The sequence below is a fragment of the Lactuca serriola genome, chromosome 2 (assembly GCF_051521515.1).
Source record: "Lactuca serriola cultivar US96UC23 chromosome 2, Lser_US96UC23_V15, whole genome shotgun sequence".
In the NCBI taxonomy this organism is placed as follows: domain Eukaryota; kingdom Viridiplantae; phylum Streptophyta; class Magnoliopsida; order Asterales; family Asteraceae; genus Lactuca; species Lactuca serriola.
Genome location: NC_136409.1, coordinates 155738251 through 155882429, shown reverse-complemented (window position 1 = coordinate 155882429; position 144179 = coordinate 155738251).

Sequence of the window (144179 nt, the reverse complement as noted above, 5' to 3'; positions counted from 1 at the left end):
TATATTTTTATAAGCCAACAAAATATAACAATGAAATATAATGATCGATTTCATTACTTTACTTGTTCTATTATATTGTTTATTTTATTTTTTAGTCATACATTCCATATACCAAATAAATCTAGAATCCCAAACCACTATCTAATACACCTTAAACATTTTTTAAGGGTTAAATATTAATAATCAACTTTAAAATATACTTTTTTATCATTAAAGTAAAATGCTTTTAAAAAATCAATAATATCAACGATTTATATCTTATAATTTTTTCTTTTTTTGAGTTTTATCAATCCTATTTTACCCATTAATTTTGTTTAACCTTTAGATCCTTTTTATTTTTCTACAAACATATTTTTTGTTATTATAATCTCTAATATTAAATATTAAATTCATAATAATCACACGATATTTTTATCGTATTTTCTTTTTAAACCATAAACAGAATAATTTTATCATCTTTTTATTTAAAAAAAAAGAAAAAAGAGACCCGATATATTAGTTATTTTCGAGCTTTATTTGTTTGTAGCATTTTATGACTATAAATGGAGACATTGTTGGTATTCAACGTTACTTCGTTATACTATATTATTGCTATTATTGCTATTATTAGAGTAAATTACATGAATAGTCCTTATGGTTTAGGGTAATTTATGCGTTTGATCTCTAATTTACTTTTTTAACTCGAAATGTCCCTACTATTTGTTTTTGTTACGCAATTTGTCATTGTCTTACCTAAAACGACTATTTTGCTCTTGAGTTTTTAATTTATTTCAATAAACACACCCCAACCCCACATCTTCACATTACGTTACCCACTCTACCATTTTTCTCTATTTAAATAATAGTTTTTTTAGGTAAGACAGAGACCAAACGCGTAACAAAAACAAACAGTAGAGACCAAGCGCGTAACAAAAACAAATAGTAGTGACCTTTCGAGTGAAAAAAATAAGTTAGGAACCAAATGCGCAAATTATCCCAAACCATAGGGACCATTTGTGTAATTTACTCCTATTATTATTATTATTTATTCAATCATATATCGCAATATATTGTTTTTATTTAATATTATTTTCAAGTATTTTATAATTTTATTAATATTAGATATGCTTAGTATTAAGAAAATATACGAAGGATCTAAAAAATATTGTGTAAAGACGAGGATAACTATTTAATTTCATAAACAGCTTTTAAAAGTGATCAGCAATTGGAAATAATTTAAGGTGCTGTTTGATTTTTTGAAGCAAAAAATCATGAAGTCTCCGGACCACCTCTGCAACCCTCTGCAGTAGAAGAGGTAGACCAAACGGCTGCAGACTGTAATAAGAAGCGTGTTTGTTTTTTTAATATCTGCATACTGCTGCAGATACTAAAAAATTAAAATAAACTAATTTTATAAACCGAAAATAGCTTTTTAATACGTAAAATTTAATAATGTATAACATTTCGGTAAAAATTAATGATATTTCAGTAAAAAAATAACGATATTTCAATAAAAAATAATGATATTTTAGTAAAAAATAATGATATTTCATCAAAAAATTATCATTATTGAATATAAAAAAACGAAAAATAAATTCAACAAGATAAAATGAAAAAAAAATGTGAAATAAAATTTTAACAACATATAATCAAAAGTTCAACAATAAAAAAAGAAGAATTAGAGGTTGGAAGAGGCAGTACAAGTGTTGCGCCAAACAGAGCACGCGCAGAGGTTTTTGACTCAGAAGACTTCTAAAAAACAAACAGCTGCAAGATGAAAAGTGTTGCGCGTGTGCTGCGCCGCGCAACAATAAGAGGTTTGAAGAGGTAAAAACAAACAACACCTAAGTTTCGAACATTTTGTTTGATAAAGTTAATGGAAATGTAATTTGATAAAACAAATTAGTTATATATGACTTAGAGTAGTCAGAGTGGAAACATGATCAAAATGGCATTAGTTGAGGTAGCAAGGCAGCACCGGTTGGAATACCACCTCACTTACTCGATACCAGAAAAAAGAAGTTGTAGTCATAAAGAAGGATAAGAGTCGGTGGGTTGTAGAGGTTGTGGCCTGGGAAGGAACATCATTCCACTCAGTTGGAACCACCAACATCGAAGGGAGAGGAGACATCAACTTTGTTCACCATTCGAGTATCCACAACATGAGCTTTGTCCAGAGCCTTTTTAAAAAATAAAAATAAAAACATATGGAAACTGATAAAGCTATTGGAGAGGTGTTTTTACATCAAAGTTTTTATAAGAAAATTGGGGTATAGAAAGGTTTGGAAATTCTGAGAATTATGGTTTCACTTTCAGATTAAAGTAGTTGAGTGATACTCCCAACCTTTAATCGGATAAGATTCAGAAAAGTTTCAAGAACAGAGAATATGAAGTATGATTTTCGTGATTATTGTACAAGGAATATGATGACCAAAATGATGAAGTACTTCATTTGTCTGAAAACTGTCAAGACAGTTTTCTTTGTCCAAAAACTGCTCCAACTGTCAAAAACAGTCATAAACTGTCACAAAATCGGATCATTTATAAAGGTCAAAACGAAGTCAAAAAACCGGTTTTATTTACAGAAAATTCAGATTTCCCCGCCAGGGGCTCTGCCCCTTGGACCTCGCTACCAGGAGAGTTGCCCCTGACCCCCATTCGTTTAGGGGTTACGCCCCTAAATGACAGTCTACTTTGAATATTGAATGAACTTAAACAAATATGCACTACACACCTTCCTTACTTGTTTAATATTCATCAAGATTTATTTTTGATCAACAATTCAATCCATTACACTTATATACACATTGATGATACAAAATCACCAACAGTTTTTTCAAAAAGCTTATGGCATCCACCATATGAAAGTTTTTGGCTGAGTTTATCATTAAAAAAAAACTTAAAATGCAAGGTTATTTTATCTTCACGATATCACAACTTTTACAATTTTCTTTATTAAAGAGTCTTTATAGAAGTTGTCTATTATAAAAGACTAGTTGTGAGACTTAGTTATTGTATGGGTTAATTTGAAAAAAAAAAGTTAAATATAAAGGTCAAAATATTTAAAAAAAAAATTGAATTTATAAGAAAAATAATGAATTAATATAATGTAAATATTTTTTATCTTTTAAATTTAAACAAATAATTTAAATAAAGAAAAAAACTAATGAGCTTTAATTTTTAGAATTTTGAAATTAAATGACAAGTTTATTGTAACACCGTAAATTTTCAAACAAAATTTTCATTTATTTTTCACATAATTCTCATAACACGTTTCACAAAAATCCCATTTAATTCATTTACAAAACACAACTTTATAATTATTTAATAATAATCCAGGATCCTCAAAACATAACTCCTTCTTTGGTGTGTACAATCGAGTCAGTGCCTTCCCATGATTCTGAGAAAAATCTGAAACACATAACACATAACATGGTAAGCACGAAGTTTAGCGAGTTCCAAAAACTACCACGCAAATGATTAGCCACTCGAGGCTATAGCTCTGTAAGACCCTCCGGTCAATGTGTCTCAGTGGGAACCTCCAGTCCCACAGCTCGTTGGACCCTCTGGTCTGGTCTAAGTGAGGACCCTTCGGTCTCACGGCTCATTGGACCCTATGGTCCGGTCTAAGTGAGGACCCTCCGGTCTCACTGCTCGTTGGACCCTCCGGTCTCATAGTTCGTTGGACCCTCTGGTCCGATCTAAGTATCACATAATATAGCACACAACACATATCACACAAAAATGCATAACTCAAACAAGCACCTAAGACCCACTGGTCACACATAATTACCACTCTAGGTAAAGTATGGTGAGAAAACTCACCTCGGATGATGAACATCCCCTATAACCTTGCTGCTACGCACCGGCCATTAACTTTGTGCCAAACCCACAATTAACCCAAATAAGATCTAAGTCAAATCTCTCACTCATTAGGTGTAACGCCCGCAGATCCGGGCTAGTCAATTTAGGCAATAGGGGTCGAAAACGACTTTTCGACAAAAAGATTATTTAGAATAAATAATCTTAACCAAGTTCTAGAATATGTCACAAGGTTTCCGTACATATAAAGAACACCAAAATCCGAGTTATAACAAAGAAGTTATGACCCGTCGAAGTTTCGCGTCGGAACCGGCACGACACCGGGAAGCGTAAATAGTAAATTTATGATAGAGCGAGATTTAGCCTTAGCGCTCTAAACGAAAGTCGCATAATATGTTAAACTAAGAACATCGATAAAAAGAACGCCCAAATCTGACTTCGTATGAAGAAGTTATGATTTTTCGAAGTTTCGGATTAGCGGTGTACAACCCGAAATTCGAATTTTAGATGGATTGATTTTTAGCCGACACAACCTAAACGAGAATCGAAGATCTAGTTATTAGTAGCGTAACGATAAAAAGACAGACAAAAATGGACATCAGATGAAGAAGTTATGAGATTTTAACAGACCAATCCTGTCCCGGCCTATTAAAAATATAACTTTAAAAATAAATTCAAAATTAGCCGACGGAGTCTAAACGAAAGTTGTAGGGTACATTCCCGCCTACACGTGGATATAAAGAACGTAAAAAACAGAGTTCGTATGAACGAGTTATAAAATATAATAGCATATTTACGTATTAAAATAAAGTATAAATCATATATACGTATACATATATATACAAATTTATATATCATTAGAAAGGTATCGACGATGCAGTCATTATAAGACTATGGTTGAGTATTTTCGATATTAGTTTAGTACAAAAATCGTTAAATCTATTTAAAATAGTACTATAAAGGGGTGTTTAGTCGTTTATATAACTATAAGGTCATTAAGTAATTATGGAGGGTAGTTTTTGTAAATTCAATTACTATAAATAAGAGACTTGGGCTCTCATATTTCTTGCACCATTCTCTTGATTCAAGAGTCTTTCTCTCCTTATCCCTTGAGCATTTCGGTCCCTTGTGATTCGACTTCTCTTTCTGTAGTTTTAGTATAGTAAGGTGAGCGCTGAAGCGTTGCACGAATCTTTCTTAGAAAGATTCAGCGACGAAGTTCTGCCCCTGTAGAGCCCGACTCCTAGCTAAAATCCCATTGTAAGTAAGTTATGTTTACCCTATTTTAATATAGTTTATATTTAAAATTAGTATTGTTATTATGAACATATAATAATAATAATAATAATAATAATAATAATAATAATAATAATAATAATAATAATAATAATAATAAGACTAGTAATTAGTCACGGTAAATATTAGACTAAAATCTAGTGGTAATAATACTAGGTTTCGTCGAAGGAAATTATTTTGAAGTAAACGAAGCGCTGTCCGAGTACCGAGTCACCACCTTCTCAAGTGAGTGCATAGTTACTTTCATCTTACACATAGATATGAAGTATTTAATATATATTAAGTGTTGTGAGTGCATGGTCCCTTTCATCTTACACATATATATGAAGTATTTTACTATAAATTTACGTGCTATGTGTGCATATTGTCTAAATACTTGCTGTCTATGCTGGTGAAAGATTTTTATACATGTTTTAAATGATGTAAACTGTATAAAGTATTTTATATCTACAAGATATGTTGGGTAAAACATGGATAGATGAATGATGAGGGATAAAAGCTGAAATAGAGGAACATTAGTAGCATGGACCTAGTGCCCTATAGGTATACATTGGCATCAGTGGACCTAGTACCCTATAAATGAGCACTGGCAGCTGCGCCACAAACCGTAGATGTTTTAGATCTACAGTAAACGTCCTAGCAACTGCGCTCTAAGGACAGTATCGGCAGCTGCGCCTAATAGGGAGCCTTATGACCATGACAGTGGCGTTAAAAGGTCAATACCGGCAGAAGCGCCTCATAGGAAATGTCCCAATTCTGGCAGCTACGCCTAAGTGACAAGATTAGCAGTTGCGCTTGACCAAAGTGTCATTGGCAACAATGGACTTCATGTTGTTTCCTTTGGACGATCCTTAGGAATGAATGAATGAGAAATAGCTGGTTCTTAGGGTAGATCCTTAAGAATAAAGAAGATAATGGGGATGGGTAATTGGGTTGATTGTTTGATTGTTAAAACATAATAATTATATTATTGTGGGTTGAAAACCTTATGTACTCACCAGGTATCCCAACCTGACCCACTCAGTTTATTTGTATCACAGGTGTCGATATGAAGTCACATTACACTGAGAGATTTAAAAGAGATGTAGATCACTAGTGTAAATAAATGTAAGTTCTGTTTATGCTTATGTTTCTGTATTGACGACGACATCCAAAATGTTTTTAAAAGTGAATAAAAATATATTTCTTTAGAAATGCTTTGATAACGCGATTATCATGTTTTTCTGGGAACAAATTCCGCAACATTTTTATTAAAAGAAGTACTCTGATTTTTATAAAGTATAAACAAAATCGGTCTTTTCTAGCCGCGAAAATGGGGATGTCACATTAGGTCTAAAGACAATCCACTAACTAGCCCATTAACACCCTGAAACTCATCGGGCCCAACAAGGCCCAATAATGAATGGACTCTCCCGAGACCCATCTCTCAAGTCCAAGTGACCAGCTTAACTCAAGGGCCCAATGCATAATCATAATATTTTCCTGCTCATAGACTCCGATACACAAGCCCAAAGATTCAAGCCCAACCCTTAAGGCCCAATATAAGCTCTAACCCAAAAGCCCACAGAGGAGTTATGTGGGGCGTACCTCTCATGGTACGCTCAACGTACTCACGCATGCATGAAACTGATCGGGGACACCAACCTTGTAGCACCTGGTTCCTGGTATGTACTCTTGGCTATTAAACCTTCTTATATTGCATGATTAACCTTGGACTCGACGAGTTGAAGGACTAACTCGCCGAGTAGAAGCGGGACTAGTCGCGGGATCTACTCGGTCTACTCGGCGAGTAGGTCCGAGGGACTCGACGAGTAGACCTTGTCTGGACTTAAACCCTAACCCGGGTGTTTGCACCCTATTTAAACGATCTAACCCAGCCTCCATTTCCCCTAGCACTCCCAGAGATCTGTAGAACGAAACCCTAGCCCCTTTGTGTCCTTGTGGGTGATTTTTAGCATTTTGAAGGTGGTTTGGAGCTTGGGAGAAGAAGGAGAAGGTTGAAGAGTGCAAGAAGGGAAGAAGATCCGGAATCTACTCTGGGAAGGGCTTCTATTCAGGTAGAAAAGTTCCTACCTTGATCTTTAGTTCATTGAGTTCCCTTTTTGTCCCTAAAAAGAGGTTTTAAGCCCTAAGAACCTAAATCCCTATGTGTCTATAGTTAATGTTTTGCAAGGACTTCGGATTTGGACCTTTTGGACATCCTAGTAGCATAAAGTCTCTGTGGTTAGGGTGATTGAGGTCCCCCATTGAGTATAGGACCTCTTAAAGAGCTTGGAATTGCATGTTTGAGCTCATAGGGCCATCCATGCACGTAAAGTTTGCAACTTTACGTGGTAAATGAGCCCTAGTACCATGGATCTGTGGTTTTGAAGTGTTGCATGTCCCAGATCTGGCCTACTCAGGAAATGGGTCGAAGGACTCGGCGAGTTCTATGAAGATGGTCGTCGACTCGGCGAGTTGGATGAACAACTCGGCGAGTCCTATGAAGATTGCCTGGAGCTCGCCGAGTAGTTCTTCAAACTCGGCGAGTCATATGAACATCCACAGAGCACGAGGGGTTTAAGCATCGAAGGCTCAACCCTTCGTACCTGTGCGCGGAATTAACTGTGTAACAAAGTCCCGAAACCCCAAACTCTTTTATGGGGTGTTCTGGTGTGGATTGGAAGCGAGTAGGGGATCCGCTCGAGGAACTCGGCAAGTTGCTCGTAGGACTCGGCGAGTCGGGACTCGAGTCGGCCCCATAGTCCCGAGTGGTGAGTCAAGGGTGACTCAGTGAGTGGGAGAGGGACTTGGCGATTAGGACCGGATTAGTAAGGGAAGGACTCGGCGAGTCCAGTCAACTGAAAGTTGACTTTGACTTGGATTTCGACTTGGTCAAGGGTAAAAGGGTCATTTTATCCTAAGTACATCTGGCAGTGTTTGACTGATCGTTTTGTGGGAATTATAGCCGGAGGACGTCCGAAGCAGTAGCAGCAGTAGTAGACAGGCAGTTCCCGATCAGATCAACATCTACTTTGAGGTGAGTTACCTTCCAGTAGCGGTGGGTCTACGACCACAATGTCGGCCCACCAGTAGGAGTTGTATATAGATGATTGTCTCTGTGATATTCATCTAGGGATTACTACTGCCTGTTTTGTGTTTATGTGCTAGTATGATATGATGTTATGTGCTAGTGACAGTAGGGGGAGATAGTCCCCGAGATATCCGGTCGGTAGGGCCGAAGCGGTAGTCATACCCAGCCATGTTAGATAGATTCTGATATTGTGATACATGTTATGTGGTAGTAGTAGTAGAGGGGAGGAATAGTTCCCCAGTATCCGGTCGAGAGGACCGAAGGGGAGGCCAGCACCCAGATATGCTAAGCAGTATCCGGTCGAGAGGACCGAAGGGGAGGCCAGCACCCAGATATGCTAGGCAATGTCCGGTCGAGAGGGCCGAAGGGGTAGGTCGGGCACCCAGATATGCCTGAAAATATATGTATGTTATGAGATTATATGGTATGTGGTACAGTGGGGGAACTCACTAAGCTTCGTGCTTACGGTTTTCAGTTTTGGTTTCAGGTACCTCCTCAGCTAGGGGAAAGGAGTTGGCGCGGTAGCAGCATGTCACACACACACACACTCTCTTGTTCTGCAGTTACTAGTTTATTCTGGGATTGATACTCTGATATTTGAATGATCGAATGTTGTGGTTTTCAATTTGGTTTTCGATGTGAAATGGTTTAATCAAACAATGTTTTAACTATTAATGCTTTTATGTAATGTTTTATAACGAAATTTTTGGACGTGAAAATTGGGTCGTTACAAGTTGGTATCAGAGCCCTGTTTTTAGGGATTCGGACACACCTTCGGGGGTGTCTGGACTCAAATCGAGGGATTAAAAGATTTTCTAAAAGAAAATGTTTTCTAAAATCGAGAAGAGAGTTTTGAGAAAGAGCGAAGTGTGTGATGTGCGCGACCGACCGAGCTCAAGTAAGTATTCCCCAAAGTACCCATGCAAGTTTATGTTATGTTGATCAGCTTTTGTAGAACAGCATGCTAGGATAGGACTAAGGATCTAGGAGTGATGCCTTATGTGCTTTATGTGTTTCAGTTGTATGAGAATTGCATGCTAGTTATTGAGTAGACAGCAAGTAGGATAGCCTGATTAGGTTATGCCTGATAGTATGAGCTTAGCACTTTATGCTAGTATAATTCCTGTAAGCAGATAGAGTTGATTGAGATTGTTTCCCTTGTCTGAATGCTGCTTGCTTCGTGCTATGTGGGACTCTGAATAATGGGAATTAGCCATTAGGAGAATACGTCACGTCACATGTGATCAGGGTTGAATAATCTTAGAGTACCGAATTTGATCCTACTGCGCAGCTCTTGTTTGAGTCCAACCGTTGTAGGGACGAGTCGGGTACTCGAGGGATTATCAGAGCCTCATCACGTGTGATGGTATTCGGGTAATGGCTAATTGGCATTACAAGGAGGTCTGCAGCAGCTGAGGACTGGATCGAGTAGAGTCGGAGATTTCCCTAGGGCGAGCCTAGGATGAGTATAGTAGTGATCAACCATAGTGAAAGGGATCTGGTGGAGTCAAGGCAGTCCTTGAATAAGGTACGGATAGATGTGGAAGGTAGTATGGGCCCGTACTACTAAAAGCAGAGGATCCGTACCCGAACCAAGGAAGGCCAAGATAAGACCAGGGAACTTGTAAGTAGTTGTGATCCCTCAGGAAGTATCAGTATCACTAATGATTGTTGTGATGTATTGCAGAATGGTGGTACTTTGATCGAGGCTGGTAGATGGCGTTTCAGGAGAGGGTTCAGGTTCGGGATCAGGTTCCGAGCAGATAGATGAGGGACTACGCGAGTTCATCGCGTCAGAGATCACCAGGGGTATCCTTGAGTCGACTCCCATTATCTTCGGGTCGATCAAGGAAGGGATCATCGAGTTGATGGAGGATCGCCTCAGGGCGTTCAGGAGCGACATGGCATCTGGCCAGTCGGGTCCTCGTACACTGTCCTTTAAGGACTTCAGGGGCAATGGTGCGCCATATTTCCACGGGGTGAAAGACCCCATTGCTGCCAGGCGATGGATTGCAGACATCGAGTCTGCACAGTTGAGTAGCTTCTGCCCCGAAGGGTCGAAGGTGAGGTATGCAGCAGGGTGCTTGCGAGACCGAGCTCGTGATTGGTGGGAGTCAGTGGGTGACTCGTTGGGAGCCTCAGCTATCGAGGCTATGACCTGGTCGGACTTTGTGACCAGGTTCAGGGCAGAGTTTGCACCGGCTGTCGAGCTTCAGCAGCTGGCCAGGGAGTTTCTGGACATGAGACAGACGACGGAGACTGTAGCGGAGATCACCGCCAAGTTCCGGGAGAGGGATTTGTTGGTGCCCCAGTATGCTGGTGACGAGGATATGAGGAGGACCCGTTATCATGATATGCTACGAGCTGATATCCGGGAGCATGTTAGCTTTTCGGCTTGCCCTACCCTGGACTCCATGATTGCCAGGGCGAGAGAGAGGGAGATAGATTTGGAACACATCCGGAAACGGAAGGCGGAAGAGGTTCAGTCAGGAGGGGCTTCGGGGAAGAAGCCCAAGGGATCAGATGCGGGGCCGAAAGGCCAACAGGGACGGGGACGCTGCAGGAAATACGGCAAGACGCACGAGGGGGCGTGCAGGTTGGGATCATCAGGCTGCTACAAGTGCGGCAAGTCTGGGCACTTTAGCAGGGATTGCACTGCTCCGGCAACAGTTATTCAGACGTCTGAGTTGCTGTGTTTCCACTGCAACCAGAGGGGACACAAGAAGGCCAATTGCCCCCAGTTGACAGTTTCAGCGCTGGTGAAGGCACCAGCTCCAACGACCCTACGGATCACTGATGGCTGACAGGGCAAGGCAGAGGCTCCGATGGTGAGGAGCCGGGCATTTCAGCTGACTACCGAGGAGCCACGCGCCGCACCCGATGTGGTGATGGGTATGATTCTTTCCCTCTCTCTTATTTTTATGATGTTATGATATTGATATGTGCTCTGTATGTATATGTATGCATTAGGATCGTTCCATGTGAACGGTATCCCAGTTCAGGTATTATTCGACTCGGGTGCATCCCGATCATTTGTGTCCCTTGCGCTTAGCAAGAAGTTTCATGAGTCCTCGGGCATGTTGGATTGCCCTTTGGAGGTAGAGATTGCAGATGATTGATTGGTGCAGGCATCGATGGTATTTCGAGATTGCGTACTGCGTTTGTTTGAGGAGCGTTACTTGGTAGATTTGGTTCCCATTCCGCTGCGCGGGAACAAGGTGATTATAAGCGTGGATTAGTTGAGCCCTAATGGGGCAGTGATAGATTGCGCGGAGCAGCTAGTGCGAGTCAGGACCCCAGGTGGGGGAGAGTTAGTGATTCATGGCGAGAGGCCACATGACGGACCCACTGTATGTTCAGCAGCGAGGGCTAGACGCTATCTTCAGCAGGGATGCGCAGGATATGTCGCGTATGTGATGGATACCCGGGAAGCGGGTAAGGCGACAGTGAGCGAGGTTCTGGTGGTTCAAGATTTTGCAGATGTTTTCCCGGAGGAGCTTCCTGGGATACCTCCGGAGCGACAGGTGGAGTTCAGGATTGACCTCGTTCGTGGTGCGGCTCCGATAGCCAAGGCACCGTATCGGTTGGCTCCTCCTGAGATGCAGGAGTTGTCTACACAGCTACAGGAGCTGTTAGACAAGGGATTCATTCGACCGAGTAGTTCACCCTGGGGAGCCCCGATTTTGTTCGTGAAGAAGAAGGACGGGTCACATCGGATGTGTATAGATTACTGGGAGCTGAACAAGGTAACGGTGAAGAACCGTTACCCGCTCCCGAGGATTGATGACCTCTTTGACCAGCTTCAGGGAGCATCCTGGTTCTCCAAGATTGATTTACGTTCGGGTTATCATTAGATGAGGTTCAGAGAGGAGGATACGCAGAAGACCGCGTTTCGGACGCGCTATGGCCACTATGAGTTTGTGGTGATGCCGTTTGGGCTCACCAATGCTCCTGCCGCGTTCATGGACCCCATGAACCGCGTATGCAGACCGATGCTGGACCGGTCTGTGATAGTCTTTATCGATGACATCTTGGTTTATTCCAAGACTCAGGAGGAGCATGAGGAGCATCTGAGGGAGGTGTTGGAGACCCTGAGGAGGGAGAGCTTGTATGCCAAGTTCTCCAAGTGTGAGTTTTGGTTGCACGAGGTGCAATTTCTCGGACACCTTGTCAACCAGAACGGGATTCTGGTCGATCCGGCCAAGGTCGAGGCCGTGATGAGATGGGAGGTTCCGAAGTCTCCATCTGAGATTCGGAGTTTCCTAGGGTTGGCAGGCTACTATCGGAGATTTATTCAGGATTTCTCCAAGATAGCCGTACCCCTGACGCGGCTGACGAAGAAAGCCGTGGTCTTTCGATGGGGACCCGAGCAGCAGGCTGCATTTGAGACACTGAGACAGAGACTGTGCGAGGCGCCGATCTTAGCCCTGCCAGAGGGCGTAGAGGATTTTGTGGTTTACTGTGATGCGTCCATTTCAGGGTTGGGCGCGGTACTGATGCAGAGGGGGCATGTCATTGCTTACGCTTCGAGGCAGCTCAAGCCTCACGAGGCGAACTACCCGACGCATGATTTGGAGTTGGGGGCGGTGGTTTTTGCTCTCAAGATTTGGCGGCATTACCTCTACGGGGTTCGATGTACCATCTACACGGACCACAAGAGTTTGAGGTACCTTATGGATCAGCCGAATCTGAACATGAGGCAGCGTCGGTGGTTTTACGTGGTGAAAGATTATGATTGCGAGATCCTTTACCACCCAGGGAAGGCCAACGTGGTGGCCGATGCACTTAGCCGCAAGGCGGCACCAATCAGGGATATTTGTTTGAGGATGACAGTAGTGACTCCCCTGTTGGAGCAGATTCGGGAGGCCCAACAGGAGGCTATCAAGGAGGAACATTGGAAGAGCGAGCGTGTGGTGGGGCAGGTTTCCTCATTCGATTATGATAGCCGAGGACTATTGACACTACACCGTAGGGTGTGGGTACCGTATCATGGAGGCGTGCGCCAGATCTTGATGGAGGAGGCGCACAAGTTCCGGTTCTCTATTCATCCCGGGGCAACGAAGATGTATAGGGATCTTCGTCCAGATTTTTGGTGGCCCTGCATGAAGCGGGATGTGGCATGGTATGTCGAGCGGTGCTTGACCTGCAGGAAGGTCAAGGCCGAACATTAGAGACCGCATGGCAAGATGCAGCCGTTGGACATCCCGTTGTGGAAATGGGAAGATATCACGATGGATTTTATCACGAAGCTTCCCAGGACCGCGCGTGGAGTGGATTCGATTTGGGTCATCGTGGATCGATTGACCAAGAGTGCTCACTTTATCCCGATTCAGGAGAGCATATCGGCCGAGAAATTGGCCGACATTTATATCAGGGAGATTGTGGCGCGGCATTGGGTGCCAGTGTCGGTTATCTCGGATAGGGATGTGCGTTTTACTTCCAGGTTTTGGAAGAGTTCCATGACGAGTTGGGCACTCGTTTGTATTTTAGCACCGCTTTTCACCCGCAGACGGATGGTCAGAGCGAGCGAACCATCCAGACTTTGGAGGATATGCTGTGGGCATGCGTGTTGGATTTCGGTGGTAGTTGGGATACCTATCTTCCCTTGGCCGAGTTTTCATACAACAACAGCTACCACGCGAGTATTGACCGTCCCCCATTTGAGATGTTGTATGGTCGGAGGTGCAAGACCCCGATATGCTGGGGTGAGGTAGGACAGAGAGTCATGGGGAGCACCGAAGTGGTGCTCAAGACGACCGAGAGGATCCAGCAGGTTCGAAGCACGCTTCAGACTGCTCAGAGTCGGCAGAAAAGTTATGCCGACAAGCGTCGATCCGACTTGGAATTCCAAGTCGGGGATATGGTTCTCCTGAAGGTGTTGCCTTGGAAGGGCGTCATTCGATTCAGGAAGCGGGGCAAGTTAGGCCCGAGATTCATCGGACCGTTCCGAGTTGTGGCCCGGGTGGGCAAGGTGGCGTATAGATTGGATCTGCCAGTCGAGCTCAGCCAGATCCACAACACTTTCCACGTTTCTCAGCTGTGAAAGTGCCTAGTGGACGATTCAGCAGTAGTGCCTTTAGAGGATATTCAGGTTGATGACAGCCTGAACTACATTGAGCGCCCAGTCGCAATCCTCGACAAGAAGTCGAAGGATTTGAGGAACAAGAGGGTGGAGCTAGTAAAGGTGCAATGGCAGCACCGCAAGGGTTCGGAATGGACTTGGGAGCCGGTGGACGAGATGATGGAGCATTATCCCGAGCTGTTTCAGGATCGAGCAGCAGACTTCGAGGACGAAGTCTAAAATAAGTGGGGGAGATTTGTAGCACCTGGTTCCTGGTATGTACTCTTGGCTATTAAACCTTCTTATATTGCATGATTAACCTTGGACTCGGCGAGTTGAAGGACTAACTCGCCGAGTAGAAGCGGGACTAGTCGCGGGATCTACTCGGTCTACTCGGCGAGTAGGTCCGAGGGACTCGGCGAGTAGACCCTGTCTGGACTTAAACCCTAACCCGGGTGTTTGCAACCTATTTAAACGATCTAACCCAGCCTCCATTTCCCCTAGCACTCCCAAAGATCTGTAGAACAAAACCCTAGCCCCTTTGTGTCCTTGTGGGTGATTTTTAGCATTTTGAAGGTGGTTTGGAGCTTGGGAGAAGAAGGAGAAGGTTGAAGAGTGCAAGAAGGGAAGAAGATCCGGAATCTACTTTGGGAAGGGCTTCTATTCAGGCAGAAAATTTCCTACCTTGATCTTTAGTTCATTGAGTTCCCTTTTTGTCCCTAAAAAGAGGTTTTAAGCCCTAAGAACCTAAATCCCTATGTGTCTATAGTTAATGTTCTGCAAGGACTTCGGATTTGAACCTTTTGGACATCCTATGTAACAGCCCGGAATTCCAAATATTTATATAATTATGATTTTGGGGGTATTTTAAGAGGGGACTCGGCGAGTTGGAGCCTAGACTCGCCGAGTAGGATCGCAGACCGGGTCGCGGGTTCGCGACTGGACTCAGCGAGTCCAGATATGGACTCGGCGAGTCTGCGCTGTTTAGCGAAAACCCTAACCGTTCAGGTTTGGGACGTATAAGAGGCACTCATTGGCCGTCATTGTTCATTTTAGCCTTCTGAGAAGAACCCTAAATTGATTGGGTGTATCTGGAGCAAAGTTTAAGGGCCATTGTTGATCTTGGAAGAGTTGTTGTGCAAGGAAGAGAAGGGCTTGGCTAAAGGAACAGCAAGGGAGTCACGTTATGAGGATTTGGGGACACAGAGGGCACATTATTCAGGTAAGAATTCGAGTTATGCTCTGCTATGTTGATGTGTCATGGAATTAGGGTTTATAGAACCCCTTTTTGTGACTAGATTGAATGTTACCCTAGTCCCCAAAGCGATTGTAACCCTGTATTGGGACCTTTGGAGGTCCAGAATGTCCCATGCATGTGCATTTTGGGAATTGATGAAGGCTTTGGATTGGAATCCTTATGCCTTAGGTCAAAATGTGAATTATGAATCATGGGGTGTATCATGAGCACTGAAATGAGGACCTTACGTGGTGGATCAGTCTAGGAAGGCCAGACTTATGTATGGTCGGAGCAGTTCTGACCTTAGGAAGCAGTTTGAGCGGTTGCATGGCATGGACTCGCCGAGTCCGATGAACAGACTCGACGAGTAGCTTGAAGAATAACTGGGACTCGTCGAGTTGTTCTTCAGACTCGGCGAGTTGAGTCGGGGTGGCCCCGCGATTCTTCCAGGAGGAACTCGTCGAGTCAAGGGGAATACTCGACGAGTTAGATCGCGGATTGAGTGAAGTTCTGAGTATGGGGACTCGGCGAGTCATAAGGTTGACTCGGCGAGTAGGGTCAGTTAGGGGTTGACTTTGACCTTGCCTTTGACCAAGGATTGATCAGTGGTTCCAGGGGTATTTTGGTAATTGTTGTTTATTGTTTGAGTTCAGTGTATTGGTGGCTGTCCAGAGGTGGAGATCGTATCAGTGATCGGAGCAACTTGAGCTATCTGTTCAGTCGGCAGTTTCGAGGTGAGTTATCCTCACTATATCGCTAGGGTTTATGGCACCAAGGCCGACCCTTTTTACCGGATGGAAATCCGGGTAGTTGTCAATACATGTTATGGGCCGGAAGGCGTTACTATGTGGACCAGAAGGTTATGGCCTGGAAAGGCGTATGTATGCATTTAGTATGTTGATTGATTCATAGGGTAATGTTATGCTAGTGACCGGCCAGACCAGTATCTTGTTTAGAGTAATGCTATGATATGTGATCTGTTGATCGATTGTTGTCTATGAACTGCTATATGATTATTTGTTATGTTATATATGCATTTTATGCTTATGGGCCGGAAGGCGATATGTTATGGGCCGGAAGGCAATATGTTGTGTGATGGACCGGAAGGTCGGCGTGGGTAGGACCGGAAGGTTTACCCAGCAGGGACGGAAGTCCCCTGAGACACATGGACCGGAAGGTCAGGGCCTGGAAAGGCGTATATGTGGTTGGTATTCTGGGGGTATCTTACTAAGCTTTCGGGCTTACAGTTGTGGTTTTATGTTTCAGGTTCTCAAGAGTCTGTGGCAAGGCAAAGGCGTGATCGTACCGTTCCTCGCGTTGGTGTTTTATGATATGAACCTGGGAAAATACTCTGTTAAATAATGTATTGAAAACCTTTTTGTAACAACGTTATTAAAATGAGTGGTTTTTGAAAAGTTTTAATTGTTTTGAAATTTTGGGCGTTACATCCTAGTAGCATAAAGTCTATGTGGTTGGGGTGATTGAGGTCCCCATTGAGTATAGGACCTCTTAAAGAGCTTGGAATTACATGTTTGAGCTCATAGGTCCATGCATGCACGTAAAGTTTGCAACTTTACGTGGTAAATGAGCCCTAGGACCATGGATCTGTGGTTTTGAAGTGTTGCATGTCCCAGATCTGGCCTACTCAGGAAATGGGTCGAAGGACTCGGCGAGTCCCAAAGTGGAACTCGGCGAGTTCTATGAAGATGGTCGTCGACTCGGCGAGTTGGATGAACAACTTGGCGAGTCCTATGAAGATTGCCTGGAGCTCGCCGAGTAGTTCTTCAAACTCGGCGAGTCATATGAACATCCACAGAGCACGAGGGGTTTAAGCATCGAAGGCTCAACCCTTCGTACCTGTGCGCGGAATTAACTGTGTAACGAAGTCCCGAAACCCCAAACTCTTTTATGGGGTGTTCTGGTGTGGATTGGAAGCGAGTAGGGGATCCGCTCAAGGAACTCGGCGAGTTGCTCGCAGGACTCGGCGAGTCGGGACTCGAGTCGGCCCCATAGTCCCGAGTGGTGAGTCAAGGGTGACTCAGTGAGTGGGAGAGGGACTTGGCGAGTAGGACCGGATTAGTAAGGGAAGGACTCGGCGAGTCCAGTCAACTGAAAGTTGACTTTGACTTGGATTTCGACTTGGTCAAGGGTAAAAGGGTCATTTTACCCTAAGTACATCTGGCAGTGTTTGACTGATCGTTTTGTGGGAATTATAGCCGGAGGACGTCCGAAGCAGTAGCAGCAGTATTAGACAGGCAGTTCCCGATCAGATCAGCAGCTACTTTGAGGTGAGTTACCTTCCAGTAGCGGTGGGTCTATGGCCACAATGCCGGCCCACTAGTAGGAGTTGTATGTAGATGATTGTCTCTGTGATATTCATCTAGGGATTACTACTGCCTGTTTTGTGTTTATGTGCTAGTATGATATGATGTTATGTGCTAGTGACAGTAGGGGGAGATAGTCCCCGAGATATCTGGTCGGTAGGGCCGAAGCGGTAGTCATACCCAACCATGTTAGATAGATTCTGATATTGTGATACATGTTATGTGGTAGTAATAGTAAAGGGGAGGAATAGTTCCCCAGTATCCGGTCGAGATGACCAAAGGGGAGGCCAGCACCCAGATATGCTAGGCAGTATCCGGTCGAGAGGACCGAAGGGGAGGCCAGCACCCAGATATGCTAGGCAATGTCCGGTCGAGAGGGCCGAAGGGGTAGGTCGGGCACCCATATATACCTGAAAATATATGTATGTTATGAGATTATATGGTATGTGGTACAGTGGGGGAACTCACTAAGCTTCGTGCTTACGGTTTTCAGTTTTGGTTTCAGGTACCTCCTCAGCTAGGGGAAAGGAGCCGGCGCGGTAGCAGCATGTCACACACACACACACACACTCTCTTGTTCCGCAGTTACTAGTTTATTCTGGGATTGATACTCTGATATTTGAATGATCGAATGTTGTGGTTTTCAATTTGGTTTTCGATGTGAAATGGTTTAATCAAACAATGTTTTAACTATTAATGCTTTTATGTAATGTTTTATAACGAAATTTTTGGACGTGAAAATTGGGTCATTACAAACCTAGTACGCGGGGCGTACTGGATCTTACGCTGGGCGTACGCTCAATTTGCTTTAGACCATTCCCTTGGTCTTAGCCTGTTAATACCTTAGCTCATTCCTCAGATCTGGACTCCTTAATGTCTCTTAATCCATAAAGTCGGTGACTTTAAGCCTTTGCATGGCTGATTAGGTCAAAAACACTCAAAACACCCATCCTCTTTCCTCATGAAGCTCATAACTCATGCATGACTTACTCTTAACATCCAAGATTAGATTTTTATGACTAGACTCCACAAAATACGCTGAAAAGGGGTTGATCAAGGTCTCTGGAGCTCATTATCTCATAAAATCTCCATCTTTTGGGATAAAACCCTAAAATACTCCATATAAATGCACAAATCAAAAGGGTGAGAAAGCTTGAAGCTTTATACCTCTATGTGAAGCTTTCCACAGAGCTAAGCTCAGATCCAAACCTCTGGGCTCTCACTCCTTCTTTTCCAAAGCTTCTTCTCTACTTCAAGAACACAAGATTACACTCACAAGCTCTCAAATGCACTCTCCAACTATAAGAATGAAGATTTAGGGAGGAGGGTTTGGTGTCTGGGAATGGTGGCCAGGAATGAGGCCATCTCATTCTTTATATAATGACACACCTATATTAGGATTTTCCATTATGTGCCTAGTACGCCCATCTTACTAGGTGGCTCTGCTTAAAACCCACGCACATGAGTACGCTAAGCGTACACACACGTATGCCCAACGTACTCCGCTGCCACCTTTTTCAATTAAAGTACTTATCCTACCATAACTTCAAACTTCCATTGCTTCCTCGATATAACTCCGATTCCAATGAAACCCATACCCACGGAAAGGTGTCGAGACGCCCAACGCTTCTAGCAACTCGTCGCAACCCCGAGACTTCCCCAATCCCGGGTTGCAGCCCACAAACCCTAATCTCAGACGATCTGAAATAGGATGTTACATTTATTAATGAAATTAATATTCATTTATTGCTACATTTATTGTAATTATTGCATTAAAATATTATGTATAATTTAATGAAATAGAAAAACTCATAAAATAATGACGTGTGGATAAAAAAATTCAAAATAACCACAAATGACATTTGGCAATTTGAATGAGAATATGACAAGTGGCAAAAAAAACTTCATTTATTTGAGACGATTAAAAATTTATGAGTCCTAACGAATTATTTGAAAAGGCTCATTCAATAGCTTTTTCAAAATTTATGAGCTTTTTGGTGTCCAAAAACTCCTAAAAACTCGTATATTTTCTTAGAGGGTGTTTGGTTAGGTTTAAAAAAGGAGTTTATTATATATATATATATATATATATATATATATATATATATATATATATATATATATATATATATATATATATATATATATAAACTTATTATCGTTTTTCCATACCAGTATAAGTTAAAATGAATGTTTGGATAGATTATTTTTTAAAAACAATTTATAGTAGTGTGGAACCAAGGATGAGTAATTTTTTATATAAGTTACTAACCCTTAACTTATCATAACTCTTTATAACCTATAGTTGTCCAACATCTCAGGAAGTCTTTTTTGGTCATTTTGTCAAACACTAAAAATGACTTATCGACTTATAGCGTTTTAACACTAGATGAGTTAATTCAAACATTTTTTGAAAAACTCTGTTTTGACATTGTATAAGCTAATAATGTAACACCATGTTTCGATTCGTTTCTTAACTCGGGGTCGTGACCCGAAGATCAATTACCATAAGGCTATTGAATTTTAGGAAGAGGTTTAGACCCATTTAGATATGGGTAATATAAATTATGTGCTCCAACACTTCAGTTTGTGTTTTGGAGCCCAATGGTATAATGGTAAAAGTGATGGCTCGGATGTAACGCCCGCAGATCCGGGCTAGTCAATTTAAAGATAATAGGGGTCGAAAATGACTTTTTGACAAAATATTATTTAGAATAAATAATATTAACTAAGTTGTAGAATACGTCCCAAGGGTTCCGTACATATAAAAAACGTTGAAATCCGAGATATAACGAAGAAGTTATGGTCCGTCGAAGTTTTTCGGCAAAACCGGCACGACACTGGGAAACGTATATAGTGAATTTATGATAGAAGACTTTTAGCCTTAGTAATCTAAACAAAAGTTGTAGAATATGTTAAACTGAGAGTGTCCATTAAAAGAAGGCCCAAATCTGACTTCGTATGAGGAAGTTATGAATTTTCTAACATTTGGCATAACAGTGCACGATCCGAAACTCGAATTTTAGTTCGAGCGGTTTTTGGCCTACGCGACCTAAATGAAAGTTGAATATCTCATTAATAGGAAGTCAACGGTAAAAAGACAGATGAAAACGGAGTCCGTATGTAGAAGTTATGAATTTTACACGGGCATATAACAGCATAATCTCCTCGTACTATTAAATTTAAGATCGGTCGAGAACTTGCCGACGGAGTCCAAATGAAAGTTGTAGATCTTATTTTTACCTACGCGTGGATATAGAGAACGTCAAAAATGGAGGTCGTATGTGCAAGTTACGGATTTTAGAAGTCGGAAGTTTGCTGTGCGAAAATGGGTGATGTGGCAGAATCTTGGTCATTGTTTTCTCCCCAAGTCTTGCAACTAGATGGTGACATGTGGCACCAAGTTCAGCCATTTTGCACCCTATAAATAGAATCTCTCCCACCCTTATTTTCTTCACACCTTTCCCATTATTTCTTCTCTTTACTCTCTCTTTAGCCCCGAAACCCCCCGAAAAGCCTAGGGAACCTCCCTAGCACGAGGCGGAAGCCCCAGAGTGCTCGACGGCTCCGAGAAGAAGAGCTTTTCATCTCAGGAACGCTGCTCCAAGCAAATCCTAGTTTTCTATAAAACCCACTGTTTCGTCGAAGGAAATTATTTTAAAGTAAACGAAGCGTTGTCCAAGTACCGAGTCACCACCTTATCAAGTGAGTGCATAGTCTCTTTCATATTACACATAGATATGAAGTATTTTAATATAAATTACGTGCTATGTGTGCATATTGTCTGAATACTTGTTGTCTGTGCTGGGTGAAAGAATTGTATACACGTTTTAAATGATTTAAACTGTAGATGTATTTTATATCTACAAAATGTGTTGAGTAAAACATGGGTAGATGTAATAGTTGTTGTGTGACGCCTCGTTATCGATGTTATTGATGATCCAGTCATCTAGCGGAGTATAGATGACGGCCACAGACTATTCTAGACAGTCCAGTGGAGCGCTAGCAGACTCGCAACCTGTAGGTGTTTATTTGAACTGTGTGCTCACCAGTAGTACTCCGTCCCCTTCATGGTTGCCTTACTTGACATGAATTGCTGAGGAACCCCCGAAGCATGTGTTGTCACCCCGATGAAAGTCCCTTTGACTAGGTCTCTTGTGTTAGATGTTTTAGGAACGTAAAGTGAGGATAACGGGAATGGGTAATCGGGTTTGTTTGCTTTGATAAAGTTAATAAACTTATTTATTATGGGTTGAAAACCATGTGTACTCACCAGGTTTCCCAACTCGACCCACTCAGTTTATTTATATCACAGGTGTTGATATGAAGTCACATTACACTGAGAGATTAAGAAGATATAAATCACTAATGATAATGAATGTAAGTTCTGTTTATGCTTATGTTTCTGTATTGACGATGACATCCCAAATGTTTTAAAATGAATAAAAATATTTTTCTTCAGAAATGCTTTGATAACATATTTATCATTTTTTACTGGGAACAAATTCCGCAAATTTTTTTATTAAAAGAGGTACTCTGATTTTTATAAAGCATAAACAAAATCGGTCTTTTCTGGCCGTGAAAATGGGGATGTAACATCAAACTTATTATTGAATTTAGGATTTAGGTGCGTATGATTTGAAGTTAAAGGATATTAGATGAGATTGTAGGGTTTCTCATTGCCTTTCTGAGCATATAAAGAACGTCAAAAACAGATTAGGTATGCAGAAGTTCTAACGTTAGAAGTTATGAAAATTTTGGGTTAAGCCGAGTACATTGGGCGTACAGGGCGTACTGGGCATGATTGATCGCGAAAGACAACCTGTTACACTAGGCGTATGCGACCCAGACTCAAACCCTAATTTTGAGTCTTGGACCCTATTTAAATGCCTTAACTCATTTACAACCTCCTTTACCATCAGCCTCTATCCTCTTAAGTTGTTTCCTCAAAACCCTAGCCTCATTTGAAAGAATATTGAGCCTTTGAGTGATTTTGGTGGGGTTTTGGTGCATTTGGAATAAGAAGAACTCATTGGAGAAGTGTCTTGCTAAATGTTTGCATTATGAACCTCGTTTGCTTGCGGGCCACCTGTTAGGAGCTTGGTTAGAAATGTTAGATATTAGTTATGAAATATCAAGTCATAGAGTTCGTTGTAACACCTTGAGTGTCTTGTCAGGTGGAGGTACACTTGAGCAGATGGGGGATTTGGATGCAATGTGTAACGCCCGTGTTTCGAGGCTAAGCATTGATGCGATGATGTAATAGTCTAGGTCAACCGTTGTAACCTATTTTAAAGTAACTAAATATTATGTGAATTATTTGCTTTTATGTGATTATATACTTGTTTGTAAAGATATAATAAAAATAAACGTCAAAAATAAATGTTAGCTATGCCCGATATCGATGAAGAAAGTTGTAGTGGTCATGACAAGGATTCCGGAGATACAAATAACGTCGAAATCCGAGTTACAACGAAGAAATTATGACTTGTCGAAGTTTCGCGACAGAACCGGCATGACACTGCGTGATGTAACAGTGACATTTCGATAGAATGCTTTTTAGCCTTAGCGGTCTAAACGAAAGTCATAGTGTTCGTTAAACCGTGAGCGTGCATAAAATGAACACCCAAATCTGACTTCGTATGAGGAAGTTATGATTTTTCTAAGTTTCAGCTTAGCAGTATACTGCCCGGAGTTCGAATAATAGATCGAACGATTTCTGGCCGACACAAGTTAAATGAGAATATAAGGTCTCGTTAATAGTAGTTCAACGGTAAAAAGACAGACGAAAATGGATGTCGGATGAAGAAGTTATGAATTTTTAACGGACTTTTCCTGTCCCGGCTTGTTAAAAATATAACTTTAAAAATAAAGTCAAAATTAGCCGACGGAGTCTAAACGAAAGTTGTAGAGTGTGGTCCTGCCTAAGCGTGGATATAAAGAACGTCGAAAATGGAGCTCGTATGTGAAAGTTATGAATTTTTGAAAGTGGGATGACAATTTGCGAGACTGTCCGAGGGGGTACGCCCAACGTATCCTCGGACGCCAGGCGTTCCGAAGTACGCTCTGCATATGAGAAGCGAACGCCCTGCGGTTTGACTTTTTCTGCGGTTTGAGATAAGCCATGTCGCACCACCGAGGAACCAACACGTGCCCCATTACGTGCAATGTAGGTCTGAGGTACGCCCAGCGTACCGAGGCCTCGCACGACTATAAAAGGGCTGCGAGGACAGCTCATTTCCTTTGCCATTTTGAACTCTCTTTCACCCTCTACTTTCTCTCTAGCATTCCAAAACACCCCCGAATCCTATGAAACCTCCATAGCAATAGATGAAAGCCCCGAAGCGCCTGAAGGCTCCGAGAAAAAGAGTTTTTCGGTTTGGAAACTCTGCCCCCGCAGAGCCCGGTTTTAAAGCAAACCTCCTGGTTTCGTGAAAGAAGATAATGTTAAGGAACGAAGCGCTGTCCGAATCACCTCCTTAGCAGGTGAGTATATAGTCACTTTCATCTTACACATAGATATGAAGTATTTTTTTATAAATTACGTGTTATGTGTATTATCTGTTTACTTGAAGATCTATGTTGGGTGAAAGATCTGAACCTCTTTCTTTTCAGATCTGAACTTTTTCCTTCATATCTAAACTTTTTTCCTTCAGATCTAAACTTTTTCTTTCAGATCTAAACTTTTTCTTCCAGATCTGAACCTTTTCCTTCAGATCTAGACTTTCTCACTTCAGATCTAAACTTTTCTGATCTAAACTTTTCCAATCTAAACCTTGCATATGAATAATTTATACTTGAGATCTATGCTGTATGAAAGATATAAACTTCGTTTTCATATTTGAGCTGTATATGTATTTTATATCTACAAATATATTGGGTAAGACATGGGTAGATGAAATAGTTGGTGTGTGATGAAATAAAATGATGAGAGGCCTCAATGTTGATGATGATCCAGTCATCTAGTAGAGTACATATGACGACCACAGACTTTTCTATGAAGTCCAGTGGAACGCTAGCATGCTCGCAACCTGTAGGTGTTTGTGAATGATGTGTTCACCGGTGTACTCCATCCCCCTGGTTGCCTTATGAACCCTTATGGCTGATAAATCCCCATAGCAGTAGTGTCCATCCCGATGAAATTCCTTAGGATAGGTCCCTTATAATAGATGCTTTAGGGACGTAAAGTGAGGATAATAGGAATGGGTAATTGGGTTGAATAACTGTTGAAAATAATAAACTTATTAATTGTGGGTTGAAAACCCTATATGCTCACCAGGCTCCCCAGCCTGACCCACTCAGTTTCTTATATTACAGGTAGTGGCAAAAACATAGTTGGATGATCTGACGAGAGATTATGGATTTATAGGCCAGTAGAAAATAAATAGAATGTTGTAAGGCCTATGTTGTTTTGAGGCCAATTCTGTTTTGTAGCCTATGATATTTTGTTTATGCTTTTGATCTATATTGACGATGACATCCCGAGTTTTGTAATGAAAATACTTCTCTTTAAGAGATGCTTTGATATTTTTTTTTATCATATTTTGTTTTTGGGAACAAATTCCTCAACACTTTTCCTTGAAAGATTACTCTGATTTTATTATAAAAGCATAAACGAAATCGGTATTTTCTGGCTGTAAAAACAGGGATGTCACAGTTGGTATCAGAGCATTAGTTTAAGCAAACAAGGAATTTGTAGGATTTCTAGACTTAAACTTAGAATGCTAAGCGATTATCATGAGATGAGTGTCTTCCATATTTTAGTCACGAGCACTAGTTTATTTTAGGAAAGACGCCTAAAATGCTTTTATGTGCTAAATGATTTATGTTTGCCTCGTATGTTGTTTTTTGTTCGGATCTGTGGTCTGTTGCCAACCGGATCTGGAAACCTTATGTGTTCAGGATTCTAAGCGTTCGATTACGATATTAGAACTACCGTGTAACGTTTCGGAGTGATAAGGAGAATTTAAGTGTCTATCGTGAATAAAGATCTAAATTCGCCTAATTTGGTGTATAGATCAAAACGGAAAGAACCTGAAGCGGAGCTGGAAATGCGAATGAGAACATGAATTAGTAGCCTTGTCCCCAAGTGATTGAGAAGGTGCCAATAGTAGAAGCTGCACCTGAGCCAGTCACAATGGCTGGAGTTCGAGCCATGATTCGGGCTATGATGGCTGAACAAAGGGAGTAAATGAGACAACTGTTGCTAAACAACAGGGATGAACCTTCGATGTCTGTTGAACAACCAGAACTGAATGACAGACAGTCAGAGGAAGAGAATTACAACCGCACTGTCAGTCAGGTGGATCCCCCAGTGGTAAGAAGGAATGACCTGAGGAGGAAATCGACATAGATGGGCGTATGTATAAGAACTTATTGGGTGCCAACCCACCAAGTCTTTCCGGAAACCCAAAGCCTGTAGATATTATGGACTAGATCTCCGAAATGGAGATGGTATTCTAAAGCTGCAAGTGTAGCGATAAGCAGAAAATTGTCTTTGCGGTTCGAAAACTGATAACCGAAGTCTTGAGCTGGTGGAAATTGTTAGCAGATACGATGCCACGGGGAGAAGCTTTGAAGATGTCTTGGGAAGCATTTTGTTGGATTAATGTCTAAGTCCATAACTATATTTGGTATGTACTTGACCCGGTTGTAGCATAGTCATTTTGGGTTGCCTTCACCGAAGCAACTTGACTGGAGGATTAATGGAGAAAAAGGTTATTATGGTTTATTAATATATTATATGAATAATATATTAAAAGAGAAATCATATTGATTAATTAATATTGGTAAATATTTAATTAAGAAATTAATTTTATGATCAAAAGATATTAATTAATCTTAGGGGACTAGAATTGCAATTATAAGATAATTGGTTTTTGGGCTATGGATCATATGGATAAAGGGGTGGACGAAATTAGGGTGGAAGCCCACCTTGAAATCGTCCAACGCCTTATTCCAGAAGGTTCCATTGGACTGCTTAAGGCCTAAGCTATCCAATTAGGGTTTTGACTAAAACCCTACCAGCTTCACTATATAAGGACCCCTAGGGCTTCAGAAATTGGCACCCAGAAACCCTAAGAAGTCTTAGATCCGATTTTGAGCCTCTCATCCCCTCTCTCCAAGATCATCCAATTGCTCTAGTGTTTGTGATCCATTAGAGGCATCACATTTGAGGTACTAGGTTCTCATAAGCTAAATATCTTCAAGCAACAACCAAGGTAACATTCTTATTGGTTATGTATGTTATTTTCAAGTTTTGTTGTATGCTAGATTAGGGTTTGTAATCTTTGGATGATTTGCATTTACAATAGAGAAACTTGGATCCAAAGCTTTAGGGTTTGCATGTGCACCATAAGATTGATCTATTGCTCAAAACCCAACAGTGGTATCAGAGCCTTGATTGGTTTCTATTGTATTTAATGCATTATATGATTATTCATTGCTTAAAATCGAATTTTTTGCTTTCTGCCTGAAAAACTCGTCGAGTCACCTAATGAACTCGACGAGTCGGAGAGTCAGACAGAGGAAATTTCAGGATTTTGGCCTATTTTGACTTGGGATAATTACCAAAAACGTTTTTGATTGATAAAATCCGAATTTTATTAATATGATGTGATTATCTGTATCAAAATAGAAGATATTTGTCAATTAGTTAGATAATTATTTCCTTTTATGATAAACGTTAATTATTTGAATTATTTGAGAGAATTATCTTGCCATGGAATTAGATTAGGTCAAAATTAGATAATCACCTATTAATTGTTTAATTAAATTATTTGAATTTTGATCTAGAAAGTTTTGAAAAGTTTCAAAACTTTCCCTCAAGTTTTGGAATTTAAATTTTGATTAAAAGGTTTAATTTTGAAAATTTTCAATTCTAAACCCTAGAATTTTATAAGTTTAAAATTCAACCCTTATACTATTATAATATTATAAGAATAATATATATATATATATATATATATATATATATATATATATATATATATATATATATATATATATATATATAGGGAGTGGTTCAAATGAGAACCATAAATGATTAAGAACCCTAAGAACCTCAATTAATTAGTAAATATGTACTTGATACTCTTTTTAAACATGTTAAAATCCTAATTTTTTTTTTTTTTGTGTTTTTGATATGAAAAGAGCAAACTTATAATTTTTATAGTCTAATATTTCATCCATATATGTTCTCATATTTTAACCCAAAACTTATATAAAATACAGATTTACATAGTCATTTTACAGTTTAATGCAAAAAATTCACAACTTAATACAAATTGTTTTACAATAATTCACTAATTCAAAGAAGTCAAAACTCAAACTCTACCACCACATGTTGCCGCCAACCACCTGTATCAACATAGTAGCCGTTATTTCTTCCAAATCAGATCCGTAAATAAAGTCATGCATTAACAACTTAAATACTACATTTACAGTCTAATAAAACCTATTAATTAACTCGTTTTGAATTTAATGCAAAACAATTATAAAAACTAGTGGATTCTTACAAATTTATACAACAAAAAAATAAATATATTCATAAGAAAATTTAGAAAAAATTATACATAAATCATTCATATTTTAATACATATAACAAAAGATTCACAGCAAAATGCAGTCAATTCATTGTTTAAACAAAAATTCGTAGTTTAATGCAGTCAATTCACATTTTTAAACACATTAATCACAATTTAATATAAAAAAACTCACAGTTTAATATAGTCAAATTCACAATTTAAATAAATATGCATAGCTTAATGCAATTAATTCAAAGTTTAAAGTACAAAAATCATAGCTTAATACGTAAATTCACAGTTTATTACAATAAATTTAGAGTTTAATACAAAAAATATAAATTCAACAATAATATCAATTAAAACTCTTAATACAGACAATTCACAGTTTAATATATAAAATTCACAGCTAAATATAATAAATTCATAATTTAAGACAAAAAAAAATTATATTTATAGTCATATTTTCAAATTAAAACTTATATTTAGGGGTTAATATATGAAGACATTTATATATATTAAATGGTGAATTTAATATATTAAGTCGTGACTAAAATTTACAACGTAATACACAATTCACAGTTTAGTATACAAAATTAATCAGATACATCGTGTGCACCATATAAATTCACAGTTTAATAGAGTTTTTCAGAACTCTCATTCACAGTTTAATTATCAATTTAGGACTCTCATTCATTGTATTTATAACATAAAAACATATTAATTCACACATTCACATTAACTAACTTAAATAGAACTAAACAATAGTTAAAACATGAAAACATCACAGTTCAAAGCTTAAAAAAATTAAAATTCATATATTTGAGAAAACACTAACATGATAACACACATTTTAAATTCAATTCACAACTTAACAACAATAAAACATAAAGTGAATAAAAACTTGATGCAAACATTATAAAAAAAACATAATATGGATTAACAACTTAATAGAAGAAAAAAACTATGTTTAACAAAAGTAAACAACAAATGAGAGATTAGAACATTAAATTCACAACTTAACAGAAAGAAAAAAAACTATGTTTAACATACTTGATGCAAATATGGTTTTGTTTTACTAAAGATCAGAGAGAAAAAGATGGAATTGAGTTGGCGGTGTTACACCAGACCAGTAAGGCAGTAGTTGTGGTAACCATTGACATCGATCTCAAATATAGTTCGTCAATCTCGTCAGAAATCATAGATCTGAAGGCATAAATCATAGATCCATAAGCGAAAATCATAGATCTGTTGTCGGAAATCATAGATCTAACGTCGGAGATCATAGATCTGGACTGAAGCGCTTCAGATCTGATGAAAACAAAAGATTTTAGAGGTTGAAGACATATATCTATGGTTGGTAGAGGTCATGGTGGACCAGATATGGTGTTCTTTCATGGAGATCGAGAGAAAAAAAGATGGTGGACACCAGATATGATGTAGATCTGGTGGTGTTTCACCAAAAAAAATGAGGGGAAAAAGTTGATGCTGGAATATGATGGGGACGATGGCCGGAACCGACGTCGGTAGGTGGCAGCGCCAGTAGGTGGTGGCAACGGTAGGTGGCAGCAATGGTAGTAGTTGATGATGATAGATGGAGGGTTTGTGTTTGAGTTGAGTGGGAGTGTTTGGATGCAAGAAAAATAACCAAGATCTTATTTTGTAGTTTAAGTTTAGAGTTTCTTAGGGTTCTTAACCTTTAGGGGTTCTCATTTGAACTTTTACCTATATATATATATATATATATATATATATATATATATATATATATATATATATATATATAAGATTAATGTTAGTCTTACCGTTAGTAGACCTCATTCATGAAGCCGATCTATAAGGGGGGTATAAGGTTGTTGCCTATAAAATGACAGTTTAATAGGTGTCCACTCTCACCCACCGCTTCCTTGATTGGTGGAGGGTCGTTAGCAGAACGGGTAGGATAGGGCAACTAATTCCTCATTAAAAGTATAATGGTTAATAAAGTAACTAAATGTTTTATAAAATTCCCAATCTTAGCTAGTTTAGGAAAAATATGAAAATGATGGTATTCCATGAAATTACACTTTTTACCCTTGCCAAGACGTTAGTGGAGCGTGTGTGGTTAACCGACACACTAATTTGGGTCTAGCAAAGGTGGCAAAGGGTGAATCAATGTTTGTAATAGATCAATGGAGCGTGTGTGGCTAACCGGCACACTGATTAGGTGACTGTAACATTGAGGGCACCAAGTACATTTGCATCGTTATTCATACCTTGTTTGTGATCCTCGGTATCCCAGTCACAAACTTGAAGGGAATATCGAGATTTAAACATGCCATTAAAAATTTCAATGAATCTCAAAAGATCTAGTAATTCTCAATACATTTAAAACTTAATTCTTTTTCATTTTTCATGGTGGAAATTAGTGAATCGTCATTCACTTACCTTCAAATTATTTGTTGTTTAGATTACGACATCCCTCTTATAAATTGCAAATAATGTTGTTGGATCCTAGCCCTAATTTCTCATTTGGGTGATTAATTGGGGATTCTTATCTAATCAAACTTTGTCTCTTTTCTATTTTAGATGTATACTTCAAACAACAACAACGCTACTGGCACAACCTCTTCCGGCCCATTCTCACTCATGAATTTGTATGGGATGGTGATTTTCGATGGGTCCAATTTCAATGATTGGATCCGCAACATTCGAATGGTTACCCGCTAAGAGGACAAGGATTATGTCCTCGACAAGGAGCTGAAAGAAGTCAAAGTCAACACTGCTACTCCCGAAGAGATCGATGCCTTCAAAACTCACGAGCGAGATGCTACGAAAGTCCATTGCATCATGCTCGCGACAGTGACCGCAAAACTCCAAAAGTCCTATGAGGACTACTACCCCTACGAGATGCATCAATATTTGATGGATATGTACCATCAAAGCGCGAGGCAGGAGAGGTACGAGATCATCACTGCGATGATCACTACGAAGATGAAGGACGGACAGTCTGTCACAGCCCACTTGCAGAAAATGAAAAGATACGTGGACCACTTGCTGAAGTTAAATGTTAGCTTCGATGAAGAGCTGGCCATAGATATCATACTTCACTCTTTACCTCCTTGTTACAACCAGTTCCGCATGACCTACCATATGAACAAGGAGGAGGTCACTCTAAGCAAGCTTCAAGGCCTGATAAGGACTGCTGAGAGTAGTCTAAAAGATAAATCTGCTGCATCAACTCCTACTACCGCCTCTGTCTTGGGAATTGGGCAACAGAAGGGTAAGAAGAGGAAGGCTCCTTCTAAGAGCCACCACAAAGGAAAGTACCAAGATGACACCTCTTCTAGTGGAACCAAGGTTGGTCCCGCTGCAGCCTCCTCCAACCCGAAGGATGCAGAGTGCTACTACTTCCACGAGAAAGGGCATTAGAAACAAAGTTGCCCGAAGTATCTGCATGACATCAAGGATGGAAAGATAAAACCATCCTTCACAGGTACTTATACTATTCAATCTAATAACTCATCACATGCTATTTCTTGGGTTCTCGATACAGGATGTGGTTTTCACATTTGTTCTGATTTGTAGGGCCTAAGAAGTAGGGATCTGGAGCATGGGAAGATAAACTTGATCATGGCGAACAGAAGAGTGTTGCTTGTCACCAAGATTGGAGTTTACTCTTTAGTGCTTAGTAGTGGGTTAGGACTAGATTTAAATAATTGTTTCTATTCGCCAGAAATGGCAAGAAACCTCATTTCTTTTCATGGTTTATATAAAAAAGGTTTTAGATTTTCGTTTGATAATGATAAGGGTTCTATTAATGCTTTCTTTAATGGTGTTCTCTATTTTGAAGCATTGCCTTGTAATGGAATATATGAAATTGTGATGGTTGTAGACGACTTAGGAAATGATGTGTTGTATGTCGATTCTTCCAATGATAAAGCATGCTTGTGGCATTGTCGTCTTGGACTTGTCAACAAGAAACACATAGCCCAACTCTAAAAGGATGGAGTGTTGGAGTCATTCGACCTTAGGGAATATGACATGTACGAGTCTTGTTTACTTGGAAAGATGATCAAGTCACCCTTCAATGGTACTTGTGAAAGGGGTGAGGGTTTATTGGATCTCATACACACCGATGTGTGTGGGCCCTTTAGATCCACCATAATGGTGTTGGATTAATGTCTAAGTCCATAACTATAATTGGTAAGACTTGACCCGACCCGGCATGGTCCATTTGGGTTGCATGGCATCATGCATTTGGATAGACTATAATGAGAGAAATAAGACACTTATGGTTATTAATATATTATAAGTTCTAGTATATTAATAATAAGAATAATAAGATTATTTAATTAGTATTGATCAAGAATTAATCTAGGATTAATTAAGTGATCAAAAGAAGACTAATTAAATATATGGGTTGATTGTGTAAATCATCCATACTTGTATAGTGGGTTAATGCTTCATGGATAATCAAGTTGGGCTAAAACCCATAGGATGGTCCATGGATGCTCCATGGTGTATTTGAACCCATGGATCCAAGGAAATGGAAAGTCATGACAATTAGGGTTTACCCTAATTGTAACACTATATAAAGATCTTATTCTTGACAAAATTGGCGACTAGTATCATTCTAGAGAGGGCTAGCCGATTTTCATGAAGTGTAGAATTTTCTCAAGTTATTCCAAGTGTATTTGGTGTTGTGTGAACCATTTGAGGTGTTACACTTGGGGCACTTGGCACTCAAGCTTCATGAAGACTTTCTACATGAAAGCGGTATGTATTATATCTTGTTATATTCATTATTTTATATGCTAGATTAGGATAATACCTTGGATGTTCATATTTGTATGTATAATAGAGAAAACATAGATCCAAGGTATTTAGGGTTGCATGTACACTTAGGAGTGTTAGAATGCTCAAAACCCAACAGTGGTATCAGAGCATAGGCTTGTTTTCTTATTATACTTGCAAATAGAGCTGAAAAATCGAGTTTTGATGTTGTCTGCCCAGCAGACTCGCCGAGTCCATGAATGGACTCGCCGATTCCAAGGCAAAAAGCATCCAACTCGCCGAGTTGGTTCGTGCACTTGACGAGTTGGACCCCTAGACAGCATAAATTCGACTTTTTTGGCTGGAATTGGACTAGGAACATTACCCTAAGATGTTTTTGAACTTATATACTTGTTTTTGATGTGGTAATGTTCATGCTAATCCAATTTCAAAGATAATTGTCAATAGATTCATGTTTTGTATTAGTTTAAGGTTTAGACTAATTACGTGAAAAAGTTTGATTTGAATTATCTTGTTCTTATGAGTTGCTTAGATTAATAGAAAAGTTGAGTGAAATAGTTTTTTTCAATACAAATTAATCTAAGAGTTGATTCTAAAATGTGTTTTTGTAACTTGTCCTCAAGTTATATGAAAAAGTCACATTTAAGTTTCATAAAACTTATAAAAGTTGGCAAAGGTTACAAAATGAAGAGTCTAGTTCTAATTAAATGGTGTTATGACTCCATAATTTGTCCTCAAGTTATGGAGGACCAAGAGTCTCTTCATTAAATAATAAATTAAAAAAAAGTGTAACCTTAATTAATTCCATAAGTTATAAAATAAAGAAAAGTTAATTCTTTTATTAGTTTAAAGTCTTCCATAACTTGTCCTCAAGTTATGGAACTTGAAGAGTTTTTGGATTAAAACTACTTTAAACACATAAGTTATGGAATTAATTAGTTTTGAATAGTTTCAAAACTTGCCCTCAAGTTTTGGAATTTGTAAAGTTTTTTCTTATGAATACTTTAATTCCAAGTTATCCCTTAGAATTTTAAAAGTTAAAATTCAACCCTTATACTCTATAATATTATAAGTTAATAATATATATATATATATATATATATATATATATATATATATATATGTATGTATAAGAGTAAAGTCAGTCTTACCGCTAGTACGCCTCATTCACGAAGCCGGTCTATAAGGTGGGTATAAGGTTGTTGCCTATAAAATGGCAAATTAATGGGTGTCCACTCTCACCCACCGCTTGCTTGACTGGTGGAGGGTCGTTAGTCGAACGGGTTTGACAGGACTATAATTCCCCCTTCATTAAAAGTATTAATGATAAATACTAAGTAACTAAACTCTTAATAATACCCAATCTTAGTTACTTAGGAAAATGTGAATAAGGTGCTAATCCATGAAATTACACTTTGCACTTTGTTTAAGTCGGTTAGTGGAGCGTGTGTGGTTAACCGGCACACTAACTCGTATTTAACAAGGTAGGTAAAGGGTAACTTAATGTTTATCATAGTATCGTAGGGCGGAGAGCACTCCATTGCGAGATGTATGTTTGAGACTGACTGTGATGACTCCAGTATTGGATGCTATACGTGGGGCACAGGCCGAGGCTGTGCTACCGGAGATGCAGAAGAAAGAGCGGGTTGTGGGGCTAATTTCAGAGTTCGTTAAGGATGGACGAGGGCTTATGACGTTTCAGGGTCGGATTTGGGTACCGTTCGTGGGCGGTACGCGTATTACTTTGATGGAAGAGGCTCATAGATCGAAATTCTCGATCCATCCCGGTGCTACGAAGATGTATTTGGATTTGAGGAAGGAGTATTGGTGGCCCTGTATGAAGAGCGACGTCGCATGGTTCGTTGAGAGGTGCTTGACCTGTCGTAGGGTTAAGGTCGAGCACCAGAGACCGCATGGCAAGTTACAGCCATTGGAGATTCCCGAGTGGAAGTGGGAACAGATCACCATGGATTTCATCACCAAATTGCCGAGGACTGCCAGGGGAGTTGATGCAATTTGGGTGATTGTGGATAGGTTGACGAAGAGTGCACACTTCCTTGCCATCAGTGAGAGTTCTTCAGCGGAGAAGTTGGCAGAGATATATGTGAGAGAGGTGGTATCTCGGCATGGGGTACCGATCTCGATTGTTTCAGACCGTGATGTGCGTTTCACTTCCAGGTTCTGGAAGAAATTTCATGAGGAGCTGGGTACCAAATTGCATTTTAGTACCGCATACCATCCCCAGACAGACGGTCAGAGCGAGCGGACAATTCAGACACTGGAGGACATGCTTCGAGCGTGCGTGTTAGACTTCGGGGGTAGCTGGGATGCATATTTACCCTTAGCAGAGTTTTCCTACAACAACAGCCATCATTCGAGCATTGGTATGCCACCTTTTGAGCTGTTGTATGGTAGGAGGTGTCGGACCCCCATTTGCTGGGGAGAGGTGGGACAGAGAGTGATGGGCAGCACGGAGATCGTGCTCCAGACGACAGAGCAGATTCAGCAAGTTAGACAAAGGTTATTGACCGCCCAGAGCCGGCAGAAGAGTTATGCAGACAGGTGCCGATCCGAGCTTGAATTTCAGGTCGGCGACTTCGTTCTCCTGAAGGTCTCTCCTTGGAAAGGAGTGATTCGATTCAGGAAGAGGGGCAAGTTGGGGCCCCGGTATATTGGGCCATTTCGTGTGATTGCAAGGATAGGCCAGGTAGCCTATCGGTTGGAGTTGCCAGCGGAGTTGGGACAAATCCACGACACCTTTCATGTGTCGCAATTGAGGAAGTGCATAGCCGATGAGTCGGCGGTGGTTCCATTAGAGGATATCCAGGTGGATGCGAGCCTGAATTATGCTGAGAGACCAGTGGCTATCAGGGATCGGAAGATCAAGGTTCTGAGGAACAAGGAGGTACCCCTAGTGTTGGTCCAGTGGCAACACCGGAAAGGTTCGGAAATGACTTGGGAGCCGGAACGTGAGATGCGGGAGCAGCATCCGGAGCTATTTGCAGAGTGAGACTTCGAGGGTGAAGTCTAATCCTAGTGGGGGAGAGTTGTAACAGCCCGAAATCTCAGGTATTATTAAATTATGTTTTTGGGGTAATTTAAGAGGGGACTCGGCGAGTTGGAGCCTAGACTCGCCGAGTAGGATCGCAGACTTGGTCGCGGGTTCGCGACTGGACTCGACGAGTCCAGATATGGACTCGGCGAGTCTACGCTGTTTAGCGAAAACCCTAACCGTTCAGGTTTGGGACGTATAAAGGAGACTTATTGGCCGTCATTATTCATTTTAGCCTTCTGAGAAGAACCCTAAATCGATTGGGTGCATCTGGAGCAAGGATCTTAGGCCATTGTTGATTATAGAAGAGTGGTTGTGCAAGGAAGAGAAGGGATTGGCTAAAGGAGCAGCAAGGGGGTCACATTCTGAAGATTGGGGATACAGAGAATACATCATCCAGGTAAGAATTCGTGTATGCTCTGCTATATTGATGTATTTATGGATTTAGGGTTTATGGAACCCTTGTATGATTAGATTGACTGTTACCCTAGTCCCCTAAACGAGTGTAACCCTGTATTGAGACCTATGGAGGTCCAGAATGTCGCATGTCTATGCATTTCGGGAATTGATGAAGGTTTTGGATTGGAATCCTTAGGCCTTAGGTCAAAATGTAAATTATGAATCACATGGTGTATCATGAGCACTGAAATGAGGGCTTCACGTGGTGGATCATCCTAGGAAGGCCAGACCTAGGAATGGTCGAAGCAGTTCTGACCTTAGGATGCAGTTTGAGCGGTTGCATGGCATGGACTCGCTGAGTTCGATGAGTAGACTCGGCGAGTAGCTTGAAGATTAACTGGGACTCGTCGAGTTGTTCTTCAGACTCGGCGAGTTGAGTCGGGGTGGCCCCGCGATTCTTCCAGGAGTAACTCGTCGAGTCAAGGAGGATACTCGACGAGTAGATAGGGAATCCCAGAGAGTTGGAGGACGTCTAGACTCGCCGAGTCGCCATGGTACTCGCCGAGTCCGGTCGAGTTGACCGTTGACCGTTGACCAGAGTTGACCTAAGTCTGACTTCTTAGGGATAGTGACACTTAGAGGATATAAGTGTTAATGAGATATGTGATGTTATAGGGAGGTTGTAGCTCGTCGGATTGTGCACGAGTGATTTCAGGATTTGCTAGCTTTCAGCATTTACGAGGTGAGTCTTCTCACTATACTGTACCCAGAAGGGTTTGACTGTGTGACCGGAAGGTCGGATATGATATGTGATATGTATGCTATATGTGGTAAGTTATTTGTTATATGTGCTATGTATGTCATGGGCCGGAAGGCGAATATATTATGGGCCGGAAGGCAATATGTTATGGGCCGGAAGGCGATATGTTGTGTGATGGACCGGAAGGTCGGCGTGGGTAGGACCGGAAGGTTTACCCAGCAGGGACGGAAGTCCCCTGAGACACATGGACCGGAAGGTCAGGGCCTGGAAAGGCGTATGTGCGTAAGTTGTATATTGGGGAACTCACTAAGCATTTATGCTTACAGTTGTTGTGCATGTATTTCAGGTACTAGCGAGGACCGTGGGAAGGCGCCGGCGTGATCGATACACACTGAAGAATGCTTTTATGATCTTGGGATTTTGATTATTTGTATTTGACAGAATACTTAAACTATTTATGCCTTGTTTGAATGGAAATAAATATATTTTTAAAATGAAAAAAATTGTTTGAAAATTTGCGTTGTTACAATTGGTATCAGAGCCTTGGTTTGAGGGATTCGGGTGCACCTTCGGGAGTAACTGAACTCAAACCGAGGATTTGAGGAAAACTTTTTAAATAAAGGCATAAACTTTTGTAAATGGTTTTGTGGTAAGCAAGAAAGAAGCAGTGTGTACGATCAGTCAGCGCCCGAACGGTAACGATCCCCAAAATACCTTACAATATTATATGATATGAATTGTTATGCATGCTAGAAGACTAGGTATTCATGATAGGACTAGAGTGGCCTGATTTGTGATGCCTTAGTCTAGGGAAAATTTGCCTATATGAGATGCGTTGCTAGTATGCGGGTAGATAGTGCATATCAGAAGTAGAGTACTCACTATACGGAGTTTGGGGAGGAAGACTTGGGATGAACGCTGATGCGGTGTGGTCGGTAGTATTGGGCCCGTACTACCGAGGACACCGGGTCAGTGGGAGACCCAAGTAAGAATCCCTGGATATCGGGGACTGAGTAGGGTTGCGTATCGAGTATGATTATACTCGATGGAGTCTCTGATGGTTTTATGTTGTATTTCAGAGACATCATGGTTAGACCACGCCACGGAGCGAGTACGAGCGGTGTGAGTGACGAGGAGATTCGTCAGATGATTCACGAGGAGGTAGCGGCGGCGATCCGGGCTGAGATCCCGGAGATGTTTGGGTCTATTAAGACCACCCTGATGGAGACGTTCGATGAGCGGTACGCCGCATTGACCGAGGCTGCAACCGCTGCAGCTACCGCAGCTGTGGCCGCTGTTAGGCCACAAGGGGGTGACTCGTTGCTGTTCCGAGAGTTCAGCAACACGAAGCCACCAGAGTTCGATGGGACGCAGGATCCGATTGCTGCGATGAGGTGGATCGCGGATATAGAGGGGTGCTTCTACACTTGTTCATGCCCGGAGCACCTGAGGGTACGGTTCGCTTCGAACCAGCTCCGTCTGGGAGCGAAGGACTGGTGGAAGTTCGTGACGGCGAACTTCACTTTGGCAGAGACTACAGTAGTGACATGGGAGGGGTTTACTGCCATGTTCAGGGATGAGTACGTTCCCCCGGTGGAGAGGGAACGATTGGTACAGGAGTTCTTAACCCTCAAGCAGGGTACTGATTCTGTTGCGGTGATCACGTGGAAGTTTCATGAGAGGGCGATGTTCTGCCCCGAGCTGGTATCCACTGATCAGGCTCGGATGAGCCGGTACTTGGGTGTGTTGAGGAGGGATATCCGGGAGTTTGTTTCAAACTCCACCTACCATACTTTTGCTGAGCTTCAGGCAAATGCCAGTAAGCGCGAGATCGAGTTGGAGACCCAGGCCAGGGAGGAGGCCGAGTCTCAGCGGGTGAACCGGCGACCGGCTCAGTTCCAGCCGGCAGCCAAGCGGATAAAGTCCGCCGATGCGAGCAAAGGAGGTTCGAAAGGCCGCACTTGCGGAAAGTGCGGCAAGGGTCATGAGCGGGCGTGTCGATCTGGTGCTTGCTACAAGTGTGGCAAGGAGGGGCACATTGCTAGGGAGTGTCCCAATGGATTTACGGTTTGCTTTCACTGCAACCAGACAGGCCATAGGAAGGCCGAGTGCCCTCAGCTTCTTCAGGGATCTGCACCTGCTGCCGGAGCTACTGCGACTCGACCGGTGAAGGCCGAGGCCCCGAGGGCTCGGGGAAGAGCTTTTCAGCTGACTGCGGAGGAGGTCCGCGCTGCGCCCGACGTCGTGGCAGGTATGTTGTAATTCATGTATTTATTTTAATGTCGAGATGTTATGCTTATGTTATTATATGCGTAGGTACTTTCCTTGTGAACTCTGTGCCTGCCTTAGTGTTATTTGACTCGGGTGCGAGTAGGTCCTTTGTGTCCTTAGCCTTTAGTCAGCATATCAGCGTTAGTCGTGAGTCGTTGAGTCGACCTTTGAGAGTTTCTATAGCTGACGAGAAAGTGATTTGTGCCACGGAGGTTCTTTGAGGATGTGTGCTAGAGATTTTCGGGGTTGAATTCCCGATTGACCTGATTCCTATTTCGATGGGTGATGTCTGTGTCATCGTGGGCATGGACTGGTTGAGCCGATTCGGCGCTGTCATCGACTGTGAGCGTCAGTTGGTGACTATACGAGACCATAGTGGGGGAGTTCTTTCGGTGTACGGCGAGGGTACCCATTCAGGATCAGCTTTTTGTTCGGCTGCTAGGGCGAGGCAGTGTCTACAGCAGGGCTGTAAGGGTTTTGTGGCGTATGTTATGGATACGCGGGAGGTTTCCGAGAGACCAAAATCAGTTGAGGAGGTCCCTGTGGTGCGCGAGTTTCCAGATGTTTTCCCCGAGGAGCTGCCGGGAGTACCTCCTGTGAGGCAAGTAGAGTTTGGTATCGATCTGGTTCCGGGGGCCGCGCCTATTGCTAAGGTGCCTTATCGTCTTGCACCTCCAGAGATGCAAGAGTTGTCCTCGCAGCTCCAGGAGTTGCTGGGGAAGGGATTCATTCGGCCGAGCAGCTCGCCGTGGGGAGCTCCTATTCTGTTCGTCAAGAAGAAGGATGGTTCACACCGGATATGCATTGATTACCGGGAGTTGAACAAGTTGACGGTCAAGAACCGTTATCCGTTACCGAGGATCGATGACTTATTCGATCAGTTGCAGGGAGCATCTTGGTTTTCCAAGATCGATCTGAGGTCAGGGTACCATCAGGTGAGAGTGCGGGACGAGGATGTCCAGAAGACAGCGTTTAGGACGCGATATGGGCATTATGAGTTTGTGGTGATGCCTTTCGGGCTCACCAATGCCCCGGCTGTGTTCATGGATCTCATGAATAGGGTATGCAGACCGATGTTGGATCGGTCAGTGATTGTATTTATCGACGACATTCTGGTGTATTCTAGATCTAGAGAGCAGCATGAGGAGCATTTGAGGGAGGTCCTCGAGGTATTGAGGTCGGAGAAGCTTTATGCAAAGTTCTCCAAATGTGACTTCTGGCTGCGGGAGGTCCAATTTCTAGGACATGTTGTTAATCAGAAAGGGATATTGGTCGATCCGGCCAAGGTTGAGGCGGTGATGAGTTGGGAGGTGCCGAAGTCACCCTCTGAGATCAGGAGCTTCCTTGGGTTGGCAGGGTATTATCGGAGGTTCATTAAGGATTTCTCCAAGATCGCAGTGCCGCTCACCAGATTGACCCGGAAGGGTGTTGCATTCTCATGGGGGCCCGAGCAGCAGACCTCCTTTGAGACACTTCGCCAGAGGTTGTGCGAAGCCCCGGTATTAGCTTTCCCGGAAGGGATGGAAGATTTTGTAGTATATTGCGACGCATCGATTTCGGGACTGGGTGCAGTGTTGATGCAGAGGGGCCATGTGATAGCATATGCATCGAGGCAGCTAAAGCCTCATGAGGCGAGATATCCCACGCATGATTTAGAGTTGGGGGCAGTAGTGTTCGCTCTCAAGATTTGGCGTCACTACTTGTATGGGGTTCGATGTACGATATACATGGACCATAAGAGTTTGAAGTATTTGATGGATCAGCCCAACCTAAATATGCGTCAAAGGAGGTGGTTGGATGTGGTCAAGGATTATGATTGTGAGATCCTGTACCACCCAGGCAAGGCTAATGTGGTAGCCGATGCATTGAGCCGTAGGGCGGAGAGCACTCCATTGCGAGATGTATGTTTGAGACTGACTGTGATGACTCCAGTATTGGATGCTATACGTGGGGCACAGGCCGAGGCTGTGCTACCGGAGATGCAGAAGAAAGAGCGGGTTGTGGGGCTAATTTCAGAGTTCGTTAAGGATGGACGAGGGCTTATGACGTTTCAGGGTCGGATTTGGGTACCGTTCGTGGGCGGTACGCGTATTACTTTGATGGAAGAGGCTCATAGATCGAAATTCTCGATCCATCCCGGTGCTATGAAGATGTATTTGGATTTGAGGAAGGAGTATTGGTGGCCCTGTATGAAGAGGGACGTCGCATGGTTCGTTGAGAGGTGCTTGACCTGTCGTAGGGTTAAGGCCGAGCACCAGAGACCGCATGGCAAGTTACAGCCATTGGAGATTCCCGAGTGGAAGTGGGAACAGATCACCATGGATTTCATCACCAAATTGCCGAGGACTGCCAGGGGAATTGATGCAATTTGGGTGATTGTGGATAGGTTGACGAAGAGTGCACACTTCCTTGCCATCAGTGAGAGTTCTTCAGCAGAGAAGTTGGCAGAGATATATGTGAGAGAGGTGGTATCTCGGCATGGGGTACCGATCTCGATTGTTTCAGACCGTGATGTGCGTTTCACTTCCAGGTTCTGGAAGAAATTTCATGAGGAGCTGGGTACCAAATTGCATTTTAGTACCGCATACCATCCCCAGACAGACGGTCAGAGCGAGCGGACAATTCAGACACTGGAGGACATGCTTCGAGCGTGCGTGTTAGACTTCGGGGGTAGCTGGGATGCATATTTACCCTTAGCAGAGTTTTCCTACAACAACAGCCATCATTCGAGCATTGGTATGCCACCTTTTGAGCTGTTGTATGGTAGGAGGTGTCGGACCCCCATTTGCTGGGAAGAGGTGGGACAGAGAGTGATGGGCAGCACGGAGATCGTGCTCCAGACGACAGAGCAGATTCAGCAAGTTAGACAAAGGTTATTGACCGCCCAGAGCCGGCAGAAGAGTTATGCAGACAGGCGCCGATCCGAGCTTGAATTTCAGGTCGGCGACTTCGTTCTCCTGAAGGTCTCTCCTTGGAAAGGAGTGATTCGATTCAGGAAGAGGGGCAAGTTGGGGCCCCGGTATATTGGGCCATTTCGTGTGATTGCAAGGATAGGCCGGGTAGCCTATCGGTTGGAGTTGCCAGCGGAGTTGGGACAGATCCACAACACCTTTCATGTGTCGCAATTGAGGAAGTGCATAGCCGATGAGTCGGCGGTGGTTCCATTAGAGGATATCCAGGGGGATGCGAGCCTGAATTATGCTGAGAGACCAGTGGCTATCAGGGATCGGAAGATCAAGGTTCTGAGGAACAAGGAGGTACCCCTGGTGTTGGTCCAGTGGCAACACCGGAAAGGTTCGGAAATGACTTGGGAGCCGGAACGTGAGATGCGGGAGCAGCATCCGGAGCTATTTGCAGAGTGAGACTTCGAGGGTGAAGTCTAATCCTAGTGGGGGAGAGTTGTAACAGCCCGAAATCTCAGGTATTATTAAATTATGTTTTTGGGGTAATTTAAGAGGGGACTCGGCGAGTTGGAGCCTAGACTCGCCGAGTAGGATCGCAGACTTGGTCGCGGGTTCGCGACTGGACTCGACGAGTCCAGATATGGACTCGGCGAGTCTATGCTGTTTAGCGAAAACCCTAACCGTTCAGGTTTGGGACGTATAAAGGAGACTTATTGGCCGTCATTATTCATTTTAGCCTTCTGAGAAGAACCCTAAATCGATTGGGTGCATCTGGAGCAAGGATCTTAGGCCATTGTTGATTATAGAAGAGTGGTTGTGCAAGGAAGAGAAGGGATTGGCTAAAGGAGCAGCAAGGGGGTCACATTCTGAAGATTGGGGATACAGAGAATACATCATCCAGGTAAGAATTCATGTATGCTCTGCTATATTGATGTATTTATGGATTTAGGGTTTATGGAACCCTTGTATGATTAGATTGACTGTTACCCTAGTCCCCTAAACGAGTGTAACCCTGTATTGAGACCTATGGAGGTCCAGAATGTCGCATGTCTATGCATTTCGGGAATTGATGAAGGTTTTGGATTGGAATCCTTAGGCCTTAGGTCAAAATGTAAATTATGAATCACATGGTGTATCATGAGCACTGAAATGAGGGCTTCACGTGGTGGATCATCCTAGGAAGGCCAGACCTAGGAATGGTCGAAGCAGTTCTGACCTTAGGATGCAGTTTGAGCGGTTGCATGGCATGGACTCGCCGAGTTCGATGAGCAGACTCGACGAGTAGCTTGAAGATTAACTGGGACTCGTCGAGTTGTTCTTCAGACTCGGCGAGTTGAGTCGGGGTGGCCCCGCGATTCTTCCAGGAGTAACTCGTCGAGTCAAGGAGGATACTCGACGAGTAGATAGGGAATCCCAAAGAGTTGGAGGACGTCTAGACTCGCCGAGTCGCCATGGTACTCGCCGAGTCCAGTCGAGTTGACCGTTGACCGTTGACCAGAGTTGACCTAAGTCTGACTTCTTAGGGATAGTGACACTTAGAGGATATAAGTGTTAATGAGATATGTGATGTTATAGGGAGGTTGTAGCTCGTCGGATTGTGCACGAGTGATTTCAGGATTTGTTAGCTTTCAGCATTTACGAGGTGAGTCTTCTAACTATACTGTACCCGGAAGGGTTTGACTGTGTGACCGAAAGGTCGGATATGATATGTGATATGTATGCTATATGTGGTAAGTTATTTGTTATATGTGCTATGTATGTCATGGGCCGGAAGGCGAATATATTATGGGCCGGAAGGCAATATGTTATGGGCCGGAAGGCGATATGTTGTGTGATGGACCGGAAGGTCGGCGTGGGTAGGACCGGAAGGTTTACCCAGCAGGGACGGAAGTCCCCTGAGACACATGGACCGGAAGGTCAGGGCCTGGAAAGGCGTATGTGCGTAAGTTGTATATTGGGGAACTCACTAAGCATTTATGCTTACAGTTGTTGTGCATGTATTTCAGGTACTAGCGAGGACCGTGGGAAGGCGCCGGCGTGATTGATACACACTGAAGAATGCTTTTATGATCTTGGGATTTTGATTATTTGTATTTGACAGAATACTTAAACTATTTATGCCTTGTTTGAATGGAAATAAATATATTTTTAAAATGAAAAAAATTGTTTGAAAATTTGCGTTGTTACAAGTTTGTTGGGTCCTAGCCTTAATATTTCATATTGGGTGTCATATTAAGGACTTAAGATCAACTATCTTGAATATCTCCCAAAAGATGTCTGGTTTAGACATTTATGATCTTCCCAAATCTCTTGAAACAAGCTTTCCTAAATGAAGATGATGGCCCATGGAAATCATACTTCTTTCACCTCCTCCAATTATTCTCCCCAACCCACAAGTTCAAGGTCACTCAAGCCCTATTGGCAAGGAAAGGTCTAGGTGTGATCACATCTTGGAGATGTAGTCACATATTGACAAGCCGGGAGAGTTGGGTGTCAAAGTCTTGAGAAAGTTGGTGGTTCAATCACTTTCTAAGTCACATAGTGAGTTCCTTTGGGACACCTATGAAACAGACTATGACAAGACCCTTAATGATCTTATCTATTTGTTAAGATCAACTTCCTTAAAACTTGATGGACATTGACAATAGTGACACAGGAAATCCAGAAAAACATTCTCTTCCCAATGGAAAGGGATCGGCCATAGTCAACTCGGTTGACCAAATGGTAAAGAGAAAAGCCAAGTCTGTGATAGTCCCGTGTACCATTATCAAAGGGTCCATATGTTTATATTGCCAAAGGAAGGGACATTGGTTACGAATCTGCCAAATTTACCTAAGGATGTTAAAGTCAATAAGTTTGACTCTACTTCAGGTAAAGTCCACTATCTAACTCTGTTAAGTTTCTATTATGAGATTCTTGATACATGATGTGACTGGGTCACATGGTGATGTTTTAAGAACCAAAGAGAAAGTGAAGAAACTTAAAGGAAGAATATGCTGAATCTTATCGTATAGATGGATTTCTGTCGCGTAGTTTGAAGATCGAATTCTTGAGCTACTTCTTAGGAGTTATGAGATATTGCTTAGGAATAGATAACAACAAGTTTTCAAATGGATTGTAAGGATAAGTTTTCCGCAAGTTTAAAATAAAAGGAAAATTTTGATTTTATTTATTTTAAAATATCCTTACAATGGCATTTGAGGAAGAATTGTTGCTTATAAGATTCCATTAATAGCAAGAGTGGAAATATGAAATTCATTCTTTCATTTGTGGTAATGTCTAAATTTACCAAATAAGGAAAGATTCTCATCACCCAAGTTTCAATTGGACCGAAACTTGGAATCATGCAAGTTGTATAGCATGATGAATGAGAACTTTCAAGTATTGGAATCCCTATACCGTTCCTTCACTAAACGCTGACACTGACGAAGGAGCTGCTGATAACAACGACACTAATGATGAAATACAAACTGATCCTAGTCAAGAAGATGGTCATATCTCCCCTCAACTTTCTCACCATACCATTTCTGTCACGGAAAGGATTCATTCAGCTGATGGGGAGTCATCTGCTCAGGGGGAGCAACCATCTCAGGGGGAGAAACCATCTCAGGGGGGGCAACCATCTCAGGGGGGGGGGCAACCTTCTCAGGGGGAGCAGCATCGATCACAAGAAATTACAAGTACTCAGCTCATTCAAATTCCGGCCTCAGTGTTTAATGAGCTTCTTACACTGACTCGAGATATGAGTCAGCGTCTTCTATGTATTGAGGCTGATGTCAACCAACTGAAGGGAGTTCTTCTGACAACTCCTTCCCCTGGCCCAAATGATGATGATGATCAAAAAGGGAGAGAAACTGATTCTGTTGATTGAACCTGTGAGCATGGATCTGGAGGGAACATTGTAAAACAGACCGAGCCACCACAGCCTGAGCACGAGTCTGAGAGACTAACAGAAACTGAAAAGCCTACTGAAGATAGTGAACATGATGATGAAGATGAACATGATGATGCGTGTCAGATGCTGGACATGAACTTCATAGATCCCACTGTGCCAGTTCAAGGTGAAGACTCAGATGTAGTTAGTGAGGATCTTGTTCCTTTATCTCGAAAATGAAAGGCAGCAGTTACTGAATCATCTGATTCACATGCTGACACTTCTCCTCATAGCAAGAAATATAAGTCCATTGTCAACATATCAAATCTGGCAGTTGAATGGAATATGACCCCTGATCAAGTTAAGCAAATCCTTGATGAAGCCAATAAAGCTCAGCTTCTAAAGAATATTGCTCAAGCTGATGAATCCATCATTCAGCACAAACTTCAGGCAATGGGATCCTTTGAAGCTCAAATGCAAAGGTTTCTCGAATATCAGTCCAAAACTAAATCTTCACTGCCTCCTTCCAGTAGCAGTAAGTCAAAGACTGATAGTGCTCTTGACAGGATCGATCGCAAAAGGTTTTAAGATGTTTTCAAACAAAGAGTAAGCAATGACAAGATCATCAAAGTTAAAACCTCAAAACCTTGTGACGAGAAAATCCTTACTTTGCTGATCACTCGTCAAGGACCTCTACATCCGTACACTGAAGTTATAAAGAGAGATGAGATGATTAGATACGGATACTCTGAATGGATGGAATTGCTCGAGTTGGCATCCAAGAAAACTTCAGCTCTTTCTTCAGAACTGACCTGTGCTCTTCACTTACTGATCAAGAAAGTTCAGCGTCTTGATCTTGTTCCTATAGAGCATCCTCAGCAGCAAGGTCCAAGTTCCTCAGTTCCAAGAATCAGAAGAACTAGATTTCAAGTTGATGGTGAAGATGTATTGGTTCTAAATTTTGGTGCTGAAGTAATAAACAACTCTCTTCCTATTGGTGTTGAGCCGGTTCTACATCAGTTCATCTCTGTTCCTGAACATGGAATGTTTTATCTTGATAAGAACAGGAAAATGTGTTTTCAGCGTACTGCAGAGATTCCAAGGGCTCCAACAGAACATCTTGTTGGTTTAAGACAAATGTGCACGGGTTATCAGAATCTCTCTGGAGAGTTTCATATACTGATTGCTATGGAGTTACTGAATAGAAGACAGGAGCTGCTAGATAGTCCTTACTGGCCAGTGAAAGTAGAAGCTGAAGCTAAGTATGAAGAATTTGTGTCCAGAGGTGTTCTAGTCTAGCTGGTTTTGAACATCATCATATTGGGGGAGATTGTAAGGTCGAACCTTATAATATGATGATGTTTGAGACTGATCACTCAGCGTCAGCGTATGACTCAGTATCAACATCAGTGTCAGCGTTCTAATTGTTCAGTGTATAGTTTCATATTCAGCATTTTGTAACAGATTTAGTACTTATCTAGTTTCCATAGTTATCGTCTATTAGTTAGCTGGTATATCCCTGATTTGTAGTCATTGTTTAATAAATTGTTTGATCTTAGGAGCTTTGACTATGACTTGTACTCTCCCTGATGTGGCCTTCGCTTTGAGCATAGTCAGCAGATATCAAGGGAATTCTGGTAGAGCGAATTGGACCACAGTCAAAAATATTCTTAAGTACCTTCGGAGGACCAAGGAATGGTTTCTTATCCTCGGTGGGAGTGATGAATTAAGGGTACGAGGGTATAGTGACGCCAGTTTTCAGACCGACCGAGACAACTTCCGCTCTCAGTCGGGCTGGGTCTTTACCCTGAATGGAGGAGCAGTGACTTGGAAAAGTTCCAAGCAAGAGACTGTGGCTGATTCAACATGCGAATCAGAGTACATAGCAACCAACGAAGCGTCAAAGGAGGCGATATGGTTGAAGAACTTCATCGGAGACCTTGGAGTTGTGCCAGCCATAAAGGAGCTTATGGAAATTTTCTGTGATAATTAAGGTGCGGTTGCCTTGACCAAGGAACCGAGGGATCATGGCAGATCCAGACATATCGACAAGAAATATCACTTTATTAGACATCGGGTAGAAGAGGGACTCCTCGTAGTAAAGAGGGTATCGTTAGAAGAGAACCCAGCAGATCCCCTTACAAAGGGACTGAACAGGGTTAAGCACTTGCAGCACCCTAGGAGCATTGGGTTGAATGATGATATAAGTTTTAGTGATTAGATAGTTTTGAAACGTGTAATAGATATATTGTAATTAACATTTAATGATTAAATAAAGGAGTGTTATTTATAAGTAAAGTTAGTGTCTTGTGTTAATTATTTACGTATTGTTTCACTTTGCATGTTTTGACTTCCTGAATAATAAGATTATTCAAACAGTCCACAGTCATTCATACTTTGGAAGTAGGTATGAAAGAAGACTGTCATGAATTGGCTTGTAGATTGTCTAAAGTGTATTAGACATAGCAAAGGTTTGATGCAACGTTCATGAGTACTTATGAAATAAGATTTGAGTATTGGAATAAATCCGTGCTCACTTGAATCACTTCATGGAATTAATCACGAGTGACTGTGAGACGATAATATCATATAGTCTTTAAACCTAGATATATGGTTTATTGTTTACGAGTTGGTTATGCATTGATAATGCGTAAACGCATCAGTAACTTGATTTTATAAAATGCATTATTGTGTATGATTTAATGAGTGAATAGTAAATGCATATAAGTCGAAGTTTATCTGTTCCTTTTATCCTAAGAGGGTAAAAGCGATATCTTGGGCCCCTCGATGATTTGGTTTGACTTATGTGTCGGGCCCGATTAGAACTGATTTGATGTGTTCAATTAAATTTTATGTCAGACAGATCAGAGATCGAGAAACAAACTATTGGACAATAAGTATGACTATGTTCCATGTAATTGTCCGCAAGATATCTTTAGAATGGAGGACTATACGATCCCTTATCTAAAGGACAAGTTAGAGTTCGACAACGGCTTTTGAGAGCTACGATTGCTAATCGGATTTTGATGTCGTACTTGCATCTATAATTATTAGATTTATCCAAGTATGAGACTGTTGGATTAGTGTCTAAGTCCATAACTATATTTGGTATGTACTTGACCCGGTTGTAGCATGGTCCGTTTGGGTTGCCTTCACCGAAGCAACTTGACTGGAGGATTAATGTAGAAAGCGGTTGTTATGGTTTATTAATATATTATATGACTAATTTATCAAAAGAGAAATTATATTGATTAATTAATAATGGTCAAGATTTAATTAATAAATTGTTTTTGTGATCAAAAGATATTAATTAATCTTAGGGGTCTAGAATTGCAATTATAAGATAATTGATTTTTGGGTTGTAGATCATATGGATACAGAGGTGGACGAAATTAGTGTGGAAACGCACCTTCAAATTGTCCAAGGCCTTATTCAAGAAGGTTCCATTGGACTGCTTAAGGCCTAAGCTATCCAATTAGGGTTTTGATTGAAACCCTAGCAACTCCACTATAGAAGGACCTCTAGGGCTTCAGAAATTAGCACCCAGAAACCCTAAGAAGTCTTAGAGCCAATTTTGAGCCTCTCATCCCCTCTCTTCAAGATCATCCAATTGCTTTGGTGTTTGTGATCCATTAGAGGCATCACATTTGAGGTGCTAGGTTCTCATAAGATAAAGATCTTCAAGCTACAATCAAGGTAACATTCTTATTGGTTATTTATGTTATTTTCAAGTTTTTTTTGTATGCTAGATTAGGGTTTATAAGCTTTGGATGATTTGCATGTACAATAAAGAAACCTAGATCCAGAGCTTTAGAGTTTTCATGTGCACCATAGGATTGATGTATTGCTTAAAACCCATCACGTTCATGGAGCAGTTGAAGATGCAGTACTACTCCGAGATAGATCTGATTGATCTAAAAAATGAGTTCCAAAACTTGAAGAAGGGGAAAATGAGCATTGATGACTATGCTACTGCATTCACTGAGAAGATGAAGTTATTTCCATACCTAGTGCCGACTGAGCTCGCCAAAATAGAAAATTTTGCTAACGGATTGCCATCAGACTTTGGCCCAACAGTCAAAATGGCAAGCACGTTCAAGGCAGCCGTTAGAGAAACCAAGAATGTTAAAACCCAGTTAAATGAAAGGGGTCTGGATAGAACTGAGGTGGGTGAGAAGAAGAAGTTCGATAGATCTTCAAGATCCAACAAGAAAAGTAAATCCTCGAAGTCTGGTTCGAGAGGAGGAGGAGGCAAAGAGAAATGGTGCGAAAAGTGAAAAAAGAAGCACCATGGGAAATGTGATGGGGAGGTCACTTATTTTAAGTGTGGAAAGCATGGGAACTATGCGAATGAGTGCGCCTTCAATAAGAAAGTTTGTTATGGGTGTAATGAGGAAGGGCACATCTAGAGGGACTACCCGAAGAAAAAGGAGGCAGCAAGGCCTCATGTCCCACCGAAGCCAAAAGCCAGAGCTTTCCAGATGACACTCGAAGCCATGAAGGATGCAGCGAGCATCGCTTTAGGTACCTTTCTTGTAAATGGATTTCCTGCCAATATATTGTTTGCTTTAGGAGTAAATTACTCCTTTATATCACGTAAATTTGGTGGAAGACTAGCATTGCCTATAGAAAAACTTGATAATGCTCTAGTTGTAGAAGTTGCCAGTTGCAAATTCATACCTGTTAGCGATTGCATTAAGAATATCATCATCGAATTGAACGGAAATGAATTCCACGAGGAGTTGTTACCTATTGAGCTGAATGGTTTCAACATCGTACTGAGAATGGATTGGCTTGGCGCCAATGATGCAAATATATTGTGCAAGAAGAAGATAGTAAGGGTAAACCCGCCTGGAAAAGAGTCATTTGTGGTGTATGGGGAAAAACGTAGAGTGAATTCTCAAATCATTTCCCTAATGAAAGCCAGAAAATGTTTGTCCAAAGGATGCACATCATACTTGACATTTGTGATTGATGCTAAGAAGGAGAAAAAGGAAATGAAAAGTATACCGGTGGTGTGCGACTATCCAGAAGTATTTCCCGAAGATCTTCCTGGATTGCCCCCTGATAAGCAAGTAGAGTTTCGAATAGACTTGTTACCAGGAACGACACCAATAGCAAAATCACCATATCGATTAGCACCAACGGAGATGAAGGAGCTTATGATGCAACTTCAGGAGTTATTGGACAATGATTTCATTAGACCAAGTTCATCACCATGGGGAGCTCCAATGTTATTCGTAAAGAAGAAAGATGGAAGCATGAGGATATGCATAGACTAAAGGGAGCTGAACAAGGAACCAATGAAGAACAAGTACCCATTGCCAAGGATTGATGACCTATTCGATCAGCTACAAGGTTCAAGCTATTTCACCAAGATCGATCTTAGGTCAGGATATCATCAATTGAAGGTGAGAAAGCAGGATATTGAGAAAACTGCATTTAGAACGAGGTACAGACACTATGAGTTCTTGGTTATGTCATTTGGACTCACCAATGATCCAGTAGCATTCCTGGATTTGATGAACAAGGTTTATAAACCATTCCTCGATAAATCTGTAATAGTGTTCATAGATGACATTCTAGTTTACTCAAAGAGACAGCAGGAGCATGGCAAGCACCTGCGAGAAGTGTTAGAAGTTTTGAAGAAGGAAAATTTGTATGCAAAGTTCTCTAAATGCGATTTTTGGATTCGAGAAGTCCAATTCTTGGGTCATTTGGTTAACCAATAAGGGATCATGGTTGATCTAACAAAGATTGAAGTTGTGATGAAGTGGGAGCGACCAAAGAGTCCTACGGAGATCCGAATAATAGGATTATTCGAACAGTCCACAATATTGTGTTAATTATTTACCTATTGTTCCACTTTGCATGTTTTGACTTCCTAAATAATAGGATTATTCGAATAGTCCACAGTCGTTCACATGTTGGAAGTAGATATGAAAGAAGACTGTCGTGAATTGGTTTGTAGACTGTCTAAAGTGTATTAGACATAGCAAAAGTTTGCTGCAACGTTCATGAATGCTTATGAAATAAGATTTGAGCATTGGATTAAACCCATGCTTACTTGTATCACTTCATGGAATTTATCACGAGAGATCATAAGACGATAATATCATATAGTCTTTAAACCTAGATATATGGTTTATTGTTTGTGATTTGGTTAAGCATTGATAATGCGTAAATGCATCAGTAACTTGATGTTATAAAATGCATTGTTGTGTATGATTTGATGAGTGAATAGTAAATGCATATAAGTCGAAGTTTATCTGTACCTTTTATCCTAAGAGGGTAAAAGCGATATTTGGGCCCCTCGATGATTTGGTTTGACTTATATGTCGGGCCCGATCAGGACTGAGTTGATGTGTTCAATTAAGTTCTATATCAGACACATCAGAGATCGAGAAACAAACTGCTGGACAATATGTATGACTATGTTCCATGTAATTATCCACACGATATCTTTAGAACGGAGGACTATACGATCCCTTATCTAAAGGACTAGTCAGAGTTGGATAGAGGCTTTTGAGAGCTACGATTTCTAATAGGATTTTGAAGTCATACTTGTATCTATAGTTATTAGACTTATCCAAGTGGGAAACTGTTGGATTATTGTCTAAGTCCATAACTATATTTGGTATGTGTTTGACCCGATTGTAGCATGATCCTTTTGGGTTGCCTTCACCGGAGCAACTTGACTGGATGATTAGTGGAGAAAGTGGATATTATGATTTATTAATATATTATATGAATAATACATTAAAAGTGGAATCATATTTATTAATTAATATTGGTCAAGAATTAAAAGAATTTAATTTTGTGATCAAAAGATATTAATTAAACTTAGGGGACTAGAATTGCATTTATAAGATAATTGGATTTTGGGATGTGGATCATATGGATAAAGGGATTAACGAAATTAGGGTGGAAGCCCACCTTGAAATCATTCAAGGCCTTATTCCAGAAGGTTCCATTGGACTGCTTAGGGCCTAAACTATCCAGTTAGGGTTTTGACTTAAACACCAGCAGCTCCACTATATAAGGACCCTTAGGGCTTCAGAAATCGGCTCCCTGAAACCCGAAGAAGTCTTAGATTCGATTTTGAGCCTCTCATCCCCTCTCTTCAATATCATCTAATTTGCTTTGATGTTTGTAATCCATTAGAGGAATCACATTTGAGATGCTAGGTTCTCATAAGCTAAAGAACTTCAAGCAACAATCAAGGTAACATTCTTGTTGGTTATTTATGTTATTTTCAAGTTTTGTTGTATGCTAGATTAGGGTTTGTAAGCTTTGGATGATTTTCATGTACAATAGATAAACCTTGATCTAAAGCTTTAGGGTTTGCATGTGCACCATAGGATTGATGTATTGCTCAAAACCCATCAATTGCGTGCTATGTGTATTATCTGTTTACTTGAAGATTTATGATGGGTGAAAGATCTGAACCTCTTTCTTTTTAGATCCAAACTTTTTCCTTCAAATCTAAACTTTTTCCTTCAGATTTGAACTTTTTCTTTAAGATCTAAACTTTTTCTTCCAGATCTGAACCTTTTCCTTCAGATTTTGACTTTCTCACTTCAGATCTGAACTCTTCCGATCTAAACCTTATATATGAATAATTTATACTTGAGATCTATGTTGTATGAAAGATATAAACTTCATTTTCATATATGATTTGTATATGTATTTTATATCTACAAATATGTTAGTTAAGACATGGGTAGATGAAATAGTTGGTGTGTGATGAAATAAAATGATGAGAGGCCTCGGTGTTGACGATGATCCAGTCATCTAGAAAAGTATGGATGAAGACCATCGACTTTTCTAGGAAGTCCAGTGGAACATTAGCAGGCTTGCAACCTGTAGGTGTTTGTGAACGATGTGTTCACCGGTGTACTCCATCCCCCTTGGTTCCCTTACAAACCCTTATGGACGAGGAATCCCCTTAACAGTAGTGTCCATCCCAATGAAATTCCTTAGGATAGGTCCCTTATAATAGATGCTTTAGGGACATAAAGTGAGGATAACAGGAACGGGTAATCGGGTTGAATAACTGTTGAAAATAATAAACTTATTTATTGTGGGTTGAAAACCCTATATGCTCACTAGGCTCCCCAGCATGACCCACTCAGTTTTTTGTATTACAAGTAGTGGAAAAAGCATAGTTGGATGATCTGACGAGATATTATGGATTTATAGGCCAGTAGAAAATAAACAGAATGTTGCAAGCCTATATTGTTTTGAGGACAATTCTGTTTTGTGGCCTATGATGTTTTGTTTATGCTTTTGATCTTTATTGATGATGACATCCCGAGTTTTGTAATGTAATGAAAATACATCTCTTTAAGAAATGATTTGATAATTTTTTTTATCATATTTTGTTTTTGGGAACAAATTCCGCAACACTTTTCTTTGAAAGATTACTCTGATTTTATTATAAAATCATAAATGAAATCGGTTTTTTCTGGCCGTGAAAATGGGGATGTCACACAATGTGGGATTCTTGGATCGACCATCATTACAGTTGTGGGATCAACGGGTTATTGATGACTTTCCAGGAAGTCAAGTACGTATCTAAGGTTGTTGGGTACAATCTCCGGATTAGGATTAGGTGAAATTCATGATCGATATATTATGATTATTCCTTCTGCATGGTTTAGTGGTGTTCCTAGTCAAGAACTAGGGGTGGGTATGACAAATGAACGATCAACAATTTTAGGGAATAATTTATGGGGTTTTAAATTGATGGGTTCTAACCGTCGACAAGTTTCCTTCTTGGAGTGTTTGACGCTGTGATTTGTGGTCTTCAAGTTGAGAAGAGCAGGGTAGTTGTTTCAGTTCTCAAGCAGGGCAATTAGGTTTCTTTCATTGGCTGAGGGCAGAGTGTTAAGGTTCATTCTTTCGAATGGATAAGTGATTTCTACTAAAATGGGGTTTGGATGACAGGGTAGGAAGGTGGTCTTTTTGTATAGGATGAATCTTTAGTCTTAAACAGAATTCAGGTAGTGGGAGCAGGATCGATTAGGATGGCACTGGAAGTAGTAAGGAATGATTTCGAGGACGAAATCTAATCTAAGTGGGGAGGAGTTGTAACACCTTGTTTCGAGTCGTTTCTTAACTCGGGGTCATGACCCGAAGATCAATTATCATAAGGCTTCAGGCTTTGAGGAAAGAGAGGTTTAAACCCATTTAGATGTAGGTAATGTAGATTATGTGATACAAGAGTTCGGTTTGTGCTTTGGAGCCCAAGGGTATAATGGTAAAAATGATGGGTTGGACCTTTTATTGAATTTAGGATTTATATTCGGATGATTTTAAGTTGAAGGAGATTAAATGAGATTGTAGGGTTTCTCATTACCATTCTAAGTACATAAAGAACGTCAAAAGCGGATTAGGGATGCAGAAGTTGTCACCGTTAGAAGTTATTAAGATTTTGGGTTAAGGCGAGTACGCTAGGCATACAAGGTATACGTTGGGCGTACTGGGAATGATTGACCATGGAGGACAACCTGGTACGCTGGGCGCACTAGGAGTACGTTGGGCGTACCAGTAGTATGTTGGGCGTACGCACCCCAAACGCAAACCCTAATTTTAGGTCTTGGATCCTATTTAAAGTCCGTAACTCATTTCCAACCCTCCTCACCTTTAGCCTCCATCCTCTTAAGCTGTTTCCTCGAAACCCTAGCCTTATTTGAAAGATTATTGAGCCTTTGAGTGATTGTGGTGGGTTTTTGGTACATTTGAAATAAGAAGTCATTGGAAAAGTGTTGCTTGTCTTGGAGTTTGTAGATCCAGGCCTTGTTCACCTTGATCTATCTTCTGGAGGTATAAAATTTCAAACCTGATGGTTATTCGATGTGGATCTAGCCTTAGGTCATGATATGAGCATGTTTTGGTCCCATGGTTTGGATCTTGTGAGTAGGAGTTACTCCAGGACCATTGAGCCTATTTTTAGTCATTTTTGAGGTCACTAAGCTATAAAAATCAGATCTTGATGAGTATAATCCTTCCATGCATGACTTGCTGGTCTTTTGATGAAGTTAGAGATTTTGGGCTTTGGTTTGGACTGTTGGATTAGGTAACTAAGCCCATAACTATAATTGATATGTACTTGATTTGATTGTAGCATGGTCCTTCTGGGTTGCCTTCACCATAGCAACTTGACATGATGAATTTTAGAGAAAGTGGTTAATAAATGACTTATTAATATATTATAAGAATAATATATTACTTAGAAATCATATTGTTCAATTAGTAATTAATCAGAAATTAATTTGATATTAATTTTAGGATTAAAGGAACTGATTGAAAGTATAGGGACTGATTTTGCAAATCATTGATAGTTGCAGACTTGGGCTGCTGGACTCCATTAGAATGGGGTGGACGAATTTCTATAGGGAGGCCCTATAAAGAATTCGTCCAAGGCCTTCTAGAAGGAGTGTCCATGGGCTGCTTGGAGCCTAAGTAAGGAATTAGGGTTTCAACTGAAAATCCTAGCAGCCACAACTATTTAAAGACCCCTCAACCTCCTGAAATCACCCGATGCTTTCTAAGAAGAAACCCTAGCCAATTTTGTACCTCTCTCTCACTCATACTTTGCTATTGGTGTTTGGGACTCCATTATAGGAGCAACACTTGAGGCACTAGAGCTTTCAAGAGTCAAGATCATCTGTGGAATTCTTGTTATTACAAGATAACAAGCAAGGTAATGTTCTAACCCTAGTTTTCATATAGATCTCGAAAATTGTATGCTAGTATTAGGGTTATTGGTTTGGAATTTCTATTTGCTTGTATAACTAGAGAAAAACTTAGATCCAAAGCAATTTGGGTTGCATGATCCCATAGGAATGTCGTTATGCTCAAAATCCATCAGTGGTATCAGAGCCTAGGATGTTTTTATGTTATATTTGATGCAATACTGATTTGTCCAAATCGAATACAAAGCAGAAATCATTTTCTGCTTGACAAACTCGATGAGTTTTATGATGAACTCAACGAGTTGGATGAACTCGACGAGTCCATTCCCTGACTCGACGAGTTGACTCATCCATTAACAAATTTTTTGAATTTCAGATCTATTTTGGATTAGGATAATTACCATAATTCGTTTTTGTCACCTTAAACTAATTTTGTTGAATGGTAATATGATTTCCTTATCAAAATATATGGATTTGATCAAATTTTAAGATAATGGAAAATTATGTGATTAATTAATTATTTAAAATCTGATCTAGTAATTTTGAAAAGTTTCAAATTGCACCCTTTAAGTTTTGGAATTTAAAATTTAATTAAAAGTTTAATTTTGAAATATTAAATTCTAAAACCCTAGTATTTTAAAAGTTGAAAATACACCCTTATAATATTATAATATTAAAAGTTTAATTTATATATGTATAAGATGAGTCAGTCTTACCATTAGTAGGCCTCATTCACGAAGCCGATCTTAAGGGCGGTATAAGGAAGCTGCCTATAAAATGGCGGTTGAATGGGTGTCCACTCTCACCCACCGCTTCCTTGATTGGTTGAGGGTCGTTAGCTGAACGGGTAGTATATGACATTAATTCCGTCATTAATAAGTATAATGATAAATATAAAGTAACTAAATGTTTTATAGATTCCCAATCTTAGTTACTTTAGGAAAATGTGAATTTGATGCTAATCCATGAAGTTGCACATTGCACTTTGCCAAGTCGTTAGTGGAACGTGTGTGGTTAACAATCACACTAACTTTGACTAATAAGGGTGGCAATGGGTAGCTCATATATTATCATAGATCAATGGAGCGTATGTGGTTTATCGGCACATTGATTAGGTGGTAAATGACATTGAGAGTACCAAGCTAATTTGCATGGTTATTCACACCTTGTTTGTGATCCTCGATATCCCAATCACAAACTTGAAGGGCATAATCGAGATTAAACATGCCATTGAATAGTTCAATGAATCTCAAAGAATCTAGGAATTTCATTTCATTAAACCTAATTCTTTTATTTCGTTTTCGTGGTGGAATTGGTAAATCGTCATTTACCTATCTTCAAATAATTTACAATTGGATTACGACATCCCTCTTCCGAATTGTGAATTATTGTGTTGGGTCCTAACCTTAATATTTTATTTTGGGTGTTATATTAAGGATTCCTTATCTAATCAAAACTTTGTCCTTCTTCTTTTGCAGATGTCTACCTCAAACAACGCTTCCGGTTCCTCCAACAATAACCCATTCTCGCTGTTGAACATGTGTGTGAGGATCACGTTTGATGGTTCCAACTTCAATGATTGGATCCGGAATATTCATATGGCCTTGCATTACGAGGAAAAAAAATATGTCCTCGACAAACGTTGAATGAGATTGATGAGTCCAAAGCTATTCCCGAAGAAATAGCTGAGTATGGGGCTCACTACAAGGATGCTACTAAGGTATCCTGTATTATGGTAGCCACCATGACTCTTGAGCTTCATCAATTCTATGAGGACTATTTTCCTTACGAGATGTGCAAGGACTTGATGGAAAAGTACCATCAAAGAGCACATCAAGAGAGGTATGAAATATTCACCTCGTTCATCACCACTAAAATAAGGGAGGGAGAGTCCATCACGACCCACCTGCAACACATGCAAAGATATGTAGATCTTCTCTTGAAGTTTAATGTAAATTTTGATGAAGGGTTGGCTATTAACATAGTATTAAATTATTTGCCTCCTTACTATGATCAGTTCAAGATGACTTATCATATGAGTAATGAGGAAGTCACATTGAGCAAGCTTCAAGGCCTGCTAAGAACTGCTGAAAGTATATTAAAAGGGAAAATTGTCAAATCCACTCCTACTCCTGATGTTGCTTCTATAGTGGGTATTGGACAAGGAAAGGGGAAAAAGAGGAAATATCCCTCAAAGAAATGGAATGTAAAGTCTCATGATGGATCTTCTTCTAGTGGATCCAAATCGGTTCTTGTAACATCCAGACCTTCATATGAATTAATGTGTGTGTTTAACCTTGTGATATATGGAGTGATTCGACGAGTTGTGAGTCAGACTCGTCGAGTCGGGTCGGGTTGACCACATGGAATAAATGAATTGACTCGACGAGTTAGAGAGGTGACTCGCCGAGTAGGTGCCAGGAAGAGAAACCCTAATTTCCTGGGGTTGGAACATATTTAAAGGCACTTATAGCCTCATTTGCGTCTACATTCCCTTGAGAGAAAACCCTAAATGACCTTTGAGCTTAGAGAGAGAGAGTGCCTTGCTATTTGTGAGTGTTTGGTGCATCTTGTGAAGAGAAGAGAAGATTTTCAAGCCAAGGGACATGAGGGTGTTGCTAGATCTGAGGTTGTTTCACTTCAAAGCTTCTAGGAAAAGTATAAAGCTTGAACTTTCTCATTATTTTGTATAGATCTCATGATTTTGTGAACCTAGGGTTTTGCCACCCAAATATGAGGGCCTAGAGTGTTTCATGCTCATTGTGAGGGTTGAACTTCAGATCTGGACCATGTGAGGTCCCTAGAGTCCTAAAGTTCCTGCTTTATCCAACGATATTAGTGATATTGAATGAAAAACCCTCTTTGGGGTGTGTTTTGGCATTTTAAGCTCAAAATGCCATCCATGAACATAAAGTCTGTGACTTTACGTGATTGACGAGCCTTATGTGACATCCCCAAAATCTCGGCCAGAAAAGACCGATTTTCATTTATGCTTTTAAATAATTTCAGAGTAAATCCTTTTGATTTGAAAAAGTTGCGGAATTTGTTCCCAAAACAAAACATGATAAAATAATATTTATCAAAGCATTTCATTAAGAGATGCATTTCATTATATAATCAAAACTCGGGATGTCATGTTCCGATACAGACCATAAAGCATAAACGATAATCATTACAAGTCATTCAACAAATATATACATATACAGACTTGTAAACAAAACAACAAGATGATCCATCCATCTTACGCCCTTGTGCCACTTCCTGTAATACAAATAAACTGAGTGGGTCAGGCTTGGGAGCCTGGTGAGCATATAGGGTTTTCAACCCACAATAAATAAGTTATATTTAATTTCACCAACCAATCACTATCCCGATTACCCATTCCCGTTATCCTCACTTTACGTCCCTAAAACAACAACTATCTCAAGGGACCTAATCTAGGATTTTCATCGGGACGGACATCACTGCTAAGGGGTTTCCTCAACAATAGATATCCTAAATGCAACCATGAGGGGGATAGAGTACACCGGTGAACACATCGTTCACAACACCTACAGATTATGAACCTGCTAGCGTTCCACTGGACTGTTTAGAAGAGTCCGTGGTCGTTATCCATACTCCGCTGAATAACTAGATCAACAACAACAACAACATCGAGGCCTCTCATCTGTTTATTACACACCAACTATCTACCCATGCTCTACCCAACATATTAGTAGATAAAAATATATATTTTCATACATAGTTTAAAACCTGTATATCATTTTCATTCAATATATATTCCACATAACAGATGAGGCATACCACATAACACGTATTCCATAGAAAACAATTCAAATCTATGTGATAGAATAAAGTGAATATCCATTCACGCATACAATCACAAAATATACACATAACAAGTATATCGTATAAAATACTTCATAGTTACTCGTTAGAAGAAAGTAACTACACCCTCACACATATAAACCACAATTTACTTAATACACTCAAACCGCACTTCTATTATTATCGTGTTTATGAAAGGTAGTATACACTCACTTGATCAGAAGATGATCGGACAGCACTACGACTTGCAGAAGTAGTAATCCACAGCAGATCTGGAAGATCTCCACAAAAATCGAACTTCTCGCGGGCAGAGCTTCGGCTCGGGAACCGCACTTCTCGGGATCTTCGGGATCTCGGGACTTGCCTCGGGGCTAGAGTATGATACCGGGGCTTCGGGGTATTTCTGGCACGCAAAACGATGCAAAACGGGAGAGAGAAGAGAAGAAATGAACAAAACTCTCGGCTACCCTCGCAAGCCTTTTATAGGGGCTGAGCCTCGCACGTACGCGGGGCGTACGCCAGTACGCGAGGCGTACTGGTCCGAGAAACGTCACTGCTTACGTATCCGAAGCCACTTGCTGCGATGTATACACCTTCGGAGTATGCGGGGCGTACACGAGTACGCGGCGCGTACCTCGGATCAGATCGGTGACTACTCTTCGGATAAGGCTTCCGAATTAATGATTTAATTTAATTCCAAAATAATTAATAAACTTCGGAAATTCATATCTTCTTCATAAGAACTCCGTTTTTGACGTTCTTTATATCCACGGAAAGGTGAGACTACGCTCTACAACTTTCGTTTAGACTCCGTCGGCTAATTTTGAATTTATTTTTATTATTTATTTTTAATAGGCCGCGACAGAAAAACTTCGTTATAAATTCATAACTTCTTCGTTTGACGTCCGTTCTCGCCTAACTTTTTATCGCTTCGATACCAACAATGAGATCTTCGATTCTCATTTAGATTGTTTCGACTAAAAACCGTTCGATCTCAAATCGAGTATTTCAGGCTGCACACCACTAAGTCGAAACTTCGATAAATCATAACTTCCTCATACGAAGTCAGATTTGGGCGTTCTATATATATTCGGAAACCTCGTTTCAACTACTACAACATTAACCAAAGATATTAAGTTTATTTTACATTTAAATTTTGACGCTTATTTTTATTCTTAATTAATCAGACCACATAATTAAGCAATTAAGCACAAAACACATAATACTCAAATAATACATTCTTATTATTTCAAAATGGGTTACAAAGGTTAACCTAGACTATTACATTGCTAAAAAAGGCAAGCCCGGAAACACAGGCGTTACACCTTATGGGTATAGATCTAGAGTTTGGGAAGGTTCTCTGCCTTGAAAATGCCTAAATGAGATATGAGTCTGAAGGGACTCACCGAGTCCATGGCCTGACTCAACGAGTTGGTGAGGGTTTGTCCCGATGGGTTTGATTGCGTGATAACTCGGAGAGTTAGGGGTCAACTCGACATGTTGAGCTGGACTTCTTGAGACTTATGAGAAAACAAGGGGACTCGACGACTCGCAAGAGTGCACATGACGAGTCGGATCAAACATGGGCTGTTGACTCGAGTTTGAGTTCTGTTGACATTAGGGTTGGGTCAATCATGGGGAATGGAGACCATGGAGGGGTAAAATGGTCTTTTATCCACTTCAAGAGTTAGTCAGAGAAAGAGAATAGCATTTGGTGTATTTGAGTATGAATAGAGTATTAACTGGAGATGTTATCATATGTGTTAGGCGGAGGCTAGTTCGGGATTTCCGAGTACGAGGTTGTTACTTGCTAGCTTGCGAGGTGAGTCTTCTCACTATAATTTACCTAGAGTGGTACTTATATGTGACCAGATGGACTTATGTGCTTACTTGAGTTATGTATTTTGTCTTTCTGGTATATATGCTATGTTATGTGATACTGATACCGGACCGGAGGGTCCAACGAGTTGCTAGACCGGAGGGTCCAACGAGCTGTGAGATCGGAGGGTCCTCACTGGGACCGGACCAGAGGGTCCGACGAGCCATGAGACAGGGGGGTCCCATTGAGACACATAGACCGAAGGGTCTTATAGAGTTATAGCCTCGAGTGGCTAATGCGTTGTATGTGGTATTTTGGGGAACTCACTAAGCTTAGTGCTTACCGTGTTATGTGTTATGTGTTTTAGGTTCTTATCAGGATCGCGGGAAGGCGTCGGCTTGACTGTACACACCAGTGAAAGAGTTATGTTTTGAAGATCCTGGATTTCATCAAACAATTATTAAGTTGCGAATTTGTAAATTAAATAAATGATATTTTTGTGAAATGTGTTATGGGAATTATGTGATTTTAAATGAAAATTTATTGCGTTACAAGTTGGTATCAGAGCCTTGGTTTGAGGAATTCGGATGCACCTTTGGGTATTTCTGGACTCAAACTGAGGATTTGAGAAAAATTTTCAAAAGATTTTCTAAAACAAGCAAGAGTTTCTAAGAGAAAACGAGGAGGAGCAGTGTGTACTACCAGCCAGAGCCCGAATGGTGATTTCCCAAAATACCCTTATTTTTGTGTTATAAGATACTTATGAGATACTATTTATGCATGCTAGTGGATAGGCTAGGTATTGAATATTTTAGGGCTAGAGTTGCCTGATTTGTGATGCCTTAGCCTAGAAGTTGTTGCTATCTGTTATGTGCCTTAAGTATGTGCTGGGTAAGAGTATCTAACATGAATATTTCTGAGGTAGAGCTTTTAGTAGAGGAGTAATCTAGGAGAGATACCTAGATAAGCAGTGGATGAACCTACTGAGAGAGTAGTTAGATACCCGCGTAGGGTAGAGTTGCTTGAGTTCGGTGAGACCTTTTGAGTGGGAGCAGAGCAAATAGAGTTGTAACCTAGAGTAGTTTTACATGCTGGTGGAGATTATTTGATGCCTGAATGCTGCTTGCTTCATGATTTGTAGAACTCTCGATGATGGGAGTCAGCTACTAAGTGAATATGACGATATTTAGGAGGTAGATGGTTGGTATCATGGGGATTTCTTCAGCAGGTGATGGCAAAGAAGTGTGAGAACCTAGGAAGAGCCTAGGGAGTTAGCTTAGTTAGATGAGTATGCTAATATAGGAGAGTGTTTCGCTGGAGAGCGAACATGCGTGGTGGGATTAGTGATTGAGGAGGTTGAGCAACTACTTAGAAAATCTAGAACGATCCGTGTGGAAAGTATGGGTTGATGTGGCAGGTAGTATGGGCCCGTACTACTGAAAGCAGAGGACCCATACTCAAAACAGGGAGAATTCCAGAGGTTCTAAGTAGCAGATTGAGAGGAGATATCATGGTTCGAGTACCATGATTCGTGGCGGTTACTACTTCTGGTTTATCAGTTATCCCGTTAAGATTAATTAGACTGAGGTCAGATGTGATAGAGTGTGGAGCCAGTGGGTCATGTTGAAGGAGTTTTAGTGGATCATACCTTGAGAGGGAAATTGAGTTAGTTTTCTAGAGATTTGTGGTGAGATGACAGTTGGAGTCGCAAGACTGAGGGGCGAGTAAAGATGGTGCTTTATGGAGGATTACGGTCTGAGTTGAGAAATTGGCCGATAGTGGAGATGCCACTTTCTGTGACCAGAGTTGTGCTATTTTCTGTGAGAAGCAGAAGAAATATTGAGCTTCCGGGACCTGATTTTGGAGGTAAACCCTGTGGGCTAGCGTTGGTTGCGATCTTTCACCTGAGTATCTAGGCAGTATGTCTGCCGCAATATAATATTATAGCATGATAGGGTCATCATTGGGGACTGAGATGGTCAAGGAAAAGGATATAACCTATTTGAGGATAGTAGGGCATATGATTAACAACAGTGTCGAGTAATCAAGAGGAGTATATTGGGGCGGTGACACCCATTGTCTATGATGGATATCGGGTGTGGGGGTGAGGTCTCTGCTCTCATGAAAATTCTTATGAAGGGACGTTGGTTGGGGAGTCGAAGATGAGGAGTGTGATAGTTCACTATTTTCAAACTGAGAGTCATGGATACTATGGGACAGTTGAGATGTCCGGTAGTGTGTCAGTGTGAGATTTTGGATGACACGTTGGGAAGTTTTTGAGGATTTTATCTAAGATTCGGGATGTTTGGAGTTGCTTGGTCTCTATCGGGAAGATCATCGAGTGTTATGTGGTACTTTTCATGAGTAAGTGTGATGTACCTGGTGGAACAGTAGGTAGCATAGATTGTTGGTGTGCCAAATGGTGATGGTTCGAGCCCTGAGTGGGGGAGAGGATGGTATTTTGTTGAGAGTATCAAATATTTTTTCAAGAGCGGTTAGAGGACTGAATATAGTGACCTACAGTTCGGATACATAAGACCAGGGTTATTGGTGGTCGAGGTGAGGTGCAGAGCGAGATAATGTATGTTGTACATGTTCAGGAAAGGATGAGTGTCTCCGCGGCAGGAGGCCGTTGGACGGAGACCTTGTGGTGGTTAGGAATTCTTCAAGGTTGTAATGGTAAATGCGAGGTGGGTGGCTCGTAAGGATAGTTTCGGCGGTTGAGAATTTCTGGTTCAATGTATGGATTGTTATTTGCACTCTGGGAAGGGTAGAAGTTGATTGGGAAACCAACTTCAGGGTCGGTATGTGTATTCTTGCATGGGTTGTGAGCAATAGAGGAGGGAATTTCGGATGGTCGTCAACGTGTTCTGAGTCATTGACGATTCCTACGTGTTTCAATTGAGAATTTGAAATATTACAAAGTTTCGAGTTGTGTGAGAGGAAGATCAATTATGAGATTCTGGAAGGATGCATTGTTGTATCTGAGTATGATGTTGTAAGTAGGATATCAGTGGTTGAGGCAAGACATCGTGTGGTTCTGCGATGGTGTACTGAGGTATCCGAGTAGAATGCCATGAATTTATGATTATTTTGAGACTTGAGTTATGAATTGGCAAGTGGAGTATCAAGCGGCTATGGTTCCAGCGGGAGCCCTTCAACTAATTGTCATCAAACGGGAGTATCCAAGAATGTGAATTGCAGCGAGAAAAGTGTTGGTCGCAATGCTTGTCGTCAGGAGTGATGATGCTTAACCTGGGTGGGTGTATGTACCTATATATGTTGGTCCGTGGAGTATTCGATAGTGAACTCAGTAGGGTGATGACTCGAGGAGGAGATTAAGGGGGATAAGAGGGTGAGTAAATCCAAGTAGGAGTAATCACTTCGGATTATCTAGGGAAAACCATGGAGTGAGCCCATGGTCAGTCAGTGAGAGAGCTTGTTGTGATACTATGGGGAGCCGTAGTATTCACCAGTCAGCGAGGAGGTGTTGTGATACTATGGGGAGCCGTAGTATTCACCAGTCAGCGAGAGGGTGTTATGATACTGCGGGGAGCTGTAGTATTCACCAAGTAGAGAGCGAGAAGTGTTGTGAATCTATGAGGAGTCGTAGTATTCACTAGTCAGGGCATGACTCAGGGGAGTTCCTAGGCTTGAGCAACCTCATTATTCGAGTCTTTAGGATCCTGGTGGTCGGACCATGGGCGTGACCGGGGTCTCTATTTTTGTCGGGGATCGTTATATTCTGAGTTAAGTGGTGGTTATCGCAATCAATAGGAGTTGGAGTAGTGATGTACACGGGGGTTGTAGGTCATGGGTCATGAGTTGAGTGCTTCATTGGGGCGAGTGGTTCCAATTTTGTGTCGGACCAGACTCTCGAGTTTGATTTTGGCTTTGGTGGTGTATTGAGAAGGCGAATGAGATTCTGGATTCAAAGGGGTTTCATTTTGAAGGGTATTGTGTGTCATCTGATGTCTTAGACCTGAGTGGGCCAGTTTATTTGTATGGGAAGGACCGTGAGACACATGTAACTAATGAGTAGTAGACGACAGAGGTCGAGGGTGAGACGATTATAGTTGGGATTGTGGTATCCGTTTGGAGTAAAGCAAACTTCGAGATAGTGGTTGTGAGAAGGAAGTCAGTGAGACATTTTGGGGCATGCAATGGGTAACCTTTGGAGGTTCAACTCTGGGGTCGGGAGTTGACCTGGTACTAAGTGTTGAAAGTGATATTGGAGAGGAAGTTGGGGCTTATGATTTTAGATGCCAGAGGACACTTTTGAGCGAGCATGATCATTTTCTTGTGTCTGAGGACATGGTGTTGAGAGCTCATTGAGAAGTTGGGTTCTGATAGGAGTACAGTGTATGAGTCCCTGGTAAGATATGAATACTTTTGCTCCTTGGAGTATGACATGGATCGCTTAGTATGTCTGGTATGAGTGATCGGTGGCAAATTTTTGGGCTTGGACGTTATTCTAGCAGTCGCAACGAGAGAATCAGAGGGGCAATGAGTTTTCAGGGTCTGTTATTCGAGGAGCGAATGACATGGTGATAGCTTGAGAGGGCAACTTGGCAGTGAGACAGGCCTCTAGAGTTTCAGATTTTGGTGAGTCAGAAGGAGTATCGTAGCATCAGGAGTGTATGTCCTCTTCCGGGTTTGGGAGTTCCTATTTGGTTTTAGGTGTCTATGAAGGAAGTTAGTGGTATGGTATGAGATCCTTTGGTGGTACTTTTTGGGTTGTTGGGTTCAATGTATGTGACGTTGAGAAGCGATTTCGAGGGCAAAATTTAATTCAAGTGGGGGAGAATTATAACATTCAGACCTTTAGATGCATTATTGTGTGTGTTTAACCTTGAGATGTATGGAGTGACTCGACGAGTTGTGAGTCCGACTCATGGAGTCGGGTCGGGTTGGCCTCGTGGAATAAATGAGTGGACTCGACGAGTCAGAGAGCTGGCTCGCCGAGAAGGTTCTGGGCAAAGAAACCCTAATTTCCTAGGGTTGGAGCCTATTTAAAGGCACTTATATCCTCATTTGCGGATACCTTCCCTTGAGAGGAAACCCTAAATGACCTTTGAGCTTAGAGAGAGAGAGAGTGCATTGTTATTTATGAGTGTTTGGTGCATCTTGTGAAGAGAAGAGAAGATTTCCAAGCCAAAGGACATGAGGGTGTTGCTAGATCTGAGGTTGTTTCACTTCAAAGCTTCTAGGAAAAGTATAAAGCTTGCACTTTCTCATTATTTTGTATAGATCTCTTCTTGAGGGACAGAAACTCCTAGGCCAACCGTTCCCTCTCCACCGGGGGAACATACTCATCTCGAAACATCGTAGTAAACCTCTCCCATGTCACTGCAGTGAGCTCTGTAGAAGTGCAGCTGGCTGTCACAAACTTCCACTAGTCCTTCGCCCCCAAGCGAAGCTGGTTTAGCGCGAACCGTACCCTCAAATGCTCCAGGCATGAACAAGTATAGAAACACCCCTCGATATCAAAGATCCATCTCATCGCATCAATCAGATCCTGAGTCCCAATAAACTCTGGTGGCTTCGTGTTGCTGAACTCTCGGTACAACAACGAGTCACCCCCTGTGGCCTGGCAGTAGTGACAACTGCGGTGGCTGCAGCAACAGCCGCCTCAATAACAGTAGCATATCGCTCATCAAACATCTCAGTCAGTGTGGTCTTGATAGACCCAAACATCTCTAGGATAGTCTCTCGGATAGCAGCGGCCACCTCATCATGAATCATCCCGCGAATCTCCTCATTGCTAACTCCACTACTCTCAAGGTTGTGGCGCGTACCCACCATGATGTCTCTGAAACATAACACAAAATAATCAGAGACTCGATCAAGAATACTCACACTCTATCACTCGCCCCTACTTGTTCCTTAGCACCCTAATTATTCTTACTTGGACCGCTCACCGATCCGGTGTTTCCAATAGTACGGGCCTAATACTACCTTCCACACCGCATCTATATCCTTTCCAAGTCTTCCTCCTAGGATCCTAGTTTACAAGTACTCTATATCTCGCCAAACACAGACTACTCTCTTAGTAGACCTCTCATAAGCTCCTCTCTACTACATACTTGCACACAAAGCATATCACTGGTAGCAGTAACCCCTAGGCTAAGGCATCACAAATAAGGCCACTCTAGTCCTAAATTATGACATACCTAGCCTACTCTCTAGCATGCATAACATATTGCATAATATCTCATAAATATATCATAACACAGAAAGTAAGGGTATTTTGGGAAATCACCATTCGGGCTTTGGCTGGTTGTACACACTGCTCTTCCTTGTTTTTCTCTTAGAAACTCTTACTCATTTTAGAAAAATCGTTTCTCTTGAAAATTTTCTCAAATCCTCTGTTTGAGTTCGGACATGCCCGAAAGTGCATCCGAATCCCTCAAACCAAGACTCTGATACCAACTTGTAATGATGTAAAACTTTCAAACCAAATTTTCATTTTTCAAACACACTAAATTACTTATCACAATTCTCCTAAACTTCAAGTATCAATGTCAAAACATAATTTCAAAAATAGTTTATCACAAATCCAGGATCCAATAATAAATATGACTCCAGCTCCGGTGTGTGTGTACAATCAAGCCGGTGCCTTCCTTCGATCCTCGGAAGTTCCTGAAACACATAACACATAACACAGTAAGCATGAAGCTTAGTGAGTTTCCTAAAATACCATGCACATATAATTAGCCACTCGAGGCTATAGCTCTGCAAGACCCTCCGGTCAATGAATCTCAGTTGGACCCTCCAGTCCCACAGCTTGTTGGACCCCCTGGTCTGGTCTAAGTGTGGACCCTCTGGTCTCATTGCTCGTTGGATCCTCCAATCTGGTCTAAGTGAGGACCCTCCGGTCTCATAGTTCGTTGGAACCTCTGGTTCGGTCTAAGAATCTCATAATATAGCACATAGTACAAATCACACAGAAAATACATAACTTAAGCAAACACATAAGACCCTATGGTCACACATAATTACCACTCTAGGTAAAGTATAGTGAGAAGACGCACCTCGTAAGAAGCCGGATAATCTCGAACTCGAATCACCGGTCTAGCCTCCACCTAAATACACACAATAATTTCCCTAATTAATAATGGCTCTCACAAGGCTATACTAACCATTCTATGCACTTATAGAAGGCTAAAAGACCATTTTACCCCTCCATGGGCTTAATAGACCACATGTTGACCAAACCCTAAAAGTCAAACGAAAGTCAACGACAGGGAGTACGCTGCGCGTACCAACTCTCTACGTTGGGTGTACTCGGCTGTCATACAGGCATCGGGGATGCTCGACCCCTACGCTGCACGTACTGGGATTACACCTAGCGTACGTCGCAATTTCACTCTCCTCACACTTTTGGTCTTAATCAGTTAAGACATAGGCTCATATCTCAGATATGGACTCCCTAATGTCTCTTAATCCATAAAGTCAGTGACTTTAAGCCTTTGCATGGCTAATTAGGTCACAAACACCCAAAACACCCATCCCCTTTCCTTATGAAGCTCTTAACTCATGCATGGCTCACTTCTAACGTCCAAGATTGGATTTTTATGACTCTACTCCACAAAATACACTAAAAAGGGGTAGATCAAGGTCTCTGGAGCTCATTATCTCATAAAGTCTTCATCTTTTGGGACAAAACCCTAAAATACTCCATATGAATGAACCAAAAAATATAATGAGAAAGCTTGAAGCTTTATACCTTTTGTGAAGCTTTCCACACAGCTAAGCTCAGATCCAAACTCCTAGGGCTCTCACAACTTCTTCTCCAAGCTCCTTCTCTACTTCAAGAACACAAGATTACACTCACAAGCTCCCAAATGCACTCTCCAACTATAAGGACGAAGATTTAGGGTTAGGAGGGTTTGGTGTCTGGGAATGGTGGCCCGAAATAAGGCCATCATGTCCTTTAAATAAGGAGATCAATTGCAATTAGGGTTTCATTTTGGGTCTAGTACACCCAGCGTACCCTATGGTACGACCAACATACTAGGTGGCCTCCGCGTCACATGCATGCATTCGAGTACGCTGAGCGTACACTCTAGTACACCCCGCGTACTCGTTTACCACCTTTTCCCTAATAAGGGCCAAAATGGATAGTATCTCAAAAGATCAAGGTTTTACAAGATATATTTGGACTTGGGATGTTACACAACTACAAACACCCATTTTCGAATCTGAACCCGAATTTGTTCCACAAACTCAACCCTCTTAGCCATGAAATAAAAGAAAAGAAAAGACGGAATCTAAAATGTGGGAACCTCAAGAAATGTTAGTATCCACATCGATAGTGGATCAAAACGGTCAAGAACTTCAAAATCTGATCACACTACATCGAATACTCGTGTTGGTTTCGACCTCAACGATGATGAGCCCATTCAAATGTCCCCTCTCCCCCCCCCCCCCTCCCCCGACGACCGATGGGAAGGGACAAAACAAAAAGCAAATGCAATGGCAAAGCGTTAAAGTCACATAACTTGAAAGAAATGGGCAAGAATGTGCGAGCCATAAAAGATAAAATGGATAAATCTTTGCAACTTGCTTTGGATAAAGACTCAGAAACAAAGAGACAGTGACATAAGAGTGCTAGCGATGGACACGCCGAATATGACCGGGGATGAGCTTCAAGTTGTTTTGGCAATGAAGGAGGACGTCAAAAAACGTTACGCTAGTCTTTTTTAATTTCTAGTTTTTAATCATTTGATGTGTGTTTTTTTAAGTTGTAGGTTTAAGCTTTCTAATTTTTTATTTTTTAATTTTCTAACATTTTTTTAATGCCATTTTTTTAAGTAATGTAATGGTTTTTATTTGTAACTAATGAAATCTTTTGTTTTAATTAAAGCTAAAAAATTAATTTATTTAAAAATAAAAATAAATAAAGGAGTGCGACACTACCATTCTCTTGTATGTGACATAAAACCACACTTTTGTGGCAAAGAATGACATGCTGCCAACATGACAGTGAAATGAGTGCACATTTTGTGGCACCATTCCCCCGTCTTATGGTCATGAAAGTTTTTGAAAGTGGTTTTTGGGTGCAATAGAATACTTATTTTTATCTTTTGCTATTATCTAGTTTTTTTTATTAATAATTATTTATGTTTCTTGGTCGACAAGTAATTTAAGGGGTTGATTAAAACGACACCTCATTTTACCATATGGACACCCTAATTGAATTTTAAAATATTTTTATTGGTTGAAATTGTATTGTTTTCCGAAAAAGCTGATTATAAGTAATTAATTATAAATTAACTTTTTATGAAATGGTCAATAGGATGTCTTATTAGTATCACCAGACATCGATGCTCATAAATTACTAAGATTAGGCCAATAAAACAAAATAATATTTTCATTTAAAAAGTTTTTAACTCTTTTCCGAAGATTGTCTGAATTACAAAAGAGACCCAAAAGTATTGGAGTTTCTAGATGAAATAAATCCAAAGATTAGAAACCAGCTTTTCCTAATCTTTATAATGATTATTAAACTTTAAAAATTAACAAGAAATTGTTTATAAGTTGCCAAATTATTTGTTGAGGGTAATAAGGATGAAGTTAATGTACTACATTAAACGATATATTGTACAATAATTAGCCATTTATTGATATTTTTTAAACTTAGATTAGCAAATAAAAATCTAAAAAAATCGATTATATTTATAATAATAACCTATTTTAAACCCTAATAAATTATATATCGATGCATTCTATGATTAATTTATTTTAAATATTATGCATATGCTTGCTTCTGCTTCTTCTTGTCCCCCTCATCTCACAAATATTCAAGTTGACTAAAGAATTAATTTTTATACGTAAATAATATAATAAGTTCAAATGAATCTTAACCATCCAAATAATTTAGAAAAATTCAAACTTAGCCTTTCATAATAGCATAACAATGCCTCTTATCAACATCCAAATGACCTTTTTAGTTCATTAAACTATTTATTATATTCAAATAATAATAATTTACATACTAACACAACGGTTTCGGTTTTAGTATATATTGTCCTATAGTATTGAGAACACCGTTTTTAGTATATAATACAAGTTGGCATTAACGTCAAGAAAGGCCATGCCTATGCCTATTATAATTTCACAATTTACTTATCAAGATTTATACGGAAAATAGAAATTATCGTTAACATGTATGGTTTTATTTAACTTGCAAGGAGATTAGAAAAAAGGAAAACAATCAAAAGGAAACAATAGCTAACATTTAGTTTTGTAAACCATACAACCAAATTTACTTTTAGCTTCTGTTTTGTAAGCACGAGTAAAATAATAATAATTGCGAGACTATTGTATTAATAATAGTGTCATTACACTAATGTGATCCAAAATATCATTGAATTCATGTATGAAAACACCCAAAAAAAAAGTCAAACAAATTGCATCCAAACAACCAGAGCTCTACGCGACCATCAAATTCACCAAGTCCGCCCAAGAGAGCCACTACTTTACCGAGAATTCGGAGATCCTACCATTGACCAATAAAAGAGCAAATAAGAGAAGCTACCTCGCAAAGAATCTACACACAATCAATCACATGATTATGGTATACATGACACATAATCGATTCCATATCAACACCTAGTTTGGACAAATTAATTATGGTTAGCACCTATCAAGAAAAATTCTCCACATTAAAATGTTGATTTTTTTTGGAAAACAATCTATTCCACCTATTAAAGATCCATTATCTAACAAATACTTTTTCATCAACTTCACCTCCTTAGAAAAACCTGCATCATATCATAGACTTTCCAGCATTCTAGTAACTTTTTCAAGAACTTTAAAGATGGACATACAAAGTATTTTGGAAAAACCACTTCAAAAAACATTTCCTAAGTTTTGTTCGTACATGTTTCGTTGTCTAAATAACTTTTGGATAAATCACTCCAAATAACTTTTCCAAAATTTTGTTCTTATAAGCTTCAAATCCTGTCATGTCATGTCATAGGCATCCTGGTATGGATAGTTTTATTGATCCACAACGGTTGCGTAATAGTGCATGGACCCGATGTTATTAATATTATTAGTCAATCATATGTATAAAAAAGATATATCAATATCGCTATTTATTATGCGTGAAGTCTTGAACCATCATTGCCAAAATTAAAATATTAATCTTTTTACCGCCTTTAAGAACATTAACAATCACCTATAACTCATACAAAGAACATTGTTACTCTTTTACCTTTTTTAATAGGGAATTGTCTTTAAAATGTTACTATTTTACTTTAATTTACGAAGTAAGTTCAAATCAAAATTTGTTTACGAAAAAACATGAATCACAAGTAAAATTTGATGATATGACCATTTTTTTCCCAGTAACATAAATTTTACCGGTTTTGTTAATAACTTAGACCCGTAGTCATTAAATATGATCATGAGATGAATATGTTGTATTGAGGGAAATCTCCATTAAAGTCAAATTATTTTACTTTAATATACAAATAATTCCCAAATTAAAATTTATTTACGAAAAAACATGAATTACCAGTAAAATTGATGATTTGATTATTTTTTTCCGGTAACATACATTTTACCGATTTCATTGATGACATGGACACATAGTCATTAAATAGAGTTATGAGATGAATATGTTGTATATATGAAAATCTTCATTAATGTCCCATCATCTGACCTTAATGTACATATAAGTCCAAATTAAAATTTGTTTACGAAAAAAAAAATATTTACCAATAAAAATGATGATTTTGCTATTTTTTTTTTCCGGTAACATACATTTTATCGGTTTGTTGTTGACCTAAACGTCTAGTTATTAAATGAGTTGATAAGATGGATATGTTGGGTTACATAAATTAGATAGACAATTAAAAATTTCTTATAAACATAAAAATGATGAATTTGTTGTTAGTTTATGCAGTTATTGCAGCCTTCATTGGATGCATTTAATATTCCAAAAAATATGCAATGTAACATGATATCAAGTTTTTTTATAAACATATCATTATATAACTCATCACATCTATGTCATAAGCTCATTTAATGACTATGTTTCTAGGTCATTAATGAATCCGTACACTATGTCATAGGGATAAGGGTCCGGTTCCTGTGAGGACTCGTTTTAAAGTGAGGACTCGTAAAGACACTTTAAAAAATTGAAAAAAAAATCTAAAAGAATACTAATCATAAAATCGAGCATAGATCTATGTCCGGGAGAAAAAAAAATTAGAAAAAAAATTGCATCATTAAAATTGATCAATGATTCAATTTTAATTATTTTTTTTGCATCATTATGATCCATGATTCATTTTAATGATCCAATTTTTTTTCTCCCGGACATAGATCTATATTCGATTTTATGATTTGTATTTTTTTTAGATTTTTTTAAGGTGTCCTCACGAGCCCTCACTTTAAAATGAGTCATCACCCGATCCTATTTCATAGGGATAAAAAGGTCAAATCATCATTTTTATTGGTAATTTTTGTTTTTTCGTAAACAAATTTTAGTTTGGTATGTATTCTTAAATTTTAGTAACATAATGAGACTTTATGAAAATTGCCTTAGCTCATTAATATTTAGACGTTCAGGTCAGCAATGCAACATATAAAATGTCTTACAGAAAAGGATTACAACGTCTTTTTTAATCACTTTTTTCATAAACAAATGGTAGTTAGTACTTATTTATAAATTAGAATAATATAATAGAAGATATTTCTATTTTTAATTGCATCCAATCGACTATTTAAAACAATTAAACCATTGAAAAGCCTAAAAAATCTCACGATTAAATGTTAATATAATAGAACTTTAATGGATGTTTCTCCTTTTTAATTGCATTGAATCAACTATTTAAAGCAATTAAACCATTGAAAAGCCTAAAAAATGTCACAATTAAACGTTATATTAATGAAATAGAAATTTCATTAAATAAAAAAATATTTAATAAATATTTAAATTTTATATATATATATATATATATATATATATATATATATATATATAATGAAAAAAAATACACATAAATTTATATATTTGTAAAAACAATTGTAACTAAAAATAAACATTTGAGTGATGTTTCGGTTAGTTAGATTGGTATCAATCGTCAAATCAACCTTGTTATTACATTTTAAAAAGATATTTAATGCATTTAGAGTGTAGGCTAATTCGTTTATAGTACGATATCAAGTCATTTGGGTTGAGATTAAAAAGTTACCTACTGCCTTCTGATCGGTTAAGGAATTTCTGAAAGTAGCTAGTAAATGGGGGAAAGTCTTATTTGTTGATGATGATCCGAAAAAATAGTATCAATGTGGGTCGGGTATACATCAAAACAAATGTAATTAGGATGGTGTATGGGAACGCTATAGTAGTAATCAACCAGGTGGAGTTTCCGTTTCGAGTTCGGGAAACTTTCTCTTGGAAACCTCCTAGATTGAAGAAAGTTGGTGTTATTATTGAAGGGGGAAATGATGATGTTAATGATAACAACAAAGGAGATTGGAAAGTTGATGAATATGATAACGAATATTTAGAGGATGTGGAGATAGTTTTATTGAGTCACCGCCAAATAAGCATAGTCAAAATATGAACAATGAGTATGTGGAGGGGGAAGTCGTTGTTGAAAAGCAACATATTGCAAAGGACGTTAATTCTTTGGTGGCAAATGAGAAAATGGGAATAGATATGGAATTCAAGGAGTGTGTGAGTAGTTCAAATAAAGTCGATAATGTCGGTGATCACCATGATGTTTAAAAGGGGAATTTAGACTCATGATCATTGTCTAAACAACTTGGTTTCGGTGGCAAGGTCTTTGTTGATTATGATGATAGAGATACTAGCTCACATAATACGGAAGGAAGAGATGTTTCTTCTTTATCCCAAACTTCTATATTTAAGGGTAAACAACATAACAAAGATTTAAATGCGATATTTTTTGGAAAGGAGTGATGCTTCTCTTTAAGATGGTGTTGCTAAATACCTTTCGATTGCAAAATCTCTGGGTCACAAAATGAAGGGTACTAGAAGAGAGATGCATAAATTACTAGATAGTCTGGGTCATAAATTACTAAATACCTTTCCAACCAAGTTTTAGAGCAATGCTCTAGTAACTATGAATCACATCCTGAAACTCATTCCAAACCAAGAAGGTTGATAACACCTCGTAATATATGGAGTAATAATATTTTCTTACTCAAGTACATATAGAATTAGAGTTTTGATGTTTACGTTAATCGAGAAACAAAAAATAAAATGAGACCTATTCTATGAAGTGTTTTCTTGTTGAGAATCCACATGAAATTTTGAATATTTGTTTTAGCTCGTCGAGGAATGTTCCTTGAGAAAAAACTCATATGTCAAGAAGTCAGTGAGAGTTATATTGATGTTGAGAGTTTCAAGAATCAATCGACAATAAACATTTTAGTTTTCACTAGCAAGCGACCTGAGGTCGATAACATGTCGTGTTCGATTGACACATTCTTAATTCTGTGCACTTCTAGTTGAGTTGGGAATGCTTATGAGTTCTATGTTTCTATTTAACTACACAAGCAAAACACATTGGTCAGTGAAAGTACATCGATCAATATGGGTGAGTTTCTAACAACATTGAAGCACTGGTAGGCCCTTGTGCTGCCAGAGGACAAGAAATTCATAATGGCGAAACCAATCCAGAAAGGAAAGCTAAATTTGAATTTGGTTTTATCCTAAACCTTGTTTGATGATTGAAGGTTGGAAATGATAGATTCACATGGATGAGAATATATACACTATAAAATCTAGTTGGAACAGGTTTCACTCTTATTCATGAAAATGATTATGAGGAAATACTTTCGCTGATAGATTTTAAGGATCTGATAAAGATCAATATGTATATTGGTCGTGTTAATTGCATTCTCAAATTCATAATAGATTACGACGTCCATCTTCATATTTTGAATTGTGAGGAATGGCATGAAATTGTTTCAACATATATATGTCAGTCTTGAAGAATTTAAACACACACATATGTTATCTAATTAAGGTGTATAAGCTTAAGAAGTCAAATTAAAGACTTATTGAAGCATTGCGTAACAGAAATCTGTACTTCTATAAGAAAGTCGTTAATATTGATTTCTAGAAGTCCAGTTGATTTTTGGGTACATGTCAAAGCTAGTGGGAGCATAATTGTTATGTCAATGTTTCATGTTTACAATACTGTTCGTAGGGAACGATGTCTCCACTTTGCAAATTGTAAAGTTTGGGAATTGTTTCACTATAGTAGGCTTAAGGGAGAGGGAACTCATACTTTGTTTCGAATCTAAAGGTTTAAATTGTATAGTTTAAAAGGACTTAGTCAAAGACATATATGAATATCATGTTGAAATGTTTCAACATAGGAAATTCGTTATATAGAAATATTATAGCAAGAGACTGAACAGATACCAAACCCTTATGTGAGACAAAATGAATTGAGTCCCTATGCTTCAGATAGAGGATCGATTATATATGCTATAATATTCACTAATTCTTATTTTTCAAATACCCTGAACATTGTGAGAAAATGATTAGAATTTTGTGCGGCTAAAGTTGTTAAAAAACAATTAAGAACATTCCGAGGTTTTACCAAATATTGGTTGCTTGTGGACAGTTAGAAGTGTGATATTATTTAGGATGGACCATAGTGACACGTTTCTGGATTGAGATGATTCTTGATCAGAAACGACGGTCATATGGAAATATAGAAATGTTTCCATAATGGGATATGATTGTAAAATCTACATGTGAGTTGGAAACTTTAATGCAAGAAATCTGTTCATGGAATGTATCTTGAATTTGAAACTTCATTACCATGAAATTATTTCTATTAACAAAGTTCCAGTGGAATATTTTGTAATATCAAAGACTCAATATTTGAGACCTTGAAATCTCGATATCATAGGAGACCAATACATGTAAAATTAGAATTCCACCACATCTCAGATAGTGATAAGAATTTGGAATTATGAAATGAGCATGATTGGAGTTATGACCAATTGAATTGTTCACAAAGGAAGGGCCATAGAGAGGCATAGTATGCATGTTCACATGACTGATGTTATTTAATTCACGTAGTTAGTTCATTACTCGAAACAATATACAATGAATAAATTTGTAATTATTATCATGATTAAATAATAATGATTTATTTATATTCAAAAAGATAATACCATAATCAATTGGTTTATTATTGTGTTTCACTTTGCATGTTTCATTTCCTGAATGATTTGAATATTTGAATTCTACAATCGCTCATACTTTTGGAAGTAAGTAGTGAATTAAGACTGTCATAAAATTAAATTGTAGATTGTCTATGGGGATTATACATTTCAATAAGATTGCTACAATGTTCATGAGTACTTAGAAAAATGAGGATTTTGAGTATTGGATAAACCCACACTAAGAGAATTACTTCATGGATTTCTATCATAAGTAATTCTGATACGATAATATAATTTATTCTTCAAACATATATATATATATATATATATATATATATATATATATATAAAATATTTTATTCTTCAAACAGATATATATATATATATATATATATATATATATATATATAAGTTGTAATTTACAATTCAGTTATGCATTGGTATTGCGAAAACGCATCAGTGACATGATGTCATAAAACGTAGTGTCATGTATGATTTGGTGAGTAAAAGATACAAGTATATAAGTCGAAGTTTATTTGTTCCTTTTTTCCTTAACATGAAAAGCGATATCTTTGGGCCCCTCGATGATTTTTTGTCGAAATCTGAAGTGCTTGACCGAGCCCATACTAAATTGATGTGTTCAATTAGTAGTATGCATTCAGTCATCATAAATCAGGAAAATCGAGAAACAGAATCTTGGAATATGAGATTGATTGTAATCCATGTCTCATGTCCATACGATATCTTGCAGAACAAAGGAAAATTTGCTCACTTATCTTAGGACCAATGTTTGATTATATCATAGTTTAGCAGTTGCTTTGGAAAACACTATTTGTTGTTTGGTTATACTTGTAATTGTCTTTATAGACTTATCCCAGTCGGAGATTGTTGGATTAGGGTGTCTAAGTTCATAACTAAATTGGTATAAACATGCAAATAGAAGCAAAGCCTTTTTGGGTTACCCTCATAACTAGAAATAGCTAGAACTGATATTAGGAGAGAGAGAGAGTGTGTGTGTGTGAGAGAGAGAGAGAGAAGGGAGATAGGGATATATATATATATATATATATATATATATATAGAGAGAGAGAGAGAGAGAAGGATGAATTGTTAATATATTATGTGATTAATATATTAATTTGGAATAAATAATTGATATGTTAATTTGTTATGTGATTAATATATTAACATGAGATCAGTAGTTAAATAATTGATTTGTTAATTTATATGGTTATTAAATTAATAAGAAATCATCTCGAATTAATTAATTATTAATTAGAATTAATCTGAAATTAATTCAGGATTAATTGGAATTAATTAAAGGTACAAGGGGTGAATTGTAATTATTCAATAGTTGAACAAAAGAAGCAATTCTAGAACCCTCCATGGCATGGAAGGTTTTGGAGGGGTTCTTAGGGTTTCTAGAAGCCTCCTGGATGCAGATAAGGAAATGATTTGAATTGAGATTAAATCTATTATTTAATTAATTCAAACATAGCTTTGCCTGCAAGTTACCTAAACTATAAATAGGACCCCTTGGCTCGTTATTTTCATTCATAACTTTACCTACAAGCTTAGGAAAAAATTTCTCTTCCTCTCCCCTCTCTCCTATTCATTCTAGGGTTTTAGGTACAAACCATTAGGCACTAAACTTTTGGTGCTTGCTTTTCAAGGTTTTTAAGAAGGATATTGGTGTGATAATTTGCTACAATAATCGTGAGGTACGTAACCCAAATCCTATGTATATTTTAGTTATAATAAGTTACCACTAGGGTTCTTGATGTTCATAGTTTATTGCTATAAATAGAGAAAACATAGATCCAAATAGTTTGCATGTAAACTTAAGAGTTAAGTGTTTTTCTGCCTCATGCATAGATTTATAACCTATAAAACTCATCAGTCAGACAAGTGGATTGTGTTGATTAAAGGTTGTTCGGGGGAATGCTAGATCTTTTGTTCTTTTGAATGGAAGTCCTACTGACGAATTCCATATAAGACAAGGTTTGAGACGGGGAAACTCACTTTCACCTTTTTTATTTATTTTGGCTATGGAATCTCTTCATGTGGCAGTCGAAGATGAATTGATGCAGGTTTTTTAAAAGGTCTCAAAATTGGTGAAGGTGGGTTAGTTGTTTCTCATTTTTTTATGTTGACGACGCGTTAGGAGACCTAAGAAGCCGAAACTCCATGTTCGTTGGCGATAGAAACTCGCAACGGACACACTAGCTCGTCAACTGGCATACCAAACTCCCTACTAAACATCTGAGAAATGAAAGACCGAATCGCCCCCGAGTCAAATAAAACTAAAGCAGGTAAGGAGTTTACTAAAAACGTACCTAAGCACATGTACCAAATATAAGCATAACACAGATATAATACATGAGGTAAAGGAGAGAAACATACCAGCAACCACATCCGGCGTTGCTCTGGCCTCTTCTACCGTCATCTGGAAAGCACGCCCCTGAGCCTTCGGAGGCTCGGCCTTAACAGGCCTCCCATCAGCGATCCTCAAAATAGCTGGGGCTGGAACCCGCACCGGCTTGGTGGCTAGCAATGGGCAGTTGGCCTTCACATTGCCAACCTGGTCACAGTGGTAGCATAACTTCATACCCGTAACCGGGGCGCCCTGGTGACAATCCTTCGCATAATGCCCCTCCTTGCCACACCTGTGGCATCCGCTACCCGCTCTACATACTCCCGAATGACTCCTACCGCACTTCCTACATGTGCGGCTTTGCTGACCCCCAGTCCTATGATCATCGGTCTTAGACCGCTTCGGCGCCGGATGAGACTGTGTCGGGGCCGGACGCTGCTCCCTCAACTGCAGCTCGATCTCCAACTCATGCCACTTAGTGGCCTCCTGCAACTCCAACAGAGTATCATATCGCTGGGTAGACACAAAATGACGGATGTCAGTCTTGAGCATGCTCAGATAACAAGTCATCTGAGCCTGCTCGGAAGCAAAATCTGGGCAGAACATCACCCTCTTTGTGAGCATATGGGTGATCTCCATCACCGACTCTCCATCCTACCTCAAACTCAAAAACTCCTGAGCCAATCGCTCCCGCTCCACCCGTGGAACATAGCGGGCACGAAACATCTCCCTAAACTGCTCCCAAGTAATAGCAGCTCTCTGATCATCAGTGTACAATCCGGTTGTTAGTCTCCACCAATCCTTGGCCCATAGCCTCAGCAGGTTCAGGGCACATCTGACCTTCTGGTCAGTAGGACATGAACAAGTTAAGAAACAACCCTCCACGTCAGATAACCACCTCATAACTCTAATCGCATCCTGAGTACCATCAAATGTCGGGGGCTTCGTGTTATCGAAGTCCCAGTACTGGAAACCCCGTCCAGCTCCACCTCCTCCTGTCGCTGTTACAGCTGATGCAGCTGCGGCGACAGCCGTCTCTGCAAGGGCTGCGTAACGCTCGTCAAAGTACTCAACCATAGCCGTCTTTATAGACCCAAACATCTCCGGTAGCTATTCCCGGAACAAAGTGGCAACCTTATCATGCAGGACCTCTCAAATCCTGGCGTCTAGCTCATCTATCTTCATCTGTACCACACACTCATGAGCTACCGACACCTCCTGGCCTCCATCCCCTGATCCTGATCCAAACCCGGATGCAGTCACAAAACGTCTCGTCATCACCATACTGAAGCACACCAACATATATTAGATGATCGCATAACAGTAGGAGACCAACTGCCGACTAAACCCCAGGGGTTATGACTTCCTTTCTATGTGTATGGGTCATATGCTTTCAGTAGTACGGGCCCATACTACCTTCCACACCTACCCGTATTTGTCTTAAGTATCACCACAACACCCTAACAATATACATAACATAGCTAGCACCCAACCCTCATTCCTAGGGGAATGCTAAACTATCTCACGACTGGCCTCACGACTTCTCACAACCCAGCTATCCATGAAACTTCCATCAACCCTGCGGCACTAGTGTATGCTAGCCGTACATAATGCTGGACCCTATAGACTTTCGAATATCCGATCCTACCCTAAGGTCGAATAAAACATTCTCAGGCTATAAGATCTTGATTATGTACAACCATGAGGTATACACCAGACAGCTACAGTAATGATGTTAATCTCATATAAACGAAACCCTAGGCTAGCAGGCATCATGTAATCAGGTAATTCTATCATGCAATTCCTGAAGATCCCTAGCCTAGTACTAGCATCCTGTTCTAACATATCACATAATCAAATAACTTTATGGTATTTTAGGGTCTACTTACTGGCTCTGGCTGATCATACACCCTGCATCATCCTTTACTTATTTTGAAAACCATTTTAGAAATCATTTTGAAAACCTTTCCTTGATTTGAGACTGGATTCACATGAATGTTCCTCTAATTCACTCAAACCAAGGCTCTGATACCAACTTGTAACACCCATAAAAATTCAAGCCAATTCAAACTTTTAAAAAACATTTCAAATCCATTAACTATTACAAGCTTGTTTTCAAAATGTATCATATCAGAGTATCCCAGAAACAAAATCATAAAAAAGTGAGGAGCTGTACGATCATGGCTTCGCCTTGCCACGATCCCCTGATGTACCTGAAATAATAAACTGAAACTATAAGCCCAAAAGCTTAGTGAGCTCCCCCAAAATACCGATACACATACAATCCACATAACCATGTCAGCAATATCATATCAAACTGAACAGCATGTAATGGGTCCACAACTTTACAGACTGGATTACCCCCTGGGCCCACAGTGTGAGTCTGGATTGCTTTCGGCCCACAGCTCACATCTGGCTTGCCATCAAGCCCACAATACGAGTCTCCCTTAGCCCGTAACTGGAATGCTCCCGGCTTTGTTGGATTACCGCACGAAGCAGCCTCACCTCAACCCATCCCAAATAACATATATGCAAAGCCTCGTTTATTTATTAAATAAATAAATAAATTAATGGACGAATGGTAGCCTAAAATAAATAAATATATATGCAGGGTGTTGGGTTCGAAGAGCTAATTGCCACCATTTTAGAAGTCGAGGGTTAAAAGCATAATTTTCGGACTCAGTTTATAACTATTTATGAAGATAGGGGCTCTGTGGTAATTATTTGAATTTAATTTAAAAGGAGATGAGGTGGAAGGGTTGATTATGTCGTAATTAAGATATAGGGGGCTGTTTGGTAAGTTTTGTACCTAGGTTGCAATGGATTTTTAATGTTGGGGTTTAAAAGGTAAATATGTGATTTATTTTGAGATGATTTCTGGATGGAGGGGCTAGATTCGGCATTATGGAAAAGTTATAATAAGGGATCGGGTATATAGCCTCATTACCGCTAAACCCTAACCCTAAGTGTCTTATGTCGCAGCCGTCGCATACATCCTCTACCCCTCAGCCGACACCTCCTAGCCTCGCCGGAAAACTGATGGACGTCGCCACCGTTGCCTAGCTCGTTCCGATAACCTTCCCTCCCGTCTTAAGATCATCATTCCTAAACCCTAACTCTAGAATGCCATTTCCCCAGCCACCACTGCCCTGGAGCACCTTCAACCATCGCTGCTTCGTTGAGGACCATTTCCAAGAATCCGAAGTTGGAACGGGGAAAAAAAATCCCCAGTGGGTAGGGAAGCTGCCCATCCGTTATAGTTGCTTCAGAAAGATAAATTGGAAGGTTGGGCGATCTCCTATCCTGTCCGGTCGTTGTGGCAAGCGAATCTATTGAGAGATATATTGAGCCGGTAAGCGGGATTGACTTGCCGAATAGTGATATGATGTCACGAAAAACGGCTGCTCATTTCCTATCTTGAAGAAAGTTCGATCCAAAACTTGAGATAATGGGTGTAAACGGAAAAAAACTACTCCCTTTACCAGTTGATGAATCATGCTTCGAACACCTAGACCATCAGCCGCCGTCATCGCAGCTCCGCTACCGGGAGCGTCGCATACAGTCGGGTTAGCCGCTAGAGACCGACGATTAAGCTGAGTCGTCATCACAACATTACCGTGCTGCCTTCCTGTCGGACGTCGTGGATCACTGGGAGAGCTACCGCACCAGTGGCAAATAGCCGTTTCTGCCACTGAGAAGGTCATGCGTGACTTGGTGGTTCTCGTTAAGGGTCGTCACCTGCTATTTCTTCTTTCCTGTCATCTGCTCAACGCTATAACTGCCGTCGGTGGCCCTTGGGCCGTCGTTTGCGTCTTTTCCAGCGACGCCTTCCGTCTAGGCGGTGACATTATAGGTGTGTAGTCGAGTGTTCATGTGGCTATTGTATTGTGAAGATCATTGGAGCGATTTTGGACAGAAAACCCACCGCCACCACCTCAAGGTGGTGGCTACCATCGTTGCCATCCCAAATTTGTTGCTTTCATCGCCGCCTTCCCGTTTCTGCCGCCGCTGTGAGCAACCAGGTGGGTGGCTGGAGTGTATAGCGAAGTCTGATGTATGTGTGTGTCATGAGTGGTTGTGTTTGGCTGGAAAATTGAAGAACCGCCACCACCACCACCGTGAGGTGGTGGCTGCCACCATGCACCGCCGTATGTATGTGTGTGTTAGTAGGTGTGTGTGTTTATTTGAGATTTAGCATTGTAAAGTGTAATTTCAAATTGGAATAATGAAAGGAAAACTAAAAACCACCACCGTGAGGTGGTGGCTGCCGCCTCCCGCCGCCACCAACCGCCGTGTCGGGTGGCGATGTGCCTTGTCTCGATTGTGTTGATTCGTTTGAAGGGTTTGAAATCCTAATGGGCCCAAGGAAGCCCTAATGGGCCCAATAAGACTTAATGGGCTTAATGATATTCTAGTGGGCTTAATAGGCCCAATAAAGCCCTAATTGATCTAAAAGCCCAACAAATTAATTAATGGACTAGTATTGGGTTGGAAACCCTAATTAGGGTTTGGAAAACCCTAATGCCATGAAACCCTAATTTAGGGGAATTAATCGGGACACACATAAATTATTTAATAACTTGAGATATTAAAAAAATAATCATTGGTAAAGATTAATCTAAGCAATAATGGACTTAATGGATTAAGTCCTTAATGGATTAAGTCCTTAATGGGTTAAGTAGGAAACTTAACCCTAATCATCATTTTATGTGAAACCCTAATTTCACTTGGATTATTAATGGGCCATCCAAAGTCAAACAATTGGACTAGAATAAGTTAATGGGCCTAGGGTAAGGCCCATGTAAGGGGCTTGGGCCCAATTTGGAAAATTGGGCCATAGATGGGCCATAGTTTGGGCCTTAATGAGTACATGATGTTGGGCCTCAGAATGAGACCATGTATAGGCCTAGGCCCAATTGGGAAAATTGCGCCATGTGTTGGGCTTTGATTCCTAATTAACTTTGGGCTTACGGATTGGGCCTTGGGCTTGAATAAGCCAAGCGAGGGGTAATGTAGTAATTACCCAAAGAATGTACGTATGGTGTGACATCCCCAATTTCACGGCCAGAAAAGACCGATTTGTTTATGCTTTGTTTTCAAAATCAGAGTGATCATTTAAAGAAAACGGTTGCGGAATTCGTTCCCAAAATAAAATATGATAACCATTTTATCAAAACATTTCTCGAAAAGAATGTATTTTTATTAAATAATAAAACCTCGGGATGTCATGTTCGTTACAGACCAAAAGCATAAACAACATAAAATAGACCTTACAATAGTTATTCAACTACTGATCTATAATCCAAAATCTCTCGTCAAGTCCGCCGACTTATACTCTTGTGTCATTACCTGTAATGAAAAGAAAACTGAGTGGGTCAGGCTTGGGAGCCTGGTGAGCATATAGGGTTTTCAACCCACAATAATACATTTGTTATGTTCAATTATCAAACAATCAACCCAAATACCCATCCCCATTATCTTCTTAAGGTTTCACCCTAAGAACCAACTATCCTTCATTCACTTATTCCTAAGGAATCGGCACGAAATCCATTGCTGCCAAAGTTTATCTATCGAGTACTAAATCCATAGTTATCAGACGCTAACTCCATAGTCGTCGGGGTTTACTCAAGCGGCGCTAACTCCATAGTCACCAAGGTTCACTTAACAAGCGCTAACTCCATAGTCGCCAAGGTTTACTTAACAAGCGCTAACTCCATAGTCGCCAAGGTTTACTTAACAAGCGCTAACTCCATAGTCGCCAAGGTTTACTTAACAAGCGCTAACTCCATAGTCGCCAAGGTTCATCAAATAGGCACGAAGTCACATCGTCGCCAAGGTTTATACAATAGGCGCTAACTCCATAGTCACCAAGGTTTATCTAATAATAGGCGCTAACTCCATAGTCACCAAGGTTTATCTAACGGCAGGCGCTAACTCCATAGTCACCAAGGTTTATCTAACAGTAGGTGCTAACTCCATAGTCACCAACTATCCCATCTACCCTTGTTCTACCCAACAATTTTGTAGATATAAATACTTACACAGTTTAAATCATTTAACACCTGTATAAAACTCCAATTTCCATGTCCATCTCAAATAGACAAATAACATATAAACACATAGCACGTATTTCATAACAAATACTTCATATTGATGTGTTAGAAGAAATCAACTACACACCCACACATATAAACAACAATATACTTAATACACTCAAACCATACTTGTATTATTATCGTGTTTATGAAAGGTAGTATACACTCACTTGATCAGAAGATGATCGGACATCACTACGACTTGCAGAAGTAGTAATCCACCGCAGATCTGGAAGATCTCCACAAAAATCGAACTTCTCGCGGGCAGAGCTTCGGCTCGGGAACCGCACTTCTCGGGATCTTCGGGATCTCGGGACTTGCCTCGGGGCTAGAGAATAATACCGGGGCGTCGGGGTATTTCTGGCACGCAAAACGATGCAAAACGGGAGAGAGAAGAGAAGAAATTGGCAATTGGGTCGGCTGCCCTCGCATCCTATTTATAGGAGGCTGGAGCCTCGGAGTACGCGGGGCGTACGCCAGTACGCGGGGCGTACTGGTCCGAAAAACGTCACTGCGTGCGTCATCCGAAGCCACTTGCTACGAATGTCGACACTTCGGAGTACGCGGGGCGTACTCGAGTACGCGGCGCGTACCTTGGATCAGACCGGTGACTCCTTCGGATAATGCTTCCGAATTTCCTTTTAAATTTAAATACAAAATGATTAATAAACTTCGGAAATTCATATCTTCTTCATACGAACTCCGTTTTCGACGTTCTCTATATCCACGCGAAGGTGAGACTACGCTCTACAACTTTCGTTTAGACTCCATCGGCTAATTTTGAATTTTATTTTTTATTATTTATTTTTAATAGGCCGCGACAGAAAACTTTGTTATAAATTCATAACTTCTTCGTTTGACGTCCGTTCTCGCCTAACTTTTTATCGCTTCGATACCAACAACGAGATCTTCGATTCTCGTTTAGATTGCTAAGGCTAAATATCGCTCTAACGTAAATTCACTTTTTTTACGTCGTGCTGTGTCGTGCCGGTTCTGTCGCGAGACTTCGACAGGTCATAACTTCTTCGTTATAACTCGGATTTTGGCGTTCTTTATATGTACGGAAACCTTGTAACATATACTACAACTTAGTTAGGATTATTCATCCTAAATAATCTTCTATCAAAAAGTCATTTTTGACTCTTATTGTCTCTAAATTGACTAGCCCTGATATACGGGTGTTACATATGGTTATGTATTGGAACCCAATTATTAATTGGGTGGTATTTTGGTGTTGACAGTTCGGGAATCTGTCAGCCAACAGCTGGGGTCGAGTCTGCGGGACTTCAGCAAGTGTGGGATTGTGTCTTCGGGACTTCAGCAGTGTGAGGTGAGTTACCTTCTAGTAGCGGTGGCTCTACGGCCACAATGCCGGCCCACCAGTAGGAGTTGTTGTTAGATGATTGTCTCTGTGATAATTTTTTTATGTTTGCTACTACCTGTTATGTTTATGTGCTAGCATGATGTGATGTTACGTGATAGTGGTAGTAGGGGGTGAAATAGTCCTTGGTTACCGGTCGATAGGGCCGAAGGGGTAGATTAGTACCCAACTATGCTAGACAGATTATGATATATGTGACATGATATTATGTGGTAGTAGTAGGGGGTGAAATAGTCTCCACTTACCGGTCGACAGGACCGAAGGGGTAGGCCAGCACCCAGATATGCTAGGCAGTATTTGACTTATGTGTTTATGCTATGCTTTTATGTGGTAGTGTTAGGGGATGAAATAGTCCCCGGTTACCGGTTGAACGATACCGAAGGGGAGACCAGCACCCAGATATGCTAGGCAGTACCCGGTCGAGAGGACCGAAGGGGAGACCAACACTCAGATATGCTAGTCAATATCCGGTCGAGAGGACCGAAGGGGGGGGGCAAGCTCCCAGCTATACTGGTCAGTATCCGGTCGAGAGGACCGAAGGGGAGGCCAACTCCCAAATATACTAGACAGTATCCGGTCGAGAGGACCGAAGGGGTAGGTCGGGCACCCAGATATGTCTGACAATATATGTATGTTATGTGATTGTATGGTATGTGGTGTGATGGGGGAACTCACTAAGCTTCGTGCTTACAGTTTTCAGTTTTGGTTTCAGGTACTTTGTGTTTAAAGGTAAGGAGCCGACTTGATCGCAGCGCATCACACTATGGTTTTCCGCACATGAGATCTTTGAGATTACACTCTGATATTGTTTTACGATAACATGTTTGATTATTTCTACTTTGGTTTTGACATGACATAATATTACAAATGTTTTATTACACTGTTGGTTTTAAAATGATGTAATTAAAAATGAAATTTTTGGCCTGTATTTTTGGGATGTTACAATATCAACATATAATAACATAACTACTGAGCATGCGGATAAACATATAACAACACGGTAGTCCTACAGATCTACCTAACTGGCACAACCACTAGCATGCAAAAAACCTACTTCATACTCAATCATACTAACATACTAGAATCACATATCCAATGGGCCGGCCTTGCTGCCTTAGACCCCTTAGTATAGTGAGGATAACTCACCTTGCAAATCTCGGCTTGGTAAGTAAACTCCAATTCTCGGATCACAACCACAAACTCCACCACCTATTATCATAATAGAACCATACTCGTAAGTTCTCAGCCTTTCAAGGTACCCCATAAGTCAACTAGTCAACTCCTGGTCAAAGTCAAAGTCAACAATCAAGATCAACAGTCCATGTTGACCTTAACTCGTCGAGTACCCTCAGCTACTGCCGAGTTCCTCGAGATACTCGTCCACTCGCCGAGTCACCGGAGTGACTCGTCGAGTTCCTAAGGTTCGCGATTGAAGCCCTAAGGCCACTCGTCGAGTTTTCCTTCTTGCAACTTGACAGGTTCACACACATTCATCAATTTGGGGAAACCTTAACCTTCTCGCCGAGTTGTTCATACAACTCGTTGAGTCTACGCCAATCTTTATCGGACTCGCCGAGTTGTTCATCCAACTCATCGGGTCCAGGCATATCTTCATATGACTCGCCGAGTCAACCATGCGACTCGCCGAGTCCCTTCACTCGTTTAGCCATACAGACACTCTTTAAGCCATGCAAAGGATCCAAACTGTAGATCCAACTTCCTTAGGCATGCTTATCATGTAAAGTTTCAAACTTTACATGTAGGCAAGGCTTTAAGACCCTAAAAATGACGAAACTAATCTTGCAATGAAGTCACATCCTTGAAAGAAAACTCTTACTAGACAAAGTTGATGACTTTATGAATCTTGAAGCCAAAGGGAGTCCAAATCTGAAGTTACAACTTCAGATCTTGTCTTAAGCACAAGAAACCTTTCTTAAACTCATGCATAAGAGGGTTTAGGAGAAAATGAGCCAAGGGAAAAACGATCCAATACCTTCAAGAGAGTCCTTGCTGATGCAAAACTTGAAACCCACAAACTCTTGCTTCAACTAGCTTGCTTCCCAAGTGATTCCTTCACTAAAAACCTTCCTCTAAGCTTAAACTTTCCAAAGAATACACACACACACACACACCCGGATTAGGGTTTGTTGGACTCTCAATGGACTGTAAAGAGGCCAAATGAGGCTTATGCTTTTTTAAATAGGGTGCAAAACCCCGGGATTTAGGGTTTCATCTGCCAGCTCCTACTTGTCGAGTCCCCTCATGGACTCGGTGAGTAGGTCATTAAAACACATGGACCAACCCGCTACTAATCGACGAGTAGGGCGACCAACTCGTTGAGTAGACCCAAAGACCAAAAAGATTCAACATAATCGATACCTGAGAATCGGGGCATTACAGTTAAAAACATTTATTTGGTATATATTGTTGGCTTAACATGATGTTTATAAGCTCCTGTCTTGTCGTCAAGTTCATGCACACCCAAGAAAGTGAAAATGGTCATGTGGTTTTTGTGATCGACAAAGGGCAACACGAAAGAATAAGGGGGTGTTTGGAGAAGACTTATCACAACAGGAGGTGGTGGATGGCAGTGACACAAAGCAGCATGAAGGTTCCGACGAGGTGGCAGGGGGACTTCCGGTAATGGCAGTCTTCGGTTTCTCCTCATGTTTTCGAGTTGAAATCGAAGAAAGGGAGGGATAGGCTGGTGGAGGGGCTTGAGGAGGGGGTATAAGGAAGGTGTTGGGTGGGTTTATGGTGGTAGAATAGTGGTGTGCCGTGATGTTTGTGTTTTTATAACCGAGAGAGATAGGGAGAGTATAAGAGGATGAGAGATCAAAATTGAGAGGATAGATAGATAGATAGATAGATAGATAGAGAGAGAGAGAGAGAGAGAAAAAGAAGAGATTTGGTGATTTAAGTGAGTTGAGAGGCTCCTAATGCTCTATATTTATTGTAGAGGAGTATAAACTCATGCAAGAAGACACCATACCCTATCAACTGTCAAAGACAAAATCAAAACCATCCCTATGTACTTGTGGTGGAATGTTGGGAATAAGGGTGAGGGAGGTATATGTGAAGTCACATGGGAATAGAAGAGGAGGAAGGAAATATGGTTGACTTTTACTCTTAAGCAAGCCATGTGGGGCCCACATGAAGTTATACTCTCATTAAGCGCTTAAAGACACACATTATCGGGTACATCAGGATTCGAATGTCGAGAATCTTTTTGAACTTGACGATAGATAGAGTTTAATTCAAGGATTCCGAAAACTCAAACATATTAATTTTTCGAGTTACGGAACTCTGGGAAATCGTGTTTAAAGTTTCGCGTCTAAAAAGCTCGTAACGCTTGAATTTTCGATTTTCTCAAATACTTTTGCTAAAAATACTTTGAGTATGAAATTAAATATTAGGCTATAGCCTGAGTCTGAAAACGCTATCAGAATTTCCATCGAATGTGTGTAAGTGCCTCAACAGATCTATTCGGTTTTACACGATTAAAGAAAACTAGTGTTTTATTGTCATGTTTTCTTAAAATTGTCGTATCTTTTTCATATGAATTCCATTTTGGACTTTTTATTTTTGGAAACGAGGGAACATGTACTATAAGGTTTCAATGTTTTCCTGGTTCATAACTACTTAATACAATTTTTCGGTTTTTTAGATGCATTAATCATTGTTGCGGTTTGCGTTGTTTGATTCGTTTGACAGATTACACATTTGGAAGTAAGGTATCATTTGACATCTTATAACATTTGAAATGAGCTCATTTATTTTACATTAGATGCACTAAAACTGAATGAGTTAACCAGAAGTTGAAGTTACCCATTATCGAAAAATAGTGGATTGCTTGCGATATCTCTTGCACACATGTCCAACTTTGCAAATTCGGTTGGAGTAAAGTGCATAAGTCGCATGAACTTTATTGAAGTAAAAACTCACTCAAAAAACTTCAATCTGATAATAGAATATAGGAACCTAATCAACTATATATATTATACTAAATCAGAGATTAGTATACAATTAGGATTCCTATCAAACTAGACTTTCCTTATAACTCAAGGTGTTCTAGAATAGCTTGGATACCACTCCAAGATTACTAGGACAACCCTCCAAGGAAACAAATTCTGGAACAAAACACTCCTAATAATTAAGCTATATCTGTCTCAACAAAATTCACCAACAGTCGAGTGGTATGGAGCTATTTCTACAACACCTTTTAGAACGCTTTTCCAATCTGTCACAAATCCACATTACTTTTCCTTTGCATTCCCATATCTTACATGTAATGTTCGGTAGATTTGCTTGTTTATGCATGATCCTTACGAGGTAGAATTTGGCACGCTAAAGAGAATACTAGTTATTCCACTATGTTTGGGGGTACTATTAATAATGGGTTCTATTTGTATGTTTCTTCCACTCTAGGTCTCATTTTTGTTCAGATGTCAAATGGGGATGATGTCATTCTACACAACACTCTACATTCGATTACTATACATTTATACTTTCTTGGAAATAATTGATAACCTAATCCTTTTAAGGTTTGATATCCCATTCCAATGTCAATGTTGAGAATATGGGGTCGCCCATATGATTGATGAAACATGCTAGCTTTGAAATCTTTTATGCAAATTATCTAATTCTCTTTCCAAAACCATAATTATGTTTTGTGACAATGTTAGTGTCATTTACATGTCCTCAAACCCAATTCAACATCAACAACCAAACATATTAAGATAGACATATGTTCAAGATAATGTTGCTTTGGGACATGTTCGAGTGCTTCATATTCCATACAACTCGCAATATTATGATTTCTTCAATAAGGAGTTGTCGTATCTATTTCACAAGTTTAAGTCAAGTTTGAACGTTCGACAACTCATCCTAATACAATTGAAGGAGAAGGGCGTTAGTAATATATGATGTATAGTTAGACACATTTTAGATAACCCATACATTACGCAAACAATCAAGGAGAAACAAGAAAAAACGTCGCATAGAATTAACGTGACGACACATAGAATTAACGTGGTTCAATGAATGTGACATTCGTCCACATGTAAAAACTAGGAAATGCTTATATTACTTAATCTTTAGCCACGAATACATATAATCATAAGCCCTAACGACCCTTAGCCTGCTCCAAAACACATATCCTTTTGAAATGGTCATTTGGGTTTCTTCATTTCGTTCCAGACTTCGAGATCGGATTTAAAATGATATATATAGAATTCTAACACCATAAAACCCTTTGTAATATTATATTTACTAAGGTTTAAAATGACATATATCAATCTATATATATATATATATATATATATATATATATATATATATATATATATATATATATATATATATATTAAACAACCAACATTGTTTAAGAAAAAATTATTGCGTAGAAAAAAAACTAACTTTACACATCTTAGCTTTTTTTTTTTTAGGTTAATGATAAAAGTAATACTTTTTTGTCATTTTCCCATATCTTGACAAAAACATTCCTTATTGCTTCGGCTATTTTCCGCAACCAGCTCTTGGTGATAACCTGTAGTAAATCGAGACAAAAAGTGTGACTCAATTTCCGCTTATATATAATAATAACTTTGGAATAATTTATAACTTGTACGCTTATTTTACTATGTTAAATGCGTTTATCTATCAACATTTGTTACCCATATAGACATTTGTTATTTGTATAAATCTGAGTCATGCATGTATCGTTTGGGAGATTAAGATTCTAGAATTTTTGGAATCGTACGATGTATCATAAAGGTGAGCCTTTTTGTTGCGTTTGTTGCTTCCGTCCAACAAAAGATGACAACATGAAAATTCAACAAGGTTATGGTATATAGATATTCATTATTGGTTACCTTCACGTCTTTGTCGCACTCACATGTGGAGAGAACAAACACAATGACAAGACGAGGAAGAACAACGGTTCTAAACTTCTAATGATATCTACTAAATGTAGAATATAAGTCTAAGATAATATACTAGATGTAAATGAGTTGATAGTTGAGATTACTAGAATGGGTATGTAAATGACAACTAAGAATACAAAGTTATAAATCTGTAACATTAATAACATGTAAATATCTTTATTAAACTATTATAGAAACCAAAATGTTGGTATGTATCATAATTTTGATTGGCAAGGGCACCTTTTTAATCACTCGCCTTTGTGTGGTATATACAATGCGTTGATCAAATCAATTAAACGACCTTTTATTTGGCAACAAATGCCAAATTTTCCACCCTCATCTCTAGCTATACATATGGTTTACACATGTAAGTACTTTTGTCTGGTTGTAGTTTTTAGTTTTACAATTTACTTTTTATATTTTTTTTCTTGAAAAACTGAATTATAATGAGAAAGAAAAAAGTAAGGACAACTATGGAATTCATAGAAAATATTTTCAAATATGATGTTTTCTATATGGTTCAAAAAATTATGTTATATATATATATATATATATATATATATATATATATATATATATATATATATATATATATATATATATTCCTATTTTTTTCTCCTACCCATTATTTTTAAATGTGACATTTGTCACCATTTAACTTAGGTAGAGAGTTCAAGTCTCGTTGTGGTCATCGGTGGATTTAAGGTGTAGTTTAAGAGTAAATTAGATTTGTTGTTAAAAAAAACTTAGGTAGAAAGATAGGTAAAAAATACAGATATTTCATTTCTCTTTTTTCGACAATCATAAAACATCATGCGTATCTAAAAATTGACACTATTTTCTATACAATTATAAACCATGTTGATTCTACTTCGTGAGTTATGGTCGATACATTGTGATTGAAGGAAAGATAAAGTATGTATTGATAAAGATGTGAAAAAAACAGAATACGAAAAAAATGCGACTGAAAACCAATGGTTTGGTTTTGGTTTTTATAAAAAGCTATTTTTTGGATGAGTTTAGTTTCTTATATATAAAAACCCGTAAAAAACGAATAACCAAAGTACCAAAACAAATAACTCAAATAGCAGATATCATGTAACATTCATTATTCAGGTAATTTATATTTTTGACCCTAAGTATGAAATTTAATAGCAAAATGGTCCCATGGCTCCATAAGTAAGAAATATGTGACTTGTGCGTACGTTGGGCGTAGCCTTTGGTACGATAGGCGTGCATCGCAAAAACTCAGAACCTAATTTTTAGGGTTTGAACCCTATTTAAACATCATTAACTCCTCAATACCTCTTCCCTCATCAGCCTCCATCTCTCATTTCGTCCCTAGCAAACCCTAATCCTTGTGTGAGCCTTTTTGAGCTTGAGAGTGAATTATTGGTGTTCTTGAAGGAAGAGGAAGGAAGGGAAATCATCTTGAAGCTCAAGGCGTCTTGGATCCAGAAGTGTTTCACCCTCAAGCATCCATTGATGGTATAAAGTCTAAAACTTGATGAGTTATTTGCTTAGATCTTATTAGCCTTGAATTTGTGTGCATTTTGCTCCCATAAGCTTGGTGTTCATGAGTATGGATTACTCTAACCAGGAGAGTCGTCCTTTTAGACGTTCTTCGGTGCTAGGAACCATAAAAATATGATCTTGATCATTTTATCCCTTCCATGCAAGAGTTATGATGTCTTAATGGATTAATAAGTTAGGGTTTTAGCTTTTGGACCTTTTCTAGCCATGGAAGTCATAAAGGTGGAAACTTTATGACTTAAGACGATGTTTTGAGTCTAGATCTAAGTTTAGAAGGAAAACCCTTTAGGATTAAGCACTTAATGAGAAGGAATGAGCTCAGACGACATATGTTGGCATACCAAGTGGTATGATGTGCGCACAAGGTTAGTGTCACGTACTTATGTATTATGTTTCAGGTACTTCAGATGATCAGGGCAAAGCAAAGGCATGATCGTGCACATCCTCCAATTATTATGAGATTTGATTTTGGGATTCTCGGATTTGTGATTTTGACTTTTGGAAACTAAGTTTTGTAAACAATTTTGATTTGTGGGTTGATTTTAAAAATTAAAATTTTATTGTGATTTTGGGATGTTACAAGTTGGTATCAAATCTGTAACATCCATAAAAAATTCAAGCCAATTTAAAACTTTTCAAAACATTTAAAACCAACAGTTATTACAAATTTGTTTTCAAAATAGTCTTTATCAGAGTTTTCCTAGAAACAATAACAAAACATGAGGAGTTGTACGATCACGTCTTCGCGTTGCCGCGATCCCCGTATGTACCTGAAACAATAAACTGAAACTGTAAGCCCGAAGCTTAGTGAGTTCCCCCAAAATACTCATACCGACAACAATACACATATAATCATAAACAACATACTATGGATCCAATCAACCATCGGGTTGGAATACCCCATGCCCACAACCAATAGGTTGGAATGCCAACATACTATGGGTCCAATCATCCTCGGGATGGAATACCCCAGTCCCACAACCAACAGTTTTGAATGCCCACATAGTATGAGTCCAATAATCCTCAGGATGGAATACTCACGACCCACAACCAACATGTTGGAATGCCCATGTCTATTAGCTTTCGCACAAAGCAGATAAGCCTCAACCGCCAAACAAACATGTGCACATATAACAGATAATCACATAACAGTCTATAGACAACAACTGATCTAACAGATCATACCACATAACACATAATACCATCCTATCTACCAGGATACCGATCTAACAGATCATACCACATACCACATAATACCACCCTCTAGGACACCGGTCTAATAGATCATACTAGAATAACATATCCAGATAACAATCCAAAGGGCCGACCTTGGTGCCTTAAACCCTTAAGTATAGTAAGGATAACTCACCTCGCAATTGTCGACTCGAAAGATAAGCTCAAACTCTCGGATCACCGTCACAAACTCCACCACCTATATTCGCCATGGAATCATATTCATAAATTCCCAAAATGCCCTAGAAGTCAAATAGTCAACCCTTGGTCAAAGTCAAAGTCAACGGTCAAGGTCACCACTCCATGTTGACCCGACTCGTCGAGTGCAGTCACCGACTCGTCGAGTCCTTCCAGAACTCGAGTAGTCATGAAATCTCCCTACTGACTCATCGAGTCTCCCTGCAACTCGCCGAGTTCATGCGTGTCCAATGTCGGGAAAACCCTAGTTGACTCGCTGAGTCACCCCACTGACTCCCTGAGTCCATGTAAAAGTCCTTGCACGACAATCTTCATCGGACTCGCCGAGTTGACCATGCAACTCGCCAAGTCCCTTTAGTCCTTCATCAATGCAAATGCTTTTTAAGCCATTTTAAGGTTCCATATTGCAGATCCAGTTTCCCAAGGCATGTTTATCACGTAAAGTTGCAAACTTTACATGCATGCAAGGCTCTAAAGACTCATAATGACCAATCCAAGCTTGTAATGGAGTTTTACACCTAAGGAGAGGTTCTTACTTGCAAAAGTTGGAAGCTTTATGGACTTAAAGACCCAAGAGAGTTCATATCTGAAGTTGCAGTTTCAGATCTTAGCTCATGCACAAGAAAAGCTTCCTAATATGGTAGAAAAGCCCTAATATTTACCCAAATGAGATCTAGAAGGAACTGAGGTCAAGGTAACGATTTGATACCTTTAAATGATGCTAGCTGAGGTAGATTGATGATCCCCACACGTTCCTTGCTTCTGGTCACTTGTTCTCCAAGCTCTTATCACCAAGAATCCACTTCCAAAGCTTAAAACACACAAAGGGAGCACACACGTATTAGGGTTTGCTGGACTCTCAAGGGACTATAAGGAGGCCAAAGGAGGCTAATGATCCTTTAAGTAGGGTGCAAAACCCTGGAAATTAGGGTTTCATCCTCCAGCTCCTACTCGTCGAGTCCTATCTTGGACTCAGCGAGTAGGTCACTTAAACACGTAGCCCGACCCGCTGCTACTCGACGAGTCAGGGCATCCAACTCGTCAAGTAGACCTTGAAATTATGAAAATTATAGCCATAAATCAATACATGAAAATTGGGGCATTACAGTTCTCCCCCACTTGAACTGGACTTCGTCCTTGAAGTCTGCCGCGATGAACAACTCCGGAGAGTGCTCCTGCATCTCTGCCTCCGGCTCCCACGTCCACTCGGACCCTCTTCGGTGCTCCCAATGTACCTTTACCAAAGGTATCTCCTTGTTCCGTAGAACCTTCACATTCCTCTCCAGAATGGCCACGAGCCTCTCAACATAATGCTGGCGCTCATCTACCTGAATGTCATCCAATAATACTACTGTCTCCTGATCCATAATGCACTTTCGCATTTGCAAAATGTGAAATTGTTGTGGATCTGACTGAGCTCCTCCGGTAGATCTAGTCTATAAGCCACCTTGCCAACCCTGGCAATAATCCTGAATGGCCCAATATACGGGGGACCCAATTTCCCCCTCTTCCTAAAGCGGATCACACCTTTCCAGGGCTAGACCTTCAGGAGCACCATGTCCCCAACCTGGAACTCTAACTCAGATCGGCTTTTGTCGGTGTAACTCTTCTGACGACTCTGAGCGGTCTGTAGTTGCTGCCTAATCTGCTGAATCTTCTCGGTAGTCTGTAAGACTACCTCCGTCCGCCTCATCACCCTATGTCCAACCTCACCCCAACAAGCCTGGGTGCGACATCTCCACCCGTACAACAGCTCAAAAGGCGGAGCGCCAATGCTGGAATGATAGCTGTTGTTGTAGGCGAACTATGCAAGGGGTAGGTGGGAATCTCAACTCCCACCGAAATCAATAACACGCTCCCTCAACATGTCTTCGAGGGTCTGTATGGTCTGCTCACTCTGACCATCGGTTTGCGGATGATACGCTGTACTAAAATGCAGCCATGTGCCCAGTTCCTCGTGGAACTTCTGCTAGAAATGGGAGGTAAGTCTAACATCTCGGTCGAAAACAATGGAGACCGGGACCCTGTGACGAGCGACGATCTCGTGGACATACACATCGGCCAACCTCTTGGCCGATGAACTCTCTCGTATAGCCAAGAAATGGGCATTGTTGGTCAATCAATCCACGATGACCCATATAGCGTCAAACCCCTTTGCCGTCCTCGAAAACTTGGTAATGAAGTCCATCGTGATCTGTTCCCATTTCCACATGGGAATCTCCAGGGGCTGCAACATACCGTGCAACCTTTGATGCTCGACCTTGACCATTCTACAGGTCAAGCACCTCTCGACATACCAAGCGATTACTCGCTTCGTGCACAGCCACCAATAATTCAAACTCAAATCCTGGTACATCTTGGTGGCCCCCGGGTGAGTAGAAAAGTGAGGCTTATGAGCCTCCTCCATCACTGTCTGTCTGAACCCACCAGATATCGGAACCTATACCTGACCGCATCGGGTCAACAGTCCCCGGCTATCCTGCACAAACCGGGTGTTCTCACCCCTGATCTACTCCAACTTCCAATTCTCTGGTCGCATGCCCTCAACCTGAGCATCTGTGATCAAGCTCACAAGTGGAGAATCCACCGCTATCCTCATACATAACGTTGGGGTGGAAGACCCAACTGACTTGCGACTCAAAGCGTCCGCTACCACATTTGCTTTACTGGGTGGTAAAGGATCTCGCAATCGTAGTCCTTGACTACATCCAGCCACCTGCACTGCCTCATGTCCAGGTTTGGTAGATCCATGATGTGTCTCAGGCTCTTGTGATCCGTGTATATGGTACAGCGGACCCCATAGAGGTAATGTCTCCAAATCTTGAGAGCGAATACCACCGCTCCCAGCTCCAAGGCATGTGTAGGGTATCTCGTCTCATGCGGCTTCAGCTGCCGTGATGAGTAGGCTATCACCCTCCCTCTCTGCATGAGGACCTCCCCCAGTCCTGTGATGGATGCATCACAGAACACCACAAAATCGTCGACTCCCTATGGAAGAGTCAATACTAGAGCCTCGCACAACCGCTGTCGAAGGGTCTCGAACGCCCTCTGTTGCTCAGGGCCCCACCTGAAATCCACCCTTTTCCTCGTCAGACGAGTGAGGGGTACTATAATCTTGGAGAAATCCCATATGAATCTCTGGTAGTACCCTGCTAATCCTAGAAAACTCTTGATGTCTGAAGGATACATCGTCACCTCCCACTGCATGACTGCCTCGATTTTGGCCGGGTCGACCAAAATCCCCTCCTGGTTAACGAGATGTCCGAGGAAATGGACCTCTCATAACCAAAACTCACACTCAAGAACTTGGCATACAGCCGTTCTCGTCTCAGAACTCCCAATAACTCCCCGAGGTGCTCCTCGTGCTGCTCTCGGGTCTTGGAATACACCAAGATATCATCAATAAACAGTATGACCGATCGATCAAGCATCGGTCTGCAGACCCAATTCATCAGGTCCATAAATAATGTCGACGCGTTGGTGAACCCAAACGACATCACCACGAACTCTTAATGTCCATAACGAGTCCGAAACGCGGTCTTCTCCACGTCCTCCTCTCTAAACCGGACATGATGATATCCCGACCTCAAATCTATCTTGGAAAACTAAGATGCACCCTGTAACTGGTCAAAGAGATCATCTATCCTCGGGAGTGGATAACGGTTCTTCACCGTTAACTTGTTCAACTCCCTATAAGCAATGCACATCCGGTGCGAACCGTCTTTCTGCCTAACGAAGAGGATTAGTGCTCCCCATGGAGATCTACTCGATCGAATGAACTACTTACCCAACAGTTCTCGCAGCTGTGATGACAGCTCCTGCATCTCGGGTGGCGCCAGTCGGTATGGTGCATTGGCAATAGGGGCCGCACTCGACACCAAGTTGATCCGGAACTCGACCTACCACTCTAAAGGTATCTCTGGAAACTCCTCCAGTAACACGTCAGCAAACTCCCTAACCACTGGAACCTCTGAGACTGGAGTCTGATCCCTAACCTGCGTATCCACCATATACGCTAGAAAACCCGCACATCTGTGCTGAATATACTGTCGAGCCCTATAGCATCTGAACAAAACCGTGATCCCATTTTGGTGCCCTCTCCATATACAACTAGTTCTCCCCCACTTGGGGTTCGAACTATCACCTGCTGACCCTCGTAATCAATCATGACACCAAACCAACTAAGCCAGTCGATCCCCACAATCACGCACACCTCCCTCGTGGAATAGGAATCAAGTCTATCGGGAAAGACACCCCGAAGATCTCCAACTCGCATCCTCGGTAGACCGAAGAAGCAGAAATCCAGTGTTCGTTGGCGATAGAGACTTGTAACGGACACTCCAGCTCGCCTACTGGCACACTGAACTCCCTACTAAATGTCTGAGATACGAAAGACCGACTCTCCCCCAAGTCAAATAAAACCAATGCAGGCAAGGAGTTTACTAAAAATGTACCTAATCACAACTACCACAAATAAGCATATAACAGATATAATAAATGAGGTAAAGGATAGAAACATACCAGCAACCACATCTGGTGCTACCCTGGCTTCCTCAGGTGTAAGCTAGAAATCACGACCCTGAGCCTTCGTAGGATCCGCCCTAACTGGTCTCCCATCTGTGATCCTCAATGTAGTCGGCGCTGGATCCTGCACTGGCTTAGTGGCTAGCAGAGGACACTAGGCCTTCATATGGACCACCTGCTCTCAATGATAGCAAACCCTGACTCCGGGAGTCGGAGTCGGCTGCCTGTAGTCCTTGGCCATATGACCATGTTTTCCATATCGGTGGCACCCATTCCCTGATCGGCACGTCCCTGAATGATCCTTTCTGCACTCCCCACAAGTGCGGCCTGGCTGTCCCCCAGTCCTGGTATCAACGGTCTTAGACCGCTTCGGCATCGGCTGTGACTGTGTTGGGGCCTGTCATTGCTCCCTCAACTGTAACTTAATCTCTAACTCGCGCCGCCTAGTGGCCTCCTGTAGGTTCAACAGTGTATTACATCTCTAAGTGGCAATAAATTGACGTATATCAGTCTTGAGCATGCTCAGATAACGTTTCATCTGATCCTGCTCCGAGGCAAACTCTAGGCAAAACATCATCCTCTTAGTAAACATACGGGTAATCTCCGTCACCGACTCCGTACCCTGCTTCAGGTCCAAGACCTCCTGAGACAACCGCTCGCGCTCTACCCGAGGAATGTAGTGAGCGCGAAACATATCTCTAAACTGCTCCCAAGTAACATCAGCTCTCTGGTCATCCATATATGACCCAGTAACCAATCTCCACCAATCCTTTGCCCCGGTCCATAACAAGTTCAGGGAACACCCGACCTTCTGGTCAGTAGGACATGAACACAGGAAGAAACATCCCTCCATGTCTGACAGCCACCTCATAGCTACAATAGGATCATGAGTACCATCAAAAGTCGAGGAATTCGTATTATCAAAGTCTCGGTACTGAAAAACTCGGCCAGCTCCTCCCCCTGCCGCTATTACAGCCACGGTAGCTGCAGCAGCAGCCGTCTCGGCAAGGGCTACATATCTGTCATCGAAGTACTCCATCATAGCGGACTTGATAGTCCCTATCAACTCTGGAATCTGACCCCATACAATCTCGACCACCTTCTTACGGATGATTTCCCTGACTCGATCCTCTGTCACCACTGTCCCCTCCTAGCCGATAACCTCAGGCGCTGTTGGGGCCTCCTGATCACCCTGTCATGATCCCGATCCGGATCCTATAACGAAATGCCTTGTTAACACCATACTGAAAATATAACAGGGAGATATTAGACAATCTGCATAAATAAATGGGAACCAACTCCCTACTAAACCCTAGGGGTTGTGACTTCCTTGCTATGCGTATGGGTCCTGTGCTTTTAGTAGTACGGGCCCGTACTACCTTCCACACCCTACCCATATTTGTCTCAAGTATCACCACAACACTCTAACACTATACATGCACATGGTGGTCGCTCAAACTCACCCCTAGAGGAAGGCTAACTGTCTCACAACTGACCTATGGGTCTCATACAATCCACCCATCCATGAAACTTCCACCCACCCTGCAGCACTAGTGTATGCTAGCCATACATAACACTGGACCCCATAGACTTTCGAATATCCAACCCTACCCTAATCTCCCAATCAAACAAGCACAAAACATAAGGCCAAATCAAACACTCTCACACTATAAGATCTTAATTATGTACGACCGTGATGCATAGACTAAGCAACTATAGTAATGATGTAAATCTCATATAAAGGAAACCCTAGGCTAGAAGGTATCATATAATTAGGCAATTTTATCATGTAATTCCTGAAGATCCCTAGCCTAACACTAACATGTTGTTCTAACATATCACATAATCAAATAATTGTATGGTATTTTTGGGTCTACTTACTGGCTCCTGTTGATCGTACATCCTGCATCCTCCTTTACTTATTTTGAAAACCATTTAGAAATCATTTTGAAAATCTTTCCTTGATTTGAGACTGGATTCACACGAATGTTCCTCCAGTTCACTCAAACTAAGGCTCTAATACCAACTTGTAACACCCATAAAAAATTCAAGCCAATTTAAAACTTTTCAAAACATTTAAAAAAATAGTTATTACAAATTTGTTTTCAAAATAGTCTTTATCAGAGTTTTCCTAAAAACAATAACAAAACATGAGGAGTTGTACGATCACGCCTTCGCCTTGCCGCGATCCCCTGATGTACCTGAAATAATAAACTAAAACTGTAAGCCCAAAGCTTAGTGAGTTCCCCCAAAATACTCATACCCACAACAATACACATATAATCATAAACAACATACTACGGGTCCAGTCAACCATCGGGTTGGAATACCCCAGGTCCACAACCAATAAGTTGGAATGCCAACATACTATGGGTCCAATCATCCTCAGGATGGAATACCATAGTCCCACAACCAACAGGTTGGAATGCCCACATACTATGAGTCCGATCATCCTTAGGATGGAATACTCACGGCCCACAACCAACATGTTCGAATGCCCAGGTCTATTAGCTTTCGCACAAAGCAGATAAGCCTCAACTTCCAAACAAACATGTGCACATATAACAGATAATCACATAACAGTATATAGAAAACAAATGATCTAACAGATCATACCACATAGCACATAATACCATCCTATCTACGAGGATACCGATCTATCATATCATACCACATACCACATAATACCATCCTACCCTCTAGGATACCGGTCTAACAGATCATACTAGAATAACATATCCAGATAACAATTCAAAGGGCCAACCTTGGTGCCTTAGACCCTTAAGTATAGTGAGAATAACTCACCTCGCAACTGTCGACTCGAAAGATAAGCTCAAACTCTTGGATCACCGCCACAAAGTCCACCACCTATATTCGCCATGGAATCATATTGATAAATTCCCAAGATACCCCTAAAAGTCAAATAGTCAACCCTTGGTCAAAGTCAAAGTTAATGGTCAAGGTCAATAGTCCATGTTGACCTGACTCATTGAGTGTAGTCACCGACCCGTCGAGTACTTACAGAACTCGAGTAGTCGTGAAATCCCCCTACCGACTCATTGAGTTTCCCTGCAACTCGCCAAGTTCATGCGTGTCCAATGTCGAGAAAACCCTTGTTGAATCGCTGAGTCACCCCACTGACTCCCTAAGTCCATGTAAAAGTCCTTGCACGAAAATCTTCATCGGACTCGCCGAGTTGACCATGCAACTCGCCAAGTCCCTTCAGTCCTTCATCCATGCAAATGCTTTTTAAGCCATTTTAAGGTTCCATATTGCAGATTTAGTTTCCCAAGGCATGTTTATCACGTAAAGTTGCAAACTTTACGTGCATGCAAGGCTCTAAAGACTCATAATGACAAATCAAAGCTTGTAATGGAGTTTTACACCTAAGGAGAGGTTCTTACTTGCAAAAGCTGGAAGCTTTATGGACTTAATGACCCAAGAGAGTTCAGATCTGAAGTAGCAGCTTCAGATCTTAGCTCATGCACAAGAAAAGCTTCCTAATATGCTACAAAAGCCCTAATATTTACCCAAATAGGATCTAGAAGGAACCGAGGTCAAGGTAACGACTTGCTACCTTCAAATGATGCTAACTGAGGTAGATTTCTGATCCCCACACGTTCCTTGCTTCTAGTCACTTGTTGTCCAAGCTCTTTTCACCAAGAATCAACTTCCAAAGCTTAAAACACACAAATGGAGCACACACACATATTAGGGTTTGCTGGACTCTCAAGGGACTATAAGGAGGCCAACGGAGGCTATGATCCTTTAAATATAGTGCAAAACTCCAAAAATTAGGGTTTCATTCTCCAGCTCTTACTCGTCGAGTCCTATCTTAGACTCGGCGAGTACGTCACTTAAACACGTGGCCCAACCCGCTGCTACTCGACGAGTCAGGGTATCCAACTCGTCGAGTAGACCTTGAAATTATGAAAATTATAACGATAAATCAGTACCTAAGAATCGGGGCGTGACAAAATCCCTGGTTTGAGAGAATTGGATGATCATTCATTTGAATCCAGACTTAAACTAAGGATCTGTAAGAGTTTTCAAAATTGTTTTTTAATTGTTTTCAAAAAGTAACCAAGGAAGGATGAGACTTGTACGATCAGCTGGACCAAGGAAGTATACCCCAAGTTACCTGTAATGTTATTTGTTTAAGTTATGATAGAGTTGCCTGCTAGTGATAGGTTAGGGATCTTCAGGAATTTCATAATAGAATTACCTGATGTTTTATGCCTGGTAGCCTAGGTGAACTTCTTATACGTTATATGAAATTGACTTCATTACTATAGTTGCTTAGTGTGTGCAACGTAGCTGTACATAACTAAGATTCTATAGCCTGAGATTTTTTGGTTTAGTCTTATTACCTGCTCCTTGTTTGGTTGTGGGCTTAGGGTAAAATCAAGTATTCGACTGTTTATGGGATCCAACGTTATTTATTATTAGCATGAACGAACGACTGTAGGATTGGTGGAAGTTTCATGAGTGTAGCATGCTAGTTGAAGAATGATTAGCCACTCTTAGAAGAGTAAGTATAGGATGTATGAGTATCCTAGTGGTGGGTTTGTTTTCGGGTAGTTTGTGATGATCCATTGAGAAAAATACAGGTAGGAGTGGAAGGTAGTATGGGCCCGTACTACTGGAAGCATAGGACTTGTACACATAACAAGGAAGTCATAAACCCCAAGGGTTAGTCTCTTCGTGATGGTTGTAGTATTATGAATTGTGGAATTTCTGAGATATATACTTTGTTCATTTTCTGTATGTTGTTCACGAGAGGATCTAATTCTAGATCTGAATCGGATGGCCAGGATATGCCAGACTAATGATCAAATACGGGAGTTGATTGCCACCGAGGTGGCTACTACTGTCTGGATTTCTATTTCGGAGTTGTTTGGGTCTATCAAGATTGTTATGATTGAGCTATTCGATGATCGATATGCTGCCCAATGAGACTACTACTCTTGTAGACACTACAACCGTTACTGTTGAGGGAATCCGTGGAAGAGGTTTATTCTAGTACCGGGACTTCGGTAGCACGAAGCCCCCAGAGTTCGACGAGGCCAAGGACCTGATTGTAACTATGAGATGGACTTCAGATGTAGAGGGTTGTTTCTTCATCTGCTCCTGTCCAATGGAATGGAAGGTCAAGTACACCCTTAACCTCCTTCGACTGGGTTCGAATAACTGGTGGAACCTAGTAACCGATTCTTATACTCCTGAGCAGAGGGATATTGTTATTTGGGAGCAGTTCACAGAGATCTTTCGCACGAGGTATGTTCTATGGGTGGAGAGGGAGAGACTGCCTCAGAAGTACCTAGATTTGAGACAGACGATGGATTCGATAACGGAAATCACTAAGATGTTCAATGAGAGGACTTTATTCTATCTCAAGTTTACTACTTCGGAGCAGACCCAAATGCCACAATACTTGAGCACGCTCAAGACTAATATTCGGCAGTTTGTGTCTACCGAGCGCTATAGTACCATCTACGAGCTTCAGGATGTCACGTGGAGATGGGAAACTGAGATCGAGACTCAGACAAAGGATCAGAGGCATGCTCCCTTTCAGTTACGGCCTGAAGTGAAGCTGTACAAGCCCGCTGATTCACAATTTGGGGGACATAGGGGTCGTACTTGTGGAAAGTGTGGCAAGGTTCCTGAGGGTGCTCGTCGATCTACTTATGGGTGCCACAAATGGGGCTGGGAGGGCCACATCGCTAGGGATTGTCGTTCGTAGTACCGATTACCGAACACCATGATTTGTTACCATTATGAGCAGTTTGGCCATATGAAGGACAAATGTCCATTGCAACTCGCCAAACTAGTGCAGGCACCAACCATGACTACATTGAGGATCACAGATGGGCACCAGGGCCAGGCGGAGCCCCCGATGGCTTGAGGTCGTGCTTTCCAACTCACAACATAGGAGGCCATGACGGCGTTGGATGTCGTTGCTGGTATATTTTCATTTATTATTTTGTCAAATTATTTTATCGTATGCTTATATTTATGATTTTGCTAGGTATCTTCTTAGTGAATTCATTGCTAGCAATTGTGCTTTTTGACTCGGGTGCAAGTTGGTCCTTTGTGTCCCAGTCCTCCAGCAAGAGTTTTGATATGTCTCTTAGGAAGTTGGTGTGCCCATTGCGAGTTTCCATCGCCAACGAACACGAGAATTCTGCATCAAGTGTTTTTCGGGGTTGTGTTTTAGAGATTTTCGGGGTATCTAACCTGATTGATCTAATCCTTATCCCCATGGGGGATGTATGCATGATAGTAGGGATGGACTGGTTGAGCAGGTTTGGTGTGATGATTGATTGCGAGGATCATCCAAGTGGTAGTTCGAACCCTAGCTGGGGGAGAAATGATTATTTACAGAGAGGGTACCAAGGTTGGATCAACCTTTTGTTCTGCTACCAAGGCTCGGAAGTACCTGAAGCATTGGTGTATAGGCTACCTTGCTTATGCGGTTGACACTTGGGTTGGGAAGGAGATCTCGGTTTCTGATGTGCCAGTAGTCAGAGACTTCCCAGATGTGTTTTCGGAGGAATAACCCGGTGTGCCTCCAGAGAAGTAGGTTGAGTTCAAGATTATTCATTTGGTTCCCGGTACAGCCCCGGTTGCTAAGGCATCGTACCACTTAGCACCACTAGAGATGCATAAGTTATGCTCTCAGCTTCAGGAGCTTTTGGGTAAGCAGTTTATCAGACTGAGCAATTCGCCCTGGGGAGCACTGATCTTGTTTGTGAAGAAGAAGGATGGGTCTCATCATATGTGTATTAATTATCAGGAGTTGAACAAATTAATGGTGAAGAACCATTACCCGCTTCCACATATTGATGATCTTTTCAATCAATTTCAGGGTACTTCTTGGTTCTCCAAGATTGATTTGAGGTCTGTGTGTCATCAGATGAGGGTTAGAAAGGAGGACGTAGAGAAGACCACGTTTCAAAATTGCTATGTTCATTATGAGTTCGTGGTGATGCCATTTGGGCTCACCAATATGCCTGTGGCATTCATGGATTTGATGAATCGAGTGTTCAGGTCGATGCTCAGCTGATCTGTTATTGTTTTATTCCATGACATCTTGGTTTATTCCAATACTAAGGAGCAGAATGAAGAGCACCTTCTAGATATTCTCAGAGTTTTTGAGACGTGAACGACTATATGCCAAGTTCTTGAAACATGAGTTTTGGTTATGGGAGGTCCAACTCTTAGAACACATTGTTAACTAGAACAGAATTTAGGTCGACTCAACCAAATTGAGGTTGTTATGCACTAGGAGGTCTCGAAGTCTCCCTTGGATATTAGGAGATTTCTGGGATTAGCAGGGAATTATCAGAGGTTTATTCAGGATTTCACTATGGTTGTTGTACCCCTCACTCGTCTGACGAGGAAGGGCGTGTATTTCCATTGGAGGCCTGAGCAGCAGGCTGCGTTGACCCTTCTGGAGGTTGGTGGAGGATTTTGTGCTTTATTGTGATGCTTATATCATCGATTTGGAAGTGGTACTTATGTAGAGAGTGAGATTTATTATGTATGCTTCTAGGTAGCTGAAGCCGCATGAAATATAATTTAAGTGGAGGAGAGTTGTAACGCCCGTTTTCTAAATTTGACCAGTAGAAGAGTTATAGATTTTTAGAATAAGGTTTTCGGTGCAAAACCATTAGCCACAACATGATAGGTGGTTTACCGCGGAGTGGCCACGTCGATTAAATAAGATGTGCATTTGTTTGGCAACTACAACATAGTAGGTGTCCGCCGATGGCGCGTTGGCGGCTAGGTGCTAAACCCTAGATCTCTACCTTGGGCCCTATTTAAGTGACGTGTTGGTTAGGGTTTCATCCCATTTCAGCCTTCCTCTCCATAGAAGTAAACCATATCCCCTCTTTTAGTGTTTTGTGAGAATCTTGGCATTTTTTCATTTTGGTGGAAGGATCAAGGTGTTGTGGTGTAAGCAATTGGATCCAGAGATTATGAAACCTCCTCTTCAGTTCTGGACATTTGTAAGTAACAAAGATCTGTGATTTCTTGAACTCCATGCATAGATCTTGCTTTGTTGGTTATTAATGGCCTTTTAGTCCCATATCTTATGATTTCTTGGAGTTTGGAGAACTCCATTGGATATTTTTGGCTAGGCATTAGTTCTGAACCATTATCATGATAGAAAGTTGGGTCCTTGGACCCTTTCCAAGCTATTCTTTCCTTGTTGGTTATTTTGAGTCCATTTGAGAAATAGAGTTTGATTTTTGGACTTGTCTTGGTGATGTAATGGATAAAGTCAAGAACTTTATCCATTAATTCCCTTAAGAGCTTCAAATTTGAGCTTTTAAGTTATGTTCTTTAATGGTTAAGTACTTAATGGAATAAATTGTTGGGATCATTAACTGTGGCACGAAGAGTAGCTGACAGCGGCATGATTATGTGCTGCATCGCGTCTATTTCATCTGGACTTGGCCACGACACAGTGGATATTGACATGTTGACCATTGGCTTTTGTTGATTGTTGACCATTGGCTTTTGACTAGTCTGACCTTGGGTCAAAGTTGAATGATTTGGGTTGTGGATTGAGGTTTAATCGTTAATTGGTGTTGTCGGTTCACAGGTTTGATCAGTACAAGGAGTTGAATGTGTTGTTGTCCTTCTCTGGTTTCTGTGATTCAAGTAAGTCTTCTTACTATACCACATGTGACATTATATGTCCTTTTTATGATAGAAAAGATGTATTGTTTGAGTATGATCATGTTTGTTGACTAGGATAATCCCTTTATATGTGTGTACAGTGTAGGACACTTGGTTTCATGTTATACTAGACTGTCTTTGTGATTTTTGCATAAAAGAATATGGTTGGATCACAACACCTATATCAAAGATCGCGGTTGGATGACAACACATGTATGAAAGATTATGTTCGAATCACAACACCTATATGAAAAGGTGTGGTTGGATCACAACACTTGTGTAGTTAAGAATGGATATGGTAATGATAGTTTCGGATGGTCCCTAAGTGGATACCCTAGGGGTAGTATGTATTCGAAGTTAGATATCTGAAGAACTATTGGTACAAAGCCTTATTGCATGGTTCTTATTTGATTTATTGATGCCGGGTGAGATTATCTGTTTGATTGTCTATTTGGCTCCCGACTATATATGACTATGTATTATTGAGACAATTGTTAGTTTTAGCATTGACCCTAATATGAATGTTGTTCCGTCGCAAGGCCGATGATTTCATGACAGCTGAGATTCGGTAGTAGTTGATGGCCGAGAGCCGATAGCAGATTTTCAGTGAATCACACATATGGTTGCTACATATATTGTATGTACGTAGATAGAAGAGTTGGTAGATTAGCGCCATAGCCGAGGACCTTGCTTGTATGGATTGTATGTACGGTGGAATCTTCGGTATACTGGGGAAGTCGATAAGATTTATGCTTATAGTTTTGGATTAAATATTTTGTAGGTTTTTCGCGTGAAGAGTTTCGAGGGACTGTACACTTCACATTGAAGATTTGGTTTTCATTGTTTCGTAATTCAACTCTGCAAATATTATGGTTTTCGAATAATTGAATATCACTTAATGATTTGAAGTAAAAGTTTTTAATTGGTTAACTATGTTAAATGAAAAATCTGTTTTGTAATTTGGGGATGTTACTGTTGGGTTTTTGAGCATTCTAACACGCCTATGGTGTACATGCAACCCTATAAACCTTGGATCTATGTTTTCTCTGTTATACATGCAAATAAGAACTTCCAAGGTATTATCCTAATCTAGCATACAAAACAATGAATGTAACAAGATAGAATACATACCTCTTGATGTAGAAAGTCTTCATGAAGCTTGAGTGCCTAGCCCCAATAGTGTGGAAGCCTCAAATGGAATCACAATCACCAAAACACTTAGAATAACTTGAGAGAATTCTACAACTCATGAAATCGGCTAGCCCTTTTACTTCACACACTAGTGACCGATTTTGGTCAAGAATAAGATGTTTATATAGTTAGGGTTACACCATGTAAACCCTAATTGACATGGCCTTTCATTTCCATGATCCATGGGTACAAATACACCATGGAGCATCCATGGACCATCCTATGGGTTTTAGCCCAGCTTGATTATCCGTGGAGCATTAGCCCACTATACAAGTATGGATGATTTACACAATCAACCCATATATTTAATTAGTCTTCTTTTGATCAATTAATTAATCCTAGATTAATTCTTGATCAATACTAATTAAATAATCTTATTATTCTTATTATTATTATACTAGAACTTATAATATATTAATAACCATAAGTGTCTTATTTCTCTCATTATAGTCTATCCAAGTGCATGATGGTATGCAACCCAAATGGACCATGCCGGATCGGGTCAAGTCTTACCAATTATAGTTATGGACTTAGACATTAATCCAAAAGTCTCCCACTTGGATAAGTCTAAAACTATTATTGCGTATGACTTCAGGAACCAACTGGCAATCGTAGCTCTCAAAAGCTTCTGTCGAACTCTGACCTTGTAGATGAACTCTGACCTTTGTCAATGACCTGTCCATTAGATAAGGGATCATATATTCCTCCATTCTAGATATCATATGGACTGAGACATGGATTATAATCATTCTCTCTGTCCATTTGTTGTTTCCCGATTTCCGATTTATGACGACTGACTAATTGAACAAATCAAATCAGTCTTGGCCCGGCCGAGCACTTCCATTTGTCATCATCAAATCATCGAGGGGCCCACAGATATCGCTTTTATCCCGAAGGTAAAAGGAATGGATAAACTTCGACTCATATGGCTTGTTCTACTACTTGTTGAATCATACACAAAGGCACGTTTTATAGCACCGAGTTACCAAATGCGTTTTCGTGCAATCAATGTAGTATCGACTCATAGTTACAACTCATATCTCTAGGTTTGAAAAATATAAGATATTATCGTCTCATGATCACTCGTGATAAAATCCATGAAGTGATTCCAATGAGCGCGGGTTGAATCCAATACTCAGAACTTATGAGCACTCATGAGTGTTGTAGCCCTTTGTCCAACACCTTAGACCTCTACAAGCCAACCCATGACAGTCTTAATTCATATCTACTTCCAACATATGACCGACTGTGGATGGTTTGAATAACTTAGTCATTCTGGAAGAATAACCAAGTTTATTCGAGAAGTCAAAACATGCAAAATGAAACACAAGAATAATTGAATCCAATATGGTATCAAAACCTATGAACATAAATAAAACACCTTTTATTTATCACCATATGATTACACATTATTCATGTATACTGTTTCAGCTATCAACTTTATTCTTGAATTTAAAACAATAGTAATCCCATGCTCCAAGCATGTACACTATGTTTGCTAAACACTAGTCATGCCATACACCAAGTATGCATACTATGTTTGTCTATGATATTTACTTTGTGAACTAGATCCATTGAACATAACTTCAATAATTCTCTTTTCACACTCCTAAATCCTTACTGCAAATACAAGAATTCCAAATTCATGTCATTTACTGAAATCTGTTAGATTCTAAACTTATATGCATTGATCCTCTTGTAATGATTATGCACAAAGTCAGAAAGACTTGACAACAATCATTACAAAGTATTCCAAAGGAGATCAGCTCCTTGGAAACATCCTTCTTGCATTAAGTTTCCTAATCTTACACAGATTGAATAATTTCTAACTTTGAAACATTTCCATATTCCATTTTGACTATCACTTCTGAACAGGAGTTGCCTCCTTACAGATTATGTCAATATGGTTAGAACTTTTTGCCACTTCTCACAAGTCCAAGTTAGTGTGCCGGTAAACCACACACGCTCCACTAACGACTTTGAGAATGCAAATATCACAATTTCTATCTAAGCTAAAATCTACTTAGTGAAAGTGTTTCCTCACCATCATTTTCATGAATCGGAGAGAAACCTTATGACACTTAGATTTGCTGGTGTATGTGTTCTTTATCCATGTGAATTGTCATAACCATAATCACAAGACAAGGATAATGACAAATCCAAAATAATATGGATTGAACTCAATCTTAATTTCTTGCCACCTGGCAGCTCAAGGGCCTGCCATTGCTTCCAAGTTGTTGTGCAACTAATTGAGAACTCTAAGAACTCATACGCAAAGCCAACTTTAACTGGAATGGGCATAGAATATGTCAACACGATAGGTTATAAACCTCAAGTCGTGTGCTGGTGAAGAACCTCAGGTTCTCTTCTTGATTAGTTCTTGAGACTTTCAAGACCTTTAAGACTCCCACTGTCCTCTTGACCTATAAGACCCCCTTGTCAAACATCCAAGAGATAGTGTGGATTCTAACCAAGACAAACACTTCACACAATTGGCCTTAGTTGGTCTTTGTTTTATCCAAAACATCACAACTTACCAAATTCAAATGTACAAGAGTTTTAAACCTTCTTTAAGACATGTCACTCAAGTTACAATCTTAGAGTATAACTCTAAGAATTGTTTTTGGAACGAAGTATGAATCATCTTCTTGATTTAACCACTTCAACAATTCAAGTTCCTCTTCTTAGCTATAAGAAGGCTCTTAGAGAATGAATTGTCTCTAAATCATTAAGATGATCACAAAACTAATACGAAAGTACTCTCTCCCATCTTTTCAGATTTGAGAAACTTTTATCCTTCTACCTAATTTGATTTTTCTTATTCGCTCTGCCATACATTGGAACTTTTCCAATGTCTCAGAATTACACTTTAGCCTGTAAGTATAACCATATTTACTAAGCTTTAGTAAATTATGACGAATAATCTTATCGATCTTTTGTGGTGGACTTAATCAGTGCACAAGAATGTGTACTCGATCCCTTAGTCCGTTACTTGACTCACACATCCATGTGAACAAGTAGTTAGTCTTAATTTTCTAATACTTGAAAGTTCTCATTCATCATGCTATACAACTTGCATGATTCCAAGTTCCGGTCCAATTGAAACTTGGGTGATGAGAATCTTTCCTTATTTGGTAAATTTAGACATTACCACAAATGAAAGAATCAATTTCATACTTCCACTCTTGCTATTAATGGAATCTTATAAGCAACAAAAATTTCCACAGATGCCATTATAAGGATATTTTAGAATAAATAAAGTCAAAAATTTTCCTTTTATTTTAAAAACTTTGCGGAAGAACTTGTCCTTACAATCCATATGAAAACTTGTTGTTATCTATTCCTAAGCAATATCTCATAACTCCTAAGAAGTAGCTCAAGAATCCGATCTTCAAACTATGCGATAGAAATCCATCTACGCCATCAGATTCAGCATATTCTTTCTTTAAGTTTCTTCACTTTTCTTTGATTCTTAAAACATCACCATGTGACCCAGTCACATCATGTATCAGGAATCTCAGAATATAAACTTAGCAGAGTTAGATAGTGGAATTTACCTGAAGTATAGTCAAACTTATTGACTTTAACATCCTTAGGTAAATTTGGCAGCTTCGCAACCAATGCCCCTTCCTTTGGCAATATAAACATATGGAGCCTTTGATAATGGTACATGGGACTATCATAGACTTAGCTTTTCTCTTTACCATTTGGTCAACCGAGTTGACTATGGCCGATCCCTTTCCATTGGGAAGAGAATGCTTTCCTGGATTTCCTGTGTCACTATTGTCAATGTCCATCAAGTTTTAAGGAAGTTGATCTTAACAAATAGATAAGATCATTAAGGGTCTTGTCATAGTCTGTTTCATAGGTTTCCCAAAGGAACTCACTATGTGACTTAGAAAGTGATTGAACCACCAACTTTCTCAGGACTTTGACACTCAACTCTCCCGGCTTGTCAATATGTGACTACATCTCCGAGATGTGATCACACCTAGACTTTGCCTTGCCAATAGGACTTGAGTGACCTTGAACTTGTGGGTTAGGGAGAATAATTGAAGGAGGTGAAAGAAGTATGATTTCCAAGGGACATCATCTTCATTTAGGAAAGCTTGTTTCAAGAGATTTGGGAAGATCATAAATGTCTAAACCAGACATCTTTTGGGAGATATTCAAGATAGTTGATTTTAAAGTCCTTAATATGACACCCAATATGAAATATTAAGGCTAGGACCCAACAAACTATTTTATAACTTAGAAGAGGGATGCCGTAATCCAAGCTATAAAGTATTTGAAGGTAGGTGAATGACGATTCACCAATTTCCACCAAGATAAACGAAATATATTATTAGGTTTTAATTGGATTTGAAACTCCTAGATCTTTGAGATTCATTGAACTGTTCAAAGGCATGTTTCAATCTCGAGTGTGCCCTCTCAAATTTTGTGACTGGGATGCCGAGGATCACAAAACAAGGTGTGAATAACCATACCAATTCACTTGGTACCCTTAATATTATCACCCAATCAATGTGCCGGTTAACCACACACGCTCCATTAATCTATGACAAACATTAAGTCACCCTTCATGATCCTTACTAGCCCAAGTTAGTGTGCCGGTTAACCACACACGCTCCACCAACGACTTGGTAAGGTACAAAGTGTGAATTCCATGGGCTAGCACCAAATTCACATTTTTCCTAAGTAACTAAGATTGGGTATTATTAAGAGTTTAGTTACTTAGTATTTATCATTAATACTTTTAATGAAGGGAGAATTATAGTCTTGTCAAACCCGTTCGGCTAACGACCCTCCATAGGTCAAGCAAGCGGTGGGTGAGAGTGGACACCCATTAAGTCGCCATTTTATAGGCAACAACCTTATACCCACCTTATAGATCGGCTTCGTGAATGAGGCGTACTAGCGGTAAGACTGAATTTACTATTATACACATATATATATTATTAACTTATAATATTATAAAGTATAAGGGTTGAATTTTAACTCTTTAAAATTCTAAGGGCTAACTTGGAATTAAAGTATTCATAAGTGAAAACTTTTCAAATTCCAAAACTTGAGGGCAAGTTTTGAAACTATTCAAAACTAATTAATTCCATAACTTATGTGTTTAAAGTAGTTTTAATCCAAAAACTCTTCAAGTTCCATAACTTGAGGACAAGTTATGGAAGACTTTAAACTAATAAAAGAATTAACTTTTCTTTATTTTATAACTTATGGAATTAATTAAGGTTACACATTTTTTATTTTATTTTATTTTATTAAATGAAGAGACTCTTGGTCCTCCATAACTTGAGGACAAGTTATGGAGTCATAAAACCATTTAATTAGAACTAGACTCTTCATTTTTGTAACCTTTGCCAATTTTTATGAGTTTTATGATTCTTAAATGTGACTTTTCATATAACTTGAGGACTAGTTACAAAAACACATTTTAGAATCAATTCTTAGATTAATTTGGATTAAAACCAACTATCACATAATTTTATTCATTAATCTAAATTCACTCATAAAACAAGGTAACACAAAAAACTTTTGGTGATCCATAACTTATTCTTAAGTTATGGAATCCTTTAAAACATTAACACCAAATTTTGTAACTCCATAAAAACTTTGAATCAATTTTTTTTTAAAACCTTTTCATATCCATAACTTATGGAGGTTTCAAAAAATAAAACTCTTTAGATCAAACTTTTAAAACTAATAAAATAATCATATCATTTTATCTTTTATTAAATTTGACCTAATTCAACTCATAAAGCAAATTATTCAAATTTTACAAATAATTAGTTTTTCACAAGAACAAGTAATTATCTTAAAATTTGACAAACTTCATGTTTTTTTTCTTTTTTTTTTTTCAACTTTGAAAATAAAATATTTGCATCAATATAACAAAAAACAACCCGTGGCTCTGATACCACTGTTGGGTTTTTGAGCATTCTAACATTCCTATGGTGTACATGCAACCCTATAAACCTTGGATCTATGTTTTCTCTATTATACATGCAAATAAGAACTTCCAAGGTATTATCCTAATCTAGCATACAAAACAATGAATGTAACAAGATAGAATACATACCTCTTGATGTAGAAAGTCTTCATGAAGCTTGAGTGCCTAGCCCCAATAGTGTGGAAGCCTCAAATGGAATCATAATCACCAAAACACTTAGAATAACTTGAGAGAATTCTACAACTCATGAAATCGGCTAGCCCTTTTACTTCACACACTAGTGACCGATTTTGGTCAAGAATAAGATGCTTATATAGTTAGGGTTACACCATGTAAACCGTAATTGACATGGCCTTTCATTTCCATGATCCATGGGTACAAATACACCATGGAGCATCCATGGACCATCCTATGGGTTTTAGCCCAACTTGATTATCCATGGAGCATTAGCCCACTATACAAGTATGGATGATTTACACAATCAACCCATATATTTAATTAGTCTTCTTTTGATCACTTAATTAATCCTAGATTAATTCTTGATCAATACTAATTAAATAATCTTATTATTCTTATTATTAATATACTAGAACTTATAATATATTAATAACCATAAGTGTCTTATTTCTCTCATTATAGTCTATCCAAGTGCATGATGGTATGCAACCCAAATGGACCATGCCGGGTCGGGTCAAGTCTTACGAATTATAGTTATGGACTTTGACATTAATCCAACAGTTACATGGTTTAAGTGAACTAGGTGCTTAGATTTGTACTTAGACTTGAACTATAGACTCTAGTGGTAATTTAGAAATAGAAATTTGTATGCTTATTGACATATGTCTTAGCATCCCTCATGCTCTTTTAAACTGAATGATCTAGTTTTGATTAGGTTAATGTCGAGTTGGTAATATTAGGCTGAAATATTAATCCTAGCATTCTTAGTTGTTATGTCTTAGGCTTAGGAGGTTAATCTAAGATAATGTTGAATTAATCTCTTATTAAAACTAATTAATTAGATCTCTAAAGATGGTAATAACTTGAATGTACAACCGAGAAAAAGGGATTGGTGAGGATGTTACTCTGGAGTAGGAAATGCTAACTTCATTGGAAGGGCTTAGACTCATGCTGGAGGAGCGAAGAAACAAAAAGAAGAATGAGATCATCAAATATGTAGGATCACTTAAGGAGTCGACGGGATAACAAATGGAAAGGTCGATGAGGGCATTGAAAAGGGACTTGGATGACTTTTTTTAAAAGGACTACAATTATGTAACTCGCTGCAACAACTTGTGAATCGAGAACTGGATAGTGAGTCAAGACTTGGTGTGTATGCGGTGTTATGGTGCTCGTAACATTTCTAACGCATAGCACTCTGACATGTAATAAATTATACATATTTGTCATATTTAATACTTTTTTACATATTTTTAGTGACATTTTATACTGAAAAGATATAAATTTGTATTTTGCAGATTATAAGGGCAAATCGAAAAAATAGAAGATATTTAGAGTCAGCTTCCTTACTCTTTCAGAAGTGGATTCTCGGTACTATAGTGAATATCTATCAAATTTTCATTGCACTTCATATGAATTAACCATATATCTATCGAGCTAATCAAATTAGAAATCAGCGAATATCTATCAAATTTTCATTACACTTCATATGAATTAACCATATATCTATAGTGATTCGAAAGTCTAATCAAATGTATCTTTTAAAATAATAGTATCTTGCTTATTTCAGAATTACTTTGTTTTATTATTTTATTTAGTACACCTTGATTACACTTGAGTTTAACACCCTTACTTACTTCAACTAATACTATATCTGATCAGGTACACTGCCTGGTGCTAATAGACAGTTTTGTTTGTTAGTATTTATAAATTTAAACTAGATTTGTTGTTTGAATTAAGTTTAATTTATTAGACTATTTTCCGCACATCAAATTTTTTAGCGTCGTTGTCGGGGAATGGATTTCAACTATGTAAAAGTTGAAATTAGGATGTTTTTCTGTTTTAAGAAAGTCTTATTTTCCGTTTTAACCTTTTTTTCTCGCTGAGATGTGTAAAACGACGCCGCCGTTAAGGTTTTTTGTCGCAAACTAGCAACGCGATTCCTAAATCTCGCCACTAAAATTGAAAGATAACTCAAAATTATTTTTCTTTCTTTTCCAGATAACTACTTTTACTACTATTTTCCTAGAGGGAAATTTATGACCAGTGGCTTATCGTTAGTTTTGACAAATGCAGTCGACGATCTTGAGAAATTTATTAAAGCAACTAAGAGGAAAGAAGTAGAAGAGAATATTAAAGAACCGTAAAGTCCAAAGACCGATGGCAAAAATATGACAGACACAATGAATTTGGAGCAATATATGACACACAATAGTGAAAGCAGAGGCTTTGGAGTATGAAGGTCAACCCGTCAAAATATTGAATTTGAACTGGGAAATTTATTCATCTATTAAAAGAAACACCATTTGATGGGAAAGATCATGAAAACTTCATTCAACATGAGAAGACGTGATCAAGATTGTAAATTATTTCAATAGACCAAATGCTTCTGAAAACCAAACAATGCTACAGATTTTCCATATTATACTCATTGGAACAGGTAAAGATCGGATAAAATAACGCCATCAGGAGAAATTTCAACATGGAATGACTTGAAAGAAAAATCCCTTAAAAGATTTAGTCATCCGTTAATAATTGCAAAGAAAAGATTTAAGATACAAAATTTTCAGCAAGAAACGTTATATGAAGCATTGGAGCACTACAAACGAAAGTTATAGAAATGTCCTCAACATGACCTTAATGACCATCAAGAGGTACAAACATTTTACAATGTGTTAGGTAGTGCAACTAGGTATTTGATAGATAGTAGGGGACCTATACCTAAGAAATTACCAGTTGAAGGTAAAAATAATAGATGAGCTAGCAGAACATTCACAAAAATGGTTATATTCAAGGGATCCCTCTATTAGGAAAAAGAAAGATGTGAATCATTCTGAGAAAATAGAAGCCTTAAATTCAAAAAATTGAAGACATGAGTAAGTTAACAAGATAAATGTCTTAATTGGTACATGTTATACAAATAGGTTGTGATAACTTTAATGGACCAAATCTTACAAAAGAATTTCTCAAATCCTATAAAAATGGAGCAAACAAATGTATTCTATGAAGGATATAGATATGAAACTAGAGCTAAGAAAGAATGAATACCTTATGATAAGGACATAAAGGAGAAAGACAATAGATATAGGAAAAGTAGCAGTGGGTTTTATAAAAACAAAAACACTTAGAACAAGTTATACGTCAACCAGGAAAAAAAATGACCTAGAAAGTATAGTCATAGAATTTATTTTATCCTCTAAGAAACAACAAAATGAATTAGAAGAAACTATGAAAAGACTTAGTGCTACAACGAAAACCATATTTAAGAATCAACAAGCCTCAGTTTGGAACATAAAAAATAAAGTGGTCAACTTTCAAAAGTTCTACAAGACATATTTCTTAGGACACTACCAAGCTATACGGAAACCAATCCAAAGAAAATATAACACCCTGTTTTGGATTAATCTATGATTCGGGACTCATGGGCCGAAAATCGATTATGTGAAGACTTTGGGGCTTTGAGAAAGTAAATTTTAGGCCTTATTTAAGGTTGGAAAGTTTGGTTGTGAGATCTAAGCCCTTGAATCATGAGTTGGATCTAAGGGTGAATAGGGAAGTTATACCTCAACCAGGAAAAAAAATTGACCTAGAAAGTATAGTCATAGAATTTATTTTAGCCTCTAAGAAACAACAAAATGAATTAGAAGAAACTATGAAAAGACTTAGTGCTACAACAAAAACCATATTTAGGAATCAACAAGCCTCAGTTTGGAACATAAAAAATCAAGTTGGTCAACTTTCAAAAGTTCTACAAGACATATTTCTTGGGACACTACCAAGCTATACGGAAACCAATCCAAAGAAAATATAACACCATGTTTTGGATTAATCTGTGATTCAGGACTCATGGGCCGAAAATCGATTATGTGAAAACTTTGGGGCTTTGAGAAAGTAAATTTTAGGCCTTATTTAAGGTTGGCAAGTTTGGTTGTGAGATCTAAGCCCTTGAATCATGAGTTGTATCTAAGGGTGAATAGGGAAAGGATAGTTGTTAGACTACTTGAAAGGATTATGGTTTTGATTTTGACTTGTGTTAAGCCAAATTTAACAAGATAGGGTTGTAGAGCTCTTCAAGACCTTTCCGTGGATATAAAGAATACTAAAATCGGAGAAGAAGTTATGTTCATTTGAAGTTTATATGAGAACGAGGAATCAACAGTACGCTGGGCATACATGGGAGTACGTACGTCGTACTTCATTACATGGATCGCAGGACTTTACTCAATATGCTCCACATACATATATTACGTTGGGCGTAATTACAAAGAATATAAACCCTAATTTTTTGGGTTTGAGCCATATTTAAGCAACTTAACTTCTAGAAACTTTCTCCGTACTCAGCCTCCATCTTTCCAAACCATCATCCCAAAACCTTAGTCCCATTTGTGAAGATTTTTGAGCCTCTTGAGTACTCTTAGGTGCATCTTGAAGAAGAAGAATTCCACAATTGAAGCTCGGTGAAGCTCAAGCTTTTGGATCTTGAACTCACTTTTCTTTCCTCAACCTCAGAATGTATAAATCTTGAATCTTTATCACTTATTTCACTAGATCTGGATTTGGCCCATGTTTTGGTTATATCTTGGTCCCATGGATTGGATGTTGTGAGTAGATCCCTTATAGCTTTGGTTTGGACTCCATTAAGTCATGCAAAGTCATAAAGTCAGGAACTTTGTGATTTAAGAGATCCCTTAGAGGTTAGATCTATGATTTGGGTGAATTGGTCTCTAAGCATTAAGAGCTTAAAGTTGTTTTGACTTCAGCTGGAGTATGTTGGGCGTGCCTCTCTGGTACACTGCACGTAATGGGTTTCAACTCAATTCCCTTTCTTCGATCTGGTAGTACGTTGGGCGTACTGGGTGGGTACGTGTGGCGTACTCACCAAGAAGCCATTTGGTCCATTTTAGGCCTCGGGTCATTGTGGGTTTTGGCAATGGTTAGATGGGTCAAGTAATGGAAGGGCAAAATGGTCTTTTACCCTTGGTATGAAAGAATATAATATGGACCCTTGTTTACGGATAATTGCCTTAATTGTTAATCAAGGTCTTTTTGGTTATGATTAGTGTGAGGAGCATTCACATCAACGGACCGTGTGTGTGTGTGATTGATTAGCATCGAATTGAGATGAGTCTTCTCATTCTGCTAGTAGGTCGAAGGCACCAGTGTCTGCTAATTATATTATGTATGTAGGATGTTAGTTGTCCTTGTGACTCTTGCATGTTCTATGGGCCTGTGTGGTAGTATATATGTGTTGACCAGCTGAGTCTTATTTGTTGTTACTGTGATATGTGTTACTATGTGTATTGAGGTTTCGGGTAGTCTCCAAGGTTGCTGATAACCCACCAGGCATGTTGTTTGCCCATTGAGACTTCGGGTAGTCTCCAGGGTTGTTAATAACCCACCAGGCGTGTTGTTTGCCTACTGAAACTTCGAATAGTCTCCATGCTTGCTGATAAACCATAGTTGTTATATTGTTGTGTTTTATGTGGTACTTTAGGGACAACTCACTAAGATTTGTGCTTACGTTTTGTGGTTTAAATGTTTTCAAGCTTTCTTATATTAAAGGAAGGGCACATATCAATTGCATCACATCCATGAGAGATTTGTGCACATGTTAAATTTTGATGATACTCTGATAAATGCTTTGAGTTATGTGGTTTATCTAAGTTCTGTAAATTGTGATTGGAATAATTACTTTTTTTTCTTAAAAATTTTGGGTTGAACTTTAGGGTGTTACAAGTTGGTATCAGAGCCTCGGTTTGAGGGATTCGGGCATACTAGCGGGTGTGTTTGAACTCAAACTGAGGAATTGGTAAAATCTTCTAAAAGAAAATGAATTTCTAAAAAGTTTTTTATATAAAAGGGGGTGCGATGCGTGCAATCAGCCAAGCTCAAGTAAGTATTTCCAAAAATACTCATACATGTTTTATAATTGATGTTTGATATGAGTATATCAGAAATGAATGCTAGATTAGGGCCAACGATCTGCCCAGTGTTGCATGGTAGGATGCTTGATTAGGAGAGATGCCTTGTTGCATGTTGTGTGAGTTGGTAGTGATGGATGCTAGTGATTAGAGATCGTTAGGAGCTTCTAAGAAACGACTGCCTGATTATACAATGCTTTTAGTTCTAGATGCTCGAATTATGATTGAGTTGTGCTTTGTTGGACTCATATTGATGTAAGTTAATTACCGAATGGACACTTTTAGTCAAAAGTCAAGCAATCTCTAAGTACCGTTTCGACGTAATTAATTTTAACTACGCGATTGATTTCTATTTTTAAAAAATCCATAACTTTCTCCTTTCGGATTTGGATTTTTACGAATCTTATATCCTTGAGATCACGTTAATGAGTACTATCCAAGTATGTTAACCGAATCAGAAAACGTCATAACTTTTTGATCGCTAATTTTTAGAGCCTAACGAACGATTTTAGCAAATAAATGTAACAACATATCTGACTCTTATTATCTTAAAAATTGGATATTATTGTAACCCCCCGATTCTCAGCTATTGATTTAATATGTGAGTTTCTTGATTTCAAGGGCTACTCAACGAGTTGATTTCCCTACTCGTCAAGTAGCAGCGGGTTGGTCCATGTATTTTAATGACCTACTCGCCGAGTCCAAGGAAGGACTCGACGAGTAGGAACTGGCAGTTGAAACCCTAACTCTCGGGGTTTTGCTCCTTATTTAAAGGATCATTGGCCTCCCCCAGCCTCCCCTTTACTGTTTCTTGTCCTTCTCAAACCCTAATCGAGTGTGTGTGTCTTGTTTGTGTATTTTGAGCTTGGAAGAGGATTTTGTGGAGAAAGGAGCTTAGAGAGCAAGTATTCAGGAGAAAGGAGCTTGTGGGATCTGAAATATACCTCATTGGGCATCTTCTGGAAGGTAAAAACCATTACCTTGACCTCATCTCATTCTAGATCCCCTTTTTGGACAAATTCTAGTGTTTTCATGGTATGATTGGAAACTATTCTTGTGTGCAAGCTCAGATCTGAAGTTGTAACTTCAGAACTGAGCTCCCTTAGGCTTCTTAGTCCATAAAGTTTCTAGTTTGTGCAAGAATGAGACTCTCCCAAGGTGTAAGCTCCATTGGAAGCCTAGATTGGTCATTTAGGGCCTTTAGAACCTTGCATGTGCGTAAAGTTTGCAACTTTACGTGATAAACATGCCTTAGAAGCTTGGATCTGTAATCTGGAGCCTTGCCATGGCTTAAAGAGCGTCTGCATGGATAAAGGTCTGCAAGGACTCGACGAGTTGGATGAACAACTCGGCGAGCCCAATGTAGGTGGCCATGAACTCGACGAGTTGGATGAACAACTCAACGAGTCCGTTGAAGTTTGCCTTGAACTCGGCGGGTCGTTAGAGGACTCGGCGTGTCGACTAGGGTTTCTCCCAGTTCAGGAAGGACTCAACGAGTCGGTGAACTGCACTTGACGAGTTGAGTCAACATGGACTGTTGACTTTGACTTTGACCAAGATTTGATCAGTTGACTTCTGAGGGTATTATGGTAAATTAGAAGATTTATGAAAAAGGGTTTTATGGTATCTATAGGTGGTGAAGTTCGTGTTGGTGATCCGGGAGTTTAAGCTTTCTAGTTTCATACGTTAGTTGCGAGGTGAGTTCTCCTCACTATACCAACAGGGTATAAGGCACCAATGTCGACCCCAATTGGATTGGTATCTGGGTTTATTGCATATTATGCTTATGGATTTATATCCTTGTAGATAGGATGGTGATATGCTTAGTGACCTGGTTAGGTCGATATTCTGGAATATAGGATGACGCTATGTTAGTGACCGAGTAGGTCGGTATCCTGGTTATAGGATGTTACTATGCTATTTGATATGTCGTATCGGTTGATTGTTATTTATGCTAGCGTATGATATGTATATGCACATGTTTGTTGATTGGGGATTTGGGTTGAGGCGGTCCTGCTTTGTGCTGAAGGACAAATACCCAGGGTGGTCGGGATAGACTACAGACCCCGGAGGGTATGATAGTCAGACCGAAGGCCCAGCGAGCGGTCCGGATAAAATGAAGGCCCGACGAGGCGGTCCATACGTGCTGAAGGCTCGGAGAGCGGTCCAGATAGACTGAAGGCCCGCGAGGCGGTCCAGTCAGGCTGAAGGCTCATTATGCATGTTGTTTTGTATTTGCTGATATGATATATGTATGCTTATATGAGGTTGGTATTTTGGGGGAGCTCACTAAGCTCACGAGCTTACAGTTTCAGTTTATTGTTTCAGGTACATCAGGGGACCGCGACAAGGCGAATGCGTGATCGTACAACTCCTCATGTTTTATCTATGTCTCTGGGAAAACTCTGATATTATACATTTTGAAAACAAAATTGTAATGATTTTTAATGGTTTTAAATGTTTTGAAAAAATTTAATTTGGTTGAATTTTTGGGCGTTACAAGTTGGTATCAGAGCCTTGGTTTGAGTGAATTAGAGGAGCACTCATGTAAATCCAGTCTCAAATCAGGGAAAGATTTTTAAATGGGTTCTAAAAAGGTTTTCAAATAATAAAGGAGGATGCAGTGTACGATCAGCCGGAGCTCGCGGATAGACCCCAAAATACCATACAGTTATTGATTATGTGATCTGTTAGAATAGCATGCTAGTACTGGGCTAGGGATCTTCAGGAATTGCATGATAGAATTGCCTGATTACATGATGCCTGCTAGCCTAGGATTTTCCTTATATGAAATTGACATCATTACTGGAGTTGCTTAGTGTATGCATCACGGTTATACATAATTAAGATCTTATAGCTTGAGAATGTTTGATTTGGCCTTATGTTCTATTCTTGTTTGATTGGGAGCTTAGGGTAGGATTGCATATTCGAAAGTCTATAGGTTCCAGCGTTATGTATGGCTAGCATACACTAGCGCTGCAGGGTTGTTGGAAGTTTCATGGGTGGTTAGGTTGTTGGGATGAGTCCGCCGACTACGAGGCATTTAGCCTTCCCTTAGGAGTGAGGCTTGAGTGCTCGCTATGATTATGTGTATTGTTAGGGCGTTGTGATGATACTTGGGACAAATATGGGTAGGTGTGGGAGGTAGTATGGGCCCGTACTACTGAAAGCATAGGACCCATGTGCATAGCAAGGAAGTCATAACCCCAAGGGTTTTGTCGGGAGTTGGTTCCCAGTTCTTTGTATGAATTATCTGACATTTTGTGTTATGTTTTAGAATGGTGATGACCAGGCGCTTTGTGACTGGATCCGGTTCTAGATCAGGAGAGGGAGAGGGAGAGGGCGGACAGGGGGCGTCGACAGCACCCGAGACTATCGGCCATATGAGGCCAAATGAGATGGATGACAGGATCCGGGAGATCCTGCATGATGAGGTTGCTGCTTTGTTCCAGGCAGAGTCGCCGGAGATGTTCGGGTCTATTAAGACCGCTATGGTGGAGTATTTTGATGAGTGCTACGCAGCCCTTGCAGAGACAGTCGTCGCAGCAGCTACATCAGCTGTATCCGCGACAGGGGGAGGAGTTGGTAGGGGTTTCCAGTACAGGGACTTCGATAACACGAAGCCCCCTACTTTTGATGGGACGCAGGATCCCATCAAGGCTATGAGATTGATTTCAGATGTGGAGGGGTGTTTCTTCACATGCTTATGTCTTGTTGACCAGAAGGTCAGATGCACTCTGAACCTACTGAGAGTCAGGGCAAAGGACTGGTGGAGGTTGATGATTGGGTCATATTTAGAGGAGCAGAGGGCTGCTGTTACTTGGGAGCAGTTCAGGGATATGTTCCGCGCTCGCTACATTCCTCGAGTCGAGCGGGAACGGTTAGCTCAGGAGTTTTTAGAGTTGAGACAAGATTGGGAGACGATGATGGAGATCACTCGTATGTTTACTGAGAGGGCGATGTTCTGCCCGGAGTTTGCTTCTGAGCAAGCTCAGATGACCCGTTATCTGAGCATGCTCAAGACAAATATTCAACAGTTCCTGGTGACTCAGCGTTTTGATACACTTCTGTTGTTACAGGAGGCCGCCAGGCGGCGGGAGCTTGAGATCGAGTTGTAGCTAAGAGAGCAAGGTCGGGCTTCGGCGTAGGCACAGCCGGCGCCAAAGCGGTCTAAGACCGCTGATTCTAGGGTTGGGAGCCAGCAGGGCCGCACTTATGGAAAGTGCAGGAATGGTCATTTGGGAGCCTGTCGAACGAGTAGTGGGTACCACAAGTGTGGTAGGGAGGGGCACTATGTGAGGGACTGTCACTAGTCCGCCCCTGCATCAAATATGAGGATATGCTATCATTGTCATCAAGTTGGTCACGTGAAGACCAACTGTCCGTAGCTCGCAGCCAGGCCGACGCAGGCTCCAGCGCCGGCTACATTGAGGATTGCTGATAGGAGGCCAGTTAGGGCAGAGCCTCTGAAGGCTTAGGGGCGTGCCTTCCAGCTTACCGCAGAGGAGGCCAGGGCAACACCAGATGTGGTTGCGGGTATGTTTCTATCCTTTAGGTGCGTTCTTAGTGAATTCCTTGCCTGCTTTGGTTTTATTTGACTCGGGGGCGAGTCGGTCTTTCGTATCTCAGACTTTCAGTAAGAAGTTTGGTGTGCCAGTGGGTGAACTAGAGTGTCCGTTGCGAGTCTCTATCGCCAACGAACACGGAGTTTCTGCTTCTTCGGTCTATCGAGGGTGCGAGTTGGAGATCTTCGGAGTGTCCTTTCCGATTGATCTGATACCGATTCCCATGGGGGAGGTGTGTGTAATCGTAGGGATGGATTGGCTTAGCCATTTTGGTGCCATGATAGATTGCGAGAGTCAACGAGTTATAGTTTGAACCCCAAGTGGGGGAGAACTAATTGTTTATGGCAAGGGCACCAAAGTGGGATCAGGGTTTTGTTCAGCTTCCAGGGCTCGACAGTACATTCAGCACGGGTGTGCGGGATATTTAGCGTATGTGGTGGATACGCGGGTAAGGGATCAGACTCCAGTTTCAGAGGTTTCGGTGGTCAGGGAATTTGATGATGTGTTCCCAGAGGGGTTACCCGGAGTGCCTCCGGAAAGATAGGTCGAGTTCAAGATTGACTAAGTGCCAGGTGCGTCCCCTATCGCCAAGGCGCCGTACCGATTGGCACCACCAGAGATGCAGAAGTTGTTATCATAGCTGCAGGAGCTGCTGGGAGAGCAGTTCATCCGTCCGAGCAGCTCTCCATGGGGAGCGTCGATACTCTTCGTCAGGAAGAAAGACGGTTCACACAGGATGTGCATTGATTACCGGGAGTTAAACATGTTAACAGTGAAAAACCGTTATCCACTCCTGAGGATAGATGATCTTTTCGATCAATTGCAAGTTGCGTCATGGTTTTCCAAGATAGACTTGAGGTCTGGGTATCATGAGGTCAGGGTCAGAGAGGAGGACGTGGAGAAGATCGTGTTTCAGACTCGTTATGGTCATTACGAGTTCGTGGTGATGCCGTTTGGGCTCACAAATGCACCAGCAGTATTCATGGACCTGATGAATCGGGTCTGCAGACCGATGCTAGATCGCTCGGTCATTGTGTTTATAGATGATATCTTGGTATATTCCAAGACTCGAGAGCAGCACGAGGAGCATTTTCGGGAGTTATTAGGAGTTTTTAGGCGAGAACGTCTTTATGCCAAGTTCTCAAAATGTGAGTTTTGGTTACGAGAGGTCCAGTTCCTGGGATACCTTGTTAACCAGGATGGGATTTTGGTCGACCCGGCCAAAATCGAGGCAATCATGCAGTGGGAGGTTCCGAAATCTCCCTCAAACATCAGGAGCTTGTTAGGATTGGCAGGGTACTACTGGAGATTCATTCAGGATTTCTCCAAGATTGCGGTACCCCTCACTTGTCTGACAAGGAAGGGGGTAGACTTTCGGTGGGGCCCTGAGCAGTAGAGGGTGTTTGAGACCCACCAACAGCGATTGTGCGAGGCCCCAGTCTTGACGCTCCCGGAGGGAGTTGAGGATTTCGTGGTGTTATTTGATGCATCCATCACAGGTTTAGGGGCGGTCCTCATGCAGAGAGGGCGAGTGATAGCTTACGCGTCGCGACAGTTGAAGCCGCATGAGACGAAATACCCTACGCATGACTTGGAGCTGGGGGCGGCGGTGTTCACCCTCAAGATATGGAGACATTACCTTTATACCATATACACGGATCACAAGAGTCTGAGGCATATCATGGATCAGCCAAAACTGAACATGAGGCAACGCAGGTGACTGGATGTAGTCAAGGACTACGATTGCGAGATCCTTTATCATCCTGGTAAAGCGAATGTGGTTGCGGATGCTCTGAGCCGCAAATCAGCTGGGTCTTCCACCCCAGTGGTATGTATGAGGATAGAGGTGGATTCTCCGCTGGTGGGTTTGATCAGAGATGCTCAGGTGGAGGGCATGCGACCAGAGAACTGGAAACCGGAGAGGATCAGGGGCGAGAACGCTCAGTTTGTGCAAGATAGCTAGGGTTTGTTGACCTAATGCAGTCGGGTATGGGTTTCGATGTCTGGTGGAGTCAGACAGACAGTCATGGAGGAGGCTCATAAGTCTCACTTCTTTATTCACCCGGGGGCCACCAAGATGTACCGGGATTTGAGTTTGAGCTACTGGTGGCCGTGCATGAAGCGAGAAATCGCTTGGTATGTCGAAAGGTGCTTGACCTATAGGATGGTCAAGGCCGAGCATCAGAGGCCGCATGGCATGCTGCAGCCCCTGGAGATTCCCATGTGGAAATGGGAACATATCAGGATGGACTTTATTACCAAACTATCGAGGACGACGAAGGGGTTTGATGCCATTTGGGTCATCGTGGATCGATTGACCAAGATTTCATATTTCTTGGCTACACGGGAGAGTTCATCGGCCAGAAGTTGGCCGACGCGTACGTCCGCAAGATCGTCACTCGCCATGGGGTTCTGATCTCCATTGTCTCCGACCGGGATGCTAGATTTACCTCCTGTTTCTGGCAGAAGTTCCACGAGGAATTGGGCACGGGGTTGCACTTCAGCACAACATTCCATCCTCAGACAGACGGTCAGATCGAGGGGAACATTCAGACCCTCGAGGACATGTTGAGGGCGTGTGTCATTGACTTCGGTGGGAGTTGGGATTCTTACCTACCACTAGCAGAGTTCGCCTACTACAACATCTATCATTCTAGCATTGGCGCCCCGCCTTTCGAGATGTTGTATGGACGGAAATGTCGCACACCAGTTTTTTGGGCTGAGGTCGGACACAAGGCGATGGGACGGACGGAAGTAGTCTTGCAGACTACCGAGAAAATTCAGCAAATTAGGCAACGATTGTAGACCGCTCAGAGTTGGCAGAAGAGTTACGCCGACAGACGTCGATCTGAGTTAGAGTTTCAGGTGGGGGATATGGTTCTCCTAAAGGTCTCACCCTGGAAGGGTGTGATTCGCTTCAGGAAGAGGGGGAAATTAGGTCCCCGTTACATTGGGCCGTTCAGGATCATTGTCAGGGTCGGCAGGGTGGCTTACAGGTTAGAGCTGCCGGAAGAGCTTGGTCGGATCCCCAACACTTTCCACGTTTCGCAGCTGCAAAAGTGCATCATGGATCAGGAGGCGGTCGTGTCGCTGGATGATATTCAGGTCGATGAGCGCCTGAATTACGTAGAAAGGCTTGTGGCCATACTGGAGAGAAAGGTAAAGATTCTAAGGAACAAGGAGGTACCTTTGGTGAATGTATAGTGGGAGCATTAGAGGGGGTCCGAGTGGACGTGGGAGGCGGAGGCTGAAATGCGAGAGCATTACCTGGAGTTATTCACTGCAGCAGACTTCGAGGATGAAGTCTAGTTCATGTGGGGGAGAATTGTAATGCCCGGATTCTCAGGTATTGATTTAATATGTGAGTTTCTTGATTTCAAGGGCTACTCGACGAGTTGATTGCCCTACTCGTCGAGTAGTAGCGGGTTGGTCCACGTATTTTAATGACCTACTCACCGAGTCCAAGGAAGGACTCAACGAGTAGGAACTGGCAGTTGAAACCCTAACTCTCGGTGTTTTGCTCCCTATATAAAGGATTATTGGCCTCCCCTTTACTGTTTCTTGTCCTTCTCAAAACCTAATCGAGTGTGTGTGTCCTATTTGTGTATTTTGAGCTAGGAAGAGGATTTTGTGGAGAAGGGAGCTTGGAGAGCAAGTATTCAGGAGCAAGGAGCTTGTGGGATCTGAAATACACCTCATTGGGCATCTTCTGGAAGGTAAAAACCGTTACCCTGACCTCATCTCATTCTAGATACCCTCTTTGGACTGATTCTAGGGTTTTCATTGTATAATTGGAAGCTATTCTTGTGTGCAAGCTTAGATCTGAAGTTGTAACTTCAGAACTGAGCTCCCTTAGGCTTCCTAGTCCATAAAGTTTCCATTTTGTGCAAGAATGAGACTCTCCCAAGGTGTAAAGCTCCATTGGAAGCCTAGATTGGTCATTTAGGGCCTTTAGAACCTTGCATGTGCGTAAAGTTTGCAACTTTACGTGATAAACATGCCTTAGAAGCTTGGATCTGTAATCTGGAGCCTTGCCATGGCTTATAGAGCGTCTTCATGGATAAAGGTCTGCAAGGACTCGACAAGTTGGATGAACAACTCGGCGAGCCTGATGTAGGTGTCCATAAACTCGACGAGTTGGATGAACAACTCGGCGAGTCCGTTGAAGTTTGCCTTGAACTCGACGGGTCGTTAGAAGACTCGGCAAGTCGACTAGGGTTTCTCCAAATTCTGGGACATGTATGAACTCGGCGAGTAAAAGAGAACTCGACGATCCAATCAAGGATTTCAGGACTTATCGAGTTCAGGAAGGACTCGACGAGTCAATGAACTGCACTCGACGAGTCGAGTCAACATGGACTGTTGACTTTGACTGTGGACTTTGAATTTGACCAAGAGTTGATCAGTTGACTTCTAAGGGTATTCTGGTAAATTGGAAGATTTATGAAAAAGGGTTTTATGGTATCTATAGGTGGTGAAGTTCGTGTTGGTGATCCGGGAGTTTAAGCTTTCTAGTTTCAGACATCAATTGCGAGGTGAGTTCCCCTCACTATACCGACAGGGTCTAAGGCACCAATGCCGGACCCTATTGGATTGGTATCCGGGTTTATTGCATGTTATGCTTATTGATTTACATCTTGGTAGTTACGATGGTGATATGCTTAGTGACCTGGTTAGGTCGATATCCTAGAATATAGGATGATGCTATGTTAGTGACTGGTTAGGTCGGTATCCTGGTTATAGGATGTTGCTATGCTATTTGATCTGTCAGATCGGTTGACTGTTATTTATGCTAGCGTATGATATGTATGTGCACATGTTTGTTTATTGGGGGTTTGGGTTGAGGCGGTCCTGCTTTGTGCTGAAGGCCAACATACCCAGGGCAATCCGGATAGACTACAGACCTCGGAGGGTGTGATAGTTAGACCGAAGGCCCGATGAGTGGTCCGGATAGACTGAAGGCCCGGCGAGGCGGTCCAGACGTGTCGAAGGCTCAGAGAGCGGTCCAGATAGACTGAAGGCCCGGGAGGCGGTCCAGTCAGGCTGAAGGCTGATTATGCATGTTGTTTTGTATTTGCTGATATAATATAAGTATGATTATATGAGGTTGGTATTTTGGGGGAACTCACTAAGCTCACGGGCTTACATGTTGAGTTTATGGTTTCAAGTACATCAGGGGACCGCGGCAAGGCGAATGCCTGATCGTACATCTCCTCATGTTTTATCTGTGTCTCTGGGAAAACTCTGATATTATACATTTTGAAAAAAAAATTGTAATGATTTTTAATGGTTTGAAATGTTTTGAAAAATTTTAGTTTGGTTGAATTTTTGGGCGTTACAATTACAATGCTTTCTATTACATTTATCTTCCTATTATTTCCTAACGGTGACTAGTGACGGAAATTCTTAGGGTTATCACAAGTATTGACGGCGTATACTAAGTATCAGTATATATATACGGGTAGAGTGATGACAACGTATATTATTTATGCATATTTATACGGGCAGAGTATCAATATACTAAATATCACTAGAAATACGTGAAAGAGTGACGACGACATATAATAATTATCGATATTTATATAGGCAGAGTAATGACAGTGTATAATAATTATCACTTAGAACTGACCATCATAACGACTAGGTGTAAAGTTATCATAGGAACTTGGCCAGTATAACGACTAGGCATAATATCATTTCTTTAAACTAAGTTGAGTTTCTACCTGAATATTATCCTAACATATTTATCGAATAAACTACTAATATATTACAAATAATAATATTTTGTAAAATCGATACAATAGTTTTATAACATGTATCCCCACTCCCCCCATATTTTATAAAATGATGGATAAAGGGGCCATGAAACTCACCCTTTAAGCGTGATACCGCTGATGTAGGGTAGAATCGTGACTTGAGACTCGAAGATCGCCTCGGGATCGACCGGACTCGATATTATAGTAATATAATACTAAAATATAAAAATAATGTTTCTTCTAAGAATTTCTTGAGGAATTTGAAGGAATCCTCGAAGAAAAACGAGAGAGAAAGGAATAGATTTGAGTGAGAAATGAAGGGGTTTTGAAATGCTACTTATAGGGTCATCAGGAGGAGTACTCCCAGCGTACTAAAGTGGTACACCCAGCGTACTCAAGGGTGTGTCTGGTGTTGACATGTGGTGTAATTCTGGTGGTCCGCATATCCCCTTCTAGAAGCATGCACGACGTGCAATCTCCTTGCATCAGACACGTTTTGCAAAACTTCAAAATTTCATAACTTCTTCATACGAACTCTATTTTGGATGTTCTTTATGTTACCAAAAAGTTATTGACGAGATCTACAATTTTCCTTTAGGTTGCATTGGCTATTTTGATTTTTTTAGCTCTTATTTTTAAATAATTTAATGATTTTGCAAAAATCACAACTCTCTCGTACAAACTTTGATTTTGGCGTTCCTTTTTACCAAATTTTTTATCATAAAGAGTACTACGACTTTCCTTTTAGTGACTTTACCCAAAAGTCAATCATTATCTCCATACCTTTTATGGTTATAGTTTTTAACTATGCATGTGATTTTTATATATTATAAAATTCATATCTCCCTCATATGAACTCGGATTTTTATGAAATTTATATTTTTTGGGATCGGAAAGACTCGTAATTTGAAAATATATAATAATATATATATATGCTTCGGTGCACAAATTTTTACGACTTATAGACGATTTTGTTGGTATTTCCTATTTTTCTCAATATGAAACTTTATATTTTTATCATATGTTTATATATATAATGTATTAAGTCTATTATATTTGACGTTTGTCACTGTTCGTAAATAATGATCGGTGCCAAAAGTCGCAATTGTTACATGTTAAAGAGAAAATTTGTACCATATATACGATGCTCTGACTTAGTATTTAATAATATTGGGTGATAATTAACTTCTATTATATCCTTGTGTAAATTCCTTAATATGTTAAGCCGACTTTAACATACTGAAACAATATGTAAAAATATGTTAGTGTACGGCAGTCAAATCACCGCGAACCCAGTTGTATTAAGACCTTAAATGTGTAATTTTGTGTTAATATAATATATTAAATATATTATACTGGTAGTTACCATCAGAACATCTCAAACTACTTAACAAACCGTGAATCATTAAGGATCGAATTGAAAACCACCAAAAATTAATTATATTCGTGACGTTCAAAATAATTTTTTGCATCGAGTATGTTAGGACCAATTAATGATAAAATTGAATAGATTATACTCCTAGGACTTTGTGGATATAAAGAATTTAAAAAACAGAGGTCGTATGTAAAAGTTACGTCCATTTTAAGAAACCAAATAAACATGGTACTGATTTTCTTAAAAAATGAAAACTGAATTGATATGTTGAGGTACTTGCACAGCTCACGTGGAAATTCCACGAATGTTTTTGGACTCAAACATAGGTCTAATATTTGATTTCATAATCGTAATATTTTTAACCTTTAAATTTAACAAAGTCGCAAAAAATATCAAATCGGAACCAATTAATCACGAAACTTTAAACAAATTTTCTCGGAGTTCTATATATTAGAATTAGGATCTGTCTGACTTTTTGGAATCCTTGAAACCGAGACTTTCATTCACCAACTTCATAAAAATAATTAGATATCGGGATTGATCACACGAATTTAGAACGCTATTTTGAGACATTTTCGATGTCACAAGTGTGACATCACCTTGTATTGTACTATAAGCATGGCACCTAACAATATCATACAATCCTCAGGCAAGACGCTACCTGTATCATACAATCCTCATGCAAGACACTACCAGCCTAGCATATCATGACACTACATGTCTTACCCTGCACAAACAAATACAAGGATATATACCAGTTAAATAGCATGAATGTACTCCAACAGTACCTTTATCCTAACATATACCAGATATACAATGTCATACGTAGCATAGTGAGAAGACTCACCTAAATTGTAGTTTCGGAGAAGCACGTCAACACTCTCACTCCTTGCACTGGGAAATCTTGTGAACCGACTAACACCAAACAAAGGTAACTCCTTAATCCACAACCAAAAACCTCCAAGTTTGACCCAAGGTCAAACTAGTCATAATTCAACGGTCAGCTAAGCCAATGATCACCACCACGTGGTGATCTCTTGGCCATGTCGTGGGCATCACAAGACAAAAAAGTCGTGAAGCTGAACTCCACCACATCGTGGACCCTTCTTTGCCACGTCGTGGTTACTACTAGTAAGCCATGTTCTTATTAAGAGTTTAATCCTTATAGATCAATGCTCATACTTCCGAATTTCATTCTTCTTAATGACTTAATGGATACAGTTTCCAGCTTTATCCACTATGACCTCATTAAAAGACAATATCTACATCCCTAAGTCCATTAAGCCCTTAATATGACCAAAAATTGTGCATGGTCCAAATGGAACCATGAACTAACATTTTTTCCATCAAATAAGGCCAAGAGATGGTCACCAAGCAAGTATAAGGGTCTGGAGTTGCTCAAAACTCCAAGAACATCCTTTCAAAGGATTACAAAGGACCCAAAAGCATAAAATAAGAATAAGAATGATAAAGGTGGAAGCTTTATACCTTCTAAATCTCCACAAGATGTAGGAAATGCAAGATCTGAAGTAGATATAACCTCTTAACCAACAAGCACACCACCCTCTTCTTCTCAAGATGAATTTCAAGACTTAGAACTTCAAGAACATCACACAAACATTAAGAACACTCAAACTAAGGTTAGGGTTTCGAGTTAGGAGGGTGGAGAGTGAAGATAATGACCTAGACCATGAGTTAGAGCCTTTAAATATGGGGGGAAACTCTAAAAATCTTGGGCTTGGGATGTGACAGAAGCCACGTCGTGGCCATCCTTTTGCCACGTCGCGGTAACCAAGCCAAATGTGATCTTCACTAAACGACGTGGTGACCTCTTCACCATGCCGTGACATATGGTTTTACTGAAAGTCTTATCTTTTGTCCTCATATGATCAATTCCCGAAAACGTGTGTTATAGAGGAAGAGGAAGAGGAAGAAGAAGAAGAAGAAGAAGAAGAAGAAGGTGAAGAAGAGAGAAATATGAAGCAACAACAATAGTAGCTACACAGGTATGGGTGAGAAGAGGAAAAAACAATAGTGATGTCCATTTCGTATTGATTCCTCCTTCGTCGGCTATGAAATTGTTCCGACGACCAATGGTGGGGGAGGGGAAGTTAAAGGGAGATTAAGGAGATCGTAGGGATAAGGTTAGGGGTTGGTGACACTGGTAGGGTTGAACCTAGAACCAACAAGGTAGGTGACTGGGTTCTAGTTGGGACTCATCGAACCCATTTCGCTCGAACTATCAAATGATGATATTTAGGTGAAGGGATGGTTGAGACGGTAGAAGCACACAAAAGCCTCACCTTGTAAACTTTGTGAGCGAAAAACACACTTTTTTGTACAATCAGTTTCATCTTTTCATAAACGTGTTTTTTTATTGAGCTGGGAGAAGCCATGATTCGAACCCTTCAACAACATCCCCAAACCTTTTTGCCGAGAGGATTTGATGCCACGAGTTATCAAGTCGTCGGATTTGTTTCCGTTGCAATCTGTTAAACCAAAATCGGCGCTTGCATCAAGTAAAATCTTCATGATTTCAATGGAGATAAAAACCTTTTTCCTTGATGCAGTGACATTTTCGGAACCGAAGGTTTTGTTTACGTCGATTTTTATAGCATTAAGTATTTTAAAACATGGATGCTTCCATAAACCGAATTTCGACTTCATCTAAACCGATCCCTTTTCCTTCTACCTCTGAAATGAACATGGAAATATTATTTGTGCTAATTTGAGCAAATTCGAGTATTTCATGTAACATACACGTTTTTGAAATCGTGTTTTGTAATGAATAAAATTGTGAAATACTATGTGAAACTGAGTGTTGAGTTCTAACAGATGGTTTTTACTAGAAATGAAGTAAAACTATGTTTAGAATCACTCAGAAAATATTGGAAGTCTTATGAGATTCCAATTAATAACCAAAAAGTGAAATTTAGCGAAAATAAAAAATTTTAAATAATTAAAATTTTATTATTTAAAGTTGTAAATAATCTCGTTAGAAACTTATAGGCGAAAACCTCGTCGAAATCCGAGTTATAACGAAGAAGTTATGACCAACCGAAGATCAGCGACAAAACCGGCACGGCGCCGAATGACGTAAAAAGTGACTTTTTGATAAACTACCTTTTAGCCTTAGTGATCTAAATGAAAGTCTTAGTATTCATTAAACCGAGAAATTCGATAAAAAGAGCGCCAAAATCTGACTTCGTATGAGGAAGTTATGATTTTTCGAAGTTTCAGCTTAGCAGTAGATAGCTAAAAACTCGAATTTTAGATCGAGCGATATTTGACCGACACAACCTAAACAAGAATTGAAGGTCTCGTCATTTGTAGTACAACGGTAAAAAGTCTGACAAAAACGGAGGTCGGATGAAGAAGTTATGCATTTTTAACGGATATTCCTGTCCCGGTCTGTTAAAAATAATAATATTAAAATTAAAATCAAAATTAGCCGATGATGTCTAAACAAAAGTTGTAGAGCGTAATTTTAGCTACGCGTGCATATAAAGAACATCAAAAACGGAGCTTGTATGCGAAAGTTATCAATTTTAGAAGATTTGGGTGCAATTTTCGAAAAATTCGCATGGATGAGAAGCCGCCACGTCACCCTCGCATGAACAGTGTTCGGACACGTCACCTCGCACGAAGCAGGTGCGTCACCGAGGTCGTGGCCCAATCCGAAACTGATGCATGTCTTCTTCTGATTCCCCGAAACCGAGGTCCAGTAAGAGTCGGACACGCCTCGCACCGGTGGCCAATCCGATGCGAGCCACGTCCCTTGTCTCGCATCCGAAGCCCTCGCACGAAGAAGCCACGTCCGAGCGACCGAGCTGCTTCGCATCTGCTTCCAGACCGAACCTTGCAGGCGCGATGTGGACGCCTCCCAGCCCCAAATTTCCGAACCTTCGCCCCTATATAAAGAGAGGGTGCGAACCCTCCCGGCTAGAATGAGAATTTTGCCACTTTTAGCCCCTAATCTCATATATTCACCATTTTGACTTTCCCCGAAGCCCCGATATCAATTTTAGCACCCGAAACACGTCCCGAGACCCCTGAGAAGCCCGAAAATTTTATCTTTTCGGTTTTGAATCCCTACCTTCGCAGAGCCCTGTTTTCAATCAAGCTCCCGATTTTCAACATAGAAAGTCATATTTAAAGCCGAAGTGCTGCCCAAATTACAATTTTAACCCTCGGTTAACTTAAGGTGAGTTCAATATATATGAACAATTGTATGTTATGTGTTATATGTGCTATGTTCTTTTCAGTGTTATTATTCTGAGTTATTTTCCCGTGTGATTTTATTCGCTATGTTTTTAGCAATTGTAATACCTTTGACCATGTGATCAGTGAAAGGACTTAGATTCACATTGGTACTGGTACGTAGCCTCTGGCTATGTAGAGCATGTATCCGTAAGAGAATGACTTCTATTCTATGGCATTGACAAATGGTTAGACAGGACTATAAGCCTGAAATCTAACAAGATGTTAATCAGAAATTGCATGTCTTCTATGCCATTTGGGCCAAAGCTTTATTGATGCATATCAAGAATTGAAAAGTATATCTTTGAATAAAGTCTTTGATTGATATGAACGCTTGTCACATGATTTCACATATGTCTAGTTGTTCCTCTTTGCTTTGCCACATTGAAGTATATATATGGCATAATGTTATATTGTATCTATTATTGAACTCACTAAGCATCACCGCTTACCCTATCATTGTTTAACAATTGCAGGTGATAAATAACTAGTATGTTCACATACTATTTACAATAGTTTGTAATAGTACTTTTGTACTACAGTTTATGTTTGTATAAATTTACAATATCCTGGGTAGTTATGTAATATATATATATATATATATATATATATATATATATATATATATATATATATATATATCACTTTGTAATAGACGGTTTGTATCCAATAGTTTGTAATTCCCTTTATCAATGTAAAATATTGCTTTTATGAATATGCAAATAGCATGTTTTGGGGTAATGATATTGTGATATTTGAAAGTTTGAGTCTTTCAAAAATACGAAAGTTGGTGTCTTTCAAGCATGGTATCAGAGCAGTAGTTTAAGCGAACTAAATTCCACGGATTGGTATTTAGACTTAAACTATAGGAAGTTCAATGTATGAACTTAATCATTGTAAGATTAGGGATACAAACCATAAGAAATATATAACTAAGTATTAGGTAATAATAAACCCTAATATTCTAAAATGCTATCTTACCCTGTATTTCAGATCAATGGCTGAACAAGTAAGTAGCCATACCCCTGAGGTTGGTGGAGGTCCTCAACCCGAGGAAGTGAATACTCCAGTATCTCCTCGTGAGGAGCGACTATTGGGTAAACTTACTGGTGTTATTCGACAGACTCTCGAAGAACACAAAAAGAATGGAGATAAAGGAAAAGAGAAAGTCACTGGAGAATCTTCAAGCGGAAAGGTGAAGCGTCCCTCGTTCAAAGATTTCAAGAGTAGTGGTGCTACGAAGTTTTCTGGTGTCCTTAATCCTATAGTTGTTCTAACTTGGATTCAGAACACCGAGAAAGTATTTCGTGTCTCTCATGTGGATGATGAAGACAAGGCTATCTATGCTTCTGCAATGCTCATCGGAGAAGCCTTGGTCTGGTGGGAAGCAACATATGAAGCTCTCAACGGATGTGACCAGGAGAACTTATCCTGGGAGTTGTTCAAGACTCGTGTGCTAGAGAAGTATCGTCCTCTAGATATGAGGAGAAGATTGGAGAAGGAATTCCTCGAGCTCAAACAAGGAGGAATGACTGTGAATGAGTATGAAACTCAGTTCAATCAAAGATCAAGGTTCGCTACGAAGTATATTCCAACTGAAGACGAGAAAATTCAGTTATTCATGGAGGGACTACGACACGAAAACCATGATTTTGTTGTCAATCGGGATGTTCTGTCATTCGATAAAGCTGTTGAGTATGCTCAAAGGTGTGAGCATGACTTAGAAATATGTGGTGCCACTCTTACTGTTTCAAAGCATCCACGTACTGAAAGAACTACTCCTGTTTCCACTATTCCATCAGCTCAATCTGTTCGAACTGATCCTACCAAGCAAGCGCAATCTCAAGGGGCTTTTCGTGGCCGTGGCAGGTCACAATCTTTTTTCGCCTTCATGTTGCATTTGTGGAAGGAATCATCCGGGTCAATGCAAAATAGACAAGGAATCCATTGTCTGTTATGGGTGTGGAGAAACTGGTCATATAAAGCTAGCTTGCCCAAGGAAAGATGTGACTTGTTATGCATGTGGTATTACTGGCCACAAGAAGCGTTATTGTCCTACTCTTACCAGCCAAGTGACGGGAAGTCAAGCTTCTGTTCAACAGCCGGCGAGAAGTCAAGTCCCTATCCAACAACCAAAGAATACTCCAGCTAAAAAGGAGGAGGTGCCAAAAGCTAAGGGTCGTGTATTCCAGATTACCGCAGAGGAAGCATGTGTGGACCCGAATGTCGTGACGGGTACATTTCTTGTCAACTCTAGACCTGCTCACATCTTATTTGATTCTGGTGCCTCAGATTCTTTCGTATCTTATGAATTTGCGCATTCTTTTCAAACTGCTTGTTATGCACTCGCGCAACCATTTCACATAGATACTGCGGGAAGCATATCATTACTTGCTGATAAAATCTATAGGGATTGTGTTATAGAAATCGAAGGCTATAATTTTCTTGCTAACCTAATCCCTATTTCCTTGCCCAACTTCGATATTATTCTCGGCATGGATTGGTTGTCAAAGAACCATGCAGAACTCTTATGTTACGAAAAGATGGTACGCATTCCTATTGAAGGGGGAGATTTTATTCATGTCTACGGTGAACAAAGGATCTTAAAAATAATCTCTTTCATCAAAGCTCGTAAATTTATATCGAAAGGTTGCCCTATCTATCTAGCGTATACAGTTGACATCTAAAGAAAGGAGAATAAAACTGTAAATGATGTTCCTATCGTTAACGAATATCCTGATGTTTTCCCCGATGATCTGCCTGGACTTCCTCCGGAAAGGCAAGTAGAATTCCGGATTGACCTTGTGCCTGGTGCTGCTCCAATTGCAAAGACTCCTTATCGTCTTGCGCCAGCCGAGATGAAAGAAATGATGATCCAACTGCATGAATTACTTGACAAAGGCTTTATTCGACCAAGTACCTCTCCCTGGGGTGCTCCAGTACTATTTGTCAAGAAGAAAGACGGATCGATGCGAATGTGCATAGATTATCGTGAACTGAATAAGGTGACTATCAAGAACAAGTACCCACTACCTCGCATCGACGATTTATTTGATCAACTTCAGGGTGTTAGCTATTTCTCAAAGATTGATTTGAGATCTGGCTATCATCAGTTGAAAGTACAAGAGCAAGATGTACCAAGACTGCATTCTGTACTCGTTATGAGCATTTCAAATTCCTTGTCATGCCATTCGGTTTGACAAATGCTCCTGCTGTATTCATGGATATGATGAATCGAGTATCCCGCCCAATGCTCGATAAGTCTGTCATCGTATTCATTGATGATATTCTAATCTATTCCAAGTCTGAAGCTGATCATGCTGTTCATATTCGTGAAATCTTAGAACTTCTTCGAAAGGAGAAACTTTATGCTAAATTCTCAAAATGTGAATTTTGGCTTCGCCAAGTTCAATTTCTCGGCCATGTTATTTTTGGTGACGGTGTATCCGTAGATCCTACCAAAATCGAAGCCATTCAAAATTGGGAAGTGCCCCGTAATGCTTCCGAAATTCGTAGTTTCATGGGTCTTGCGGGTTATTACCGAAGATCATTAAAGATTTTTCTCGTATAGCTGTACCTCTCACTAGTCTTACTTGAAAGGAAGTGAAGTTTGAATGGGGTGAAGCCTAAGAAAAAGCTTTCTCGACTTTAAAAGGTCTTTTGACTCATGCTCCCATCTTATCACTCCCAGAAGGTGATGATGATTTCTCCGTATACAGCGATGCTTCAAGATTGGGACTCGGTTGTGTATTGATGCAGCGTGGTAAAGTGATAGCCTATGCCTCAAGACAACTAAAAGATTATGAAAAGAATTATCCCACCCATGATCTCGAACTCGCCGCCGTGGTATTTGCCCTAAAACTCTGGAGACATTATCTTTTTGGTACGAAATGCCAATTGCTTACCGACCATAAGAGTCTCAAGTATATATTCAGTCAGCAAACTCTGAATATGAGACAACAACGAGCAATGGAGCTGATCAAAGATTATGACTGTGAAATCCTGTACCATCCTGGAAAGGCTAATGTGGTTGCAGATGCACTTAGTAGGAAGGTTTATCGTAATAGTATGTGTTATACTATTACTCACACTACAGTGAAGTTCACTATTCTTGATGAACTAGAGAAGTGGCAAGGTGAGGCCTTAAAGCCA